We start from the raw sequence: 121896 nt of genomic DNA on the forward strand, positions 1-121896 counted from the left end.
TTCTCTGCATCCTCATGCCTGGAATTTCCAGATGCTCCTACATCAATGCTGCATTTTGCCAGGCCAGATCCTCACTTATACTTAGCATACTATCAGTGACCTGCAAGGGCCAGTGAAGAGGAGCTCCACTGGTGGGAAGGGAAAAATGCCGGAGCAGGATGGTCCTTGAGTCAGAGGCTGTTGGATGGGGCTGAACTCTGATCCAGGATGGGAAAACGGCTTAATTCCCATCAGACTTTGTTGTCTCCTGTTAGGTCCTGCCTGAGTACTCCCTAGAGACCGTGTCCAGACTCTGGGGCCAAGCACAAAACCTCTCTTGGTGGTAAATGGGTCTTCTTTGGAGATAGCTTCACTGGCTTTAGAGAGAGGTAGGTGTTTAACAGGAAACCTTTCATTTCCATTTTGAGTGTAGAGCTGTGTGCCCACAGCTAGTGGTGGAGCTGTGCCCCAGCCCAGAAGGACAGGATAACTTTGTGTTTGTGTGGGTCCAAACTGGGGACATGACTATTTTGTGCAAGGCAAGGTGCAAAGGTCCTTTCTGAGAAGCCTCTGTGAGTTTGACCCTTGTTGTTCCTAGCCAGGTGCCCTTCTCCCCTGGCCGCTCCTGGGCAGGGGTAGACAGGAGGACGCGTGTCCCCAGCGCTGTGGCTGTGGCCTTGGTGCTGAATGAGCTTCCTGCCTGGCCGAGTGCAGCAGGGGCAGACCCCGCGTCGCCAGCACATTGCCCAAGCTGTGAAGTTTCCTCCACTTGCTCCATCAGCCTCCTCACACTTATTGAAAGGAATAATTGGATGGATTGAAGAGCAGAACCGTTTTACTTAACAGATAAGAAATTTCATATCTGTCATGATTACAGGCCACGAGATATGAGCTCTCTCCATAGCCAGCAGCAGAGACAATTTCATTTCACTTCTGCTGATACAGGAAGAAGTTTGAGGGCCCGAACACTGCTCGAGCACTGCATTAACACCCTGCCTGCTGACACAGGCAGAGACCTGCCTCCTCCCCAGGCTGGCCGGTAAGCTCGGCGGAGTTTGCTCACAGGGCTGTCCAGCCCCAAAGAGGGGGTACTGGCCCAGCTGCCATCCAAGGATGGGGCTTGCTGCACGGTGTCACTGCCGCAGCATTGCGCACAGGCACCGGGGCTGGCGGGCGCGGGGCTGTGTAGCCTCCCGCGCCACGTCTTGCAGGGCAGGAGGCTCCTCAGCTTGGCTGCCTGTGCCTGTGGGCACTCCCACACCTCTGCTTCTTCATCTCGAGTGTGCAACACTCGGACTCATCAAGAAAATCAGTGTCAAGCCGAGATTACCATGGTACAGGGGTCTGTTTATCCTGGGAACAGCTTGGCTGTCAACAAAACACCGCCTGTGCAGTGCATAACGCTGCTGGAGATGTCTTTGGTGCTTCATGTCAGCACAGGGGAAGGTCTTCATTACAGGTAGCACCTAAAATCCTTGGGACTGATGTCCCCATTGGTCCCCCTGATCCATGGCCGCCTCTCTGCAGTGGGACCATGCCACATCGGCTGTGTTACAGTGCAGCCCGCTCGCATGGACAGGCAGGACACACAGCCACGCCGCAGCGGGGTCTCATCTGCAGAGCCCTGGTGTCCTCAGCGGCTGCAGGAAATACCAGCGAGGACCATTTACTGACTCAGCGAGACTCATGGCAGGCAGGATGCAAAGAGACCCTCTGGAGAGTGAGGAAGAGGTCCCTGTAGCCCTCGCAGCCACGGCGACAGAGCAGAAAATGGTCAAGTTACTAATTGCTGTGCTCATGATGAACCTCAGCAGGACGGCATGTTGTTCCTGGGTATCTGGCATTTGAGGCAGAGGTGGCAAACTCACAAAGAGATATAAATGATGGAGGGTTTGAAACTGCTCCTTCAACGCAGGCTCGTCAGTATGGTAAAAGACAGGGGGCAGAGGGAGAAGGGACCAAATAGGGCATTAAGGACCAGACCACTCTTTCCCTGACAGCACAAATACTGGCCCATGGACAGTGCTGCCAGCCCTTACAGCTTGATTCCAAAGCACATGACATTTGGTGCCTCTCCTTGGGGCCCGGCATCTGCCGTCATGTTTTCATGAGCTGCAAGTAAAGAGAAGCTTTGGTCAAAAATGACTGTTGGACTGCAGGGGCCTGACTTGGGGCTGTGGGCAGTGGCATTGCTGCATCCTGTGTCTTGGGCACATTTGTGAGCTAAATGGTATTCGTGTGGCTACTCTCGTGAGTCCTTGGGATGGAGGAGCCACTGCACCACAGCCTGTGACAGCTGGAGAAGAAAAGCAGCCTCACGCGTGCTATACAGCAGCTTGGTGAGGTGAAATGCCCAGAAACACCACCAGTGGCCAGATGATCCACAGGCTGAGAGAGACTGAAAATGCTCCACATAGCAGGAAGCTGTGCGGGTTATGTGCCCCCTTGTACAACCCTGCACAACGCCTAGGGCTGAGATGGACTGGAGATGAGAAGTGCAGTGAAGATGTCTTCCTGCTTGTCAGCTGGGACCTGGCACTCGTGTTCACAAGGCAAAGCCGGGGAAATTTCAGCTCTCTTACAAAACTGGTGTTGAGTTTTTAAATCAATAGCTTCACCTTCTAAAACGTTTCAGAAGAGTCTGTAACGATTTTTAATCTATTCTAAATGTCAGAACAAACAGCGTTTTCTCCTGAAAGGCTTTGCAGCAGCAGTGCCGGGAGCCAAGCAGGCAGCGACTGCAGCTGCTCTGCCTCCAGCTTCGCCGTGTTTCGGAGCTGCCATGGCAGCCACGCCGCACCGACACGGTCACTCGGTGCCACAAGGAGCCTTCGCCCAGCCCTGGCCACCTGCTCCTTGGCAGGGGCCACCCTGTGCTCCCAGCAAGCTTCATTTCCTTGGCTATTTTCTATTAGAGCTGGAATGGCTACAGAGGGAAGGCCTGTGCCCAGAGCAAGGCTTTATCGCAGTCTGATTTGTATTGCTTAGTTTGGAGCAGACGCTGCACCTTGGGGCACATCTCAGCCCCTCGCATGTGGAAGGATGTTAACTTTGAAGTCAGAAGCCTTCTGTGCTTTCACTGAAGGAAAAAGACTCTGTCATATGTCAGGTCTGACCCTAAACTCCTCTGAGAAAGAGCTCTGCTCCCATTGCCTTCCCTCAGCCCCTCGTTTCAGAGTGCTGGTGTCAAGCCTGTTGCACCAAGGCAATGCATTCCCAGGAGTAAGGTGCTCCCAAGGCAAAGCTTTCAGCAATCCTGGGTCTCCCTGGGGATTTGCAGGCAGTTGATCTCACCTCCCCTGGCTGCTTTTTTATCTTTTACTAGTGCAGATACATTTTTCTCGCACTTCCTCTGCCAGGCTCCTCCTCCCCTCTTCGACGCTGCAGGGAGCAACAGTGGAGAAGATGGGAAAACGCTGAATTCATGGAAATAGATCAGAGCTGAGAAACCTCTGGCTGGCGAGGATGCGGGGTCTTGGGTCTCTGAGTGTGCTAGAAGAGGCTGTTGAGATGGGCAACTATTAAGCTGTTTAAGCAACACAGTGACACAAAGGCTGCCATCCGGCATGGGGTTTGGTGACCTTAAGGGCATACCTTGTAAGGGTCCCTTTTATCAGGCTTAAAATAACCCCAGACAGACCAGCCCTGACTTGCATGGGCAATTATGGCTAATATAGAGCTGGTGAAATGTGCTCAGACACACACGCTTAACACAAGTGGTTTTATGGCGCTCAGAGACAACGGTTGGGAGTTAGTGACAGCGATGCTGGCGGCCCAGGGCTGTGCCACGGCTGGAGCCTGGAGCGAGCGTGGAGCGCTGCGAAGGGGCTGTCGTACGCTGCAGTTATAAATGGCAATTTCCTCCTGACATCTAATCTCGTTGCTGAACAGCACACACACTTGTCAATAAACTAGACAAGGACAGAGTATTCTGTGTCGGTGCCTGCTCATCTCTCTCCTCTCAGGAAATAATGCCCTCAGTCTCGAGAAGAGGCCCCTTTCAGGAACCTGATTATACCAGAAATCTCTGTTTCTCCTCCATGTGTGCGTTTAAGGACTGCTCCATCCTTATTTATAGTTCCTTTCCCCATCATTACAAGTTGGAAATGATCAGGGCCTCCGTTTTTTCACCTGCAGCATAGCTGCGCCTTGAATGAGAGCAAGGAGCGAGCACGTTGACTCACAGCTATCTGCACCATACTTCAAGGCGCTCTTTGGAGGCTCTGCTCAGCGCCTGCTTGCTGTGGGCGTGCTGACAACGCGGAGGCCAAGGCAGCGCCGCCACGAGCAGCCGCCTCAGCGGGGCCGCGGGGCCATCGCACGTGGCCGCGGCAGCTGCAGGCGGAGGCGGCTGCCACAGACGCCAGGTCTCGCTGAGCTGCACCCCCAGGGGAAAGTTGGGATGGTTTGGGAGTGGGGTTCTGAGACACAGGGTGCCGCCTGGGCCCTCCCCACGGCACCCTCTGAGTTTCTCATGCACCTATTAGGATGGTGATTGCCTCTGCAGCCCCTTGCCCAGGGGAATATCTCTGCCTATGTAGACCCCTGACATGTGCAGCTGTGCTGACTTTGCTGCCACCCTGGGCTAGATGAGGGGATCAGGCTGCCTCTAAAATGCTGTCGTGGGGAGTGTCAGGGGCACAGGCAGTCCCACCGAGCAGAGAGCTGTGGGGTCAAGGAAGACACCGCACGCTAGCTTTGTGCCCTGCCAGCCCCACTGAGACTTACCCTATAATCATTGCCAATCCATCTGCCCAAGGATTTGGTGCATTTTGCTTTCTCCTGCAGTTGTGTTTCATGGAAGCACCCCCAGCAAGGAAAGGCAGAGGGACCCTTCATTGTGCGTCTGGTTATGCTTCAGTGCAGAGCTTGGCATTTACTGAGATTTCCAGCCCCACGTTCAAAGGGGGCTTGTGAGCAGCTCCACTGGGATGGCTGCAGTGCAAACACCCTGCGATTTCTTTTTATGGCTCTGGAGAAGACTTACATGTCTCTTACAGCTTCCCAGGCAGAAGAACAGGGCAGACTCTTTTCCCAGGCAGACTCTTTTCTCCTGTCTCCTGGGCACAGAGGGATGCTGGCAGGAGTCTGGTGGGTGCAAAACACTAACCCAGCCCCACGGATTCTGCCCTTGGGATGGCAGGGCCCTGTCCCGCTCTGTGCTGTGCAGCCCTGGGGAGGGCAGTTACCAGGGCAAGGCGCTGCTCGGCACCTTCGTGCTTCAGACACTTCAGCTGTGACTAGAGGTAGAAGGAATATTTTTGGCACAGAGCAAGTTTGGTCCAAAATGCAGCTTTAAGACCCGAAATTCCTCAATCAGTCCAATTTATTAACAACTTTTCTCAGAAAAAGCAGGGGAGTTCTTCTTCTTTTCCCTCAAAATAATTTTTTTGGACATTTTCTAAATAAATGATCTTGGCTTTGTTTCAAAATGACAATTCTAGTTCAAAGATGACCTATTTTAAAAACTTCTTGAAAATACTAAAAAACACATACACCCAACACCTCACATGTGTGGTTTAGATTGACTTTTTTTTTTCATTTTATGAAAATCCTTTTCCAAATTTTACTTTTAATTCAAATGAGAAAGTCTCCCTCTTCCTCCACCTTGTTGTGAGGCGAGGGAAGGAACAGGCAGCCAAGGACTCCATTTTCCCCATGGCACTGTGGCTACAAGGAACCTCCCTGTCACAGGCTGTGAGACCTCCCCTTCCCTTGATTGCCTGAGCCCTCTCTCCCTCCCTCACTCAGATTTTGCTGCAGTGCCACATTGCTCCATTCCAGGAATAAAAAATGCCGCCTTCAAGGCTGTGTGTTCCTCCCCTGCCCCCACACCATGCTTCCTTCTAAGCCCAAGATTCATTTCTGAATTCATCGATTGCAAACGCAACAAGGAGAGGGAAATGGAGCAGGCTGTGACAGAAAGGGGGTGCACGCTGTGGGAGGAGGGGACAAAAAAAAAACCAAGGGTGGCATCTGCTCCGTCACTTCCACAGGCCCTTCTCCCACCTTGGGCTCTGGGTGTCAATGGAGCTGGCTCTGGGGTGCTCAGTCCTTCAAAAACCTGTTCTTCAGGTGGGAGTAACGCTTATATTTAGCATGGGGTAGGCAGAGAGGGGAGGTGCTAGGTAGCATGAGGCTGCTTTTGCTGGCCCTCGCTGGCCAGTCCTGCGTACGTGACACCAAGCAGAAATGGGGGATTCTGTGGAATCCCATGTGCTGAGGGGCAGTTACTGGCTACACATCATCCCATACCCATCTGCTCTCTCTGACTCAGTTGTGACAAGGACTCCAGGAAGAAAAGCGTCTCCAGCAGCAGGCAGGACTGTTGCTGGATTTTGGCTCTTTCAGCCTTTCTTCACTCAGAAGATTTTTCTTAAGCCCTTAAAAGCCCTTTGCTTCTGCTTTTTTTTTTTTTTTTTTTTTTTTTCGGGGGGAAACATTTCAAAGAACTTCATGATTTCTTTTTCCTAATGTTTAGCGGGTTTTAAGGGGGGTCCCAGCACAGGGGGGAAGCTCTCATCAGGCACCGGCTCTGCCTCCTACTCAGATCAGTGGAAACTGAAAGGCAGCAGAGAGGCAGTCCCTTAATTAGAGAGCTGGTGCTCCCTTCCCTCCTCTTCCTGCCCAGGCCTCAGCGAAAGGCCAGGAGCATCTCTCTGGGGCACTGAAATCATCCTCTGAGGATGGCACATCCCCTGGCTAGGCTTACATATCTCCTGGCAGCTTCATGAAAGTTTGAGGAAAACACATCCAACTTTCTTCTGCAGCGAAACCAATTTGTTTTTATCTACCCTATGTGTGTGCGTAGCCCTCTTTCCTCCTCGTATCTCTGAGCTGTGAACGTGCGCCTCCAGAGGCAGACGCCTGCCGAGGTGGGTGCTCTTATCTCTGCATTCCAGGTCATGAAGCAACATGAGCAAAGTTTGTGAGCAAGCTGGAGATGTTGAGAGCCTGGGTTATCTGTGTAGGCAGCCTCTGGAAACGGGCAGCAGCGCGAAGCACACTGGCATTGTCAGGCATAAACATGCTGGAGAGGAGCACGCATTGAGAGTGTCAAGCCTCTAAGGAGCGTCTGAGTTATGTTTCCTCGCTTTCTCCACTCTCCTTCCTCTGAGGTAAATTCATGAAGAAAAAAAGACTCTCCAGTGCTACCACTTCTCTCCCTGGTGAATGCGCGGGGCTGCTTGTAGCTGAAATATCTGGTTCTAAGGTGACTCTGGGAGTTGAGTGGACTGTTTTCTGGCAAATCTGCCATCCCAAGCTACTGACCCACTGCACAGGCCTGAGTGTGAGGAGGAGAGAGGACCCATGTCACGTGGAAGCTGAACAGCTTCAGGGAGTGCAGAGCTGCCTCGCGGCGCCGCCTCAGGCTGGGAAGAAGCGGGAGCAAGACTGCCTGCACTCCTCACTAGCAGAGGGGCACCGTGTTGTTTAGACCAGCTTAGGAGATGCGGGAGCTGGGAACACTGCTGCTCACTGAAGCCCAGCATCCTATTTTTATTTGGGAGGCGGTGTAAAAACTGGTGAGGCCCATTTTGGCTCTTCTCCAAAACCTGGCTTTGGTGTGTCAGCTTGGTTAGACCTGAGGGAGATCTAGAAAGAGCTTCTTGCCCGAGCAAGGGTTTAGTTAGATTTCTATAATTAACGACTGCAGCTCTTCTAAGAAAGATTCCAGCTGCTTTGCTCTGCAGCCTGCTCCATCAATTTTTCTCATACAACCAGCACACACCAAAACTCATTCCTGTGAGGAATGAGCACGTATAAATCAAACGCATCAGGAAAACACAAGCAGGAGGGGAGGGGGAATGCAGACTCCAAACGAAACGACATGAGTTAGTGTCCCTGGGAGGTAGGAATCAGGTTCCTGTGGTCTGGGAGAAGCTCAGATGGTCCCAGGTAGTGAACCCTTTAGACATGATCAGGAGTTCTGGCAGCACGAGTGAGACCTCTCTGCAGCCCAGAGCTATGCAAGCTGTGCCCTCATCTTGTCTTAATATAAATAACTACCTTGATAAACTCTGTTTCTGCTGAACTACTTTGTGTTTGGAACAGGCCCTGAGAACCTAGAATGCCCCCTTTCCCCATAAATCCACATTCTTTAGGAAACCTTCCCAGCCTGACACTCCTAACAGTCTCATCTGCCTTATAATATTATCACGTCTACAACAGATTACTCCCAGCAGAGGAGACTAACATTGCGTATCCAAACCAAGCATTGTTTTGCTGAGTCCTCATCTTGCCACATGTCTCAGCTCCCCACAGAGCCCAGCAAGACGGCAGCTCTTCTGGAGCTGTGCAGTCACATCACTCCCCCTATGCACAGAGGTTAGTGTCATGTTGGAGCAGTGAAGGCACGTTAATCCTCTACAGACTATCACACAATGCCTAGCATATTGTAGAAGAGAGTATTCTCAAGCAGCAGAAGTATATTCCACAGCTTTTTATACCCTTTACATATTTTGGAAACTACTCCATGCTCCTAAACAGATAATACTAAAACTGCCTCTCAACCCTTGCTTTTCTGATCTACTGCCTTTTCTCCAAGCCAGCAGAGCACAGACCTTGAAGAAGAGGGACTCTTCCCATCCTTTTGGCAGGTCTGTTTTCACCTCTGGACCTTTGGCATAGTCTGTATGCTGAGAGTCCATCCATGCAGGCTGTTGTCTTCTGAAGTTCAGATGTGAATGCTGGCAGCCCTCTCCTTGGTCACTCCCATGGCTGGATCTCATCAGGGTGTTAGCCCAGTGGGCACAGCCATTTGCTTGTAACCTGTTTACCCCCTGTATCCACCTTAGTCTGGCTGCCCAGTCTTTGGTGGCTTGGGGCAAGGAAGGCCAGGCAGAGCGTTATGCTCCTGAGTGCAGCCCTTTAGCTAGTTAGCTGCTACCCTTCACCATCTCCTTTCCCACTTGCCCTTTCTGGACCATGCCAGAGTCCCCATCAGCCTAGAAAGCTGATGGTTTACCACAGCCCTCATCAGATTGTGCTCTCCTGCCCTGTTGCTCACATGGTCTTACCTATCTGACTGGACCTATGTGGTTTCCTTTCAGCCCTGCGCAGTTCTCTGGACTATTCACCCTTCTCCCATACCAAACCTGCTTTAGCTTCTCTCATACAGTATTGGATTGCCGTTTGATTTTCAGACACAGTTTTCTCTTGTGTAATTCGGCTGGGCCCTGCGAATTGGCTTTTTCACTGATACATTTTTGCTTAGCTTGAAGAGGATTAAGTAACTTCTTTTACCATTGCAGTCCTATTTCTGGCCTGTGCCTGTTATCTGGGAAGATAGGGCAGCAGCAGCAGGGGGAAGTGTTTTATTAACAGGCTGAGGGATCTGCCACATGGGCCCATCACTTCCCTGCTCCCCACTAAGCTTCTGCAGGTGCTGGTAGATAGAGTTCTGCTAACAATAGAATCTTCCTGCCTTTGTCACCTAAGACAGCTACTGAATTCTCTCTGCCAAAGGCTATTAGCTGCTTTTCAATGAAAAGATTTTATATTTAACATGAATCTACCAGGTCTGCAGTTCCTGGCAAGCATGCGTGGTACACAAAGAGACCACAGGAAGCCCACAACATCACCTTGTAATGCGCTAAGCAGAGCAGGCCACTCTCGCCCGAACAGAGCATGGGCTGCTGGTAAGAAAAATCAACCCTGCATGCCAAGGAAAGGCTGAATGAGTGAAGACCCTAGAAAGAGTTGTCTCACTCCCTTAATGAGAGCCTGCTCAGCTGCTGAGGGTGGTGGGGATAACTCCAAGGCTATTTTGACTATACAGCTCTGCCTCATGTGCTGTAGGAGCCACAAGACCTGGGTTATGACTGAGCCTGGAGGCAACCTCATTGCGATTCTAGCCCATGGCACAAGCCAGCCTGCCCACAGCAGTTCTCAGCAGGAGGCACAGGAGCTGTCCTTGCTCTAAGGCTGGCATGCAGGAGGAAAACAGTGTCCGTTGCTCCCCTCAGCACCAGAAGGGCAGTCTCTGTGTCACACGTGGAGCGCATGCAGCAAACCTTCCTATGTAACCTCAGCGTCTCATCAAGCTAATTATCCCCGCATGGCACTGGGAGCACATGCTCCAGCCAACTTTTCCTACCACACACCATGAAACATCTTTTTCCCTTTGTGAGTTGCAAAGGCCTCTGAAGTGCAGCAAAGCCATGCTCAGCACCTCAGCCATGCTTCTCCTATGCACTCCAGAAAGGAGATCCTCCACCTCAGAGACTGCTGTCAGTGTTTCCAAGTACTAGTGCATAACACCAACCCCCAGGAGCACGTCCAGGCAGTAATTCTTCCCAGGAGAAATCCTATTAGCTCAGCAGTGTTCTGGAAAATCTGGTCTTTGTTCTCCCCTTGACGAGACACCATGAATTCAGGCTGTGACAGGTCTTTGCCACATGCCATCAGTGCTGTGACAGACTGTAGGAAGGAACAGAGCTGTCTTTAAGTGATATCTGCCTCATCTGGCCCCATGGTAACTCCTGAGCAGATAGAGCTTTATCATCCTGCGTCAGCATCTGTGAAAGACTAGTGGGGTACATGAGGAAGGAGAGCTCTGCCTCCCGCCCATGGATGACTCTATTGGAACAGACTAGAACAGCGCAAGGCATGAGCTTTCCCTGAATAACCAAGATTAGACTGTGAATAAGAGGAATTAGCTAAAGGTCAACCCAACTAGAACAAGAATAATGAACACAGGCTTAAGGAACAGCTGTGTGCAATTGCTCAAAGTACATCAAATCCTGTCTTTTTTTTTTTTTTTCTTTTGACTCTTGGTGGCCATGGGAGGCAGAGATGTTAGCAACAGCCAAGAACTCTTCTGGCCAAGGGGCTGCAAGATCCATCATAAGGCAAACACCTGGTTTCTCTGCCCTACATTCTCTGAATTGCACACAAAACAGATAAGCATTGCCATTGATTCCCCGCTCTCTGATGGGCACAACCTCCTGCAACAGTCCATGCTGCCCCCTTGCAACAAGGTCCCTTGCTCCAGGGGTTAATGTGCTGCACCCTGGCCCTTCTGGTCCTTACAGACAAATGCCTCTCCTGAGAGCCTTAGACCCTATAATTAACCCTTGGCCCTTCAGACCAAATGGAGCTGGAACGTGTTGACCTTTGCAGCCCACTGGAGAGTTCAATTAACTTCAAGAGCTTTTTTTTTCTGGGAGCATTAGTTCAGGAAACAAAGAGCTCTGAGAAGCGTTGGAACATTGTCATCAAATTGTTCTGAGCATCTCTATTTTTAGCAGAAGGGTGAAGGAGAGAAGGGAGCTGAAGACAATGCCTGAGAGCCCCTGAGCGCGGGACAGTGGCAGTAGTAACAGGCCCGTCTCAGCAAACGCCTTTCTTGGTCCCAAGCCTGAAGTAGAAGAGGAAAGGGGCTTTAGGGTGGTGATAGTGGTGCTTTTTTGAAAAATGAAATGAAATTCCATTTTCACCACCCCACCCCCATGGTCAGAAAATGAGACCCACAGATAGAGCTGGAGATAATGGCAGGTTGCCATGGAAATGTGCATTTAGTCTCACTGTTTCCATGGTAACTGAAAGACATACCATTCTGCTCTTCTGAAGGATGCCAAAGGTAAATGAGTACTGATTAAAACAGGGGCACAAACTTGGGCTCTAATCAGCCACAAAGACTAGGGCCATAAACTCTTATTGCTCAAGCAGGAAATATTAAGATCCATACAAGTGATCCGAAGGCGAGAGGCAGAAAGCACCAAAATCGCCCTCCACAAAGTGAGGAAGAGTGGCCTGTCTCACCTTAGCTTCCGCTGCCTTGCCATGGCACATCTGGCCATGGCCGTATGCCAAGGTCACCTCAAGGTCACGATCCACTGTGAGCTGCTTCCCGGGCAGACACCTGCGCAGATGAAAGCCACTTGCTTTGGCTAAACCTGGGAACCACACAGGGCAAACGTTTTCCCCAGAATAGACACATTGGACCCATGGTCCCATACCTACTTCCTGGTGGTGCTTAGGTCAACGATTCTTCCTTAAATTAAAAAAAAAATATATAGGGGAAAAATAAACACGGGTGGAATAGTTTGATCTAATAAAAGTGGATGCAGTTTGCTCTTGCCAGGATCTCTCTCCTTGAATCATGGTTCTCTCTATGCTACCTGACAACCATATCTAACAAAGTATCATGTGTGGTTATCCCTTTCTCTGCTAACCATCTCTCAAGAAGCTATGGCCTTTTCCAGGGGAGATGGTGAACAGTGAGCAGGAGCATCTGCTGGTATGTGTGAAAGAACAAGAGAAGAGAATGGAGCATTAAAATCAAGCATCTCCAAGCACACCTTCCGCTGAGGAACAGGACTGTCGCATTTGCTGGTGGAGGCAACCTAGAGCAGGCAGCTCCATTCTCAAGTGAGTGTTGTAGTAACTCATTCTGTAAATACAGTCTGCTTGGCTCAGCATGTCTGAATTCAATAAATTCCCTTGGCCAGTGCTCGCTAAGGGTGTGAATCATTTAGAAGGTTTTATACCACTCCGTTTTGTACTTCAAGCTGCCAGGGCATGTTCAAAGTGCTCCAAGGTTAAAGACAGTCTTGATGTGAAAACAGTCGCTTTTAGGGTGCAGGACATGGATGAGAGAAATCTTTTATGCACTTCTGCTTTTCTATTATCACTTCTTCCACCATTCAATGACTCATTCCTCCTCCAAGTGCTGAATTCAGGCAACTCCTAGGAAAGCAGGAAATTATACCACTGAACTGGGTAAGGAGAAGCCCATCTGGGTGAGTTCTACTCACCTCCCAGCTGTCTCCTTAACTTAACCAACAGGTCTGTACAGATGTTGAATATCACAAGGACAAAGACTGATCCTAGTTATGGGACTTATCTTGGGGTCAGATCAGTCGCCCCCATAACAGCCTCCTAAGTTCAGCCCTGTCATAAGCTATTTGCAGCAAGAAATGCTACGCACAAGTCCACTGAGGTGAGTCTTTTCATGCACATCCCTAAACTATGAGAAAAGAGACATGACAGCAAAATCAGCCATTTTTCTAACACTGCCTGACTTGAAGGCTAGAAGAGGGAAAGGTTACCCACCCTAGACAGATTAGAGGAGAGAGCAATTTTCAGGAACAGAATCAGTGCCACAGTTTGAGATGTGCCAGCCCTCTGCTAACAAGTCCTTGCAGAGCTCCCACAAGCCCTGACCAGAGTAAGGATTTCTATTCCATCCTCCCCTACATGCCTGCTAGTGACATTCATTATTGTGCCCTTCTCTGCTGAAGTTTTATCCTAACATAGGTTTCCATAAATATCTTTCTTGATCATTCATTCCTTGTCAGGTGGGTGAACTGAGAGAATCCTCCTTCTTCATGTGGGAGCAGAGAAAGATTTTCCACTGCAGTTTCTCAGCTGCAACAAAGCAAAGGCTTTGTATTGCTCTGCACTCCTGCTGTGCTCCCAGCATGAGGGCTCTGGCCTGTCCCCATGCTGTAGGCATCCCACAGATGTGCCTCAGCCGTCCCTCACAGCCCAAACAGACTGAACCCCCAGCATAATCCTCTACACCTTTTTCTTCACACCACCAGCCTTGCTCCACAGCCTGCAAGTTGGTACCATCTTTATCCCCTAAGGCTGGCCAGTGCACAGACCCTGATGTTTTCTCTTCCTTCCGTAACAGTCAGAATTTAGCCTCTTAACTATAAAAAAAATCACTAAGGTACTCTTCACTCCATTCTGCTAAAGCAAACTCCTCTTTCCTGGCTTTCTAGACATGGACTGAAATTTCCAGTGTCTGAGGAACTGCCTTAAAATAAAGGTGCCAGGAGGGTTCTGGAGGCTGGCAGACAGCCCTTGGCATCTGTTCTCTACGGGGAACTGTAAGACTAGTTGCTTTGGCCGGGAGATTCTAACACCTGCTCACAGGCGGCAGGACTGCAAGGCAAAGAACAGCACCTTGTACAGCTGGAGCTTCTCCAGCTCCACGCAGTTTCTCCAATCTAAAGAGAACCACAGTGCAGTGATGCCAGGTGGAGTTGGCTCCTGCCTGCCACCTAAACAGGGGACTTCTGCTCTTGCCTGGATCTCCTAAGGAGCACATCACACCTCACTGCAGACCCAAGTCTAAGCGTCTTCCCGCTCCCCGCACTAGGTACCGAGGAGCAAGGGGTCCACCTAGCGCAGCAGGAGCAGAACTGCCACTGCACACCCGGCAGGCCATACACCCGGGCGAGCCGCGCACCCAGCAGGCCGCACACCTGAGCGGGCCACACAGTCGGCGAACAGCACACCCAGGGAACTGCACACCCAGCAGGCCATACACCCGGGCGAGCTGCACACCCAGCAGGCCGCACAGCCGGCGAGCTGCACACCTGACGGGTCGCACATCCAGGGAGCCGCACACCCGGGCGAGCCGCACTCACAGCCCCGGCCCTGTCGAGGCCATGTGAGGGAGGGACAAGGGAAACTCCCTGAGCGAGGAGGCCCTTCCGCGAGGACAGCATTTGCTTGACGTATTTCACTAACGGAGCATGACTAAAAGTGGGAGCACCCTAATTATCCCCATTTCCAAAGTGGGACAATGCTACATCCCATTCCCCCTGACAGACACGTAACTAGATAAAGCTTGTTGACTGGAGGAACAAATGGAGGGGTTGTGCTCTGCCTTGGTTCCCACCCATATTCCGTGACAGCAGCAGACTACCTATGAGCTCCCACCTATGGGCAAAATTAATGCTGGCAGGCTGTAAGCTCTCTATCAGTAGAAAACATCGGGCAGACCTGTGCTATACATATGCACCGCTGACTAGTTTAGAAGGGCAGCTGATAAGCTGAACAAAACAAACAAACAAGAATATTTAAGGCAACAAGCTCAAAAGCTTGCAGCTTGCCATAAGTTTCCTTGAGACCAAAGTCAGTGTCCTCAGATTCAGATCTTAGAGAATTTGGTTGTGCTCAGATAAAACACAGAGGAGGGAACAAAAATAATTTTCCTATCTCTCCTTTTACCCAAAAGCAGATGAATCACTTTGATTAGAAGACGTCTAGTGGCAGATAAACTACAGAAAATAAGAAATCAAAAGGATATAATTTAGGAAGCCACTAGGCTTTCCACCTATGGGAGGTTCAGAAAGGAAATGAGCTAATTCACTTCATCATAAAACTAGACACAAGGCGGGGCTTTGGGTTGGGGAATAGATCAAACTGAGGCAAAGTTTGAAAGAGATTTTCAGACAACTAAGTCAAAAAGATGGGACTTGAGGACAGTTAAGCAGTATCCCCTACATGCATCACCTGAACTTGCCTTCCTCCTGGCAAGAGAAGACAGCAGACACACTATGAAACCTGAGAGCTTGAATGACTTTTGAAATTCCAAATCAGGCTTAGGAATAGCCTAAAATAGCACTAGGGGAGAAGGTGGAAGGAGGGAGGGTGTGTGTGGGTGTGATGTGCACTTTTTTTTGGTGGGGGGGAGAGGGTTAAAAAAAAAAAGGATATTAAAAAAACCTATTAATCCTGCCTACCTCAAGCTTCTCTTTTTGTTACATAGGCTGCACTTATAACAAATAAAACATTCATCAGAGGGACTGAGAGCACAGCAAAACCACTGCAGATTCCTAAGCCCCAGGCAAACCCGTTGTGTGTTCAGAGATTCAGTGAAAGGGCTGGAAAAGCCCTCAGCGAGTGGGAAAGAGCAAGGCCAGCAACACTGGGAGGTCTAAGGGAGAAAGACTCAGAGTGCCATTTGGGGAAAAAAAAATAAAAAATAAAAACAACCAACCCACCCCATCAAGGGCTAAGTGACAGTATCCCAAAGAAAACAAATTCTAACCCTGTGTAGAAATGCACGAACAATACCAAGCATGTTTGAGGGCTTTCATTTCTCAGTACGAGCTCTCAGTATCACACACACACAGAGCCAGCTCTTGCGCAGGCGGGGGGCTCTGCGCTGAGCACGGGGCAGGGGAGCTCGCACCGCTGGCAGGTGGCTCCCCGGGCACAGCAGCGCATGCTCACAGCCGCTTCACGGTCCTGACGGGGAGGCCAGCAGCTCTCTGGGATAAGAGCAGGGCAGACACACAGCGCTGGAGCCACCTGTGGCAGCCTGCATTACAGGGTGAGGGGGATGAGCGGGAACCACTGTGAAGAGGAGTGGCGAAACCCTTCCAAGGGCTGCAGGCAGGATCCGCAGGCGGCATCCGTTCACAGAGGTCCAGTCAGAATTTGACAGAGAAGGAAGTCCCACAGGAGCAGCCCTTCTCAGCCTGTGGGTTGCTCACCACCTGGAAGGAGCTGCGGATCAGCTCCTGGCTGAAATCCACCATGGAGCCCTTCACAAAGGCCAGGCTGTCCACGTCCACCACCACGCGGGCGCCACCTTGCTCAAACACCCTGCAGAGGAGAGACGGGGCACATGTTAACCGGCAGTGTGGCATACGATAACCAGCACACATTAACCGGCGCATGGTACATGTTAATCGTCACACATTCACCGGCATCGCGGCACACGTTAACTGGCACACATTAACCAACAGCACAGCACACGTTAACCGGCACACATTAACTGGCAGCGTGGCACATGTTAACCGGCAGCATGGGCCCCGCATCGCCTCCATGCTGGCCCATGGGGATGCTGCCCACTCGTGCTCGCCTGTCGTCGGGCTGGATGACCGTGTCCAAGGAGAACTTGTACTGGAAGCCGGAGCAGCCGCCGCCTTCCACCTGCAGCCGCAGGAACTCGTCGCCCTCGGTGATCTCCAGCAGCCTCTGCAGGGCGGCGGGCACGGCGTGACGGCGCGGCCGCGCTGCGCCCCCGCCCCGGCCCGGCCCGGCGCTACCTTCACGCAGCTGGCGCTCAGGTGGACCCGTCCCTCGTCGCCATCGCCCACCGGCTGCAGCGGCTCCGAGGAGGAGGAGGAGGCGGCGGCAGCGCCTCGGCGCGGCGGCGGCCCGGGCCGCAAGGTCCCTCGGCGCGGCGGGGCCGGGCGGCAGCTGCCGAGGAGAGAAGGGAAGGATGAGTCTTGGCGCCGCCACCCCCCTGCCCTGCCCGGCCCGGCCCGGCCCGGCGCCGCTACCTCGCCCGGCCACACAGCGCCAGCCGCCCCAAGCGCCACAGCGGCCCCGCCGCCGCCATCGCGTCCCCGCGCCCGCCCCCGCGCGGCCATTGGCGCCCGCCGCGCCGCCCCTTCCGGGCAGCGGCGCCATGGGCAGCCCGGGCGGGAGCGCGGCCGGTGACCGCCCGGCGCGGCTCGACTCGGCGCGGCTCGGCTCGCTCCGGCGCGCGGCGAGGCCAGGTGGCCGCGTCAGGCACCCCCTCGCCTGGCTGCGCCGCACGCTGCCAGGCTGCCCGGGGCAGTGCCCTGCGCGCCCGGCCGGCACCTGCCCCGAGCTGGGAGCTTTGGGGGTTCCCCTGGTTTGTCCGGGTGCTGTGCGCAAGTGCCATGGCAGCTGTGAAAATGCAGTGAGAGTCACAGAATGGCCGAGGTTGGAAGGGACCTCTAGAGATCATCTAGTGCAACGCCCTTGCTCTAGAGCACCAGGCACAGCATCTCATCTCATCTTCTTTTGAAGATCTCCAGAGAGAAGGAGATTCCACAAGCTCCCTGGGCACACTGCAAAGCAGCCCGCAGCAGTTGCTGCCCTCCCTAGAATCACACAATGCAGGCCCTTCCTGGTCTTGGCTGCCTCCTCCGGCACCTGTGCTGTGCTTTAAAGTGCTCCTGCTCTCACCTTTTGCCTGCTGCTGCACCGGGGGGCTCCAGCACATCGTGACTGCAGCACCGTTGTGCCAGCGCAGCTGGGACACCTTGGTCAGGGAGCAGCACAAGCCGCAGAACTTGCGTTTGTCCTTGAAAGCATTTGCTTTCAAACCAGCAAAGTGCGTGAAAGGAAAATAGCTTAGTAAATAACACCAAGGCTTTCAACAGAGCTTGTTTGCATTGGAATTAGCTGTTAGGATTATTTATACTGAGTAGTACCCAGCGACCCTGATAAGGATCAAGAGCCTCTTCTAGGGGGAATTACACAAACAGAAGAATAAACAGCATGCCTGTTCTGAAGGATTTTTTAGGATTTTTCCTGATGCTGACCTTCTGTTTTGTTTTCTTTTATCAGGCAGAGCATAAGCCTAGAAATCCCCACAGAGGTCAGTTTTCCTTTGGATGAGTATTTATGACTCTGATAGCGCAAACAACGATACGGACGCCTTGCTTTGCGCATACCTCTGCAATCCTGCCTTGAGCATCGCTTCTCCTCTGTGAGCACAGTGTGCACCGGGGCTGGGTGGATCTGGAGTCTTCCTCTCAGCGACACTTCTCAGACACCATCCACGTTGCTTCACCTCTTTTCCTTGGAGTAGAGACTCTTCTCTAGCATCACTGCCTCAAATCTCTCAAGCCACCAGCCACCCATATCCACTCCTTCACGTTCTAAATTCTGTAGGTGTTTAAGAGCTTTTCATTAAGTTTTCAGGGTCAAAATGGACAGCAGACAAGGAACTTGAGCTTAATAAAAGGTTGTGTGTTTTGTTAGAAATATTTTTCCTCTTGAAAAACTTAAAACTAGAGATTTACAGCAGATATATTTTCTCTTACCTGGCTGAGTCCTGAACTTGGCTGTCAGCCCTAAGCTGAGCAGCTCTGCTCAGTTTCTCTCTCTCATGCCTGATTTGGCATGTGACAGTGGTCTGACCTGTTGCTCAAAGAAGTGCTCACATTTAAAAGAGTCTTTATCTCCTTCTTCCTCATGTGCTTCTGTTGGAGGAACTCCAGGCTGCAATCCTGTCCCCTCACCTTGTGTTCAGGTTCGTGGAGGGTCACACAGGAGCATGACGGAGGAGAACCAGTCATCCCAGTGTGAGGGAGTCATCTAAAGTCAGCAGACCTGGGGAATCTCTGACTCTTAGCCTTCCCACACATGTCAGTCTAAGCAAAACCATATCTAGAAGCATCTGACCTCCCACAGCCCCGCGAAGGCAAAGTAGGTGCTTAAACCAAGATGAGAGCTACTTCACAAAATTGCTGCCATTAAACACACAGTGGCACTTTGATGCAGAGACCTCTAGTCTCCTGTAAGCAGAAGTATTTTGGCACACACATAGATATTAAGCACACGGTTAAGTGACTGCAGTAGTAAACACATAGTTTCATCTCATGTATATAAATCCTAAAAGGTTCATTCCCACCATTCAGCGGTGAATGTGGCTGCCAGGCTGAGAAAGAGCCAGTAAAAGAAATACAGCCACATGCGTTTGCTTTATTTATGCCGCCCTGAAGAGGTAAGTATAGACTGGCCTTGGCAGTTAACTTCCTCTTGTCTGTGGGCTCACTCCAACGGTGCTATAAAAAAACTGCCAAGTGTCAAAGGCAGACACAATCTCCTCCCAGAGCAGCTGCCGTTAATCCAGTTATCTGCAACACTCAACGATGCCTCAAACCAGCATATTAGAACACTTAATACTTTAAAAGTATGACCAGCATATTAGAACACTTAATGCTTTAAAAGTATGTCTAAGGGGTTCTCAAATGATTATCTAAGTGGTGTCCCCAAAGCAATACCTTTGGAGGAGTGAATCGAGCGCTCTTGGGAGAAGTGGGGGGAAGAATCATGCCCACTTTCCAAGTCACACAGACTTTCTTTGCTCTCCTACAGAGTGTACTAGACTCATCACCAGTGCTGCAGTTACCTGCATTGCAACTGCGTTTACTGGAAACAAGTTTGGGCAGCTTGATATAGCCCCCAAAATAACAACACAGTTACTGCCTGATTGCTTTTGGTTTTAGTCAGGTTGGGCAGCAAAAACGTGACAAAATACCTTTGAGGCCTTCTTGGGTGTCGCTGAGTGGCTGCCGCAGAGTGAGAGAATGAGAAACAAGACAGCTGCCCTCGGTCATAACTAATTTACTGTAATTAGTAATCCAGCCCTCTGGTGAATCACTCAGGTGCTGCAGGAAATTTTTCTTGGTGGCTAGTAGAGATGGGTAGAATTAAGAAAAAAGCTATTTCTTTGCTCCTCTTGGTTATTAATGACTATTTTTCCTTCTGGTTAAGTAGCATGGTGCTATTTTTCCTCTCACTGACATTATGGTCTGAGTTTCTTTTGTCATCCCCTAGACTTCGTTGGTCTAGCGGTACCTGCTAGTTTGATATAATCTGCTTTGGGGTTTGGGCTGTGCTTTGCTTTCCTCTTCTTAATATGCTCTGTGGACTCTGCACTTGCAGAGTTTTTCTAGCTCAGTTTCAGCTCACTCTCTTGAAGAGATCTGCCCGAGCTGAACTCTGTAGATATTTGCTCTCTTCTTGCTCTGTATGCATTTAAAGCATCTTGTACCTGTTGCAGTGAAAAAAATGAATTTATTTCACTGACTTAGAAACTGGTGCTAATCTGTGGTGATGGTGTGGTGGTGAATACAAAGGGTGACTTGTGATCTGTTTGATGTGAATTCTGATGCTCTGCAGCAAAAGAAGTGTTGTTCTGGCTGAAATAGCAGTAGAAATTGATTAGTCCCTCGATAGGGATTTTGGTAAGAACAAGACTTCTGTATTCACTGTTGCTAGAGAACTTGCAGATTTATCTGTTTACTGAGCTGCAAACACAAGGCTGTCAGAGGAATTTAGATTCACTGGATGTAACTAGCTCATAAAGTGGAACCTTAGACTTTTACCTCATATAATAGACTTGATTGGATTACAAAAATGAAGAGCTCCAGCATTAGTCTTCTTGCTGCAATGAATTTATGTGGTAGCTTTCCAAGATATTTCTTCTGGCATTCCTGCACTTATCTTAAGCTCTCCATGATGTTGGTAGTCTCAGAGAAGTTCTGCCTGACTAGACAGATGCCAGCCAAATGATGCCAGCCTAGGGATGAATTGGGTCTTTTTGAAGTACTCCAGTGAGGTGATGGGATTTGAGGTAACCCAGGAGCCCATGTGTCATATCAGATGTTCAAAGGGCCACACTCATGAAAGCGGGTCTGTTGGATATATGATGCTGTGCTGCCCTGGGGAATTTAAACTTCGGTGCTGCACTGCAAAAGTGGGATGGCATTAACATGTGATACAGGCTAAAAACCTTGGGCAGAGGCTGCTTCTTTCTTGGATAAAAGTCCTGCTTGTATTTGTATTAATTTGTGCTTAGTGGGCTTTTTATTATCCAGTTCTGGGGGGGGGGGGACAAATGTGAGTAAATACTGATTTGATATTCAATGTCTGTTAGCTCAAAGCTTTTGAAATACAGAGAGATTTGAAGAGAAGAAGAAGTAGTTTCTTATGCGTCTGGGCCGTGAAGCAAAGGTATCTGGTGAGCAGTTTCACAGAGAGGAATTCTGATTGATTTTCCACAGCGCTTCCCCCAAGCTTGACACTGCTTATTCTGTGAAAGTGCCAGCAGAGGCTGATACAGCGCTGGCCTCATACGCGATTTGCTTAATGCTTGTAAGGACTGAGGGAATGCCTTTCAAGGGACATCAGGTCCGCTGCATGAAGAAAAGGTTTATACTGGTCAGTATGAAGTGTACTAGGTGGGTTTAAATATGTAGCTTAGTCCCAGCTAAATATATATATATATATATATATATATATTTAAGCCTCGCTGTACTTTGTGAAGGAAGGGCTGCCCTTTTTCTGAAGAGCTAACTGCTCCATGGAGATATTTACTAGAATGAGTCTTTCCATTTTACTAACGCTTTGGGCATTTCTAATCCGATACATTTTATGGGAAGTCTATGCAGAGCCTGGGCACTCTACTTGAGTCACTTGGCTGTGCAGCTGAAGCTGAGGAGGCAGGGACCTTAGTGGGACAGAAGTCTGAAGAGGGGAAGGCTGCGTCAGCGCTGACTCATGTTGCATTCCTACCAAATCAGCGCTCACGTGCCTTTATCTCCACGATGTTCCTGACATGACCCTGTTAAGCTAATGCTTGCTAGTACATGCAGTCGGAGAAGTTTAAACTTCAGCTTGGATCCGGAGTGCTGTGGCTGTTCTCTGGTTTGTTCCAGCACCGCTAGCACAAAGCTGTGAGATTCCCTCATTTCATGAATTTGAGGAACAGGACCAACTCGGGTGCACTCTGAAATGCAACCACCACAAGAGTTGTTCAGCAGAGGTAATTATTGGCATTCAAGTTAGAGACAGCTTTCAAATTGCAGCTTATCACGTGCAGAATAACTAATATATGAGTTATGAGCTCACAAAGCTGTATTCCCCTTGGTGTCCCCCTTGCTGGAGGCGCTTCAGGAGCTCTTCCCGCCCCATGGCATTTACTGCATGCGAACATGTGCTCTATCTGCAGCTGCCACTTCCCTCCCTTCTCAAACTGAAGTCCTCAGGATAACCCAGGAGCAGAGGTTTTCAGTAGCAACTTGCTCAAGGAGTCCTGGTGCAAGCTGCGGTTCCAGCACAGCTCATCTCCTCTGCATGCTGGGCTGGGGCAGGTCTGCCGCTCTGCCTTCTCCTTTCCTTGCTCTACCTCCCCTGCCCCATCCCAGGTGCTCCTGCAGGCTCCTCCTGATCCCATGCTGCACATCCCCAACTTGTTCTGCTGGCTAGGCCTTCCTTGTGGGCTTGTGAAGTTTTATGGGACCGAGAAAGGGCTGTTCCCATGTCCTGCCTCATGGCCTAGTCCTCCCACCCTGTGCAACAGTAGGAGCATGTGACTTATTCAGCTCCAGTCAACTGTGGTACTGGATCCGCCAAATCCAGTCTTCCAAGTCCTTAGAAGGACTTGAAATGAATCTCGTGACCTCTGACATGGCATCAGGAGTTGTTCTCCTCACCCATACGAGTGCTCCCAGTTTTTATTTTTGTATTCCAGCCTTTCTACTGCCAGGAGCACTTGCCTGACGTGCGTTACCTCATGCTGAATTGCTACTTGCAACCTAAATGCCTGTAATACCCAATAACCCACGGTTACGTAACCTTTCCGGGGTACCAGCGCAGCACACGCCAGCAGCGCAGAGGCTCTGCTCGAGCCTCTGGTTTAACTAAAACCGCCGGGGTGGGACGTGGCCGTGCGATGGGGGTGTTGAGGCAGGGCAGCAGTGCGAGACTGGAGGGAGGAATCCCTGCGTGGGGAGTGCGCTGCCGTGGCGGGGAGGGTCTCACGCGGCTGTGGCGCCACGAGACTGCGGGGACAGGCGAACGCAAAGGGACGCGGGCCGGGGGCGGCCGCTGCTCGGCTGACCGCGGGGCCGGGCCGCGGCGGAGCGGAGCGGGCTGGGCCGGGGCGGAGCGGAGCGGGCCGGGCCGGGGCGGATCGGGGCGGGCCAGCCCGGGCGGGCGGGCCGAGCGCCGCGCTCATGTGACGCCGCGAGCAGCCCGCGCCAGCGCCCGCCGCCATCGCCGCCATGGGCACGGTGCCGCCCGCGCTCGCGCTGCTCCTGGCGCTCAGCGCCGCCGCGCTCGCCGAGCCCCTCCGCTTCCTCGACTGTGGTGAGCGGGGCGGCATGAGCTGAGGCCCCGGCGGCGGCCCCGGGGCGAAGCGCTGCCCGCGGCCGCGGGCTGGGCTGGGGCTGCAGCGTCCTTCGCGCGCGGTGCGGGGCTCGGCCGGCCCCGGGGGTCCAGCGCGCCTGGTGCTTTGGCCTGCCCGACCGGGGCCGGAGCCGAGCGATGCCCCGACTGTCGCACCAAGGACCTTGGGGTGCCTGTCTGAGGGCCCGGGTAGCCTGTTAGGACCCGATGTTGCTGCCTGGAGAAGGCCTTAACACAAGAAGTCTTTGCTCGTTCTTGCAGGTTCCAAAGATGGAAGCATCCAAGAAGTGAACGTGAGCCCCTGTCCCACACAGCCGTGCCAGCTCCACAAGGGGACATCCTACAGCATCAATGTTACCTTCTCCAGCAGTAAGAATTAGTTCCTCTAGGCTTCAGGTGTTGGGGGGTAGAAGTTTTTGTGCTGTCCTGTGCAGAGGGATGGGACAGCCGGAGGGGAGGGGATGCCCTTTGTACCTAAGTGTTTGGGGAGGATTGGGGAAGGATGGTTGGATGGGGGCTCTGGAAGGGAAGAAGTAGCAGCGAAGTAGTTGAAGAAGGAGGAAGAGCACTGCCTGTTTGTGTTCCCTGCCATCTCCAGGCAAGCTGGGGGGAATGGCTGAGGACATGAGAATGTGGAAATGCTTTCTCTGCCCTGGTGTCACTCCTGGTTCTCCATGTTCTGCAGAAATCGAGAGCCAGGGCAGCCAAGCAAAGGTGTATGGGGAGATGCTGCATGTGGATATACCCTTTCCCATTCCTGAGCCTGATGGATGCAAGTCTGGGATCCAGTGCCCCATTCAGAAGGGCCATTCCTACAGCTACCTGAATAAACTCCCTGTGAAGAGCGAGTACCCTAGTGTAAGTAAGGCAGAGGCCGGTCAGCTCCTCTGAGCTATCGTCCTTCCCCAGACAGTCCTGCAGCCTGCCTTTAAGGAAGGAGACCTTGTCTTGTGGCAGTGAGGAAAAGGCTAGAAAAACTTGCTGGTGTCACTTCTGATGCGAACGTAGCTTCATCTCTAATTCCTGCTTTGGGACAGAGCCGGCAGAAGCAGCCTGGGTCCAGCTGCAGGGAAGCTGTTTCAGCTGCCCAAGCATTCTGTACTTTCGTACTCTGCTTGGTTGTTGCCTCTGCAGAACCTGCTACGTCCAGCTTAAACGCTCAAGTTTGGGCGTGTTCAGCTTCCGGACACAGCTCAGCTGGGAAAGTTGCTTCCCTCTCCACTTAACTCGTAGAGTGGGGGCATCAGTGCACACTGTGCAAGTATCTTGTGTTGCGCTGCAGATCTCTCCGTGCATGCAGGATACTCCAGAATTGCTGCACGAGTGTGACCTCCCTACTGCAGCTGAGGCAGCTGTCTGCCCAGAGCTCCTAAGGCCTCTTCCTTGTTCCACAAACCAAGCAAAGCTACCCTGTGTCCTTCCCTTTCCAAACATACTCACTTCTCTGTTCTCTTTTCTCTCTCTTCCAGATTAAGCTGATTGTGAAGTGGGTACTAGTAGACGATCAAGACCAGATGCTGTTCTGTTGGAAGATACCGGTGCAGATCACCAGCTGAGGAGCCCTAGTTAGCAGGGCTTGGGGAGGGGACAAACAGAGAGAAGATTACACAGACCAAATTCTTCTATGTAATAAGCATTTCTTACTGCTTCCTTGAGAGCTTTACAGCCTCTGAGCAGCCACTACTGTGTTCCTGCAAGGTCAGCAGTGGGTAGGGGGCTCTTATCCCAGCTGAGAGTCCCCTGGAGTATTCTGACAACAACTTTGGGGAGCAGAGTCTGCTACTGTAGCAGGTGTGACTGAATATTAGGCGTTGTTCTCCATGTGCTCTGTGGAAAGTGCTTTAGTTTCTTGAAACAGAGCTCTCTCCCCCTCACAAAAGAAATTTCTCTCTGCAATGAAACTGGCTAGTATCTAAGCTGCTACCTGGTAACCCTTCAGTGCCTCTTGTAGAATGCTGTCTGTATCCATCCTCCATTTCTCCTGCTGTGGTGACCAGAGTGCTCCTGGGACATGTGCCTACCATCCACACAGCTGAAGGAGAGGAGGCTTTTCCCTGAGCTGGCAACCTCGTCTGTTCTGGCCACTGGCAGATCTGCGGCTGGGAAAACTTTCTTTTGGTGGATGCAAAGCCAATGGCGTTTGGTGTCTCTGCAGGGATGATTCTTTCTCTAACCAATGGTTTGCACTACCTACTAACTTGGGGCTGCTGGGGGCTCCACAATCTATTTTTATAGCTTTCCTTTTAATAAAGGCTAAACAAAACTTGCCTAAGTTGTTTTCTGTGAGTGGAGGGAAGGAGGAGAAATGGAGACCATGGAGCTCTTATTTCTCAGTTCAAGACATGGATGATGGCCATGCTTTCCCTGCAGCATCCTAGCATTGGTGAGGGTGCCCTGTGGGCAGCTCATACCTCTGTTCTGCTGCTGACTGCTGGGACAATGTCTGTCTCTGCTCCTGCCCTGCTCGTCCTGCACTAACCTGAAGCAGTGCAGAAGCTCTCCAAAGACATGATTATTTTTGACATGGCCCTGCTTCCTGCTGCATGGATAAGGGCCAGTCTTCCAGCAAGAGCTCTTGAGACCTGTAAAGCCACTCCCAAACCTCAAGGCCTCTTGCCAACTGGGGGAATATGGAGACCAATGCTTAAAGTGCACCAGCCTTTTAAGTGCATGAGGCAGGCTGTGAAGAGGCCATATGTGCTATAAGTCTGCATGGGCTGGAGTTGGCTCCTGCAGCTGGGAGGGGCCTAGGTGAGATAAGCAAGTATTTGGCCTGGCAAGGCACTCTTATCCATAAGTAAGAGGAGACGAGTTGTCAGCATGAGAGGGGCAGGAATCAGTCTGCAATGATGAATGGGCCTTGCCAGACTTGGCCCTCCTGAGAGGACATGGCTCTTGTACCACGAGGCATTTCCCCTTGGCAGACAGAAGGCAGACACAGTTCTGACCAGCCCCAGTGTCTTGAGCCATAGGGCCCAAAATAAATGTTTTATTTAACAACATGACAGAAGTTCCCAGCAGATTCGCTTAAAAAAAAAAGTCACCAACAACTTTACAGAAACTAAACTGGAACTGCCCTTCCTCCCACCCACTCAGACAGCACAAGGCATGAAGGCAAAGTGCAGGGGTACGGATGTGTCCAGGACGGCTGCAGGGAGAGGTGCTGTGGGGACCCAGCAGGCTCCAGACCGTGTCTCAAGGTTAGGCAGCAACTTCAGAAAGCTGGGGTTGACCCCCGCCTTGCTCTGGCCTGGGGCAGGGTCTTCGTAGTGAGCGAGGGGGTGAGCACTCGTGGGGGGACAAGGCTTGTTCCTAGGTCAGTGCAGCAGTGGTGCTCACTTGGTGGGGGAATGAACCAGATTTTTGTGCAGTGAGGGCAGGAGACAAGGACTATGTGACAGGAGAAGGTGCCCTGCAGGCCTCTGCGAGGGGAGGCGGTGCAAGCTAGGGAGGCTCTGCTGTGGCAGAAGCAGGAGCTGGCAGTGAGGCCAGGAAGGATGGGGGCTGCAGAGGCTCGGCGCTCAGCCCTGGCCAGTACACATGCAGACACTGCTGGGAGGGACGTGGCAGGGAAGCTCTGTGCTTTGGAGGGGAAAGAGTGAAGGGCCTTGAAATAACTGGAGCCCCAGGGGCCCTTCTCTGTGCTGCCAGGTCCCAGGTCCACGAGCAGAGTGCCAAAGGGAGCACCCTCACCTGCAGCTCTCCAAGAGCTACGCTGCCGCTGGCCTCTGGGCGGTCTGGGGCACACAGTGGTGGGGCTGGGCCAGGGCCACGTAGCCCGGAAAGCAGCGGCAGCGGTAGGAGCCCTCCGTGTTCTCGCATGTGCCACCATGGCACAGAGGCTCCGGGTTGCTGACCTCCTCGCACTCATTAACGTCTGTAAGGAGAAGGGCTGTGAGCTGGTTGCGTGAGGATGCCCCGCTCCCCACACAGCAAGCAGCCAGCATCTGCCTGCGCTGCTGCCAATTCCATAGTTTCCCCCAGCCTCTCCAAGCCTCTATGTTCTTCCAGCACCCCCAGGCTGCCACCATGACCCCCCCAGCCTCCTGCACCCATCACACCAGACTGCACTCCTCTCCCCACTCCTGCCTCATTACCCTGTTTAGCACTGCTCCAGAGCAGCCCCCTTCCCCACCAAGTGTGATGTCCCCAGCATCTGGCATCCCCAGCGTTAAGACAGAGCCTCCCCTCCATCCCCCTCAGCAAGCCACACCAGATAAGGTGCCCGCCAGCACGATATGGAGCTGGGGACCACCCAAAGGAACACAAGAGCTCCCTCTGCTCTGTTAACAAGCTGTCCTACAGCGTAAGATCTGGGAGAAAGGCCAACTCCAGCCTTGGAAAATGCCCTTTCCTGATCTTAAAGGCTGGGGGAGGCACATGACAGTGACCCTGAGAGGCTGATTATCACCTCCAGGACCAGAACACAAAGGAACCTTGCGCTGTGCAAACAAGGGGTTGTTTTACTAACCTGTAAACTGGGCCAAAGTGCTCATCCAGCCGCTCTGCCGCTAGGCCAGCTGTTCACAGCAGGGAGCCCCACATGCAGCTGCACCAGCTGCAGATTAGCTCTGCTGAAGGCAGCTTTCAGGACAGTCTCTAAACTACTTTGACGTGTGGAGAGGCCACCAGCTGGGAAAATGGTTCCGGTCTGTCTCAGAGCCCTTGTTTGCAACTATAGGACCTTGAAATGCCTGCCCAAACCCCAAATTCCCATCTGACCACAAACTTCAGCCTCACCCTGAGCAGACTGGCAGTGACTCCAAACCCCAGGGAAGAAGAGTGAAGGGAGGAGGCACAACTGATTCATCAGTCCACCCAAGTGAGAGCAAAAGACTGAGCAGAGACAGACATCAGGAGGCCTGAGCAGTTCTGCACACCCACGAGCCCTTAGGTCACCTTAGCATGACTGGGGCTCTGCACAGATGGGCCACCTGTCAAAAAGAGGGAAGTAGAGCTCTAGGGATTAAGGTTTGAAGCAAAGCCTGCAGGTGCAGTATGGGGAATTACAGCAGGTGCAGGAGGGACAAGAAATAGAAAGGGGAAATGTGAGATGTCAAGACTCTCACATGTCAAGTGGAGTAAGGCAGCCTTAGCATGAAACCGAAGCAATGGTTGAACTGGCAGTCTCGGAATAAGCACAGGACTGGAACATCAGCACAGATGCGACAGGTTTGCTTAGAAGTCCAAGGAGGAAAGGATGTTAGGGAGCAAACTGAAGAGCAGGCCCCAATATAGCAAGGTTGTCTATGAAGTGCTGCCCAAGGAGACTCTGCAGGCTGCGAAGGGGTGGAAGACGGCCTTGTTGGTGTCTCCAGGGAAATATAAAAGGGGAAAGAGCAGGCAGGATGTTGCCGCAGGGTTGGCCATGGACCGCAAAATCAGGGGGAGGACTAGAACAAGCAAAAGCATCTTTAGAGCTTTTCAGAGCAAAAGCATCGGAAAGTCAGAAGCACTAGAGCTGTTGGTAGTGTGTGGCTCCAAGAGTGAGCCTCATCGCTTGAAGAGGGCAGTGGCTTTCAGTGTCCCAGGAGACACTGTCCCCAGTATACAGGGATAGCCGTATTGCCTCAAAGGACAGAGGAATTGGGGGGATCCAGCCCACACTTAGAGACAAGGGCAATACAGAAGAGAGAGACAACAGCACCAGAAATGCTTTAAAGTCCTGAATGCAGCAAGGTGTGTGAGTAAGCATCATTGTAGAGGAACTGAAGGGAAAAAATGAGAATCATTCCAGTATAAAATGGCTGCAAGTTAAGAGAAGACACAAAGGGCAAAAGGAAAGGCTCTATAAATACATTAGCAGGAAACAATGGAAAAATGTAGGTCTGCTCCTTATCAGAGGAAGAAAGAAAAGCCAGACAATGCTGAGCCAGATAGCACAGCTAACACAGGCTTTGTTCCAGCCAAAATGTTGTTCCAGCCATAAAATGTTCATTGGGATCAGACATAGTGTGGACCACGTTTAAAGTGTTTAAATGAAGGCACAAGAGCACAGGCAACGTTGTGAGAGGTAGGCTCAGGAACCAGTTACATAAAATAGTTGCATTTCATATCGTTAAAGACCTACTGAAAATCATCTTCAAATACTTAATGCTCCAAAAGTTCCTGAAAAGTTAGTGGTTTTCTCTGAGATGGAGGATAAAGGAGATCCCAGAGACATGAGGAAAGGTAACAGGATAGTTCTCTTCAAAGACGAGGAAGAATGCAAATTACAGACCACTCACCCTTACTCACTATAGCACCTAATCACTGAGTGATTAGGTCAAAACTCTCTTCCCTCCAAAGGATATTGAGGTCATTAAGCTGCCAGTGAAGATCTGTTAAGGTCTGATTATGTTAAACCAAGCTGCTTCAATTCACTGACCTGATAACTAGCCTCGCAGAGAACAAGTGGGTGTGATATGTCTTGGCCATGGTAAGGATTTCAACACACTCTCACATGACACTCTAAAGCAGAGTAAGAAAACATGGTCTCGATAGAACTACAGCAATTGCACAAAGAGTTGCAAAGCTGCAAATTAGGAAGAGCTGGCTGCTCAGATAAAGGTCCTTTAAAGTAGAGTCTGCAGGGGTCTGTCCAGATCCCTAGTCCATTCAATACTGTCATTAGCATGGACAAGGAAATGCCTATGAAATGTGTGGTTATCTCAAATTGTAAATATTCTGGAGAGGAGGCCCAAAGTTCAGACTTACTCTGATAAAGCACAGAAACAGTCCAAAAAAATCAACCAGATAAAATTCGCTGAAGACAACTATGAAGCACTGTGGAAAAAGAAACATAGTGCACAAATGCAGAATGGGGAATAAAGGGTTAGGAAGCTGTTATGCCCAGCAGCATCTGGGGAAGTAGAGGCCACAGGCTTTGTAAGAATTACTTGCATGATTGCGTCACACAACAAAGGGATGCTGGGAGCTGCAGGGAGTGCCGTGGCTAAGGAAAGAGGGAAAGAGAGTTTGTCCACCCCGCCGAGTGCCCGGGGCCCAGCTGCATTGTGCGAGGGCTGGAGACAGGATGCACGGATGCAGAGGAGATGAATAAGGAAGCTTTAGGGGCCATGGCTCACAGGGCAGAGTGCAAAGTAGTGGTGAATTCAGAGAGGACTTAGCAGGGATATAGCAACAGTGGCCGGTCATTACTAATTACGAAAATTATATGAAGCAAACTATATGAAGCAGGGTGTGATCAGCTGCTCCCCATGTTCACTATTGCACTAAGATGCACTGATTTAGCTGTCAGCAAGAAAGATCTAGGATGAATACTAGGAAGTTCTTCCCAGCTCTAAGGGAATGAAGCACCAGGAAAGCGGGGAATACTTTTTCTGGATCCTCCGACAACTGTCCCAGCTAACACCAGTAGAGAGCGGCAGCAGCTAAGAGATGCCAAGGCCATGTTGCCTTCCACAGAAGGGAGTCGGGAAGGCCCTGTACCCCTTCTGGGGCCGACCCCCTTCTGGGGCCGACAGGCTCTGCAGCAACTCACCCACGCAGGCCATGCGGGTCATGTCCAGGTGGAAGCCATCAAAGCAGTCACAGGTGTAGCCCTCCCTGACGCGCACACAACGTCCGTTCTCACAGCCATTGAGAATCCCACACTCTTCAGCCTGCAGCCCCTCGAAGCCCTCATAGCGGCCTGTGGGATGTCAAGGTGGTGTAAGAGCAGGGCGACCTTCCTTCAGCCCACAGAGGGGATGCCAGGCAGGTGGTGGGATGGCGCTGGTGAGGCTAAAACAAACTCAGAGCGTCTGAAAGCGCAGCAGGCAGAGAGAGGTCACTCCAAAGCTGGAGCGCCTTGTTGGGGTGGCACCTGCCAGGCAGTTCCACAGATACATGCTGGGTTGGAAGGCACCTCTCTGTGTCTCCCAGTACTCACCGGTTTGGCTGGGCAGGTAGCGTGGCAGGGGCTGAACTGGGCCATGGTGAAAAGGGCTGCCACGAAATTCACTGTTGGGTTCTCTCCGAGGGAAACTGGCATCAGGGTTTGCATACTCAGACTCCAGGTAGTTGTAATAGGGTCCCATATCTGGACTGGTAAGGCCATAGTGTGAATCCTCCAAACTCGGTCCATACTCATACCTAGGCCTTTCTCGGAGATCAGCCTCTCTCTCACTGTCTTCACTGGCCCCGTTGCACAGGAAAGAAAAATCAGCTACAAACAGTGAGAAAAAAGGGTTAGCATAGCCTGGCTCAATAGAGATAGGTCTCCTACAGCTGGCAACAGCATGTCCACATGAAGCCAGCAAAGGCAGGCCTGCATTCAGTAGGAGAGGGCTCCAACTCTTCATCTCTGTAACCTGCTGGTGGCGACCGTGTCTCTGAGGAGACCGGCTACTGTCTGGGGCCAGGGAGCCGTTGAACAGTGAACCCAAACTCCCAGTGTGTTCATGTCCCCTCCAGGCACTGCTGCACTTCTAAACTGAGCAGGACTGGACTTTGTGCAGCTTGAAGAGGAGCTATATGGAGCACAGAGGCACTCCCCTCTCAAACACCTTGGACTCAGTTTTCACCTGTATCCTACTCCACTATTGTATCTCAGCCCTTGGGACAACTTTGGCAATGAGGAAAATGAGAGGAGCCACAGTTGCAGTCGTACATGGCCAACCATAGCTGGCACAACCTGTCCCCCACCTCTGCCACAGGACTGACTGCCCATGCCCATGCATGCTCACCAGATGACCTGTGTGGGCAGAGCGCGCAGTTCTGACCCCAGGCTTCACCAAGCCGGCAGCAGCATTCGGTGTACGTGGTCTGCTCCCCATGCAGCAGGTCTTGGCAGATGTAGTCAGAGACTGTCTGCCAGCACACATCCAAGTGGATTTCGTACTCGTCCAGGCCATCTGAGAGTGACACAAGCCAAAGATGCTGGAAGGTGCAAGGAAGGCGCAATCCACATGTCTAGAGAGAGACAATCACGTAACCCGTATCCTGGCCTTCAGACTGGGCCTGGTGCTCAAATCCTTCAGCCTGACACTGAACCCCAACTCCCTGTTTCCTTGTCAGCAGCCTCTGGGGTTGGTGACGTCTCTGCAGGCACTCAGCTGCAGGGCAAGATGTTAGGGGTAAAGGCAGGTTGATAGCAGGGCACAGTCTTACCTGCCTGGCTAGAGAGGTTCACGCAGCGATTGCCAGTTGCATCCAGCACAAGGGGGAGGCTGCAGAAGCAGTGGTAGGAGCCAACTGTGTTCAGACACTCTCCATTGATGCAGTACACTTCATTCTGACACTCATCCTGATCTGTCAATGCACAAGGAGAGAGCAATTTTTCAGGCTGGCAAGCATGGGCAACAGGAGCTAACCTCTGCCCTGGGGGTCTCTGCCACTTCTTCCCCCATTCCCCTAGGAAGGTCTCAGGAAGCTGTTAGCCAGACCTGACCCTACAACACAGACGGCAGGGACAACAACGAATGTAGTAGCACTGCTGACCCTTCTCACACAGCATGGACCCCTTTTGCTCTTCAGGACCATCTTACCAACACACTCAAGCCTGCTAGAGTCATAGAAGTAGCCTGTTCGGCAAAAGCACTTGTAGCCTGGCACCGTGTTCAAACACTGTCCGTTGCGGCAGAATTCAGAGCCGAATATTTCACATTCATCCATATCTGAGAGAGAGATGGAGGGAGAGAGAGTGTTTCAGGTACCAGAGCCATGGTAGCAAGCCGTGCTGGACTCTATGCCTGAAGAAGCTTGCACAGCATCTCAGCCTGGACCACCAGCAGGCCCCCAAAGCGAGCTCTCCTCTTCCACCTGCCTTACGCCTGCAAGCAAATAAGGAAGCACTCACAAGCAGAGCATGAGAACAGATGACAGAGGATCTCTTTGGGCATTCCACAAACAGGAATTTCAAACATATTTCCAAAAGGTCAAGAAAAAAATCCCTGGAAGTAAAGTGTCTTGAAGCCACCCATTGAGGGATTTGGCTCAGCAACTGGAAGGGCTTTATGTCTTACTGGATCCCAGCCCTCATTTGAAACATATATGGGAGATTTCTACCAAGAAAGAATCTCTGCCAGCGGTGAGACAAGACTGGCAGAAGAGGCACTAATGGCTCAGTGATATTAAGAATCTTATTTCTCTGGATGGAGGGAGGCAGCCATTTCTTTGAGCAGGACATCAGCATTCCCTACCACCACCCTGGGGAGATAGTTCTTTGCCTCAATCTCCTTGCAGCCTTTCCACTTCCATCACTCTCTTCCCTGAAAGAAAGAAAATAGTGCTAGTACCTGTGAAAGAGACTTCTCCAGAAAGCAAGTCTTTCTGGGGAACATAACCCTTCCCAAGAGGGCAGATCTCTTCATACTCCACTGTCCAGGAGGCAGATGCCAAGGGGACATGGGAAAAAAAAAAAAAAACAGAGAAGATCATTAGTGTAACCAGACCAGGAGCAGATGGGCAGAGAACTGGCCCTACCTGGGCTTGGAAAGGGGGTGGTGAGGCCGCAGTCCTACCTGTGCCCAAGACAGGGCAGGGGTAAGTCTCACAGTTGTCACCCCAGGCCGCCCCCACAGTACAGCAGCACTCTTCTTTGGTGACGTTCTTGGCCAGGACACTATCACACAGGCTAACATCACTGATGTGGTAGTAACACTGCTTGCGCTCCATGCTGCCAGGGACATGCTCTGTCCGTCTCTCGGGGCCCTCTGGAACACAGCAAATTAGGGGTGGGACGAGGTTTTCAGGATCCCACTGCAACAGCCTATACCCAAGAGGTTCCAGAGCAGAATCATCACCAGCAATGTGGCCTTCCCCGATCCCCATCTCCTTGGCTCCCCAGCTCTTCCCAGAGAAAAGCCCACCCATACCCGAGTGACCTTTTATAAGCCTGGCAGCTCCTGGTGACCTCCCCAGCTGCACCTCACTCCAGCTAGGGCTGCCCTGCTCCTGCCATAGCTGTATCTCACCCATGGCTGCTCGTGGCTGGCACTCTCCGGCCTCTGTGTTGTACTCTTCATGGTCACTGGGGCACAGGCACAGGAATGATCCCTCCACGTTCTCGCAGAGTGCAGTCCCGCACACAGCGACCATCAGCTCACACTCATTCACATCTGCAAAGCAAGAGGCATCAATGGGTGTTCGTGGAACAAGAGTGCCACAGCACGGCTGCTCTGCACGCTGGGGAACGCTGTCTCAGTGGGGACAGTCTCTGTATGGTCTGCAGCAGCAGGTCACCTATCAACAAGGAGATGGACCCCATTTGGGGAAGAGCTGGCAGCTCTGTTAACACTGTGTCTAGACACAAGACTGGCAAGTGCATCTTGCTCTGCTCCCAGGGGATGCAGGGAGCTTGAGCTCCAGCTGCTCTGTGCCATAGGATCATAGGATGATTCAGGTTGGAAGGGACACCTGTAAGCCTCTAGTCCAATCTCCTGCTCAAAGCAGGGTCAGCTATGAGGCCAAACAAGGTTACTCAGGGCTTTACCCAGGCAGGTCTTGAAAATCTCCAGCGATGGAGACTGCACGACAGACAGAGATGACTCTCTGGACATCATTTCTGCTGCTTGACTGTCTTCATGGTGAAAAAGGTTTTCATTATATTCAGTCCTGCCCATTCTCCCTAGGGATCTGTTGAAAGACCTAACACCTTTGGAGTCTCCAGGCCCAAGAAGACTCCTTTCTCCTGCACAGAAAAGCGCTCAGTATCAACAAGACCACCACTGGCTCTTTCACAGAGCCCCACTCCTTCGCAGCCCAAATGGTATGGTGTGTTATGGGAAAACAAAGGGACAAAGACTGACTTGTTTGTGTCTAGGATTCTCCATGCCTGGACACAGTCCCTGCCTGCGTCTTGGGAAGAGTTACACACTGGAGGCACTGCTCTATGAGGGCTGTGGAGCTGATCCACACTGGCCAAGCATTTGCCAATGGATTGTCCTCACTGATCCATAGAGGAATCACAGGGGACAGGACCTCGAGCAAGTGTCTCTCACCAATGCAGTAGTGCCCGGAGGGTGAGCTCTCGTAGCCACGATCACAGAGGCAGCGGAAGGAGCCATCTGAGTTCTCACAGAAGCCGTGGCTCCCACAGAGAGTCTCATTGGCACACTCATCTATGTCTGCAGAAGAAGAGAGATCAGGAATCATCCTAGAAACCACCTCTTACAAGGGACTCCTCCAGCCCATCCACTTCTGCTCTGATCCCAAGCCACAGGGAATAGGGCAGGCATTACGTTGGTGTGAGGGGTTGGGTCTGGCTGCCCTGCTCACTCCCTTACTATGTGTGTGTCAGAGCAGCTTCCCGCAACACCCAGAGCTGTAGACAGGCCAGATGGGTAGTGGGACAAAGCAAGGTGGGAACAGGAGATGGAAGGGAAGTGGAGGAGGTGAGTGGCAGTGGTACCTGAGGCTTACATCAGCAAGAGATACAAGGATACACTGAGTGTGCAGGGCAATTGCAGAGGGGTGGGAATGAGCAGACAAATCTAGGATGTTTCCATCCTGTCTCTGACCATGCTGACTTTGGTCATTCTTCATGTGCCACAAAGCCAGGGAGGGATCTCTGCCTTGCTCCAGCCCAGAAGACTGGATGGTTGTGACCGAGTCCTCTGGCTGCACCTCACTCCCTTCCTGCCACTGTATCAGGGAGGAGTCCCTGGAGCAGCCAGGACAGCCGCCTGCCCACAGTCCATTGCTCCCAAAGCCAGGAGCAGCTCCATGTGCTCCAAGTGCTGACACAGCCTTGAGGCCGGTGTTTGGCAGCTACACCTCCTAATCACAGCCTTTCCTGAGAAACAGGAGCCTTAAAACTGCACCCCCTTTTCCTCTTCTCCCTCTGCTTGGGCCTGGAGCCTGAATTCCCAAATCAGACTCCCAAACCTAACACACTGTGGTACCAGCAGTGTTTCCTCTCACCCACCCCAGCCAAGTGACTGGCACAGGCAGTAGATCCAGCAAGCACAGCTTACTCGGGGGGCTAGAGTCCAGCCCTAGCCCTGGAAAGGCTGTAACCTGCCCAGGACTCTCCCCGAGAGGGAAAGCAACACAATGCTGTGTCTGTTCCAGATGCCAGGAAGAGAAAAGTCTAGACATAAGCAGGCAGCTCAGCCAGGAAAACAAGCTCTCAGCATTATCTGCTTCTCCACTGGCCACGCGCTTCCTCATCTGTCTTCTACCCCCACACCCCTGGCAGAGATGTCCCGCAGCCACCTTGCCCTTGACAGAGGGAGGGAGAGGGACACCCAGAGCTGTACTCACCAATGCAGTCACCCAGAGGGGTCCAGTGGAAACCAGGCTGGCAGCCCATGATACAACGGTAGGAGCCCAGGCTGTTCTGGCACCTCCATGCACCACAGATGGCATCCCCATATTCTTCACACTCATCCACGTCTGCAGGCCAGTGCCAAGAGGTTCCAAAAGAGTGCAAAGGGACAAGGGCAGTCAAATAAGGACCCTGCTCGCCCACTGCAGAGCCTCAACCAAATTGAGTTTGCTGGAAACCCTGAGCTACTGAGAAGTCATCAACAACTTTGGACATGGGAACCAGGATGCTCCATCCCTGCACCAGACAGAGGTTACATCCTTCCCTCTGTGTCTCAGGGGTGTGATCTCCCCCAGGATGAACTCTCACCTATGCAGTCATCAGTCTCCTGGGAGTGCTTGAAACCATTCTCACACAGACACCTGTAGGAGCCTTCTGTGTTCAGGCACTGGCCTTGCAAGCACCGGGACTTGTCTGCGCATTCATCCACATCTGCAAGAACAGGAAAAAAAAAAAGTCATTTGGGCTCTTACAACAGGGGCCGAGGAGAAAGGCAGGACCTGAGGTATGCTCCTGCCACTTGCCAGCTCACCTTGGCAGCTGACTCCACCAGCCGCACTTGAGAAGCCAGAAGCACAAATGCAGAAGTAGGATCCATGGCTGTTGAGACACTCACCATTGGGGCTGCAGATCTCACTGTTCAGGCACTCATTCACATCTGCAGAGGGAGAAGAATCAAAGCCATGCACTCAGATCTGGGAAACATCCCTTACCCAAGGCATGTGGATAGTCCCCCACAGTCCCTTAGAGGCAGCTCTCCAGGGCTCCTGAACCCCCTGGCTTTCTTGCCATTGAGAAAAGGGAGGCTCTTCCCCATCCATGGTGCCCTTGTGTTTGGCCACCCTATGGGTGTGCCCAGCATGGAGGCATCACCAGATTTGGTACTGGAATATTCCCTGGTGAGAGAAAAGCAAGATCCATGAGGATGCTAAATGTTGGGTACTCAGAGGGTTGCAGGGATGTCACTTGTACCTTCACACATGGTGCTGTTGATGAGCTCAAAGCCAGTCTGGCAGTGGCACTCATAGGAGCCTGGAGTATTCCTGCACTCTCCCCCACACACCGAACAGCAGGATCTTCACACTCGTCCACATCTGTTCAAACAGAAAATCACAGTAGAGAGTGAGGCCCCAGCTGCAGCCACTGCTGGCAAAGATCCCCACCACACCCGGCATTCACAGACAAACTTCGACGATACTAGCTCCAGCATCCACCTCCACTGGAGCTCTGCTCTGGCTACCATGACCACCAGGAGCCCGGTGCAGAGCCACGGCTGCTTACAAACCTTCTGTTTAGTCAACTGCGCAAGAGCAGACATCAACCCAGCACCAGCTACACCTTCCCTGGCTCTGCTTTCCTACCAGCCACATTTGCCTATGATGCCTCTCTGTACAAAGGCAGGGATCTATATCAGCTCTTATCCAGCTGTAGAGCTGCCAGCAAATCTTCTCACCTCTGCTTCCCCAGGCCTTAGTCAGAGCTCAGACTCTGAAGGTTTTGCTCACAGGAGAAGACAGAGTTGATGCCTTCCCTCTAATGGAGAGCTGTGCAGTCCATGGGGAATGTGGCTGCGAGGCAAGGACAGAAGACAAGTCTCGATGCTCAGCTTCAAAGCAGCAATGTTCCTTGCTTCGCCTTCTGCAGGACAGATACCTAAAAGGGCTTTGCTCTCCTTTTCAGAAACCATGAGCAAGGCAGAATGAAGGAGAGCTGGAGTTTAGGAAGCAGAGGACATGCTGGCGGAGAAGGTCCCATTCTACCATTCTCTCCTGCCAGAAGCTAAAGCACTGAGACTGGCACTCAATGCAGGGACCTTCTCTTCCTTTCTGTAGAGCACTGAGCGTGCTAAAAGCGTAAGTGATCACTGCTCCCTATCACCCCAGGGCAAGATAGTACCAAACTGCTCATTTTTGAAGGTTTGCAAGCAACAGGGATGCTCTTGCATCCCTTTGAAATGAACCATGACCTAGTTTATCACAAAACTATCACAAAACCCTTATCATTCTTCAAATACAAAACCCAGATCCAGAGACAAGGCCACCAGCTGAGGAAGGGAAGAACATGCCATCCTGCCATTGGGTCAGCGTGACCCGAACAGCACCAAACCCTGATAATGAGCCCTTGTGACAAAGCCAGGGCAAGGTGGCTGGGAAATGGATCATATGGAGTCTTGGAAAAGGGGGAGGGTATACAGAAGGGACCAAATCCAAGCACAAACTGAAACACAGTGAAATCCACTTGAACACAAGAAAATGCTTCTTCACTGTGGGAACAGCTGAACACTGGAATAGGTTATCCAAAGAGGTTGTGGGATTTCCATCCTCAGGGATTTTCAAAACCCAGCTGGATAAGGTCCTGGACAACCTGCTCTAGTTGACCCTGCTAGAACAGGGGGCATGGACCAGATGATCTCTAGAGGTCCCTGGAACTCCCACTGTTCTGGGACTCTGTGAAAGCATGTTCTTTCCATCTCACCTAAAAATCAGATGGAAAGTGACACCATTTCACAGTATATTTCTCAGCTACCAATACAGAGGAAAAGAGAGGGGGGAAGGCACCATTTTTTATCTTACTGGAAGTCTCCATACAGAAGAAAACTTCAGAGATTCACATCAAAGGCAAACTCCTCCAGGACAGTGTCTGCCACCTATGCGGAGGCTGCAGAGTCCCGTGGCTCTCTAGAGAGACATTCTCCATCCATTAGACTATCTTTAACCAAACAGCTTTGCCAGCTCTGTCCTCTTCCTTCCCTTGCCCAAAATATGGAACCTGCTTTGAGCTAACTCTAATGATATCCCAGGACATTCCCTGGGAGTCAGCAGTCAGGGAGAGGAGAGTTTTTCCTGTCTGTGCTGGGGCAGTCAAGCTGTAGGGCTGAAACTGTAGTGGGCCCTCTCACGCGGGTCCCTTTCATGTAGTATTAACTTTCTACTGCACATACCTGGCACACCAGAGCCCTTGAACAGTAAAGATCTAGAGAAGGATTGTGAAACTATATAAATCTTCAGGCCCCACCAGTAACTCAGCTATGGCTGTGTCCCTCCCTTTCCTGGGAATTCACTGTCCCAGCACCCATTCTTCTGTGCCTAGGAGATACCTTTACAGGTGCTGCCATCGCTGGAGACGACATAGCCAGAATCACAAGTCACGCAGGAGTAGGAGCCCTCGGTGTTGAGGCACAGTCCAGAGGGACAGGTAGCCACTGCTGTACACTCGTTGATGTCTGCATAAATCCACACGCGGGATAAGTGGGAAGGATGGAGGGAAAACATGAATGGGGGGACCAGGAACAGGGGAGCCAGGAGCAGCTGTGCTGAGGGAACAGGCTAACACTGGGGCCAGAGGCTTAGTGCCCATTATTGGCACTTGCAGAGACAAGCATTCAGGAAGAGCCCAAGAAAAGTTCTGGATTGGGGGCATGACACTTCTGAGGGAGATGATAGGTCTAAACTAAGAGCTCCCCAGTACCTTGGCAACTCTTCTCATCAGGTACCACCTCGTAGCCCTGGTAGCAGGAACAACGGAAGGAGCCGTCCAGGTTGACACAGTGTCCATGAGCACAGGTCCCCTCCACAAGGCACTCATCCACATCTACATGACATAGCAAAGGTTGCTCAGAGCACGGCAAGGGTGATCAGAGATCTCCTGGGCCATCTCAACTGCCCAAACCAAAATGGTGCTGTGCTCTGGCCATAAACACTGTCCATCACTTCGGAAAACATGTGGCACTTGCCTCCCTCCCTGTTTGTGCTTGTCACAGCACAGTCATGAGGGTAGAGGATGCCTTGCTGAGAGTATTCAAGTTCCTCACCAGTGCATCTCCCGTTCCTGGCCCGATAACCATCTGGACAGCTGACACACTTGTAGGATCCTAGGGTATTGATACACTTCCCATTGGGGCAAGGGCTGGGATCCACACACTCATTGATATCTGCCAAAAAAACACACTCCTTTCAGGATCCAAAAAACATACAGGTGTCTCCAGAACATCCCCTGTGGCTGGAACCTCAGAGTTCCCCTTCAAGACAGTGATTCCCAAGGACAGGAGTGCTGAGTTTGTCAGGGATTTGGCAATATTTGTTAAGAGCCTCACTTACTATTTGGGAACCTGCACCTAACCCTGAAGACTGAAATAATCCAGCAGTGCAACTCACTGCCACAGGACATCGTCAAGATAAATGCTTACATATACAGAGAGGGGTTGGATCTATGCTGGGTTGTTTCACCAGGGACTTTCATAACTAGATTAGGATGCAGTCTCCTGATCATGAAATCCTTAAAGCCTGGCTGTGTGGGGGACGGCAGCATTCTGTGCACACCCTAATTTCTATATTGTACCCTTAAATATTTTCCCACACTCTGTTGGAAAAAAAAGTTACTAAAGAAGAGGGAGTTTTGATTGGGCAGCTCATATGTTCACAAGATCAAATGCTCTGAAAGGCCCAGGACATTTCAAGTGAATGGGATGCTGTGGAGACAGATGGCATCAGTCTCTGCACCTTGCTCTCCCTTCAATACATTGGGCAGCACAGGGCTATGGTGAAAGAGTCAACCTGACACTAAAATGCACAGCCATCTCTTCCCAAATTGGAAAGCCAGCACAGGCTGCAGAATTCTCTGTGGGAAAATAGGAGAAGATCTAAAGATAGCTCTCCTCTCCCAGCCCAGAAAAGCCTGTTGCTCCTGCAGGGCAAGGCAGGGACAGGTGGCAATCACAGGAACCACAAGGCAGGCAAGAATGGGTGGATTCATCCTCTTTTCCATGAGGAGTAACTAAGCAGTGACACGAGGTATTCAGCTCTGCACAGAACTGGTTTGTAGAGACAGGAGGAGAGGGAGCAAGCAGCTTCACCTTCGCACTGTCCTCTGGGGTTCATGACAAAGCCCTCCTTGCACTCGCATCGGTATGAGCCAGGAGTGTTGATGCATTTCTGCCCGGGGCATGCAGAGGGCTGGTCACATTCATCCTGATCTGGTAACACAGTGGGAAATAGTGCTGAAGTCATCCCCTTCCGGAGTGGGGAAGGCTGGGTACAAGAGAAGAGCTGCTCCACTTGCAGCAGGCTCTGCCCGGGGAAGCACCATATCAGGACTCTCCTCCACCCCCATCAAAGGTTACTCCTCTTCCTGGTGGTCGCAGCCCTGGGCTAGATGGCAAATCACTTACCCTGACAGGTCTGCTTGTTCTCTGAGACGATCAAGGTGTACCCAGAGTAGCAGAGGCACACATAGGAACCCACATTATTGATACAGTGGCCTTTTCCAGCACAAGGATCCTTCAGGCATTCATCTTCATCTGGGCTCAGGCAAGAAAGGCAGTCACCATTAGCAGCTCCCTGCTGACCCTCCCTCCAGCCTGAACTCCATGGGCTTCCCCAAATGGGAAGTCTACACAAGAGATTTAAGGTCAGTGCTGCACAGAACTGTTAGTGCCTCACATGCCAGCCTGCCTGCTGCACTCTGTGGGGCTCCAATGCCCCACATCTCCTGGCTCACCTCTCAAAACAAAAAAGATGTCAACGTACCAACGCAGGTGAGGCGGTGAGGGTGCAAGTGAAAGCCCGGGTGGCACAAGCATCTGTATCCATCCAGGGTGAGCACACAAGCACCTGCTCCACAGGAGAGAGGTGAAGAGGCACAGCCACTGGTCCCTGGATGGAGAAAGCATGAGGTTGGGGGCAGCACTGCAAGGGAGCAAGAAGTCCAAGGTCTGTGTCTTGGGTCCCCACTAACAATTTCCTGGGAGACTGCTGTCTCCGTGGTCCCTTTTGGATAGCAATGGAGCTGGCTCAGCTTGCCCCTCTTATCTTCACATAACCTGTGTCAATGGGGCTGTAGGGAGGACATGTCATTCTCAAGTGCACACCCTGCCACCTCCTCTGGCCCTGAGTTGAGCTGGGATGCCCCAGCCGCCAGCATCACTGAGCTCCAACCTCACAAGGTGCCGTATGACACCAGCCAGCCCCATAGAGGCAAGAGACCTCAGAGGAGAGCTGGTAGCAAAGCACAGCACCCAGAGGCTCCTTGGACAACAACAGGCTGGGACACTCACCTGCCTTCCCACCATGCCACCGAAGAGCGGACAGACAGTGGCGGGGAAGCAAAGGGGTGCAGGAGAAGGCCAGCAGTGACACTGCACAGCCCTCAGTGCTCAGTGAGGCCCAAGGCCAGACCAACCTCAAACAAAAGGCTATTGATGGAGGCACATTCCATAGCAAGGTGCCTCCGCCAGGCCTTCTCCCAGAGGTGCTCCAGCCCCACGCAGAGGAGCACAGACTACGCTCCCAGACACTTAGGCAACCCTGTAACAACAGAATTCTTGTTATCCACGCAGTAAACAACCCACCCCCGGGAGCCACATGCTTCCCCTTCCACTCTGACTTCCCAGTGACTCAACAATCCACTACAGAGGGAATGGTGCCAAAGCCACTAGAGTAAGCGCGTGATTCCCCCTACTCTGGGAGTCACTGCCATGCTGTGTCAGACAAACAAACTGCAGGCAAGGAAGGGCACAGGATCTTCCTAGGCTGGGAGCAGTCAGAGTCAGGCTGTGGGGCAGTGACAACACTCCAGGGTGTTATGCTATGGACTTTTGTACAGGAAGTCAAGTAGGGCAGGTGGGAAGACAAGAGAAAAAGGAGAAAGCACCAGCACAGAGCTGCGGACACAATTTCCTTGTAGTTTCAGACACATAGAGGAGGGAAATCCCCCAAAGCTGTGGACACCCACCTGGGCCTTGTGCTGACGTCTGTGTTGGAGATGCATCAATGTCAGGGGTAGCAATGCCCACCGTGGGGAGGACATGTGGGGGCTCTTCCTTCTCTGCTGAGGTGATTGAGGAATAGTAAGAAAGACATGATCTCCAGCCTGGGACCCCAGGCACAAGACCTTCCCATTCTGGTATCCCAGCACCCACAGTTCTGAGACAGCTTATAGGAAAATGCAGGGGCGGTGTCAGACTCTGGTGCAGAAACTTTACCATCTTGTTATTAAAAATAAAAGAACAAACAAAATCTTATTTATGTCACTCCCTACAGAGCTAGCATGGCTTGCAGCAGAGGCACCATGTCCCCACACCCCTACAATCACACATCATCCGCTCCAGAGCCCCAGATGATCTCTGATCATCTGCCCACTGCGTAACGTTGGCTCCCTCTGCCTGACCCTCAGGCAGATCAGCCAAGAGCCCATCCTGCCCAGTACTGCCTGGTGTTATGCAGAGAAGGAGCTCAAAGCTCTTCTCTACTACCATCTTGACCGCATGCCAGCTGGGCACTTACCAGTGTGTGTGGCAGGCTCTGGGGTGGCCTCAGCAGGGCCCTGAGGGACAGAAACATTAGACATCTCTTTTCACATGAACGTAGCTGAGGGGCAATTTCCCCAGGACACTTTCCCACTCCCTTCCCCAGCTCCTCTTGCTCTCTGAGACACTGCCATGGGAAGAGCTGGTCCCATGACTGGGTGCACATGGCAGGACTACATTATTCTGAGAACCCCATCCTGAACAAAGCAGAGTTCCTCTGAACTTGACATTCTGATTTCTCAAGTTAGCCACTGTGTTAGGTAGGGTAACTGGTGGGGCAATGACTTCAGCTACAGCAGCTCAGGTGGGTCTGTAGTTCACACTGCCAGCAGCTATTTGCTCTCCTTAGTCCTATCTCAGATGACATTTCACACCTCCCCACCACCTATCTGTATGATCCACGTGGCTCTTCCTGCCTACCATGGCACCACAGATATACACAGACTTACTCACCTGCCCAGTAGGAGAAACTTCACCTGGAAAGTGAAAGAGTGCATGGTGAGTAGAGACAAGGTAGTTTGCCATCCTTTCTGAGACCTGGCTGCTCTAACATCACCTAACTCCCAGACACTGCCACTGAGCCCCTCATTCTCCTCAATAAGAGCTTGTTCCCAAAGCCAACACATCAGGACTCCTCTCCCACACAGACCCCAGGACCTTCCACTCCAGTAGATGCTGGCACAAGTCACCAGTCACACTTTCCTCTGGCTGTACTGGACAAATGACTAAGGACTGCAGCGCCAAAGCTCCTACATAGACCTGAGGTCCAAGCAGAGGTAGTATGGCCACGCAGAACCATCTGCAAAGATATAATCACAGGAGCCAGGAACACTCAATCTCATCTCCAAAGGCTTGATGAGGCTTTGTCTAGGGTCCTGGGGATACTGCTTGGACTGAAAGACACCTTGCATAGCCACATACATACAGAGAGCTCTTATCAGCTAGAAATTCTGCCACGGGGACAAGATAGGCATTGGGAATTTGCCCTTCCTTGCTATAGGCCCTGATGGATCAGCTTTGAGCATTAAATCCCACACTACCTTCTCCTGCTGAGGTGTCAGGATGGAGGAATGTCTCCATGACGCTCCCATGCAAGCTGTCCTGCAGTTGCTGTCTTCTTCCTGCCCAATCTAATGTCCAGTTGTGGCTTTGCCTTTGCTCTTCCAAACTGAGAGGTAGCTCTTCTGCCTCTGCCTTTCTCATGGACAGGCGGATATCAGAGCTAGAGTAGGTGTAGCCATGTCCTGCTGGGCAAATCTCCTTGAAGCCTTCTGTGAGGGAAAATCGAGCCAAGTCTTTAGAGGGCAGGGGGTGAAAAGAAGGGCTCATCCAGAGATTACAAATTTAAAGCCTGGCTTATAGCACTCAGACTTGAAGGTGAGACACTGAAGAAAGGAATGAAAATAGATAGGCCTACAGTGTCCATATGTTAACACAGGTGACAGCTTCTCCCATCCTTTCATCTTCTGGAGATTCCTATGAGTTATATCATGGTAAAAACTCAACCAGGCTGCAGTGAGTGGATGCTTCAAGTAGAAGGAATTGGCCCACAGTGCAGGTTGGTTTTCTAACAAACAGGTTCTGGACGGCATTCCTGGACACCAAAAACTACATCTACCCATCTATCCCCTAGAACACTCCTGCTGGGAAGGGATCGTGCCACATGAAGGTTGAAGCTGAGCAAGGGAGCAGATAAAAGCCTCTGGTACCTTGGCACTGAGGACTTTGCCCATCACTCAAGATACTCTACACAAACTACCTGCAGATCTTTCCCATCCACAAGGAATTCTGCAGTATTGTCTCTTTTCCACTACACGCTGAGAGATGCTGAACTCTTCCTCCTTACCTGGCTGTCACTCCAGCAGGAGATGAAACATTCATTTTAAAGGAGGCAGTGAGATGGAAAGAGCTGCCAAGCACAGCTAGGCACAGACATGGCTGTGTTCTCCCTTTGGTGCACTCTGTTTTCCTATCAAGAACTTCTTTATCTGCCTGATTACCCAGGTCTGCTCCCTGGCCTGTTATACCTGTATCACACGTCTGCTTCTGCATCATTCTGCTCCAGGTCTTGCAGCCAGATACATGGTCTAGTGCTGTGTCTCACAGACCTCTGAGCTCAAGCCCCGGTCTGTGCACTGTTCCTTGGACTGTATAACCCCTGTCTCATTGTGGGCTGGCTGCAAGCAAGAAGCTAGAAGAGAATATAAGTTCGAACAAGTCAAAGCCCAAATCTAATCACAGCAGACAAAGCCCAAGTGGGAACATCTCACCTGAACCAGGCATGGGGCACTTGTCACAGTTCTTCCCCCAGCCCTTGCCAACACGGCTGCAGCAGCAGATCTGCTGGGTGATTCGATGGGAGAGGGGGAAGGAGCACACACCTCCGGCCACTGAGCGGTAACACAGTCCCTGCTCCATGGACACTGCCTTGTCCGCTGAAACACAATGGTAGGGTCAGCCTGGCATCCAGCTCTACACTGACCCAGGAGAGAAAGGATGTTCAGCCTCTCCACCTCAGTCCTCTCTTTGTGCTCTCCAACCTAAGAATTGCCCCATCCTCATCCCAGAAAACACTCCAGGCCAGCACTCAACAGGCCATTATCCCCGCCTGTGTCAGTTCTAAGTAAATTCATCTCCTATGGGAGCTCTGTCAAACAGGGAGGCTGCTCTCCTCTGCTACTGCACTGGGTTCTGCAGTGAACAGGAACAGAAGACCATGAGAGGCTTATGGATAACAGCCCTGGCTGAAAAGGGCCCTAGGTATCCATGCATAAAAGCACAAGACATCTACAGGCATGCAGTGTCTCCCCCTGCACCCAGACCCCCTTGCAAGAGGCATGAGGTAAACTGCAGCCCGCTTAACTCTTGGTCTGTGAGGTCCTCCTCACAGACACATTCTGTGACACCTGGAGGGCCTTGGGCAACTGCCCCTTCCCAGCCTGTGGGGAGTTGTCTGGAGCACTTACAGATACAGTGGCTGCGGGATGGGTCCAGCATGGTGCCAGGTTTGCAGGTGCAGCGGAAGCTACCACGGGTGTTCACACACTCAGCATCCTTGCACAACCCCTGTATCAGGCATTCATTGATATCTGTGTGGAAGAGAAAGACTGACTTAGCCAAGAGACCTTGACCTTGGTGCCTAGTTAGGGCCTAGGAGCCCTTGCTGGGTGTGAGAAGGGCTGTGAGATAGACAAGAGCCTTATTTTCTCCCCTGCTGCTCACCAGCCTCCAAAGCCTGGATGTTGCCTGCAGGTTGGTCACACTGAATCAGTTCACTGTTCTCTCGATGCCTCCTACCCTCCTACAGGCTAAGAGTGAATCCAAGCAGCAGAAGGTTGATGCTATCCCTCACCTCCCAGATGAGCTGGTCTTAGTGCAATCAGAAAACAGTGGTGTAGAAGGCAGCAGTCGCTCGCCTTGTGTGCCAAGGTGCTCCTACAGAGAGGTTAGGAATCTTCTTTGTCATGGCATTAGGGACAGCTAAGCCAGAGCTCCTCAAGAGCTTCCAGGAAGGGTTAAGTGAGATGAGTGTCCCGAGCAAGCACTGGCAGAGGCTCTGGCTTAGTCACAGCTCTTGGAAGATGGATGAGGTAGGGAATCTGGGAACTGGCATGATGCTCTCATCAGCCGGGACATTTCAGCCTTATATCCACACCACTTGGCTGCCTCATGCCACAAAGTCTTGTTTCCCAGGTCCCTTGGATAAGCTCTCTATAGTCTGTCTGGCTGTAGGCATACGGTCCTCTCTGTCACTGCCTGAAGTTCCACTTGCTCTTTAGTCTCTGGGGCTTGCTGTGATACAATTGCCTTTCTCAAATGGGAAGGAATTATCATTCTTACTGTTTACCCTTAGCTCTGTGCTGTCAGATCAGGTGATGTTGATGCTACTCTGTCATTGCCCCTGACTTCAGGTCCCCCTAGCCCAGAGCCTCCCATCAGATACCCAGGCTCAGAACCAGGTCTCAGACACGCAGGTGTCCTAGGCAGCCTCTGAACTGAGCACTGAACTGGTGGGAACCTCTGTGGTGACAGCAGTCCCACATCTGCTGCACAGCTTGCTGCAGCTGCAGAGATGGATATCAAATGAGCACTCTGCTCAGAATCCTCATGGAAAACAGATGTGGTGCCTCTAATGAGCCACCCTGCTAAGATTGCTTTTACAGCCCTCAATTTTGTGTTTGTGAGCCTTGATTGGCAGGGAAGTCTTCTCCTCTAACTCAGCCCTTGGTCCTGCTAGTCTGAAGCCAGGTGTCACAGAGGATCTTTGCTGAGAAATATGGTGACATTCCACAGAGAGTGACTGATTCTCACACAGTGACCAAGTGCCAAGCCAAATTACAGGGAGCCAATCTCCAGCTTGTCACTGTAGTGAACAGGTTGCCTAAGCAAAAAAGTCACCTAAGTTCAAGCACTGTCTCTGTCACTGACTTAGCATGCAACATAAGACAAAGTCCTTGGGAAGGGAGCCTTTTGGAGCTGGAGCATCACTGCTTGCTGAAAGTGGGGCTATCACACAGCCGGCCACAACAGCCAGAGTTTTGACTTAATGATCTGAGAGGTCCCCTCCGGTCCTGTGCTCTCGAAGTCCTTCTTTCATCCCACCAGCAGCTCCATATATGGTCTGTAAGGATCAGGCCATGATTGATCAATTGAAAGTACTGATGCTACAGGGGTGCACAGCAGTCTACAGGGTAACAGGATTTGCTGTGCTGACCTAGTGATGGCCCTTCTCTAGTTTCTGCTGCAAATGTTTCAGCACATGATGGAGACCAATTTAATCCCAAGCTCCTCCTATCAGGGTGGCAGAGTCAGTCCCTTGCATGCCTGACCATCCTAGAGCCAAGAAAGGACAGCTCCCAAGCTCTCTCTAGACAGGCAGGTGTCAGTGAGTCCCAAACAGAAACCTCCTCCTCCACAGAACAGAATTAGTGGCCTCAGAGCTGATAGATAGCAAAGTTCAATGCAAAGAGGAGCAATCAACAAAAATTTTCTGTGCTGGATGATACAAAAATCCTGTGCATAGCTGTGCCATTTGCCTATCCCTCTCTTCATGCTCTGGGAAGACAGGGTGGCTGTTAACAGCACTGTGACAAGCACTAGTCTCCTGCCTTGTGCCAAGTATAGGACTGAGTTCATGAGAAGCAGCATCAGCAACCAAATGTGCTAGGAACCTCACTCAGAGAGAGTTTGAGATCTCCAGAATAGCCTCGAGGGGCATCCGTGTCACTCTCTGGCACTACTTGAATGTCTTGTCATTCTGACACACCAAATGGATGAGGTGTTTGGTCTATGTATAAGCAAAGGGATTGAAGGGATTAGAGTAATGAGAGTGCAAGACAAACAAGCACCAAGGGCTCGGCTTTGTGCATTTAATTTAAAACAGGGCCACATCCTGGCCCTACTCCAAGCCCCTCTTTTCCACTGGCAGTCAAAGACTTACCCACAGTGGAAACCGAGGGGAACAGAAGCAGGCAGGCAAGCTCCGCACCACGCGCTCCTAATCCCTGCGGCATGCCAGACACCCGCAGGAAGAAGCAAAGGGGCCTGTAAATCGCTAACATAACCAAAAGGTGTCTCATCTGCTTCTTCCTGCATCGACCCATTGCATCAACCCACTTCCTGCATCAACCCACTGGTGCTCCACAGAAACATCCATGCTGGAACAGGCAGCCTGCAGCATAAAGGTGCAGGTTGGTTTATGCTGGTCTGTGATGAGCAAACAGGACCTTAGTTAGCAACAGACACAATAATATATGGACATCAAGTGAATGTCCAGTGCAGTGACCACAGGATATTCTAGACCTCCCTAACATAATCTCCAGCTCACCCAGCCAGCAGTCCCCAAAACAACTTCTGTCTTATGCATTGCAAGCTCATTATTCCTTCCAGTAGCATCCTCCTTGCTGGTCTAGGCAGCACCGAGAGACTCCTTGGCTAGTGAGAGGACACCCTGTGCTATTCACTTTAGCAGCCATAGTTCTGAATCCTCCAAGCTGTTGTTAATCAGAGACAATCAGCAGTCACTGAACATGCTGCGGCTCTCAGGCCTCTGCTGCTGGTGTAGGAGGATCTGTGTTGTGTGGCTGAGCTCCCTTTTAGGAAATGAGTCTGGAGAATGTCTCCCGGAATCTGTATGGATTGTGGAAACTGAAACCCACCCTGTACTGGATATTCCTGACACTCTCAACTCAGATTCACTACAGCTTGTTCCTGCTTGATGGGATGCAGTAAGCTAAGGAAAGGAGTTCCTATAGAAGGAGTATTTGTTCCTCTGCGGAAAGGCACCAGAGACAACCCTTCCTGTCCAGGAACAATGTGAGATGGGTTTTTGCCTGGGTCTTCCTCTAGTCACTCGTCAATGCTCTAATGAGAGCCTGAAAAACCAGAGATCAGTAAAATGGTCATTCAGCTCCTTCTCAGCTCAGCATTTCTCCTACGGCCAATGGTCTCAGGAACCATCGAGTCTCATCAGCTTCTGCTCTCCTCCTAGCTGGGCAGGGAAGAGGGACATTTGCAGCCTCTTTCTCCGTCTCATCAGCCAAATTGCTCACTCTAAACCTTGAGGTTCTGGGCTTCCTTACATGCATCCCACAGCCACAGCAAAGATCAGGAATGTACCTAGAGGCTGCAGATACTATCTCCCGAAAAGTATCTCTCTACCCTGGCTTACAAAGGAACCTGCGGAAGTGCATAACTCTGCTTCATGATTTTCCCTGTGCAAAAATATCTTTCTAGACAACTCCATATCGCCATGTCCCTCTGTTTCTCAGCCTCACCCTGCTCCAGAGAGAATGCCAACCCTGAGCAGGCACCATATGTCTCTGCTCACTGACACCAGTCACTCATGCTGCTCTGCTCCTCTGGCTCCAGTTTAGCATCTTCAAGTAGCTCCTCCAATCCACAGCAGCCAATGGCTGCAGAAGGATTGAGATCTAAGCACCACAGGGAATAGAAGCCATTATGTTATTGAAAATTCTCCCCCAGGAAAATGGGGATAGACTGAATCAGTAATTCAGCAAGCATGGTGGAAAGTCCCAGCTAAAAATGAGTCATTCGATTGCCAGCCCTGGGTTTGCATGGCGAGGGCCCAAGCTCCCTGCTGCAACATCTACATGACACCTCTTAGCTTATCGTGAATCACAAAAATGGAACCATAAAATTCCATTTCAGTCAGAACACAGAAAACACAAAGACTGTGGGCCAAAGACACCAAATAATTATGAACAGGGGAAAAGTACAGGATGATGCCTTCCTCATATGGAGCTGAGGGACTGTGGGGGTGAGAATGTATAGACCCCAGCAGTGTGCAGCAGGCAAGCAGAGCCTGGCAGCATATTCAAGTTATGAACTCAGAACAGAAGGATTCACTTTTATGGCACTCTCCCATTTAGAAAAAAGAGATACATGAACCAGCAGAAAATCTTCTGAAACTTTTCAGGCGACAAATCTTCTGTTACTTCAGACTACAGGAGAAGTGCTTTTACACATACACTTAACACAGCAGCAATGTATATCCTTACCGTGTATGTACAGCAGGCAACTGAAGTCAAAATTAAGAATGTCAGTAGTATTTATCAGGTAAGATTCCTTGTGTTGGCCTAGTTGTGAGCTGACTATGTTTATGAGCTGAGTCATGCAGCCCAGTGTTACTTGGTTTTTTTCACGCTTGATGGAAGCACAGGGATTTTTATCTTTGTAGATCTGTATCAGGGAAGTTAGATAACTGTTTTACTTGTGTGGATAATTATTACTCTTTCTAAGGATGTGGGAAGGCGACAAAGGAAAAAAGATCAGCATCCTTACCTTGACAGTGGCTCCTATTCAGCCTCTTATATCCCTGGGGACACTCCACATGTCCATTCTCTATCACAGGGTGTGCTGGGAAGAAAGCAAACAGTATGGGAAAGAGCAGAGACAACCACTAGGGCTTTATTTTCTTTTCCTCCTTCCTTGCTTCATGCCTACCTTACCAGCTACTGAACATGCGCTCAGTGTTCTGTCCCACTTTTCCCTCTCTTGCCCTATCTTGTCTGCCCATACAAGCCCCCTCCCCGTGCTATGGCTTGTGTGCCTCTTCATTACAGACAGTAGAAAACCCTCGTCATGATCATGCCCTCCATTTTTGTGTTCAACCTCTCTACTACAGGCATTAGAGTGATCACCTCCAAAAAATGCCCTTCGCAGGGGGCCTACAAGCTCTTTCTCCTCTGTAACAGGACACATTGCTTCCACCTTTGCTCAGCCTCAGCACAAGATCAGCAGCTGGAGTAGCCACACAGGACAAACAAGGCACAGTTCCTACCCACACTAAGAGCACTTGGGCAGGGAGGTAGGCCAGGATGAAGGCCAGGTTGGCCTTCAACAAGTCTGTGGAGATCTCAGGACAGACAGAAAGGCAGGAGAAGTTATGGAGGAAAGGCCTGGATGACAGACACAACCATGAAGACACACTGACACATTTCTCAAGTGTCTTCTGCTACTTTGCAGAGGCCAGATTTGCAATCCAGAAGTGCTGCCTGTGTTTTAATTATCTGTCACTCTAACACCTCAGCTTCCCCCAAGCCAGCCTGTATGGCCAGGTTGCACACAAAAAGGGGAACCAGAGTGGAAGAAATGACAGAGGTCCTTCACAAGATGCTGAAGTAAGGACCACTTACTACCTTTTCCCTTATTTTACGAGGATCTCTTGGCTCCACATGATTTCCTGCCCCAGTCATTCTCACTAAAGACAATTTCAAATTGTTGCTTTAAATAGTTTTGTGGGTTTCAAAATGACCTGTAACCTGCATAACTAAATTTCTCCAGAATTTTTATAAGCAAGTAAAATGTGTCCAACAAATCGCAGGAATGTCAAATTTAGGCACCATATATTGCAGCAACAGAAAGGGAATTTGGGAGGTTATGGACTGGGAGTGAGTAAGCGTGGGGTGGAGCAGACAGAATGGAAGCCTAAAGATGGGATTTTCCCAGGGTGGGACTTCTTTTTAATGTTCTGGACCATATGTTTGGAAACAAGATGTGAGCGTAACAGCTAAGCAACTGTTCAGCTATATTCCCACCAGTCAAATTCCTCCTGCCTGTCATCAGTAGCTCACACTCTAAGGTCATTAAATGGAAAGCCTTTCATGGCATAAAGTATATCTGCCTCTAGGATCTGGAAGACTCTTAACATATTGCAGCTTTTAAGATCCAGGGGTAACATCCTTGAGACAGGAGTTGGCCAAAAAGAGCCTACAAAGCAAAACAGCACTGGCAGCAGAAATCAGAGCAGTCCATTACACTGAGCCCACTCGCACAGTTCAAAGCCATTCTAGGACACTTCTTGGATGCCAAAAGCTAGGAACCAGCCTCCTAAGACAAGGTCCCTGGGAAGTAACAGAAATGAGGACTCAGGAAATGAGCTCTTCACCATCCTGTGCCAAGATGGAAGAGAGAAAGCCTAGTTTCCTCAGGCATATTAACTTATGCTACAAGATTCCTTAAGTATAGAGATACTCATCTGCTGGAAGAAAGGCTAAGAAGAAAAATCTACTTACTCCCTCACCAGTTCAGTCATGAAGCAGGGTTTGTTTAAAAATATCTGGAAGTTGAGGGAAAAGGGGTACAGCTGGTGATATGATACAGAGAATCACTTACCAGAAACCCAGAGGTCAAGAGCCAGGGCATGGGGTAAATTTCCAACATTCTGGGAAGAGAAAAAACAACCTCTAGCTCATGAGCTCCAGGTCTGGGGCCCCAGTTCCTGGACTCCAAACACCGCAGTCTGTGGGCTAAGGGCTGCCGACAGGCATTAACTGTGCTTGGAAGCATCTGTCAGCCTCAGCACAATGTGATAACAGATGCTCAAATGAAGCAGCATTGTTATATGTGAGTGCTCCGACAGAGAGCCAAGCATGCTGGAGATCAAACAGTGATGACATGTGTCAGAGCCCCGCTCCATCTCCAAACAGTCAGAGAAACAGATCCTGTGCAGCATCCCTTTGCCAGATGCTGCTGGGAAGAGGGCAAGGCAGAGGGTGGAAAATGCTGGGGAGGGGTAAGCGTGCAGGTCTTGTGCCACCTCACCACCCATATGACTCAAGCCTGCAGAAACCTGCAGCTCATTAATGCAGCAAGTTAATCATGAGGCTGGGATGAATGGCATAATTTTGTAAAGAAACTCACATTCCCTGGAAAGAATAACTGTAATGTAATGTGAGCAGATCTTTCTGTACCAAGGAGAACCAACACAGTTTCTGAAGTACTGGATGGAGGCTGTTCTCTTACTGCCAGGATATAGCCACAAGGGAAGACAGCATGTGCTGTAGGAGGATGTAAACTATTACTCCCAGCTTTGTACTTGGTTACTCAAGCAGAGGACTGTTTCCTTCCGTAAATTCTGATACTACCAAATCACAGCAGAATTTATCCTCTGAAAAAAAAAAGTCTAGGAACACCTGAGTCTCCAGCAAAGGGGATAAATATCCCTCCCACTCCACTGCACTAGCAGGAATGAGAGACAGAATTTAGGAGCTACTCCTCAGGAATTTAACACAGGGAACGAAAAGGAAAAACAGATCTGATGATCAAAGAGAGCATGAAACCTGCCAGTATCCACAGCCAGAATCCAACCAGTACATCCTGGGCTCCCATGTCTGCCTGCCTACACTCTTTCAAGGAAGGGGGAATGACGCTTTGGCTGGGAACAGGGCAGCTGAGCTCCATCTGTCAGGTAGAGGGATTTCAGACTTGTCTGAGGGCAAGGAGCTCTGCCTCCTGATTCAGGCGTGTGATATCAAAGCCTCGTACCCTGAGCACTTCCATTCAGCAGCCTCTGGGCTACAGGGAAGAACTTTCCAGGTAGTTGCACACCAGGACTCCAGGCTCTCTGCAACAGCCCCTCTCCCATCTGGTCCAGCTTTGCTTCATGTCACCACCAGTGCTGCCTTCTGTGAGCTCAGCAAGACCAGGTGAGCCCCAGGTGAGGCTGGGATCGCAAAGGGGACTGTGTGTGTCCCAAGGAATTTCGGTGGGAGGTAAAGTAAAATTAGCTCATATCCCCAGAAAAAAAAAATTAAAAAAAGGTAGGCACAAGCCTGCACTCACACTACTGCCTTTCTCCTCATCTAGCAGAATATTCAAGTACATCAAAATGAGAAGGAAAGCAGATGCATGGAAAGCAAGCAAAGGGCTCTCTTTTTTTCAGTCTAGCAGGATGATTCTTAAGCAGCTAGGCACATTTCAGAAGTTTTCTGTCACTTCCCACTACAGTCCTGACATTCCAAGAAAGAAGACTTTACTCCAGGGCCCTGGCTTCCCAGTCACTACAAGCCCAAGTTCCTGTCCAGAGACATGGTCTGTCTCTTATGGCGGACAGAAGAGGCACAGAAACAGCCCAGATAAAATGAAGGACAAGGAAATGCTCCTTGAAGACAGGATGAAGCTCAGATTAATGGTGAATTGTAAGTAAACTCTTCCTAGCAGTTTAGCCACAAGATTCTGAGTGAGGCAAAGTTCTTAGAGAGATTATAATATACTGTATTAGGCAGCCAATATCACTCGGTTAAAAGGAGTAAAGACAAGCCTGTGGTTAGATCAGAAGAGAAGTGAGGAAATGCTTGGATGCTAAGGGCTTGCCAGTTTCTTTCAACTCTTTCCATTCATCAAACTAAAGACATTATCTGAGAAACCTTGCATTGCTGAATTCCTTTGCCACTTTTAGGACACGCAGTCATTTCTGAGGTGCTGGACTGGCTATGCAGAAGAACCCCTATCCAGACTAGAGAAGGCTCTGTGCAAGCACTGGGCACAGCCCATGCCATCAGGAGCGTGCTGTGGTACTTCTAATTGCCCTATCCCTCCCAGCATGAAAGGAAACAAAAAAAGAGGAAAAAAGCCAGCATGCACAGGCTCATGACATCCAGCATAGCTGGGACTGTGTGGTCCAGCTGCTGCCTGGGGCTCAGGTCAGTGTCCTGCCTCTCAAACAAGCTCAAGAGAGTCCCTGTAGCCTTCACTCCATGCTTCCCTTTTTCCCCTCCATATCTTCCCTGATCTGATCACAACAAGGGCAGACCAGGGGGTTGATCTGAAGTGGACTCCAGTTACTGCTTCAGTGCCTCCAGGCATAGCACGGAGGAGCGCGCTGCCTGCAGAGCCGCGCGGTGTTTCTGATGACGGCAGCTCCATGGGTGAGCTGCCACCCCTCTCACAGTGGGAGGTCTGTTTGGGGAGCGCTGCAGACGCCAAGCCAGACATTGCAAGATCCAATTTTCCAGTGAAATTCAGACTTTTCTCTAGGACAAAAAACTTGAAAAAACATGGGGAGTGGGAATAAAAACAAAACAATGGTCTTCAAAGACTTGACTCTTAAGAAAGCAAAAACTCATCGTCAGGAGGAGAAAAAGTAGCACACGAAGATCTGTAATGTGCATGAACAGCCAGGGGGTTACCAAGCCCATGGTTAGGCTAACTGTCTAGCTACACTGCGGCATAAAGTAAGGGATGGTGGGCAATGAAAATCAGAACCTGAAATAGGCTGGTTTACTGCTCCAGCCAGAAACTCCCCCAAACCCATAGAGGAAGGTTAGCTTTGTATCTCCTGCACAATACAGGCAAGGGTAGACATGGTCAGTCATGTAGCAGCATGGCTGTCTTCTCTTGGAGCTCGCCCTGTTGCAGAATTGCGTGGACCCTGGAGACAGGAAGGATGTGGAAGACGCGGGCCGTGACTCTTTCTGGCCGAGTGCCTTGCTCTCTGCGCCTCTGAGTGAGGGCCCTGGGCAGGCTCTGCAAGGGTACATCTCACCACGCTCAGAACAGGGCAGTATCTCATAATGAAGAAACTCTGGGACATTTCAGAACCCCTCTGGCCACATGCCTCAAATATCAGCTTCTCTGAAAAAAATCTTAGAGATAAAAAATGAAAAAGAACAATTCTGAAATGGGAAAAACTTGATGTCTTACACCATAGTGAACACCTTGCCTTCCAAGAAAATCTTTTCATTTCTAAGCTCTGTTCCCACATGCCTAAAGAGGGTCAAGACATCCTAATGTTTCAGGGAAAAACATGTCCAAATGTACACCTTGCCAGGGTTTGGTGTCTACCTATCCCCAAATGGTCTCTGGGCTATGCTGGTTTTAGTTTGCACAGATCATCTCTCATCCTGGTTTCAGCATGCTATTCTTCACATATCACTATGTACCTGCAAATAGAGGAGTGACTCTACACAGTCATGTGCCTGGTACTAGCCTTGACATCCCAAAGTTTCCACAGCACAGTAGCTTACAGAGCACAGTTGCTTTAGTACAACTTCCTTACCAGCACAGCTCAAATATCCTGCCTGTGCTTGGGCTTCCCTGACAGCCACATCCAAGTACTTCTGCTTTAACAACTCCCTCAGTCTCTAATTCCCTTTCACCACTATGGATCTTCTTTGAGTTTTATCTTTGCAGTCTTCTATAGTCCTCCTCCTGACTCTCATCTAGCCTTTTAGTGACTGCCCCAGGACCCCTGCTGAGCAAGACCTGGAGGATTCATAGACATTTTCCTCTGATTTATTTTGTATTACAGTTTATACAGAACTGCATATATTTCATCCATCAACCTTCATTCTGAGTCCAAGCACTATAGTTGCACTACAGCATGTAGATGCCCTGTCTTACCCTAAGCCCCCTCTCTAACTCATCTTCCTCTCACTTTCTCAGTGACCACCTTCACCAAGTCTGTCACTCCCCCAGTCTGTCTCTGATCTTCCACATCGGAGACATCCCATCTTTAGCACCTATTTACATAAGCAAAAGAAAATCTCCAGTGCTCTCTGCTATGGCTTGCCCAAAGTCTCTTCTCTGTGTGTACTTCCCTGAAGAAACCTAACAACATGCACCCTTCCAGGAGTAAACCAGACGGCTGAAAGCCCAAACCAAGCCAACAACCTCTGAGGCTGATGTAACGCTTGTTACAGAATGTCCTGGTCTGGTCACACCCCATCTCTACTTCATTCTGAACTCATCTTCTAGATATATTCTCTTTAGGATTCAAGCGTCTTATTTTTTTCTGATGTTAGGTAAAATATGAAAAATAGCAAGAATTGGTCATGGCAGGTTTGCTCAGACAGATGCCTGCCTTTGTTTCTTCCTCTTCTCTGATGTCTTTCCGCACACAAACACGTACCAAACATGAAAGCTGCACTCGACAGAGACATCCGGACATATTCAGACTCTACTAACAATCAGTGTCCCGGGCAGACAGTCAATCCAAACAAGTTCTCCATTTGTCTAGCTCTTGCCTGGCTGCACTTCTGTACATTTGTAAGTGTTTACACTGAACTAGCTTCTGCCATTTCTGTCTCTGGTTGCTGGAATGCTTGAAATTCCCAGAGCTGTCAAGTCTGGTTCTGTAGTACACCTCCCCAGGACATATCAGTGCAGAAAAGAGTTTTCTCTGAAGACCACAGTGCCAAGAAGAAAGTTGAAAACATCAATCAGACATGTTACCTCTGCACATATGATACTAGGTCTCTGAACTACAGTTCAGTGACTTAGGATCAGCAAAATGCAAGCCAGCAGAACCAGGAGATAGAAAGGATATGACTGTGAGACATGGTTTATAAGTAGGAATGGTGCAGAGTGATGGCTTCATGCTGGAAAGATAGATCTGAGAGTCCTGGCAGAGGAGGCATGGGGCTGTAAGAAGTTGTATAGTAGTCAGTGGCTCCATTAGAGCAATAAGGTCATGGAGAAAGGGCTGTTTCTTTGGCTTCGTTCTGGGGTGAGATCGCTCACATGCTAATACTCCAGAGAAGAGCATGCCAGCAGTTTGGGTCACAACAGCATGACTCTCTTAAGCTAGCTTCACCAAATGTCTGCTTTCTGGCTCCCTTCATTTGTATCATGTGGTCCTCTGCATGTGGGGCTAGTTACACAGCAGTGAATCAGAGGTAGGCAAAAGCAGAAAAAACTTGCACACAGTTAAAGAGGGTGAAAATGGCCCCTTCAACTAATTTCTTAATTTCTGACAAAATCAACAAGCGCCATCTCTTCTCCAAAGGGAAACTCTATAGCCAAAAACCATGGGGGCTAAGGATAGGATTTACTTGTGGCACAGGAAGGTGGAAGACCCAGAGGGATCCATTTTTCACATCCCCATGGAATTAATCTGGAAAAAAGTCATAAAATCATCTGTCCGCTCAACAAAGACCAGCAGTGACACCCTCAGCTGCTGGGACACAGTGCAGATGTTGATCTGCAGACATGGCACCTGCTGGCAGCAGGCATTTCTCAGATACATTTACTTTATTGTGTACTTCAAGAAACACATGCCGGTATTTTATGCCTGTGTTTATGTCTTGGAAGTCTCTGGTTACAGAAGCATTTTAAAGACTAAAGATCTAAGTCTAGTGAAGCTGCTGCTCTGGCCATGAGTGCTGAGTGATACCTAGCATCCTGGCTCAGAGAGGAAGATGACGCAGGAATTTTACAGCCACCTGCAGCCTAACAGGCATATTATACTGGCCCTGTGCTTCCTGATGGGAAGGGATCACAGAGAAAAAGGGCAGGTGGGAGACTGCTGTGAGATGGGTAGGAGAAAACAGTGATCAAGGACATGATCACTAGCATTTCCTTAGGAATGAAATGCTAGAATGTTATGAGAAGATTAGGAGGATGCTGAGGCCTGTGTGGGGCATTTCCTTGTTTGTGCTGAACTGAGCAACCATTTGGTCACCCGCATACTGCGTATGCTTAAGTCTCCTTCAGTGCTGGCACATGAATGAGCACAGACAAGCAACAACATGGCTCAAGGCCACAGCACAGCCTTCAGAGCAGAAAAATCCCAGTAATCAGAGCCCCTCATATTTGCACTGGGTTCCAGGATGCTGACAATCTAGTCTGTGATTGCAAGGAATTTGGCTCCAGTCAGCTCTACCCCTGACTGCAGAGAAACTGTATTAAGGCAGCACAAAGGAGACAGAAATACAAACAGCTCTTGAAAGTGTACATGTAATAAAGAAGGACAACCTCTGGGGCACAGCTGAAAGGCACCAACATCACACTTCCTCAAAACCTACTGCCTTGAATGTCTCTGGTATCCTCCTAGGTCAAAAAGTCCTGGGTCACAGGTTCTGTTTATTTTAGTGTTTCTGTATAGGGAAGGTAAGAGATTGAGCAAATAGACACTGATGAAGTGAAATGGCTAGATAGGAAACAGGTTAGAAGATCCCTGTCTGTCTATGCTAAGCTGAAGCCTCTCTGAAACATCCAGGACTGCACCCGGCATAAAACAGCACCTCGCCCCACACCGGACCAACACGGCAATACCTCTGACTGCAGGGGCCTCGTGCCTGTGCAGTCGCTCTGAGACAGGGCTCACCACCTCCCGCCCTCCACGGCTTTGTCTCTGAGCCAGTCGTGCCTCTGAGGCTGGAGCAGTGTCCTGGCAGGGCTCCAGGGTACAAAGATAGAAAGTAAGTCCTGCTGAGGGAAGATGCGCATACAGGAGGAACTGGAGGTCTCACGGGGGTTTAAAGAGGGCCTTCTTCCCAGCAAAGAATCCTCCCTGCTGTTCCTCTGGAATATATGGGAGAAGCTGAAGTTTGATGGGCACTGTCCATCATTGGGCCACCAGTCTGAGCACAGCGCTCCCAGCCCATGTTGCCTGCCTGCTGGCTAATCCAGAGCTACCAGTTCCACATTGTTGTTGGAGAAGACTAAAAGAGGGACGAGCTAGACCATGACTTTCAGGGTGCCATGGTCTAGCTTGTCCCTCCTTCAGTCTTTTGGCATCTCACCACTTTCTCCGGATCTGGAACACATCCTGCCACAATGGCCTTTCTGGGACCTCCACCTCCCAACCATTCACTCCAGGATTTGAACCTGGAAACTACTGCGTGGCTGTGCCTGCCCAGGAAAAGGGCTGTGCCCGAGACAGCACTGGAATCACCAAGTTGCTCTCTCCTCTCAAGGCAAGGTCTTGATCTCGGAGCATCCCAAGGCATGCACACCATGGTGACGGCCTAATGCCCCAGCGAAGCTGCTGAGGAATCCCCTGTCTCTGGGCAGCATCACTCTGTCCAGCTCCTGAGAGCAGAAGAAATAGAGCTGGATTCCTGTGCCCCTGGAATGGACTCTGGGTGCACTCCTGCCAATTGTTTGATGTAGTGTTATTTCCAAAGCCCCTGCCAAGCCCGTGTTGGGCCTAGAACAGGCCCGTAATTCTATAGGGCCGAGTCTGCAGCCTCCTCAACTAATCTAGGACTGCACCTCCTAAAACCACGGCCGTTGTTTTCCTGTTTCTCCTTCCTAATGGATCTGGCATGGATCAAACCACTGGCTGCACTGGGCTTTTACAGAGGCGGTTTGTGGAGAAAGTGCTGAGCTTGAAGCCAGCACCCAAACCAGACCATTCCTCCCTCATGCATGGGCTGAGTCCAGACCAGAGCAGACATCACCCTGCATACCACATTAGACATATTTTTCTCCTCTGAGGACCTCTGGAAAAGGACATCTGCATTCCAGGGCACCTGGGATGTGCAGCCCTGCTTTATGCTTCTTCAGCTGTTTGAAGCAGCCTGTTGGCCCTGGCTGAATCTCTTTTGCTTGCAGAGGTTGCAGGCAGTTCCTTGGCACCTTCTACAGAGGCAGCCTTTCCCTGCAGGAGCACTTACCTGGTCGAGGTGGGCAGGCTAGGCACCTGTCCACACCCCAGAAGAGCCCCACACTGCCACAACAATCCTCCAGCTTGGTCAGCCCTGGTAGAGGGTTAGCGCACTGCAGAGAGAGGACCAGAGGGTTCAGGCTTCTCTGTGACAAGCAGAGGACCGTGCACCTGCCCTTTGCAGGTACTGCGAGAGGAGGAAGGCAGCTGTGGTTTGCTTATAAGGCGAGGGCACAGTCAGTATGGGGACTATGGCATAGGGTTAGAAGCTAACGCAATTCTCACAGCACCACTCCCAACAGGGACACAGCAGGATCAGGGATACAGTTTAAGACAGTAAACAATTTTACAGACAGAGAAGCATGAAACCCCTTTGACTGCATCCCTTTGGAGGAGAAGAGGAGGACATCAAACAGTGCAAAACAAGGATCAGAGATGATATCACCCAGCAAAGCCCCAGGATCAGTGCAGTGCCTGCTCTTAGCCACACACTGATTAGCCAAAATACGGGTGCACCATTCCAGCCCTGTGGGGAACTTGTGGTCAGGCACTTTCACTTGCTGAATATGTCTCTCTTCCCCCCGGCAAGGCCCTCTGGATTACAGGCTTCCCCATTAGAGCTGAGCTGTCGCAGTCCGCAGGCCAAATCTGGCCCTCATCCATATGAGAAATGGCCGTGCGCCCAGTGCTCACATTCCAATCAGCTTGGCTTCAGGCTGAGAGGGAAGAGACAAACACTTTCTGCCTGGGCTCCTTGCTGTCACCCAGTCTCCTCAGCCATAGACCCAGCAATAGATTAAAAAAAAAGGTGTGAGCACAGTAACGGCATCCTTTCCTCTCCCTTTGCCCCTTCCAAGAGCTTCACTCACAGCCCTCTGGAAATGCTGGAGAAAATTAAATGCCTCTAAGTGCCTCTTTAAGCTGGCTACTTGGAAGGCAAACCTGCTCCAAGGGTCAGGGAGCTGTTGTCTCCTCATAGAGGGATAGGGCTTTTCCAGTCTCTTTGTGAGATGTTTAGGGCTTGATCTCATTTATTTTTGTACTAGGGAAGTGCTGAGAATTTATCCAGCTAAAAATGCCCTGGATGGGAAAGGAACCAGGAGCAGTCCTTAAAAAGGGCTGAGTTCTCCGAGCAATGAAAAGGAGGCAGAGTCTCAGCCTGCCCAACTGTGGTCTCACAGAGAGCAAGCTGCTCTGGGGGAATTCACAGGTGTTCTTGTGGGTGCCAAAAACCTCCGATACTTTTCCAGTGACGCAACAGAAACATATGGGGAAAGACAAAATAAGAAACTATGATGATTGTGAGACGGGGGTGAGAAAGCCCCTCACGTGCATTTGCTTCCCAAATACTGACCAAGCTGCCCAGGAAGGCAATGTTCCATGGAAATCAGATTTTCATTTATTGTGTGAGAGGGAAAGGAATTTTCCTATATTTTATACGTTTCCTACAATAATCACAGATTGTGGCTGTAAATGTTTCTATAAATAGGGTATCCTTTTCAAATGAGACTGTGTGTGAAAGCTATCGAGTCTGGGCTATTCTGCCCCAGGGCACAGCCTTCTCAGGGCAAGACAGTGTGGTTTTCCTTCCAAAACCCACATGCCCACAACACTAGGTGCTGCCCACACATCATTCAGATATTCTGAACAGTTTCACGCAATGAAAGGCCACACTCACTTCCTCACGTGCAAATGAACCCCTGCCCAAAATAACAAATTTATCTGCATGTAGACCTCACTTTACAGGTAACCCCTTACCTGTCCATGAAGAGCCTCCCGAAAGCACCTCCCCATCACATCTGGAGGTCTCTGCTGCTGTTTGCTTTCTGTGTCGATGTTGTTGCCGTTCCCATTGGTGTAGGTGTACCACGGCACTGCAGCCAGTGGAGGTACCACCACTGCCTCCACACTGTTCTCCTCTGACAGCTCTGAGTCGCCCCGCACCCTGGCCACCTGATGAATCTGCACAGTAGCTTCTGGAGGGTGGTTGATGTGGACGTTCACCAAGGAAGGGTTTAAGGAAGCTGGAAAATGCGTTTATACCAATATTTTCACACTCTAGCTACAATTTGGCATCTGAAGAACATCCTATCAAAAGTCATGCAGGGAGAGAAGTAGACTGATACCACCAAGAAATCTAGAGGAAGACTATGTCTAAGACAAAATACTTACCTGGCCTACTAACAGGACAAACCTACCAAAAGCTTTCTCCAACAACCTGAGCCCTTCCGAAACTAAGGCAGCTGCTTTTCTAATAACCTAGCCTGATAAGGCAAATGTAGGGAGCTACTGACCAAATTGGGCCTATTAGTGCTCCCCTGAAATTCTGAGGAGTAGCCAGAGTAGGCAGATTCAGAAGAATAAGGGAAGCCTTGGCTTCTAGCAGAGGAAACTAGCATCAACAGGGAGCCATTGTCACAGGAAACAGTGGTTGGGATATATATTTTGGGTAGATACATTAATCTAAAAGAATTTAGGAATTCAAAAGGATTTTCTGACTCAACATCGCCTTGCCTCACCTGTGCCAGGACTAGCCCTAGCCTTTGCTCATCTTACAGCCCCATAGCATTCCTCCTAAATTCCCTGATTCCCTTACTCGCTGCCTCAATAACCTTCCAGTTCCCAGGGCATGAGGCCTGGGCCTTGGCTTTGCAAGCACAAGGTAACAGTTGCAGGAGTCTTCTCTATGACAGGCACCTCTACGTGCTGAGAACCCAGAGTTTGGAGGCCCAACCACACTCACCCAGCTGGTTGGACAGGGGCAGTGTGTATGTGGAGTGCTTCATGGAGCTGCTGGCCATGGTGTTTGGCACTCTTCCTGCTTGCTTCTTTTCCAGAGTGGAAGCTGGCAGGTGACAAAACTTCCCCGTGGAATTAGAGGGGCACCAGCATTCATCCCGGCCTACACAACGTCCTCCATTCAAGCAGGGAATCTGGCAGAAATCTGCAAGGCAAAAAGAGGCCCACATAGCAAAGAATCTGAGCTACTACCACTAACTAATGAATGGCTGTGGGAGGCTGGACAGCTGGAACTGGTCTGGCACTAACCCTGTCGGACCTGACAAGTAGACCTCGGACTAAGCCAGGCTCTGCATTTGCAGTAAGCTGCCTGGAGGCAAGCCTGGCAGCTCTGCTGGGTATCACTAACCAGCAGGGAGCAAGCGGAGAAGCCAGGGCTCTCCCTGAGCTGTAGCATGGCCTGGAGTCATGAGCTGAAGATGATTAGCTCTCGCTTGGTCTCTGGGACCACGGCCAGCATGAGGCACCCATGCCCCGCAGGGCAACCCCAAAGAGCCAAGGTCATAATGCACGCACCAGCAGGATCCCTTGGAGCGGAGCAGGAGCTACGGCAGCAACACAGGGCTGACTCAGCAGAACACCTTTTCTTAGCATGAAGAGATTTTATGCCACTTCCTCACTTGGCAGGAAGCCTTTTTTACTCCCAGCCCAGAAGGGAGCCCAGTGGGGCAGGATAGGCAGAACGAGCACAGGCAGAGCACTATATACTCAGAGCCTCTCCCAGCTGCTCTCTTCAGCAGCTGAAGTGGGTGAAGCATAGAGTGGGACAAAAAACCTGGGAGCACAGAATCAGAAAAAGCATCCACGAATGAAGCTGAAGTCTTCTATGGTCTCATGAGATGTTTGGAGTAACCCAGCATCTCTCTCAATGTGAACAACACTCAGACAAGGTACAAGGGTTTCCTGACAGGTCATCTTGAGATGACCTGTCCATGACCATCTTCTCATTTCAGCCTGAGATGAAACATTGCTGCTGCACACACGAGAATGGCTTTTGAGGTTCAGCCCAGGGTATGAATGCCCTGCTTAGAGCTCCTTTGCTCAAACTCAGCAATCAGGCTGGGGGGATGAGCAGACACATCATTGGACTGAGATCTGGACACAAATTCCTAGAACCTCTTATCACTCAGTCTGCATCACATCCAGACTTTTCTTTGTACTCTCTCAGTGTTAGAGAGTTACGGGAGCTTTCAGAGAATGAGTCCTACCTTGGTCCTGTGGGCTGCTCCCACCGACTAGCTCCAAAAGGATGTGCCCAACTGAGTGGGTATCACAGTGACCTAGAAGGCAATCCCAGCAGTTCTACAAGGTGAGGAGAGGTTTCAGCAGGCTGTTTGTAGAAACAGCTTGCTGCAGCCAACTCTCCTGGCTGCCACGTGAATGAAAAGAGAGAACAGGAGGAAATTAGGTGATGAAAGTCAGCCCCAAGACTGGATGCCAATGAAAGCAGTGAGCTGGCTCTGAGGAGGAGGGGGAGGCGAGGCCTGGCTGCAGGCCTGAGTGAAACACACATGTTCCCCCTACCTAGGGTGGGATGGAAACTGAAACTGCCTGCCCAGGAAAGAGGGTAATGAGGCAAGGTCTGTCTTTCTCCCTCCGAGACAGAGATGGAGTAAGCTCTAAAGGCTCCAGGAGATATCTTTCTTCTATTTATCTCCTCCCATCCTTCTACCACCTCTAGCTCTCAGTCTGTAAAGACACAAAAGGATTAAGGAGAACAGTGGGAGACCAGGCAATGAAATAGGCTGGGGACTCACAGATGCGGAAGCCAGACTTGGGATCATGGTTGTGCCCCCCTTGGCTGTAAAGAGTGGTGGTGTCTCCCTTCTCGCAGCTGTTGTAGCAGCGCCCACTCCGGCAAGTCTGCTTGCAGATGGTGGGTGTGAAGACAATCTTTATTTTCCTAATCTTCTCTGTCAGGTTGGCTCCTGTGAAGGAAAAGGATAGTGCTGAGTAGAAGCAGCTTCTTCAGGACAGGGGGTGGGTTATCTGCATCTCTCTCTCCAAAGCATTCCCAGAGCAGGGAGGGATCTGTGACCACAGCTCTGGGCAATGTCTCTGCTTGCCCCTTGCCCACACCTGCCTTGTCCTCTGCTCCAGCATCATTAATGGCTTGTTAACATGTGGGAAACCAGCAGCAACAAGCACTGCATTCTCAGTTAGACTGGCAACTCCTTATGAAGAGAGATGCACACTAATTCCAGTATAAAAGGGTGTTTTGCTGATTTAGGCAATATTCCTTTTCAATCCACTTACATAGCCTGGAGCCTGAATGTCTTTACACCACTGAAGGACTTCCTACAAAGACAGCCAAGCTGGTATCCACTAAAGAGAGCATCTGGCCTCTCTATTTCTCTCAGAGAGAAATAAATATCTCTCGGCAAACATCCCCTGACACCTTCAGTCACCTCCCCTTCATTTCCTCACCATCCTCATATTAGATAAAAGAGAAATCACACTCAGAGAATTTGGAGGCTTGAAGAAAATGGGCAAGTATTCATGTTGCATAAACATGAAATAGCTTGCTCAACACTAGAGCCCTCTATCCCTGTGCTGCAAGACAGCAGTATCTGTGAATGCCCCCCTTGCTATGCTCACATCCCTACCACACACACGTGCTTCCCATTTCATCCCCTACTTCCAGTTTACAACTTAAATCGGGCTTACAGCTCTACTCATAAGGGCTGAGATGCCACATGAGGCCGTTCCTCTCCTTCAGGAACCATGCAGAAGACAGTTTTCATCTGTTCTAGCCGGGGAGCTTCTGAGACTCTGTCTCAGAAACTACATGTTCCTGCCGCCTGGCTTAACCCCTGCTCATGTCAGAAGGCACAAACAGGGCAGCCAAAGGGAAAAACTAGATGTCTGTTACACAATCTGACCAAAGGGGAGTTTGAAACAGAGCGAGATGCTGGGAGATGCCATTTCTACAGAATGAGGAAATTCCCAGCCAGAGTAATGTGCTGAGGTGACACTCTACTGCTCTGGGAGGCTCCTGTCACATACCCATGCCTTCTCTTCCCACCATCAGTATTTTGCTCTCCTGATGCGTCCTCCTTCCATGGCATCTTTTTCTTCCTCAGGCTCAGCAATGTGTACACTGACCTTCCCTTTCCTCCCTGCCCAGCTTCACTCTCTGGAAGTCCAGATGCCCTTTCTTGCCCTGACTCTGCAGTTCACAACAGGCTGCAGGAAGCTATCTCAGCAATATCATGGTTACTATTCTTTCCTCACTCCTTTATTCTTCTCCATGGTGCTGCCTTCTCCCCTTGGGAGGGGACAGCTGGGCTGTCTTCTTTTCTCTCCACCTCCAAGGTGCTACAGAAGCAACCAGAGCCTTTTAGGAGTTTGCTTGCCACCGCTTAACTGTGACATCCTCGCTCACATCACTGCCCTTCCCCAGGAGAACCCAACAGGAAGCCCCCTAAAAGACTGCCAGCCCTGGAGGCCTTACCCCTTGCAGACAATGTGTGCTCTGGGGAAACTGCCTGTGGTCCAGAGCTGCTCTGTTCATAGCCATTCCCACCGGGAAGTGTATTAGACACAAGGTGACCATTGCTGTCTGGGTAGCGCCGGACAGTCCGTGAAGGACCTGTGTGCTGTGGGGAGACAGGAGAGCCAATTCTGCTCTGAGACCTGTGGAAGAGAAAAAAAAAATGAATCAGTATTTCTCACAAGTAACTGTACTGACTACAATGCCTGTCTAACAGGAGGCACTGTGGCAACCTTCACTGCCAGGCTGTCTGGGCCACCGTCTTGATACGAAGCTCTGTCTACATGCCCATTCTCAGGCATCACAAGGACAGCACCTTACTGCAGGGACTGTGACCCTCTCCCTCTTCTCCCATTAGTCTCCTCAGAAGGCCTGCCTTGCCTCACTCTCTGCCTTCTTCAAGATAGCATCAGTTCATCAGCTTCCCAAGACAGTGCAAAGCTGACAGACTTATCACCAAAAGCACTTCTCCATAATAATGCACTGGCCAAACTTTTCTCCCCTTGGCAAAACCCCAGCGAAAGCATCAGCCCAGCCTGAGCAGCAGAGATGACACCAACTTCCCTCTCCCCCTGCACAGCCTTTGACATGCCAGCTCTCTGGGGAGAGCACAGTCCCATGTGATGAGCTGACTGCAGCAGCACAGCTGAGGCTGTTATCTACTCTGGCACACAACTGAAACTGTGGCGTGCTGCAGCGTGGCAAGATACAGTGCTCACCAAAAAACCCTCTTTATGGTCCCATCAGGCTGCCACAACACAGGGACACCCTGCCTGCCATGCAGAACCTCTGCCAATCATGCCATCATGCTCAAGATCTGCTCACTTTCCTACCTAACAGATTCATACAAAAGCCCTAAACGGCTGCATTAATGATGGTGCTCATCTAGTCCCTTTACTTTGAAGCCAGGCAGTCTGGGAACACTCAAAGGAGATGGTGATTCCTAGTCTCTGTCCTACTCCTAGTCTCTCTCCCACATGTCCTGTGCATACGCATGTGCCTGTTTTATGGAGGTAGGTGGAAAAGGAAAGCACACTGACCAGCATCCTCTGTAACATGAATGTAATCCTCTCATTAAGCTAATGGCCTGATAGTTGCCTCAACTCCACTTTGTGCATCAGGAAATGCAATGCAACACTCTTCTGCTTTCTACCAAAAGTGCATCAGGTGTCTTCTTGCCTCAAAAGCATCTTCAGGCATCATCAGGACAGTTAGCTCTGCATGATAGTTGAATGGAGCAGTCCAGGGTTATTACTCTGGGGTCCATTTATCACTTTTAAACAACCAAGTTTGAGGTTTCGAAAACAGGCAGTTCGAGCACACGGTTACAACTCAGTAACCTGCAGTTCGAGTTGGCTGTAAACCAAATGTCCCAGTGACAGGCATTAGAAAAGCTGATCAACAACGATGTCAAGGTCAGAGATGCCTCTGAGCTAGTCGGAAAACCATGAAGTTGCATGATTTGTTTGTCTTGTAAGATGGGCAGCATTGATGAGTGTGGCAGCTGGCTGAAGTACAGGCTGGTCCTGGGAGCAGACAGGACTAGTGTCCTCAGCCCTGTGGTATGCACTTTGAAAAGAATTATGATAGTAAAGTCATTCTCCCCTATCACTAAGAAAGCTCTGTGCCTCCAGGAATGACCACTGTGACTCCAGGACTAGGAAAGATTGTGCCTGTGTCAGGAAGGATTGTGATGAAGAAAGTCTGATGGATTGTCTTATCACATCCCTCTGCCAGCAGACATAAGCAGTATCAAATCTAGTTGTTCTCATGTTGGGAGCTTTCTCTGGGTCTGTATGCCCAGAAAAGAGGCAGCACTGAAAAAAAAAGAGGCAGCCAGAAGAGAAGCCAGGCCACGCAAATAAACAAAACATGGCCCAGAAGAGTCCCAAGAAGAGAAAATGACTAAGAACTCCCTCCTGTAAGTGCAGTTACAACTTTCTGCAGAAATTACATTCATGGCTTGGGGTGTTTTCCAGGGACTAAACATGCAGAAGCCATCCAGCTCACAAGATCACACTTCTTACAGTCTGTGCTAAAGGTATGTAGATCCCTACACAGAGGCCTTTGCATTAAACCAACACAACAGCACATTTTGCTCTTTTGTACCCATGCCCTTTTGCGGGCTGGCAGCATTCAATCTCTCAAGACGTTCAGTCCTTATCAGGAAATGCCTCCCTCTTTCTCACCTGTACCACCTGCAAGGAGAAAAGCTTTACTGCACAAAGGTCCAAAGCAGGTTAGCTGCTCATAGAATCATAGAATGCTTAAGGTTGGAAGGGACCTCTAGAGGTCATCTAGTCCAACCTCCCTGCACACGCAGGGTCACCTAGACGACATGACACAGGACTGCGTCCAAGCGAGTTTTGAAGATCTCCAGAGAAGGAGACTCCACAACCTCTCTGGGCAGCCTGTTCCAGCACTCTGTCACCCCCACTGTTAAAAAATTTTTCTTTAAGTTCATGTGGAACTTTTGGTGCTTCAGTTTGTGGCCATTACCTCTAGTTCTGTCGGTGGCCACCACTGAAAAGAGACCAGCACCATCCTCCTCACTCCCTCCCTTGAGGTACTTATAGACACTGGTCAGGTCCCCTCTCACCTCTCTTCTCCAGGCTGAACAGGCCCAGCTCCCTCAGCCTCTCCTCATAGGGCAGATGTTTCAGGCCCCTGATCATCCTTGTGGCCCTGTGCTGGACTCTCTCCAGCAGCTCCACGTCCCTCTTGTACTGTGGAGCCCAGAACTGGACACAATACTCCAGATGTGGCCTCACCAGGGCTGAGTAGAGGGGCAGGATCACCTCCCTCGACCTGCTGGAGACGCTCTTCTTAACACACCCCAGGATCCCACTGGCCTTCTTGGCCACGAGAGCACACTGCTGCCTCGTGGTCAACTTGTCGTCCACCATGATGCCCAGGTCTTTCTCTGCAGAGCTGCTCTCCAGAAGGTTGGTCCCCAGCCTGTCCTGGTGTCTGGGGTTATTGCTCCCCAGGTGCAGAACCTTGCACTACACCTCTTGAGTTTCTTCGAAAGTCCCAACCTAGTATTTTATTGCAATAGAACTTAAATACCAACTGGTCCTCTGCTTAACCTGTCCATGTCAACACTTCTACCTCTGACCCAATGTCAGGGGCCACTGAAGTGTCCAGAGAGATCCATCCCATTTTATGTCTTTTACCATTTTCCTATCAGTCAGCACAAAAGAGGTGTTACAGTGTCTACTGAGAACACAGATTTCTAAAATCAGTCAGACTGGATGGTCCAACAAGAACTGGCTGACGGCAGCTCTGGCTCACTGCCATTCCTGGCTCGGATATCTTAGAATAATGGTAATATATGGAATGGTAAGTGGAGATGGAAAGGGAGCTAATTCAGTGGTGGTATTCAAACAGGTCAAGCTTGATATACAAAGTAACTGTCTGCCAATGATCCAGAAATCAGCCCTGGACAACATAACAGAACAGTTGATGCATGGGCCAATTAATTGGGACCTAAAAGAAAGGCATATATAAATGAGGTAAAGTCAACAGGGTCTGTAGAGAACTGTTGTCAAATGAACCCATTTGCATCATTTGATAGAATTACAAACACACACATGACAGGCTTGGAGCCCATAATAATCTGATAAAAAATAAACATGGCAGTACAATGTCAATCAGGCACATGTGAAATGAATAACAAACTGGCTATGTGACAGAACACAAGCATCGGTTGTCCCTGAGGAGTGCATTATATGGGTTCCAGAGCGATCAGTATAAGGCCTGGCACGATTCAGCAATTTCATCTCGAAAAATATTTTTGTTTTGAAATAAACATATGATCGACATTGATAACGTGTGCTGCTGACACAAAAATTTGCAATGTGGTGTACTGTGATGAGAACAAGCAACCGTACACAGAACAGTTTGGATCACTTTGTAGGGCAAATCCATCCAAGCAATTTGCGATTTTAATACAGCCAAATGCAAAATTACACTTCTAGGAAGAAAGAATGCATGCAGCAGCTGCAGATTGAGGCAGAGTATCCTGGAAACCAGCAATTCTGAAAAGATTTCAGAGCTAATGACAAGCAATTAAATATGAACTGTCAATGCAATAACCCCACATCAGGATACTGAAACACTTTCCAGGAAAAGGAAGGTATTTTTACCTCTCTACAGCACAGTAGAGAGCGTATAAACAAAAGTAGCACATCTAATGTATAGTGTGTCTCATTTTCTAAGGGATGTTGAAAAACTGGAAAGAATACAGAAAAGAAATGACAAAAATAATTTGAGGGCAGGTTGAAAATGCCTTTCTGTGAGAGACTTAAATATTCAATTGCTTCAATTTAGTAAAAAGAAGATGAAGAGGTGATCTGATTACAGGGCAGATATCTTCACAGGAACAAAATACCAGGTGGAAAGAGCTTTGTAATCTAGAAAAGGCAAAACATAAGATGACATCTGCTAACTGAAGCCAAATGATTCCCCACTAGAAATCACTGGAAATCACATACACACTTATCAGTATAGCTCTTTTCCTACTGGAAAAAGAAAATATCAGATGTGGTGGATTCCCCAACTTCTGAGGATGTCAGTTCAGGAAAAGAAAGTGTCCATCTGAGAGATGAGATACCATCAGTGCAGTACAAACATAACTAAGTGAAGATTAATAATCTGTACTATCCCAGAGATCATTTTAGATTATTTATTGTTCTGTTGAACATTTCTGACCTTGTGCTGTAGGAATCTCTAGGATCAAACACGTTTATTCGACAGACAGAAGTCCCTGGTCCAGATACTCAAATCCAGTCAGTTCTGCTACAACAAAAGCTTGTAGCTGAGCTGCTGGGAGTAAACATGAGCAGCCATCCTCAGAAGAGCAGCTCGCATAACTCACACTGCTGGGCAGACACTCAGCTTTGCAGTTTGAAGGTTTATACCCTGTTCAGAGTGGAACACTGCTAAAGGTCATTCAAGGAGAGCAAATAGGACTGGTTAAAAGAGCACAAGATTCATTAGGAATACTTCCTTCTGATAATAGTATTCATTGTCTTGTTAAAAACAAGGTCTGAGATGAAGACAGCAAACTGCTGTCTTCGGTAGGAATATTGTTATTCTGATACAACTGGAAAAACAGCAGTGAACTTTATTTCAATGTTATGTGAGTCCCTAGCAGCATCAGTCCCTCTTTCAGAAGCTCTCCTGAGATTTTGTAGAGTATCACCTATGCTGACTTCCACGACCTGCCCCTAAATCTCTAAGCAGTTAATGCAACCATGCTGCCACCAAGAAAACTTCTGTGCTACCTGCTCTCCTAGCTATGGTTTTGTTAGTGACAAAGTAAAAGTCACCTGGAGCTCTAGGAAGGCTAGATGAAGCTACCAAACCCTAGAAGCTCAAGCACTTTGATTATCCAGTTTTCCAGAATCTTTGATTGTATCGATGGAAGGCTCCAAAGGTCAGAGTTTCCCAGCCCAGAAACACTCACTGTCTTCGATATTTTGGCATTGATCAATGCAGAGCAACTTCAACACTGGGTTTTGAAGGGTGACTAGACAAGGCAGACCAATGGTATAGGACAGGGAAATATCAGCAAATATCAGCAGCTCTTGCGCTTCAAAATACTCACACCAGCTCTATCCTCAAGGAAGAGAAGATACTACACTCAGTCCGGTGAGTTTGGCTAGGCTCTATCCATTGCTTGCATAAAGTAATTTCACCTCCTTGGCTTTATGGACAGCTCCTGTGATTCCCGGGATCATTAGATTTTGTTTAGAAAACAATAAACATGAATGGGTTTAAAAAAATCATTAGCACAGTCAAATCATTAAGAAGAAAAGTGGATTGTGTGTACTCACTACAGCGGGGGCAGTGCCAACCTCACAAAGGGAAAATGGAGGAGGAACATTGCTCTGTGCCTGGCAATAGTTGAGGAAAAACCATCCTACTGGGATCTTGTTGGCAAAGCATTTCAATATGTGGAGAAGAGGCAGATTTGCTTTGAATTAATTTGTTTATTTGGTCCTATTCTAGGAAGATGAGCTCTGGGATTTGTACACTGAGTTGAGCAACATCCTCCCACTCCAGGCCACAGAAATCAAAGGCAAGGGATGTCCTTCCATCTCAGCCTGTCAGTTCCAACCCATTCCAAAGTCACACCAAGCAGCTTTGCCAAAGATCCAGGAATATAAAATGGAGCTTTTCACCTACGAAAGATCCAGACACAGTGGGCACTGGACAAATAGGAACTAGCTTACTCACAGGGTCCTGGGGAAAGGGCCTGAGCTCACCATGTCAGTGTGGTCCTGGCCAGGAGGCATGAGCATACTCTAACCTTTTGGTATCTCTTAATACATGCCTAGCATTTGCAGTCTTGCTCTAGTTCCCAGTGATCCACACTGCTGCAAGTTTTCTCCTTCGTGTGGCTGTCCTAGGAGCAAGAGTGAAGACGGAAAACAGAAGGGGCAGCTCCAGATCATGGTAGGGGCTCCCAGCCAAATACGGGAGTTTGTGCTACTGCTCTCCATGCCTGCACCTGCTCAGAGAAGAGGCATTCAGGCTCAAGAGATAGAGACCTCAGCCCATATGTTCTGGGATAGTTAAAGCCCCAGGGCTTCACATTCATTCAATCTTAGAGCCTCTTAGTATGGAGTTACTCACTTACACACTTCCAGCCAGGCACATGGCCAGCACAGATCTTTGCAGCATGAAACCTCTGCAGAGAGGCAGTGGTCTCTTCCTTTATAGGCGACCGCCCACAGAGCAGTTGGTTTCCCTGTTCTTCATCTGTCAGAACTGCTGACAGCTTTCTTCATGTCAGGCACAGCTTGTGGGACAGAAACAGCATGCAGACTGCTAGGACACCTCTTGTCCTGTGGTGATCTGGGGCACCCATTTCTGTGGTGTCCAGCTAACATCAACACGGCTCCTGAGAGAAACATGGGTAATGGAGGGATGGGAGAGGCAGCAGTGTTCTTGTTCAAAGAGAATGAATGTCTTTATTCCTGCTACTATCTCTCAGGATGAAGGCTGAAATGTGACTGACTGAGCAATGTCAGTCAACTGGCACACAGATTATTAACTGCTAATCAAAAATAAAAGAGAGGCAAGGCAGCAGGCAGCTATGCTGACTGGCTAATCCGTATCTGCAGCCATCCAAAACTAATCAACATGCAGCTTTAACTGCCGGTTTCTAAGGTGTGGGTCAGAGACAGGAGCCCTCTTAAATCCCCTAGGATTCATACCAGAAGCAAGGGATACATTCTCATGCTATACTCATCCCTGCAAGATCCATATAACACCTGTATGACATTCAGAAAGGGAACTGCACACATAGCAGATGCATCTTTTGTCTTTTTTTTTCCCGGGAAGAAAATAACATCTACACAAAAGTTTTTGTTGGATAGATTTTCTTACTAGCTACACTATGCAAACAGCTAGAGAAGAGGCAGAAAGGTTTTATTCCCTGGATATAGTGGCTCTCCTGACCAATCCCAGATAAACCTGCAAGATGGCTGTTCCCTGCCCTGAGGAAGAAAGTGGCATCAGTCACCTCACCGAAGACAGAAGGCTGAGCCAGCAGCCTTCTGGTAAGTACACTTACAAACTGGAAGACTGCTGTTCTCTGAATCAACTGCAGCTTTCTAAAAAGACGGTAATTTCAAGGCGCGGTACAATGAAATACAATAACCAAGTTTAAATTACCAAGGATCCAGGAAACAATACTGTCTTTCTAATTCGCTGAAGATAGAAAACATTTCTCAAAACTCAGACTACTTTTCCTGTGCAAGGGGAATCTAGGTGGATATACAGCTGTGGCTTCTCATAACGACCTAAGGGCAGCTATCCGCTTTGGAGTTTGAGGCAAAGGTGGCAAACTCTTCAAAGCACTTCCCTCTCCCTACCAGCAACACCTCAGTATTTCCTAGATTTAGCTTCTATTAGCTGCTCTTCATCCAATTGTTGATTTTGGCCAGATTATCAGCAAGCTGGGAAACGGTGTTTTTTGCATCTTGTATAAAAGACACACAGAGCCAAGTGCCACAGGAGTATTCTGTTTCTTTTTATCCAGGCTGCCTCACCCTCTCCAGCAGCTAACCAGAGTGTAACCAACCACAGGAGGGTGGGTTGTCTGAGGAACTGCAAAGAAAGTAAATCCTAGACAGCCTGGTCAGCAGCAAGGAGGTGCTAATGCCAGACAGTACAAGTGCTGGCCAGATAAGGATTGAAGAGTCACTCTTTCAGCTGGAGACAGATCTGTACCCTAGTGAGCATCAGTGAGCTCACTGAGACCCCAGATTGCGGAGAAGTCAGCAGACATTTCCCAAGAGGGCAATAACAGAGAGTTGGATGGGATTGTCTGAAACCAATTTGAAAATTTAAGAGGCCCTCAGAGAAGGAACCATCACCCAAGAGCACAGAAACCCTCATTTCAGGACCCCACTACAACAAGCTCCATCTGACCAACTACAATCAGCCTGCTATCTCATCCTCTAGGAAATAACCATTGCCTATAGCTGCCTGGTTTCTACTGGCCAACTCTTCCCTGGGTGGCTGCTGCTTCTTTTTTGGGAAACCATGACATGCAGCAGGGAAGGGCAGGCTGCTTTCTTGGCCTGGCCAATGCAACAGGGACCACTAGCTTCAGGGCTCCCCCAGAGAGGCAACGTATTCCCCCAAACAGCTGCAAAGCAAGGATCCCCACAGGCAGGAACCACTGCAGTACTGGTAATTCCACCCCAGCTTCTTAGCCCATAGTCTGGGCAGGCTGCTCCAAGACAAGTCCTCTCAGCCAGGACAGGGGCTGAGTCATGCTCAGCTTCTGATAACCTGCCAGAACAACAGGCGGGTTCTCCCCTGTTTTTCAAGCACCGAACAATATCCTCGGTATCTGTCTTGTCCGTCTGCCTGTCCCTTTGGCTAGATGCCCTCCCCGTTTGGGGCCACAGGGACCAAAATCAGTGATTCACTTCCCCCGTTGTAATGCTCTGCAGTTGCCGATTTTCCACTAAAACATCACAGAAGAATGGTCAGCCTCAACACCAGTGTCTGTGTCTACAGGGAGAGAGAAGCAGCCAGGCTTGGAGAGCAGTAAATTGACCACAGACCAGAAACTTCCCCTTTCTTGGACTCTAAACAGGTTCTTAAGCAGGCAGACAGGATTCATGGCTCAGTGTCTGAGCCCTGGAGCACAGAGGCATTGCTTCAAGAGCACTGAAGTTTATTATCAATTAGCTCACAAACATGTTGACAAGAAAGACAGCTCTGTTAAGACTCGGGGGGGGGGGGGAACACACCATATAAGGCACCTGACTTCAAGCCCACCCACATTATGCCCATAAATCTTGGCTCAGTTTATTATCCCTCTGAGCAGCAAGAAAACTCTAAAATCTCCCCACTTCAAGTTCAAACTCTTCCTCCTGCAGCTACCTTCAGGTCTGGTATCCTTTGTGCAAGTGAGAGAGACACCAAAGTGCAAAGACCTCTGCTCTCCTGGGAGGATGGAAGGAGGGAAAGCAAAGTAAAATCCTCTGGCCCAGAAAGTCACTGCCACTGCCACCAGCCTCAACCAGGCAGGAGAGCCTCCTGGGAAATGGTATGCCAGATGGAGGCACCTAGATTGTCACAGCCGTATCCAGGCAAGTGACAAGCCTACTGCTTACCTCAGTGGATCTTGCACACACCAACAGCTGTCTAGATGTTCCCAGTATCTCATTGTCAAAGCTCATATGCTCATGGTCACACAGTCACCTCACAGTCACTACTCATGGACAGTCAGCTCATCAACAAGCAGGAGGGAAGGCATCTAAATCCTCTCCCCACTTGAAGCCCCTGCCAGTCTTTCAGGACTCCTGCAGGCAGAGATGTCACTGAAAACACCCATTAGCTTAGACACAAAAAGCACACCCAAAACAGGGTTACCCGAGGCAGAAGTGGGTGTCAGATTTCCTACCTCGCACTCACACCTACTGCTGCCGGTATCTGCCAAAAAACACAGCAGTGCCAGCATCCTGACTCCACTGCCAACAGTCACCATAGCAATCAGCTGACCATCACAGAGCCCACACTGCTCCAGCTCAAGGGTCTTGCCTGTGTCACCTTGCAGCAGTTAAGTCCAGCTTCATGCTCCACCTGGCATCTGCCTGCGGCTGGCCTGGATTTCTCTAATGGATATCAGCTGTTCATGGATCTCTCACTAGAAACCACAGCAGCAAACATGCAAGTCCATGGGACAATAAAGGCACCATACATCTGCGTTACACCACCAAGTTCATTCCCTTCTCCACTAACATGGCTTCTTCTTTCCTTCGGTTCTCCAAAGTAGTGCAGATGCTTAGAGCCACCTGAGTACGCTCTCAACCTGTCATGTAGGGCAGCAGCTTCTTTTCCTGGGCTACTGTACTCTTTTTCTTCTTCCAATCATTCCTCTCTCTTCATTACTAAGTCTACACATAGAAAACCAGTGCCAAACTTTGAATCATGTCTCTGTTGTGCTTCCCCATGCTGATCCCTCTATTTGTCTAGCCTGCAAAGCCACAGCCGATGCCCCTTTTGTACATCTGCCCCTTTACTGCTGAGCTCTGTCCACACCTGCCCAAAATCAGCACCTCCTTCGAAATAACAAGGAGGGAAAAAAGCACCTTAAAGAGATAACAGGTGCAGAAGACAGAGTCCTCTCTGAAGCAAAACCTATTCTGTGGAATTTGTCATTACATGAGACAAGATGGAGCATGGACCTCACAGCACCAACAGTGAAATGCATTTGAAGGGCAGGCTGGCATCTGCCCTTCTTCCTCACTGAGTTCTGCAAGAGAAGTTTCTTTGCAAGCAATACACATGCTTGCACATGACTGCAGAAAGCAATTAAATAAAAATGCTAGAAACTAATCCAATTGCTTCTGCACACTCAGAAAAATAGAGGAAGAAGGTGACAGACTGTGAGTTTTGTTTTTAACTGCTCAGGAGCTGCCAGACACCACATAAATGAATTTCTATAAGCACACAGACAGTCAGCTAACAGGTTCATTCTAAGCAGTCTCTCAGTTTGCTCCTTAGCCAAAGTGTCACACTTCTCTGCACACCTCTCTGATGACATCAAATGTCCTTCTTTTGCCACATGTTCTACCTGACGCTCTGTTGGTGCTCTTCTTTGCTCTCATTTTGTGTGTTAGGCAGTGAGCCACCGATGCCCTGGAAGACATACAACTCTCCAAGCAGAACACCACTTGCCTGGCCCAAAGGTAGTGCAGAAACACACTCAGCACAAGGGCATGGCTGTCACAACAGAAGATCGACGCATGCTCCTGCTTGGATCCATTAGTTGTCCAAAACCGTGATTTCAAAATACCAAGAATGATGGAGGGCTGTTTGAAATCTGCCCCTCTCTCAACCTGAAGTGCAGGCCAGTGAATCCCAGAAAAACCAAAACACAGCCTGCAATTGCTCTCAGCTTCAAGTGGAGCCAGCAGAGAAACCAGGCCAGGCTGCTGAATTACGTATGCCACATATGGGCCAAAAGTTGCATGCTCCACAGACTAAAACAGGGATCTAGTGGGAAAGGGAAGCAAACTGAACTATGACTTCTCTGGAAACACAGTCCACTATGGCCTGAACTCTGTTGTGTGGCTGGTGAGATGTGCACAGTCCTCCTCTTCCCAAGTGCTGCCACCCACTCGCATGGGCTGAAAAAGTATGAAAGCTACTCCAGTTGGTTCTCCTTCTACTCTCCAAAGTTGTACAGCAGCATAATAAATTGATATGGCACCACTGCCTGACAGAGTCATACTGCCTCTTTTAAGAACTGATGAAAAGAGATCCATCCAGAAATGTCCTAGCAGCTGCCACCATGCTAAGGACTCCACTAGAGGGTTATTCCCTCCCTCCACTAGTGGGTTATTCCACTAGAATAACCTTGCTAGTACAAACATCATTCCATGGCCACAGGTTTTGCAGCATTACAAAACTGGGTACAGACTAGACCAAAACCTGGTCTTAAAGTTGATGAGAACATGCTGAAGCAGCGGGAGAGCTATGTTGCTCCATGTAGTCTACCAGCTCACTACGCCTGAGCTGAACATCCCACAGAAAGTTCAGCCATCACTGCTGGCTATGGCTCTGCCTCCATTCCCCTTCTCCTTCCCCCGTAACACACCCTCCAGTGCAGTGAACAGCAAGGTCCCTGCATGGCAGAGAAAGGAACTGCTGTTAGGGCAGAGATGCCCAGGACACACAGACAATATAGCTAGCTGCCCACACAAGCTATATTCTGTAAGCACGTGTCCTGTCCCAGAGGCCACTCTGTCTACACAAGACACAACAACTGTGAGCCAAAGAGCTGGTCCCAGTCCAGTGAAACCTCCTGCAGAGGCGTTAGACAGAAGGTAGGCTCCCATTGGGTTCTGGGGAGGGCTCACTTATTTCCCCTGTATTGCAGAGACAAAACAAGCACTGTGAGTCTCATTTTTCATCTTGTTGACTAGCAGCAGTCACCCGCTCCACCAGACTTCCAACATCAAAGCCCTGAAAAAAAACAGATTAGCCTATTCATCCTTACACCCACACACCCTTGGGAGTGAGAGAAGTCAGCAACAACCTCCCCTCAATTTACACACAACACAGAGAGGATAGGCAAAACCTCTCTAGCCACAAGTATAAAGCAGAATGAAGAACTTGCCTCTACTCACACACACAGAGGGCACAGGAGCAATGGGGTGGAGGGGAACTATATATATTCCTCTCACCTCTCACTTCTCAAGAGCGGGAGCTCTTATGGCACTTACGGCAGGACATGCTGGGAAGTTACCTACCCATCTTAGGAAAACTGTGCACCTAGTTTATACTTTAACTTAAAATGATGGTTTGTGTACAGCATCCTCCCTGACCTTTGATCTGTTAGTTTGATTTAATCAGGTTGCCTCACATCTCTCCATCAGCTGCCACACACAGGATAATCTCATCTACAGCAGTCAAGCCATGAGAACTGTGCTGGGGAATTACACTTTGCTGTCCACTCTCTGAGTCTCAGAACTGTCAGTAATCAGACAGCAGGCATCCAATGGTTTTACTGTTATCAGTATCGGGTCCATGTTTCCAGCTGCCCAGAAGACAAAAGATTAGAACCCAGATGGGGGCCAAGAATATATCTGGACATACATGCATGTTACCTGATACCTGATGGCAGCATAAATGTTTCTAGGGGAAACTAGAAAAATTCCTCCATCAATCTCTTTTACTCCTCTGCTATGTGGCCTTCAGCATCCCAACTGATGATCATCCGTAATAGGTTTTGTGTCACCAGCATGAAGGGATCAGGAGTAGAAAGTCTGTGTCTGCATGGCAAAGCCTGGGCTCCAATTCCTCAGCTGTGCAGGCCCAGCAGCGACAGAGAAGGCAGAGGTCCGGTGTTGCTATCACCTTGTCATTACATCCATGGAAAAGTTTGGCAATTTGCTGTTGTAGAAAGCCTTGTAGCTGAAAAATTAACATGGCCATACTGCCAAGGCTACAAGCAATCTAATACATACTGTCTGCTCCCTCACGATATCTTCAGGCTCCGAGTATGCTCCCCATACTCCAAAGCCAGCGTTCGGCTCAGCCTTGCAGATGTGGGTCTGTTAACCATTCCCTTCAGCTCCCTGCCTCCCTGCCCAGTGTTTTGGAGTTCTCAGAATTCCTTCCAATTTGTCAAGATCTCTTCTGGCAAAAAAAGATACTTTGACTCAGTGCAAGACCCCAGGGCACACAGGGAAAGGAAAACTTGCAACTCAAGTCTTTTGTCTCCAAAGCCCTACGCAACACTGGCCTTTCATATACAGCAACACCGCGTTACTCTCCTCTGTCCTATTTGCTGTTCGTTCCTGCTCTGCAAAACCTCTGCCTCTCCTTTTTCCCAGACTTCTGCCTCCCATGAAGGCTTTTCTTCCTTCAGCTCTAACAGATGATACTTTTCCAGCTTGAATATCTTATTTTCTGCCCGTGTTTTTAGTCTCTGTGTGACCCTGAAAAGACTCTGCCCACAAGCCTGCACTTGGAGACAAAAGTGGGCTGATGCACAGAGCTCAGTGCCAGCCCTTCACAGTACCAGACCCTTACGGGAGTGCTTGCCAAAACACTTCTGGCAAAAGGCATGTTTCATAAAGAGACTTCTCCATCTCTGTTTCAACCACACCTTGCACCAAATCAAATGCACTTCACACCTTGTGTCCTGCCAATGCTTGGCAATAAGTGGAAACTCTCAAAACCAACAAGAGCCACTTTGATTTTGATTAAGTAGCAACCTAATCCAAAAAAGACAGCACACAGTCAGGTATGAGAAACCACAGCATTAATCTATATGCGCAAGGGAGCTGAAAACAAGCTGGAGGGCAATTGTAATTCAGGCGTCAGGGCAAAACTCACCAGTGTTTGATCACGTGGCCATACAGCTCTTTTAACATCTTTCTTTATAAAACTGCTATATAAATTATATTGTCATAAATGTCCCAAATGATTTATGTATACTACATAAAATAGACTCATACTGGGCATAGCAGCAGGATAGTGGAGAAGGCTGGGAGTTGCCCTGGGCTGGTCACAGCCGGTTCCAACCAGCTTCTAACCGACATGCAGCCCCCAGCCAGTTCCAACCGGCTCCTAACTGACGGGCAGCACCCAACCAGTTCCAACCAGCTCCTAACTGATGCACAGTCCCCAACCAGCTCCAACCGGCTCCCTAGCGCAGCCCCCAGCCGGTTCCAACCGGCTCCCTAGCAGAGCCCCCGAACTGCTTCCAACCGCTCCAAGCAGAGACTAGGAAGGGGAGAGGAAAGGCATTCCCCTAAAGACATGCTTCTTTATGTCTTCTTTAGCTTTAATTTCTGAATCAATTATTAAAAGTTTATTAATAGGCAATGAATCTAAGTAACCGAAATTCCTCAAGTCAAGACAGTCAAGACTGGATTTCCTGTACTACTTGGCCTCCAACATTTACCCTACACCCTGCTCTCAAGCTTCCAGTCTCAGACTAATTTGACAGTAGCATCATTTTTATTTTAGTTAAAAGGAAGAGTGCATTTGAACATTTTCGCCCAAAGTTTGGAGGCTGAATTAAGCTATAAGAATGACTCTCAAGGAGCTGCAGAAAAAAACAGGCCCAGAAAAAAAGGCCCAGTATGAGGACCATATTTGGAGTTCAAAAGGAGCCTGAAAAGCCAGCTATCCTCTTGCTGCTCTGAAGTGTGTGCAATGCAACCCCCTAGAAAGTAAATACATAAAACACATAAAAGAGAATGGTGCTGACAGCTTTAAAACAGCAGAAAGTAGAGCAACTGTATTTTCTGCCAGGCTAGGGAAGGTATATCATGTAATTTAAAAATAGAAGTATTTTTATGGAAGAAAAAGGACATTTACTCTCCTCTTGGGTAGCTCAAGTTTTTCCTTTAGATTTCCCAGCCAGCTAGTCAGGGGCTTTCAACTATGTCAAAACAGGAGAGGGACTGAGAGCTGGAACTTATGGAGACCTCATTGCCATGAGTCAAATTGCTTTTTCACATAATCCCATGTGGACTGGCACTGGGTTTTTTTGTTTCATTTTTTTAACAAGATCTCAGGTATCTGCTCAAATCTGGGTCTGGATTAAGGAATATAAATGCTTGGCCACCTTATGAAAACTATATTGCCAAAGAGAAGTATCCAGGAAAGCTACATCTTTAGGGCTTATCCGCATTAGGACAATATGCCATTCAAGCAATGAGCATAAACACACTGAAGTGGCAAGTGGCAGAAGTCAAGGCTGGCACCAGTGTTTACCACAAGAATTCAAAATCATGTGCTCTGGACCTCCTGATCTGGTTCCATCCTATGCAAAGTAGGAAACCATTCACGGCACGTGCAATGGGAATGCACTTATGCAGAAACACTTCTCAACCAAAGTCAGTTTTTATTTTTAGTAGCTATTTGGGTATTAATAAATCATAATCCTCTTTAATGGAAAGTCAATTACAGTCACAAGGGAGCAGAAGAGCAGAAGGGATATTCAGTAGGTGCATATAGTACTACAAAACTTTTTGTAATGTATGCACTGTTGAGATAGACAAGTAGTCCTGGACACTCGTCTGAAACCCAAATAAAGTTGTAAGAAAGCTCTCGTTTTCCTCATAAGCATCTATGGTTCAAATCTGGCAAGACAGGAGACTTCAGGCACTGCTTTGAAAATTAAGACAACCCTACTTCAATTCAGAGCAGCATCTTCCAAACACAGGTGATCTCACAGTGAATTGTCAATGTCATGCTGTTTTTTTTGCTGTTGTTGTTGTTTGTTTGTTTTGAAAACAGAGCTCTCACTTTCACATTCTGAATAGCTCTACATTCATCCTTGACAACTACAGTGGATGCCATGGGCTCCATTCTCCTCTACAAATGAACATGCTAGACATTTGCCACCCGAATGCCAGCTGATTTCTAGTAATGGTGTTAGAATCATTATAGCCAATTTTCAAAAGAAGAAAATATATTTTCTCCATTCACCTACCCAAGATCCTGCCTTCTCTTTGCTCCCTGCTGCTCTCATCATTGGCTTCCAGGAGAGAGAACAGAGATTTTGGCAAAACCTCCATGCTGGCATAAGATTTCTAGTGTCTCCAGGCCAGGCGTACTTGCCACAACTCCTCAGCACTTGCTAAGGAATATATCCCTTCCTATGGTCCGGAAGGGAGGTGTCTCCTCCTGGGTGCTGGAGAGGAGGCTACAGAAGTCAACAGGTCGGGCATGTTGCTACTCAGTCTTCTTCCTTTTCCATTCTGAAAATACCAAGCACCTCCTAGCAACTGCCTTCTCTAAACAGAGCCCTCACAAAGGAAGCTCCCTTCTCTCCAGAGCTAGGTTACTTAAGCTGTCTGTGCAGTGTCTCAGCACCTTAAACCACAGCTATTTCCTTTTCCCATGCCCAGACTGCTGGGAAAATGATTTGCTGGTTCTGGTCATCTTTTCTTCTTTCCTGTGGAGAAGAAAAGTGTCTTGTATTCTGGGCTAGGGCTCTCTGGGATACACCTCCCATCTGGGCAGCACGAGTCTCCTGGGTTAAGTACTGGTTGCAGACTTATGCCCTGTTCCTGCGCATCCATGACTTTCTCAGTGGCAGCAGCAGAGCCCTCCTCGCATACTACCATGGAGTCCGAGGCAGGTTGCTGCAGAGCAGCAAGTCATCCTTCCTGCCAACAAAGAGCGGGGGCACAACCCCTTTCCACTCCCTGCAAAATAAACTGGGATTCTTTTGATACGCCAGCCTTAGGAAAACAAAGCTGTTTCCACTTAGCTTGGCTTCTGGGCTGAGGTGCAGCTCCACCCGCACAGTGATCCATCAGGGCTTTGCTTCTCTGGGCGGAGATTCAGGCTGAGATCAAGAAGAGGGAGGATTTGCAGCTAGTCCATGCTAGAAGGGCCTCTAACACCCCTAGGATTTGGGTCTCCAGAGCACTCCCTGTTCCAAACAGCACAGCACCAGAGCCTCCCAGCTTCTGCGGCAGCTCACATGCCCCCGCAGACTCCTTCAAATTGCCAGCTCTAAATCTCCACTGAGCTATGACGGGCTAAAAGTCCTTGGGAAATGGTTCTTATTTCTCAGGCTGTTTTTCAGGAATGAAAGCTTGAGCATCACCAGCTTCAGAATTAGCAAAGTAATTCCAGAGCTACCCTTCTTCTATCCATGTCTCTTCCTATGCAAGTGCTGAGGCTGGAAAAGGCCGGACATGAGTTCTTTAGTCCCAGGAAGAAGAGAATAGACACAGGATGGGGAAACCAAGGAAACAGTGATTCTTTGCTGGTACCTATCCAGCTACAGATACCGTTGTTTATGTGTAACCCTAAATCACCAACACCCATGCACAGGAAAATGGTCAGGCTGATATTGAAGTCCCCATTTCACAGGACTGCTAGTGTGCTTAGAGATGGATATATGACTGTTACATTGAGAAGACCAACAGGTCCATTTGCTAACCCTCACATCTGCCAGTTGCAAATATGAACCCACTCTGTGGCACATCAGTCCAAATCTAGTGGTCAAGGAGCTCCTATTTCTCACTGAGATAGGGCATAAGGCAGAGATAAGGGCATAAAACAGCAACTTTTTGCTGTTACTTTCATGCCTCCTAGGCTGAGATACAGTGCAGGGACAGAGTTGGGCGCTCCCAGCTAAGGTGTCCAATACGTAAATGAAGGCTCCAGCCCCACCTCTTAGGGAAATGGGCAATATTTTATCCATTCAGTTTCTGTATAACCCAGGAGGCTGCTCTCCTACCTCTGTGTGAACACTTTCTTCAAAACATGCTGAAACCAAAATCAGCCTCCTCCCTTAGAGAGCAGGTCTCTTGGGAGGATACATGTTTCTGTTGTATGTTTGTACAGCATCAAATACAACACTGTTCTAGTCCATGACTTCAGAACTTCTAATTGCTACCTTAGTACAAATAAACACAAATAAAGCCAATATATACACAAATAAAAAGAGAATGCAAATCTTACTTGTGTAAGGATTCGTTTCCTTTCTTGGCACAGCAAGATATGGCTCAGAAGTCTATAAGCTCTCACTTTTGTGCAATTCCTCCTTGTTACCAATGAAAATGTACAGGAAGCTGAAGACTGATCATGTGTTTTGGATCACAAAGTCATCTCATAGCAGGCCTGACCTGGAAACACCATTGGCGTCGCTCTCGTGACCCATCCAAGACCTTTTTCTACCATTTCCTTCTCAACAAATCAGACAAGCAAGCCAGCTGCAGCAGGTTCAGGGCCGCTATGAACCTGCAGTTGGAAACTGGAAGAGTTTATTGGAAAGAGGCAATGTCTCAAAAGCACAACTCATTCAGGAGGAGACCAAGGACTGGAAAATCCATTTAAGGTGTTCCCCTCAGACCTTAGAGTGATCAGAAAGCCAGCGAAGTTGAGTGCAGGCATGCACTCCCTGACAATTGATCCTTGTACCTGCAATTCTGTGTAAGATCTGCTGGCTTCTGAGATGGCCAACATGCCTGTTGCTTAGTGCCTGCGTGGAGAAAGTCTGATGCAGAAGTGCATCAAGCACCTTAGTGACCACACAGAGTGCTTGTGATGTTTGACTGTAGGAACCAGGCTTCACATTCAGATGAGCTGGAGAGCAAGGTTTTATGAGAGGAATGACCAGTCTAATAATTGGCTGCTCCCAAAAGCAGAGTCCACCACTTTTCTTCTTCCCCACTCCTAGCGTTGCAGTTCTGCCCAGTCCCTCATGTGACCCCACTAAGTGACAGAAAATTACTTTTTTTTTTTTTTTTTTTTTTACTATTTTAACTTTTTGCTGCTTTATTGAATTAACTCACCCAGGGGTCAGGTGAACAACAGAGCCAAAGCCAGTGCAAGGGAAGCAGGCGGATGACACAGCCAGGGACAATGGCAATAGAAGTGCCTGTTCAGCTGTGGCACTTGAGCTTGCTTTGGGGACTTTGGGGACTGTCACCCTCTTACTTTGTTCCACAGGTAGGGGAGAAGTTGGCTAGTCAAGGAGATTCAAAAATATTCAGGAAACAACACAACTAAAAGTTGAAAAAACTTCTAAGTCATGCCAACCTGTGCCATGGGGTACGGCTTGCAGATAAAATCCTGGTAGCAGAATTGTGCAGGGAAGTCTGTACTGACTGAAGTCAGACCTTCTAAAAATGCAGACAAGTGCCTGGAGAGAGGCAGCTCCCTCCTGCAGAACCCCACTATGCAGATCATTTCATATCACTTGAGAAGGAAACATAGCCTGTCCCTGTGGCACAACCTACTATGGAAGCAGGAGGGGAATCAGTATTGGCTGTGGCCTGGGATCCTACCTGCAGTGACTGCAAGAAAGAAATGGCAAATGCGGTCATTGAATGTGGGATAAGGCAATTCCCATGGCTTCCACGGGGTAGGAACAAGGAAAGGCATGATGTGGTCCTCAGTGGAGTCCTATTTCCTTGGGACAGGGCCAAAGGATCTAAGGTATAAAAGGCAGCTGGGCATTTACCAATCTAAGCTCAGCAGCCACTAGACACTGTGTCTGACTGTCTGCACAGTAATACTCTGCCAATGCCTGCACAGTCCTGTGCCCTCTGTGCAGATCCTGAGGTCATGTTCCTTACTAGGAAAGCCTTGAACAGGTGGCATATCTCCAAGGGCATTGCTCTCTCTGCCCTCCACTTTTTGCACACAGAGTACTGGTTTGGAGGGCCAGGGGGAGGTATTTGCTGTGGAGAATGTTGTGAGTAATGAGCAGGATCGTAGGCGTGTGCTAAGGCTGTGTGCTACTTGTGAGCTAAGCCTCTCTCAGGGCGGCACTGATGTAGGCTTGGCAATGATGTTTGTTTTGCCTGAATTTGGTTCCCACCAGATAGCCTTTCATTTGGGCACCGAGATACACTGGCTTCAGTGAACCAATTCACCTCAATTTCTTTTCAGTCACCCAAGCTCCTCCAAAACTGTCAATGTCTGAGAGTAACTGTCTAGAGATGTCTCCGGCCCATGCATTGCCTCTGCCTCAGGAGAGACGGAAAGGCAACAGACACTTTAAAAGTAAACCTTCGAAAAACAGAAAAACAAGAGCCAAACTGCCCATTCTCCAGGCACCTCTGATAGCATCTGCTTCCACAGGAGACCGCATGTAATTTCTCTGCTGTGGTGCCAACCAACAATATGATGCCTTTTGTAGTAGCAGCAAGAAATACACAGGCATTTACAGGTGGTGTGGAGTCTAACATTTTCTCCCATGTTCATGGCCTCTTAAAGAAAAGCAGAGGTGTTTAAAAAAAAAAGAAAAAGTGGGCATTGTTCTGTTCCAGGAGGCACCACCATTCCCAACCTCTCCAACCCTGTCAAGCTGCCAGAATAACAGAGGTGCTGGTCAGGGAGCACACTCTTCACAGTTACTGCCTCCATAAACAGACAAACCACACTGCCAGCAAGGCTTCACAAAACGCAAAATGTGGCTGAGCTCAGCTAACACCTCATAGCTGACTGAGGTAGCTAGGCTGAAACCAATAAGCATTTTTGACACACAAGAAACAACGCAATGTCACAGTTGTCACCCTAAGCCTAATATGTTCTCTAGAAGAGTCTTTCCTTTATAGACCACTCTGAACTCCAACAGTTGCATCTTTGCTTCAGCACCAAATATGCAGGCACTTAACCAGGTACAAAAATGACCCACAAAACAGTAGGGTGAAAAAAGGCTACAAAACAACTAGCCCAATGATTGCTAGAGTTTCTCAGGATACTCACCTCAGATATGCTATGTGTATCATCACTTTCACTCTTATTGGCACATCTCAGACCTATGTTCCTTCCCATGGGTATGATTTGGGCATACTTTATTAAATACAACTGCTTCTGAAAGAAACTAAAACCGCACTCCTCAGTGCGCACTGCTACTGTCTCAAAGACAGACTAGGGCAGTGGTGAGACTAAGGGTATGGAAGCTTGGGCCTGAACTGGTGTGACAAAGCACATCATTCTGTTTGTACAAGCGTCCTTTTGGGAACTGGGGTTGACTTACTCAGACGGTGAGTGCCGTGGGACGAGTGCCTGAGCCACTCTCAGGGAAGCTTCTCTCTCTGCAGTGCTGGTCCTCCTCCGGAAAGAACTTGCAGGGGGCTGGAAAGCGGCAGCAGCACCAGGGGGATAATATTCTTGCTCAGGAACAATTTCTTCACACCTGGATCCCTGGAAGCCGGAACGACAGATACAGACTTGGGGCCGACTGCAGGAGCCCTTGTTCTGACATGGAGGGTCGCAGACAGCTGAGGAGACACAGAAAGGCAGTTAACGGGATGCACGGCTCTCCAGGCAGCGTGCTCAGTGCTGATCCAGGCACCTTCTCTTAATGCCATGGCGGTGCACATGGTGGGCAGCACAGCCAGGGAGATCCCATCTCCTGGCTGCTTTCTGCTCCTGCAGGTAGATCCTCATGAGGAGGATTAGGCCAAACATTTCACACACACTCATTCCTACTCTGGCCTGGCACTAGGAGCAAAAGGCTCTGTATTATTACTGCCATGAATCCCTAACACAGGGCCACTGCCACCAAAGGGGGAGGCCTTGTTTCTGTTCCCACAAAAAATGGGCACCAGGGTTTGCCCAGGAAAGCTCTTCATCTCCGCTATGCCATGTAGAGCTGCAGGCAGAAACAGGGACTCACACCGCACAAGGAAAAGAAAAAAGACATGGATGAGGCAGACAGCAATGCCCTATTGCAGCCTCTTGGGAGCAGTTCACATGTTATGGTACTGTTTTATTATGATTCAGTATTTGATTTGCACAGTCCCCCTATCCTCTCCCCTCGGGAACATTCCAGCTCTCTCTGCACCAGCTAATTTTGGAGTGACCATGCTGAAATTCCTCCGCAGCTACAAGGACTTACAGTTCATTAATTTCATGCCCAAATCACTCTCCAAGCCTGTGTGTGTTCCTAATTACAGCACATCAGCTTCAGTTTGCACCCCAGGAGGAAAGTGCTGTTAATTATACACTGTACCCTAACACTTCCCAAGTTAACAGATGCCAAATTTGGTTTATAATCCAGTGAGCAAAAGCCAGAAAATCACAGCTTGCCCAGGTAGTACCAGGCTAGTTGTTCTCAGCAAGCATAATTAAAAGGGCACTGAAAGACTCCCTTCAAAGAAGCAAAGGGCCAGGTAGCTGAAGAGCAGTAAAACCCCACTGGCCAGTGTAAGACAAACATTATTCTTCACCTGAGGCACAGCCACTTGGAAACACTGTGGAAGGCTCGAGTGTGCAGTGGCCACTTCTACTCAGGGCTTATTAACCAGAACTCCCCCACAGAGGTAGCAGGAGCAGTGTGACATCCCTGCCACCTTCACACACAGCTACTTTGTTTTCATGAGCCCATCATTCCCTCTCTGACTATGCTCTCAACACAACATCCATCACTGTGTGATGCAAACACTTCAGCAAAATAGGCTACTTCAGGACAACAAACTTATTTAGAGCTCCAACCCCATGTGCCATTCACATGCCAGCCCCCCTGCATCACCGTGGCAAGGGAAGTCTTGCACTGCCTCTGAGCCCCTCTCACAGCAGAGTAGGAAGAAGCTTTCCAAAACCCTTCCTCTCATCCCAAAACTGGTCTGTGATCAACTTCTCCAAACTATATCAGCGATATGTTGGCTGGAACATTTCCTTTGAGCTTTATTACTATGTTGCTGCTCAGGAAGGAGGTAGATGTCAGGCAAAGGGAGAACCCAGATCACAGGGCTGTATAGGTTAAAACCAGAGCTTTGGATGAAAGGCCTCCTTAAAATAAATCAAACACCACTGTCAACCCTGGAACAGAGACAGGGCCCTGGTCAGGCAGGAATAGACCATCTCTGGGAAGTCCGGCACTCCAAAATTTGATGTCATTTACAATAATTCAACTGTGATTTAAACAGGCTCCCAGTCCATACCATTATCTCTCACTAAGTGCCTGATTTAGTAAATGCCATCATACCAGGAAGCCTGCCATTCCAAACAACCACTTCATGTGCTGAAATATTGCAGAGCAGGGAATTGCAGTGAGAGAGACTCCAGGACCTGAAATCATAACATTTCTCACAATGTCTCCCACAAACAGTGTTAATATTCAAGATAGATTTAGACTATGCCCTTCAGCAAGAAAACAGTGATAAGCAATCAGGCACTCTAAAAGTCCCTAAGGCAGCTGATATAAAGAAGAGGAAGAAGGGAATGGGATTAATCTTCTTGTTCCTTCATGCAGGATGGGTGGGGAGCTGCCCTAGCTGAAATATTCCAGCTCTAGGATTAATCCATTTCCCTGTTTCCTTTGCAGACTCAGAAAGAACTTGAAAGTGCTTCTAAAAGCCTCGGGTTTTGACTGTGTCTAGATACGCAATGAAGGAAGAACAGACCATTCAAATACTGCCAGTTCTGTTGGTATGAAAATCATCTGTCAGGACTCCAAAAGTGTAAAATTGTCAGATAAAACAGGAAGGTTAAAAATGTATATTTAGAATCTTTCTCTGCTTTTCAGTTTCTGAGCCCATGAGTTTGTCTGGTCTTCAGTGCATGGAATACATTCTCACTGCGGAGTAACATGGCAGGGATGGCTGTCAGTAACTCCAACCGCCCAGGCAGGGAAGGCAGCTCTATAAGAGGGGAAAGCTGCTAAATCCAGTTCTGTCATTTTGCAGACACAATGCTGTAGAACTCCTTATGTTAGCCTGGTCCAGGTGACAAACAAAAGGAGAGAGCATGTGAATATCATCTCCACTTTACAGATGTGGAAAAGGCCAAGAGCTATTCTGACTAAAGACACTTCAAGACTGCTGCAGAGCCAATGACAGACCTTGAGATCCTTGCATCTTCATCAAATAAGTCCATCCATAGGAGACTGGAAAGTGCATGAATTTACTGTATTCTTCCCAGCATGGTAATTAAAAGTGTTTCTTTTAATTGGAAAATATCCTTATCATAATATATATGTATATATAAATCCTGTATTACCAGGCCAGACAAGACTGGAACTTTGTGAAGCAGTAGAGAACTATGGTAAATCATGTTGATGAAAATGGAGGTAGTTAAAAAATAATGTAGGGTGTATGATTGAGGGGAAACTGAGCAAGAGGATTTCCCCCCTGTTCTGATGGTTAAACAGAGAGGACAGAGTCAGTCTGAGTGGGAGGTAGATAGCCGGGTACGAAGAAATACTGGTAGCAACTAAATTATCAACAAGTGCATACTGTAACTTCCTCTAAAATCTGGGCAGTAAAGGGAGGCTTATGGCCAGCCTGTGTATACAAGTTTCTTCTTCACCAACACAAGGACATAAAGGGAGAGAGGGAAGAGCTGGTATGTACATGAGTCTCTTCCCAGGATGAAGAAGAACAGGGCAGGAGCTTGGATACACTTCTAGGTATCAATACCAGATGTAGCTTCTTTCCTTTAATTACCTGAGGAAAGATCTTTGAGGTCCCATAGGATGCCTTGTCTGTAGTTCACTATGTAGATCTGATGTTCGGGTAGAAACCAAGCCTGTTCCAAATAGGTTGGAACTTCTTCCTTACCTGCCTTCTTAACTCACTTCCACTTTAGCAGAAAATTTCTGGAAGACAGTATTTCCCTTTTACATCTTCTCATTGATGTAGGAAACTCCCCATGTGCACTTTAGTCCTAGAAGCTGCAACATACTGAAAGGCTAGAGAAGTCTTCCTAGAGCTTGAGTTCAGTCATGAAAAGGTATCGCAAGAGGAAAAACTCCAGAAAAGTGCTGATGGAGAAGGAAGAAAGCAATAGGCTTGCTAGGTGATAGGGATTGGATTATGGCAACAGCTAGGCCTGTCCTCTGTCCTGTGTCCAGACTCAGAGCCATCAAAACCAAGGGTCTGCCTGAGGCCAGATGCCGACTTCTTCGCTGCTTCATCACTCTAAGACATTCCTTCTGGTTGCATTTCTATCCTGCTATCTTTCATAGAATCATAGAATCATAGAATCATAGAATCATAGAATGCTTAGGGTTGGAAGGGACCTCTAGAGATCATCTAGTCCAACCCCCCTGCATACGCAGGGACACCTAGAGCACGTGGCACAGGACTGCATCCAAGCGGGTTTTGAAGATCTCCAGAGAAGGAGACTCCACAACCTCTCTGGGCAGCCTGTTCCAGTGCTCTGTCACCCTCACTGTTAAGAAATTTTTCCTTAAGTTCCTATGGAATTTTTGATGTTTCAGTTTCCGGCCATTTCCTCTAGTCCTATCAGTGGCCACCACTGAAAAGAGACCATCCCCGTCCTCTGCACTCCCTCCCTTGAGGTATTTATATACACTGATTAGATCCCCTCTCAGCCTTCTCTTCTCCAGGCTGAACAGGCCCAGCTCCCTCAGCCTCTCCTCATAGGGCAGATGTTCCAGGCCCCTGATCATCCTTGTAGCCCTGCGCTGGACTCTCTCCAGCAGCTCCACATCCCTCTTGTACTGTGGAGCCCAGAACTGGACACAGTACTCCAGATGCGGCCTCACCAGGGCTGAGTAGAGGGGCAGGATCACCTCCCTCGACCTGCTAGAGATGCTCTTCTTAATGCAGCCCAGGATCCCATTGGCCTTCTTGGCCACGAGGGCACACTGCTGCCTCATGGTCAACTTATCATCCACCAGGACACCCAGGTCTTTCTCCGCAGAGCTGCTCTCCAGAAGGTCGGTTCCCAGCCTGTACTGGTGTCTGGGGTTATTCCTCCCCAGGTGCAGGACCTTGCACTTGGCCTTGTTGAATTGCATGAGGTTTTTCACGGCCCAGTTGTCCAGTCTGTCCAGGTCCCTCTGGATGGCAGCGCAGCCCTCTGGGGTATCGGCTACTCCTCCCAGTTTGGTATCATCAGCAAACTTGCTGAGGGAGCACTCTGTGCCTTCATCCAGGTCATTGATGAATAAATTGAACAGGACTGGACCAAGGACTGACCCCTGGGGGACCCCACTAGCCACAGGCCTCCAACTAGACTCTGCACCGCTGATCACCACTCTCTGGGCCCTGCCATCCAGCCAGTTCCTAATCCATCTCACTGTCCACTGTCCACTGTATCTTTCCTGATCCTGAATCCATCTCACAGTTCCTAATCCATCTCACTGTCCACTGTCCACTGTATCTTTCCTGATGCCCCCCACAGCAAAGACCACAGGATCCAAAACTAAACATTACAGTGCAGAAATTAAGTAGGACAGGATGTCCAGCTTGCCTTGGCAGCTTTAAGAGCAGCCAAATATCCGCAGCACACTGAACTCCAGCAGAAAAGCCCTTTGACAAAGTAGCTGGGAACTAAGCAGTGTTTACACCAATGGTCTCAATTTAAGGACTGCCTGAGGTTTACCGTCCCCTGTTGGGGGGACACTGTCAGGCCTGATCATTTTGACAGTGTCCTTTTAATTAATCCTTGGGAACAATGGCCCAGCACCTGAGCAGTCACTCGGCAGCCTTCATGGCTCTGAGCCCAGAGCTGTGCAGCACTTACAAAAGTCCCTAATGAGAGAAAGATGCTGCCATTGCTGGCCTCGGCTCTGTTTATAGACACTGTCTGGCAGCACAGCGCGCTCTCTACCGTTTGGCTTCTGTTTACAGGGGGAGGGAGACGCAGAAAGGAGGTGAGTCAGCCCTTGGCCCCCTGCTCCTGAGCAGCGATTGTTAATGTAATTATTCCAGAGCAGCCGAAGTGTTGTGAGATCCTGCAGCAAACAAAGTGGAGCCTCATTCCCACTAAACATGCGGGCAGCCCCTGACACTTGAGCGAAGTCAGATGCTCTCCGATATTCTGGGCAGAGCTGTCACGTTCAGAAAGGCAGCTGAGAGCCAGTGCTCGCGCTCCCCTCCCACCCGGGCTGCCTCGGCGCTGCAGAGGGGCCCTTGCCTCCTTAAGGGAGGATGAAAACACCAAGGCAGGTGGGTCCATAGGACCCTAGGACACCTTCCTAGGGTGATCCCCTAGGAAGGCACAACACTGACAGGCCTGTGGTGAGGCCTGTGAAAGGCAGAGTGTTGAAATGCTGTCATTTAGAGACAGGAATCATTGGGCTGTGATTAGAGAGAGCCAGTGTGGACAGAGACAACAATACCGCTGCCTCTACTTTTCATCTCACTAGTGCATTCACAAACTCCTTCCCTTCAACTGCTGTGTCTGGGACCTTGACATGACCTCCATCAAGCAACCAGCTATGCTGTAGGCCCAAACAGCTACACAAACCGGAGTACCTCAGGACTCCCTGGTCTCCCAGGGTAGCCTGATTCCCCACAGCAGGGCAGGGCAGCTCAGCCCAGGCGGCCGTGTGAGCTCCCAGGCTGCGGCTCTGACGCCTGTGTCATGCAAATGGCTTTCGCAGAGCAAAGGCAGCCCGGGCCTCCATCACGAGCCCTGGAGCATTTGGAGTAACAGCAGGAGCGCTTGGTGAGCGGAAGGTTTTAATCAGCCAGCACTACGAGAACTCGGGGCTGGGAAGTGACAGCCTATCATGAACGCTATAAAAGACGAGCAGAGGAAAAATGTCATTTGGCCACAAGAGGAAGAATAAATTTCAGAGACTGGGGGTGTTGCTGGCCCACAGAAACTCAACTCCAAACAGGAAAAGAATTGAGAGTCCTGCATTTTTTATGCAGAAGAGAGAAATTTACACATGTTTATGCTGGATAGAGAACACCACTGGGCTGGAGGCAGCTTTGGAGCCTCCAGTAGGCTGGTGCCAGTTCAGCAAGAAGCATTGGTGGGACCAATGGCAAGAAATGCCCTGGCTCCATGTGCTACAGCCCCTTCAGCAGGGTTGCAGATGGCCCCTCCACCTCTGGCCACCCCGTGCCCTGGGACATGCCCTGCCGACCAGCCCAAGGGCACTACCAGAGACCCAGCCACTCGTGCCACAGGGAGCTGCGGATGGAGGGGCCCGGTGGGGACCTGGAAGGCCGCCCACCCAGGCTTTCCCTGTGCCCAGGCTCATACTAGTTCAGCTTCTAACAGATGCACTAGGGAGGAGTACGCAGCTGGGAGGAAGAGTACTGGGAGGAAGAGGGCCCTACTATGGTCCTGGGACCCTGCACAGGTTCCCAGACTTGCCATAGTCATTGCCACAGAAACAGCAGGGCCCGGCCTGTGCTGTCAGGGGCCCTACTCTCCCCATCCCTTCTGACCTGGGCAGCTGTGGAGGGCCAGGGCCCTCTCCCCTCCTTGCTGAGACCTGGCCCTCACCTCCTTTTTGCAGGAGGAGTATCCCTCGCTGGCAATGCTCAGCCCAAGGGCATGCTGCTCCCTTCCAGTGCTTCCAGTGATATTTCTGTATGTAATACACTTAATTATTTCCTCATAAGGCTGCTAATGGCTTTCCTATATAATACATTTAATTTAATTCTCCCCTCCTCCTCGTCCTACCAGCTACCCCTTAACTGTCACCTCAGGGAGCTGCACTCTGCAAGTAGATGACAGCTCCCTGGGCATTACCAGGAGGAGCCGAGCAGTCTCCTGGCACAGATTCTGCTCACTGATCAGGTTCCCGTTGCCTCCAGATGATCTTCCTCACTCTGCGTATTTGCCAGCAAAGGTGACTGGAGATGTCAGGCTAACGGAGAGGACAAATGCTATCTACCAGTGATGTAAAACTCCAGCACAGCCCCTCACTCACTCCATGGCATCATGACTGTGTCTTACCCATGGCGCAGGCTTCCCCCAGCAACTGTTTCCAGAACTTGGACCCACTGAAGACAGGCACCTGAAGTAGGAGACAGCCCTGCTGCTTGTGTCTGAGGCTCTCCCTGCCCAGGAGCTGAGGGGCTCACTCTGGCTGCCCATGCCATGGGCACAGGGATGTCTTCCCAGCAGACTGAGCAGCACAGCGGCAAATACTGGAGGGGAGGCATCTGTGAGACAAATTCCTCCCTTGTTCAGCAGTTTTGGAGGACTGATGAATTTGGAAACTCACAAACAGCATGGGATTCACAGGTTATGAAAACTAACCAGCAACCAGCCCTGATTTACAACCTGATTCATTGCATCTCTGTGTTCTAGCTTGTGTGGTTAATAATGTCACCAGAACCCCTTGCACGGGATTATTTCCTTGTAAATCACTCTCTGCTGCTCTCATCCCATGAACACATTGGAGCCAAACTGCCCCCTAGGAGGCCCCAGACCAGAGGGCCCAGCATTTTCAGGAACTGGAGTTCTTCACATAGAGGACACCATGGGGCCACACACATGGATGCCAAGGAGAAGGACACAACTCTGTGCTATCCCAGTCCCAGTAACTGCCCATTTTGAGAAGGCAAGAAGGGACTTGGCCTTGGGGATGCAGCTGTCCCATGCTGGGCAGTTTCAATGCTGCAGGAATCCCCTTCTGCCTCCCGCTGTTGCAAAGCCATCCCACATGTTGCCTCATGCTCCAGCTCCACCCATCCAAGCCATTTTGCCAATTTTATTAATTGCTTTTTTAAATAACATTCAGATCTTTTGAAGCCCTGATTTCCCCCTCAGCATAAGTAATGTTTGCATGTGTAAGCAGAACCCTACTCTGCCAATTCCCATCTGCTGTGTTGTTCACAGACGAGCCATACTCCAAACAGGACAGTAAGATTGTAAGGCTAGAAACTAGTCTTTAAATATGCCATTGCAATACCCTGTCCCAACAGGATTCTGCTCGTGACAGAAAGTAATAAACAGAAAGAAAATAAAATAAAGACGTAATTACTCAGTGTGAGCAGGATTTGCCAGCAGGTGCGGGAAGCAGACCACAGTTTAACACACACATGGCAGGGCTGCAGCGCGGCAGCACATTGCCATGGGGGCTGCTCTCTGGGCAAGGCACATCCAGCTGCCCTACTCAGGCCAAAGGAGGGCAGATGTACAGGGTCATTGCAGTATTCGACTGCTTTCCAGGGCTGCATTTTGAGACCTGTGCTCGTTGAGGCCTTCATACTCACGTTTGATGCACCGGTTTGTGCCTGGAGCTGTTGTCCATCCTGAGCAACACTGTCTCCCACAGACATTTGGTCTAAGCAAAAAGACAAAACAGCATGATTAGGAAAAGGAAAGCTGAGGTCTCTGTGCAGCTAGTACGTCTGAGTCACCCATAAAATTATTTCCTGCACTATCTGATATTTCCTTCCAGATGGACCAGCAGCTGAGATCAAAACCAACTGGACAAGGGCTGAGTTGTTTAAATGCGTGGAAAAGGAACCCCCAAGGAATATGTGAATGCCATAGTGTGAGCGATTCCATAGGGAGTGTCTCCCTTTTGAGCTGTTGTACTCTGTTCCTGGCACAGTGCTGAGAGCAACCATTTTCCTCATGAGGGCAATTGGAGACTAATGACTTGCGATCATTAAAGACCTCACAGCATAGACCTCTATAATTTGTTCCGAGTGCCGGGGTATGAATTGGGCCCAATTCCAACGTTGGTCATTGCATTTCGTCTCTATGAAGACCCCAGGCTGTTCAGCTGAGGACAACGTTTTGCTCCGTCCCTCGCTCCAAGCTGCTGCTCCTGCTGCAGTTCAGGGCTCCAGGCCCGCGACCGCTCCCGCCGCTCTCTCTTTGCAGGAACCCCTGTTCTGCATTCCAGCTCCCTGCCTTGGGCACAACGAGCCCACCAAACGTGCCTACTTGGTGTGCACGGTGTTATGTAATTTCAGGATGCTTAAAACTTTTCTGTGGTTGTTAAGTGTGGCACTTTGCTGCAAGGAGTTTACAGCTATCTTTTCATAACAACATCATTCCCACCTATCCTTCATTATGCGTTTTAGATTATTTTCTTTAGTGATCACTGGCACCAGAAAGCTGTGCATCCAACAGAGGCTCTGCAAAGCTTAAACAGGCAGCTAATCCTGCTTCCTCTGGTGACCCCTCACATTTAACTGGCTGTCACAAGAAGGAATAGGAAGTGACTGGTTGTTTTATGAGACTATTTATCTTTGTATGTCTTGGTAGGTGGGAGAATACAGTCATCAGAAGATGTAAAGTTAGAAGTAGTCAGCCTGAAAGCTCTGGAAAAGCTCTGAAAATGAAGTTGGGAGTATGGTTTATTTCTAACATCAGACAGGGCAGTTAGAGCAGCTGACAGAATTTACAAGAATCCCAGAAACATATACATTTATTTTCCGGAACAACTTTCACAGGAACACAGCAGGGTCAGAGGATACTTGAGCTCAGCACTGGCATCCTAGCGATTCCTGCATGCATGCAGCATGCAGTGAAGACTCCAGAAGTGCTGGAGCTCAAACTGGGACTCACATTTTAAGATGCCAAAGACAGTGGGTAACAGGCATGCTAAGGGATGTTATGAAGTTCAGGAATTAGGCTGCCTGTATAGATGCAATTGCCGGGCATGGGAAGAGGAAATGATCTGAGAGGCCCCATAATTTGCAAAGCCCTATCTAACCCTTTGAGATCAACCCTTATTAACCTACGCAGACTTTACGGGGAGAAAGCACATAAAGTCTTTTGGTGTGGCTTCCTGCAACAACACAAACTGAAGAAATAATTACTGGATAAACTTACTTCTGTTCTGAATTGGCTAGAGCACTGGTTTTCACTTTGTTGTCTGTGTATACCTAGGCTATCTATGGGGCTCTTCTTTAAGGCAACAGTAGAAAGTATCCAAGAAAAGTAAATCTCATGTCAGCAAACTTCCATTTAATTACTTCGTAAGAGCCCACAAGAGGCCTTGAATATTTTAAAGATCAAATCAGTAGAAGTTGAAAATGACTTAGGTGGAGCATGTCTTTAGATAATGAAGGGCTGCTGAAGAACTGCACTCCAAGCATCAGTAAGGGCCACTTTGCTTAGGGTGTCACAGCTCCCATTCTTTCAGCTCTGCTGATGGAACACACTTTGCAAGTCTTATTTAGCAGATCTGGCAAAGAGAAAAGCCCTTTCCCATTCTCACTTTAACTTACTGACATAATCAGAAGTTGCTTCTTGTAGGCAAAGCAAGTATCTTCTTCAGAGAAGCTGTTTTGGCCTTGAATCACACTATCAGTTCTTCATTAAATTAAAATTCAAAGTCTATCTACATCTTCTACATCTCTCTCTCACATGCTCGGGAGGGAGCATACTGATAACTGCTCTCAATGCCAACAGCAAATAGGAGTTTATAGGGGAAAATGTGAGACTAGACAGAGGCCTGAAACCTAGCAGACATGATCATTCTTTGAAGATTTTAAATCCCTGTAGGGTTAGACACAAGTGAATCACTGGCAGAGTTAAATCACATCCCAGTAAACAGAATGGGATTGGAGTAGTCTGAAAGAACAGACCCAGGCAGAGCACTGTACCTGTCAGGGGTGCTGAAGACAGCACCACAGGCTCCTTTTCCCAGGATTCTTTATAAGAGAAACAAACCTGAGACATCCTTGCCTTGGTGGACCCCAGGGTTATGCCCCTACCTTAATTGAAAAAAGATATTCTGAGCTCTCACATGTTTCATTTTTCTGACAACAGAGAGCTCTGGGACCCACTTTGGGCTTTGCAGGAGATGCTGCCAGATTTTGCAAACTGTGGAAAGGCCTGAGCAGGCCTCCTATGCCACAGATGTGCCCCCTTACGCCACAGCAAAGCACTTTCTCTAGCAGCCTGCCCGGAGGCTTCCTCTGAGCTCTTTTGCTCGCTAGGCAGGCCCCCTCTCCATGCCATTCCTGGTCCCTTACTATTGCTACCATGCATGCTAGCTCACATCACTGCTGCTAGCAGGCTGCACCCACCCTGTGTGACTTGTGGCTGCTCTGCTGTGGCCTTTGAAGGCAAGGGCCAGCAAGCCCAAAGGAGCAGTTGCAGCCTGTGTGGGCAAAGCTGAAACCCAAAGAACAAGCACAGGCAGAGCAAAGAGCAGGGCTGAGTCACCATGTGTGGTGAGTTTGACAACAGAACATCTTCCAGAGTGACGTGCTAGCCAGTTCAAGAGGACAGGCACATTCATCAGGTGCTTTCTGGCAATTCTCACCCCTAGCAAGGTGAGTTATGCCAGGCTCCTGCCAGCAGCATCCTCAGTGCCTGTACTCATGGGTGTGATGCCCTTGCCCCAAGGAGGCCTGTGATCCTCCTACAAGCACCTTTCCATTGCTGGAGGCTGTTGCAGAGGCACTGGCACTACTATGGTGAATGCTCCAGGCCTCTGCTTGCACCCACACACACCCTCAGGGCCACCAAGTCTCATCACCTACCACAACACACAGACACCAAACTAAACCCTGGCCTACAGTAGGGAGGGGAGAGGGAGCAGAAGGGGACATACCCTTGGATCATCTCTTGACCATTGAACCCTCCTTTTCAGGGCACAGCAGATGGGGAGCTCATCCTCCCACAAGGAACCAACATCAGCCGCCAATATCCCAGCAACTCCCTTGGATCTTCCTACCCAGACACACAGCACTGAATCTGGAGAGGTGTAGGAAGGAGAGCCCTCCTGCAGTCTCAGTGGACTGTGGAGAACCCCTAGAGAAATAGAAGAAATTAACACCCAAGAGACAGATGAATGGAGAGAGGGTGCCCAGAGGAGTGAGGGGACTCATTTTCAGAGAGGGCTGACTGCTAAGCAGGAACCAGAAGAATAGAGGATGAAAGCTGCAGTGGGGAGAACCAAAATCATATATGTGTCTATTAACTGAGGAAGGCAAACACCACAAGAGACGACAAAGCCCTGCCAGGCTGAGTGCTCCATACATGAAATCAGCAACAGATACAAAAATACTGAAGAGGAAACAATTTAGTAACCTTGGGAATCTCCTCATGATTCCCGTGGCACAGATGGGATTTAATCATTCATCTTCCAAATCCCAGGGACACAAGTCAGTGTCATAATCTCCAAGTTATGGATGGAAAGAGGCTGAGTTATGTCCACTCAGTATGTTACCAGCAGACCCACATTTGTTGTGCCTGTGTTTTAAGCCAGAAGGACACAGTACCGCTTCCTGTCTGAAAGCCACAAACCTGTTAGCCCAGTGCCAAGCTAATACATACTGCCTTTTAGCTGAGCTCCCACCCACTCACCATGTGTGGAGTAGACTTAGCGTGAGACAGACAGAGATACTTTGCCAAGGATTACACTGCAAGTCCGTGACACAGGTCGCAGCTCGCAAGTGTCACAACTCATTGGCGCACTGTTGTGTGTGATGAAGCTCAAAGCTAATGCCAGTGTGAAGAGTCCTTCAGACTCCAGTCAGATTGCAAAGCAGAGTTTGTTCTCAAGCTGAGCCTTCCCTGTCTTGGTCATTCTGGGGTTATGTTCTCCAAAGGACATCCCAGCGTGTGCGGATGGGAGCAACTTAGCAGGGCTGCCCTCAAGAGATAAGGACAGAAATAACACTGGGGAGATGTTCCTTCCATAACTTCCCTGATGAGAGCATTTAGGTGAAGAGCGAGACAAGGGAGAACTCCCAGAACTGCAGATGAGTGCTTGGGAAGAGTGACGTGTGGAGAGCACAGACAGGGCAGAGAAAGAATGCAAATATTTCACAATAAGGAATCCCAGAGAGACAATACCAGTTGGCAGCCAGATGGGCAGGAGCTCGCAGAGCACAGGAGATCAAATAGGAATTGGCATCAACAGTGGGACAGATAGTTTTGGGGGGTTTGCAGGAAGAGACCAAGTCCTGGAAGCATAGAGTTCCAGTTAAAGCATTTACTTGAAATTTGCATGGCTTAAATATTATGCAGTTTTCACTGTCTTACGAAGAATTCAAAATGGATCATTAGACACTTAAGGAGCACAGCATGTTTGTAGCACGGAGGAACATTGCCCAAGAGAGAGCTGGAAACCCCGTGTCCCCAGCTGTGTTCAGCTTGTTGTGCACGTCCTGTCACCAACACTTCCAGCAAGCCCACGGCTCAGACGTGAGCCACCTCTGCTGGCTCTGTCAGCCCTGGGTGGCTCCAGCACTGCTCTGACGCACAGGACAGCGTCTGGCTCCCTTCAGGCCTGGCGACACTGGCGCTGGGGGGAATTGGAGGCGGGCCTGTAAATGTTGAGCTGCCCCTAATCACCCATCATTGTACAAGGGATGGGGCCACCCCAGATGGGGACCTGCTAGGCTCTGTGCTGCGCTAGGCCCTGGTGTACCTAAGGATAGCATAAACCAGGACCAAACCCATAACCTCTAAAGGGGTGCCCTAATCCCCGCTATGCCACTGATGCCAAAATGAGCCTTGGACAAACCATCTCTTATCTAATGAAATACGTTAATCAGCACCTATGTATTTACGCTCTGAAGGGACACCTCTGCTAGGATATACCTTTACTAGATAATAAAATGTCATTGGGGACATTCTAGGTGCTAGGATTGGATTGTCTGTAGCACTGTCCATTTTGCTCCTTCCAAGTAGTTCCCAGCACAACTCAAAATAGAGCAGAGGACAGACTGCTCAAAGTAGCCTATTTTCTTTTTTTTTTTTTTTGGGTGGGGGGGAGGCAGAGGGAAGGGGAAAAGGGGAGATAGAGAATTGGTAACTCAGACTACTGAATAGCCAAAGTACCAGAAAATACTGTAGTGCATGTTTTACTATTGGAGATACGGGGTTTGCATTTCCAACAAAATGCAGCGTGAGGGATTAGACCGCATATCAGCTCCTGCCTGAAGTCTGAGGTACTCCCTACTCTAAACACTGCAAAACGCAGTAAGAAAATGCAAATCAGCTTGTCCCTGGTTCAACAAATAACGTGGACGTAGAGCAGGTAGCTTGGAGCACAGGAGGTGTGAAGTATTTTTCAGTGACCTGTTTTTTTTCTGTAACAGATATTTCTCGGAAAGCCCTTTACATAGCATGAAGCCTCCTCTTACACCAGAAAATACCATTCATGACCCTGAGTGAAGGCACAAACATAACCTGCCACCTGGGCAAAGGAACTGCAGCAGGGCAATCCTTTGTGATCTGTATTGCTGCAGCAACCAGCGGCCACCGTCAGCTTCAGGTCCCCACCGTGCAAGATAGTGGACAAACATCCAGCATGATAGAAGGCTGCAAGATTTTGAAGTGTTATCTGAGACGAGAGGCAAGCAACTATAACAAACACTAGGGGGAAAGAAAACAACAAAATAGCAGTAAGAGCATAAATTCACATAGTTTAAGCATATGCGCAGCCTCAGTGGTGATCACTTACTGAAACATTCAGTAGAACCATTCTTTCACTATTTATTTAACAGCAATCTATGCATCATCTTTCAACTTTATGCAGCACGTTTTGCTGCCAGATATACTGACTCCATTCAGGTCATTTACAGTATCCTACACTGAAAGCCAGGGGACCATTAGATCATCAGGTCTGCCTCTATATTGCAGGACAGTGAACTTCATCCAACTGCATATGAAACTTTTGCAGTCAGACTCAAGGAAGAACATTAGCAAAAGCTGCTGGCATCGACAAGGCACTGAAAATACTCTGCCAAGATCACATCAGCATTAACTGCCTCAGCTCCCGAGCAGTCCTGCAAACACACTACAGAGAGAGCATATAACCCACGGAGCCTAACTAAAGTGGAACTGTGTATAACCACAGACAGTATCTACAGCAGGGATTAAACAAGAATTGGGGAGTAAAATGCACAAAAAGAAAGTGAGAGGGAGAACATAGGAGAGAATTCAGGGTTCCCAGCTAAATTCTCAGAGATTGCTGAAATCTGAGTAGCTCTGAGTAGCTTCCAACTGTCACCATGCCACCAAATTGACCATGCAAGTAACAGAAGCAGGGACTTACACAGGTGATTTCTCCCCAGTTACCCACCTTTCTCTAAAATGGATCATATAAGATAACGTGTATGTCATCGGAGGATTTATTTTCACAGAACAATTCTTTTAAATGGGGAGGTGGGTTGTCTAAGATATAGATTATGCAGGTGAAAATATAGTAGTTATCTGGCAAAGGAGTGTATAGAAAGACTGCAGGGACAGTAGTCTCACAGCTTGAAGTGCTCCAGGTTACCTAGGCTAATAATTTGGGAGTCTCCCAAGCTCCCAGGGCTTCAGCACACAAATCATCCTGCCCCAAGGGATCTGAAACCAGGACAGGAGGCAGAAGCAGGAGCTGTGCGGTGCAAGAGAGGGTATGCACAGTCTGGCTGGTGCAGCGAGGCTGGATGAGGAGGTGACAGCACACAAGGAGGCAGAGGGAGATGCTTATGGCATCACAGCGGGCTTCCCAGCAAAACTAGCCAGCCCAAATTAGGGGCACACCAGTCACAGAAGTACAGTCATCCCCAGTGTGGTCAGGGCCTTTTCACAGGTTCAGGAGCTTGCAATCCATGACTTAGAAGGAAATTTTTTCCATCAAGCAGGAGCTGCATCAGTGAGCCTACATAAAATTGAAACGTGAGACTGCACACACTGGGCTGGAAAGTCATCTGCTACCAGGCAGCGGGTAGAAATGGCTTATCTGCAAAAGTCAGGGAATGGATGTGCCTAGAAATCAGTTACGGGGAAACAGAGCAAACAGAGCACAGAAAAGCAGGAAGAGATGCTTTAGAATGTATTGTTTTCCTTGCTCAGGAAAACACTGTATGTTAGAATACAGTAATTCTCTACAATTCTTGCTGTGCTGTCAAAAATTGCTTTACAGTGGACCAATGGGAGAAAATACTAAAATCCATCTCTTCCAAGACTTTCAGTTGGATACGCTCATGGAAGGGTGTGAGGAGGTCCCACCTGCGACAAAGTCAGATATGAGCAAAGTGGGAGACACATTGGAACAGCCCCCAAGCAAGAAATTCAATCCTGAGTATGCCCTTGTAAAATGAAGTGGGAAGGTAATGATCCAGAAAGGATATTGTACTAACAAATGCTTTTTTTACCCACAGAATACAGTCTCACGATAAGTGAGGCTTTTAGAGGTACAAGCAGGGAACTGTGACTTGGGAATCGGGAAAGATCAGCCTGTCTGTTGACTTTAATCAAAATAACTAAATAGCACTGGGACTTATTAAATCTGCAAAGCTATCTGAATGAAGGAAAAATAAGGTTATCATCCTAGAAAGTAGCAGGAGTGCAGTGTAAACAGCAGACCAGAAAATATCCTACCTGGCAAAAAAAGGAAACATCATGAAATGAAGATTTCTGGAGGCCCTGAGTTTCCTGGATGGAAACATGTCCAATGCAGCAAGGGATATAAGAAGATGGATGAGGTGGAATCACGGGAGTTTTACAGAATGACTTGGAGAACAGCAGCACTAGGTTTCCATGAGGAGTAACACCATGTGGTTACTCACTGACTATTATTTTAGCTACACTTTCTCATAAACTCCAAAGACAGTCATTCACAGGGAAGTTAAAAAAGTGGTGATTTGGACTCCAGAAGAAATGGAAAGCTATCGATGACAAGTCATTATATGCACGTTCCAGAGTTCAAGTTCTTGAGGACCGCAGTAAGCACATTATTCCCAGCCCTCACCTTCCAGAGCAAACAGGAGAAAGGGAGAACAGTGCAGATTGCTAGGGAAATACAGCAGGAGGACTCAGTATTTTCATTTCTCTAAGCTGGGCAGCAGTGGCAGAGTCTCACATACCCCTGGAAGCCAAATTTAGCTAATAACTGGTCACCAGAGCAGAAATGCAGGACCCACCATCCTCACTTGTGCCCTGATTAAAGGATGAGGGTTCCTTTCAAAGAGGTTCAAAATTCTTCTAGACGCAGCCTGTGCCTCGGAGCCGCCCACCCGCTCCCGGTAACAGCGGGGCCAGCTGTTGTCACTGGAGACAGCTGCAGCCTGCAAACATGCTGGAGACTGTTTGGGGTGGTCATTACAAAAGAAGGAGGCCACATCACAGGTGACTCACCTCCAGTTAACCACCACGTGATCCTGGAGCAACGCTGACCACACTCTGGAAATGAGGGAAGCCTTCTGAGCCTGCTTTTGAGTGCCCAAACCTGACTGAGTAGTATTGCAGCTTCCCAGGGAATTATTCCAACACTCTCCCTCCAGGTAATGGACGAAACAAGGCTGATGGAAGAGGAACGCCAGGAACGGGTCAGGACTACCTTCCATTGCCTATCCATTAATGATAAATGGTATATCAAACATAATAGGAAGAAGAGTCAGGTGGTGTTTACTGCTTCTATATGGTTTTTGTAGAAAATGACATGGAATGGAGCAAGGAAAATTCCTGTCATATATTTTGTAGGGAGGCAAAGACGGGACAGAGAAGTTGTAGGGATTAAACCACCTTTCATATCCTAGTGAAGTTCCCTGTCCCTCATCAGCAGAAAACCTGCCTTTGGGTCTCTCCCGTGGCTCTGCGAGATGGCAATGAGCCCACAGCCTGACCCCTGCACCCCACAGCAGGGCTCACGTGGAGGCTCAACACATGCTCCCCCACACACGGGTCTTCCAGACGGTCTGCGCAGGAGCTTCAGCAGCTCTTCCCAGCTAGCAGAGCAGCTCCTTGCGGGCGGCATCGCCCACGAGGAGCTCACAGGAGGGCGCCTGGGGCTGGAGGGCGGTCAGCAGCCGGCCCGTCCACAGGCTCCGCACTGAAGCGGAGCAGCTGGCCTTGCCATCCGATCCCCACTCCACCTCCACAGGGCTGGAGCCAGGGACTGGAGCTGGAAGCAGCTCTGCCAGGCAAGTCGTAGGAAGCCTCCCCTGTCTGAGCCAGCTGAAGCCATGGGAAGCTGCTGTGCTCCGTGCTTACAAGGGGCCCGTTATGGGAGGAAAGAGCCAAGAGACCAGCTACCTGCAGCAAAAGCCCGGGCAGCCAGGCTCTGTCCTGCAGAGCCAAGCAAAGCCCTCTGGCCTGTCCTGCCACCCCCATGCGGAGCGCAGCACCGCGGACATGCAGCCTCTCCGCCGGCAGCCCCCATTCCGCACGCGTTCCAGGACGGCCGTACGCAGAGAGCAGCGCAGGAACAGCCACCGCCTGCAGCGCGGCGCAGATGTCTGACCCGCCGGAGCCCTGAAGTGTCAGCAGAAGGGCATCAAACCCAGCACGCTCGTAAACCACGCACCCCAGTGAAAGGCTGCAGACAAGCAAAGTGTCTCCCCCGCTCTGAGGCTCTCGCACGCACGTGTTCACACAAACACACACGCTCTGTGCGCAACAGAGCGCTGCAAACGCCTCCCGCAGATGTGGGACAGACACACAGCACAAGAGCGAGTAACTGAGCTGCCTCCTGATGTGCTCTGGAGCCTCGGCTCTGTGCCAGCGCCAGCCAAGAGTCAGCACAGCCCAAGCCCAAGCCCCACATGGATCTGTCCTGGTAACTGCCCCCCACATTCAGAGATGGGCATCCCAGGGATACATGGACTCTGAGTGCTACCTCCTCTCAAGCACCGATGGAGATGGGAGCTGATGGCTCCGTCATCAGTGAAAAAGGGAGATGTGCCAGGAGCTAGCACAGGTACCAGGGCGGGATCTGGCATCTCCGCTGTGGAGCTCCCTGAGGGCAGGGCCACCAGGAATCACATTAAATATCCAGTCCTAAAGAAAGTCCCCCTAGCCACAAAACTTACCCTATCATTCTCCCTCTGCCATTCGGCTCCTTTGCCCGGGGCACGATGCGAGCTTTGAGCCCATTTCTGGACCGCTGGCGGGATGGGTCCCCTCTCTGCCTCTGGCCCGAACTGGGGCTGAGGCCCCGGCTGGGGGAGCCTGCAGCCCCCGTGACGTCGCCGGCTTGGCCCCGAGCACCCTGCGGCGCAGACGGTCCGTGATCAGGACGCTGCCTCCAGCTGTCCCCTGCGCTCAGGCTGCCCATGCCGGCTGCGGAGTCGTGGTCCAGGTGACGGGACCCTGACTCCGCAGGGAGGCTCTGCCCCTGGAACAAGTTGTACACGGTGCCCGCAGGTCGCACGGGAGCACCCTGACTCCGGAGCCTTGGACGTGGTGCCTCCCTGCTCCCGGATTCAGCTCGGTGAGAGGTGCTCGGTTCAAATCGCACAGCAAAGTCTCGCTGCGAATCACCAAGTCCCAAAAAAATGACAAACGTGAGAGGGAGGACGCTCCCCCCGGCGCACCGCATGGTGTCAGCCCGTGGGCAAAGGCAAGACCCGGGAGGTGCGGTGAGCGCTCAGCGTGGGGCTGGCATCCTCCTGCAGCCCGGTGTCCAACGGCAGCTCGGAGGGAGAGGGAACCAGCCAATTTTCTCAGATGAATCTGCTGGAGCAGAAAGTCACTTCCCCATATCACTGTGGCTTGACCGGTACCTGTTGCCTACAGGGTCCAGGGGTGAAGACAACGCAGCTACCTCAACCGCGTGGGCTGCAGCTGCAGCTGTCCCTCCTGCCCTGCAGAAGGAGAATTGCCAGTCCCTCCTCTCCGTCCCCTCTCGCCAAGCTGTCAGGGAGCTCGTGTGCTCTGCAGACAGCTCCAAGCACCTTCTCGCCTGCCTCTGGCAATGGCAGAGTCTGGAGGGGATGGAGGGTTTTATTTTTGGAAACCTCCCCCTTTTGTGTCTTTTTGATGCTGACATCCCCCCTCTCCAGAGGACACGGCTCAGCCCCCCTCCTTCAGAGAGGAGACATTCCAGCAACACCCACTTTGGCAAAGGGAAACAAACTACAGCAGAGAGGCGTTAACCCGTGCGTGGCCGGGAGGCCGCTCCAGCGCCTGCTGGGGCACGCAGCCTCCCGAGCGCTCCCCGCCGCGGGGCGCGCCGTGGGGCACGCTGCAGAGCAAGCTGCGCGGTTCAGCACAGCTGCAAGCGCTCAGGAAGGTGGGTCAGGCAGGGGTGTGGGGCACACGCACCGGGGCATGCCAGGGAAACACGCCACCAGCACTCCAGGATCCCCAGGAGCTGCATCGGCACCGCCAGCACCCTTGCTGCTTTTGGTCCCATTTTCCAGGAGGATGCAGGAGCAAAGCAAAGGGGAGCCTTATTTGCTATCTCACCCTGGCTTTGGACCTCTCCAATCCCCCCAAACCCAGCTCAGCTCTTTACACACTTACATATATGGGGTACAAGCCAAAAAGGGGACCATCCAAAACTTTCGGTCCTCCAGCTTTAGTGATGCCTTCCAAGATACACGTCCCAACAGCTTAAAGAAGAGTATATAGCCCTTCGTTCTCTCATCTGCTTCTGCATGGGCAGCTGGAGATGGATGTATGACTTGAAATGACTAAATGCCCTGAGAAAGATTGAGGGAAGAGTGGGAGGAGGGAGCAGGGGGTCAGGAGTCCCCTTTCAGCTACACACATGGTCTTGGCCTGGAGGAATGCAGTCTGAGCCCAGTCTGACAACAACGTGCTGTGCTAGCAGCGGGCTGGCTCTGCACATAGTCCTGACCATGAGCCTGACCATGAGGACTCTCATCACATCTCTGGGTGCAAGGAAGGCAGAGGAGGGCTCAGCAGATGCTCAGGGAGAGAAGGCACCCGCCAGTGCATGTTCCTGTCGCAGGTGCTACAAAATGCATCAGTCAATAACACCAACCCAGTCTCATTGTGCCAGGCTCATTTTGCCACCAGTCAGACAAAAAGTGCATCTGTCTCACTGTTCTGTCTGCGAGCAACTGGTGGATGTTTATAAAAAATATGAGAAACAGAGTATCTGCAAAGCAAACTGTCTGGTGCACCTTTATGTCTTCCAGCAACCTGTGCTGCAGGGGCTTCCTGATACAATAGCTAGACAATTGGGTTTAAGAGGCAAATTGTCATATCCACCCATTAATTTACCTAATCCCTTTTCAAATTCATTGATACGTGTGTGCTCGGCAACATCGTCAGTAACTTCCAGTGTTGGAATATGCACTGTGTACTTTACTTATTCTATTCTTGGACCTGATGATTTCAGTGGTGTTTTGTTGTTTTAAGGAATAGGAAGGGACTGTCTCCTAGTCTGCTGCATACCAGCATTCTAGCTTCCCCATCCCCTCACTCACCACTTTTGTGTTAGGGAGCCTTGCTCTCCTTAGTCTCCTGGTGCCTTTGGAGTGCCCAGTCTGAATGAGTGCCCACACCTCGCCTCCCCATCAGCAAGAGATCTCCCCTCCCATACCACACACTGAGGCAAAGCTGCCTTGGCAGCCCCAAGACTGGCTCGTGACAGGATCTGCAAACACACAGATCCAAAGGAAACTGGCTGCAGCTTCTCCTGCTCTCCCACCAGTGCCAGCCCCGCCAATGCTGCCCAGGTACAGCCCTTGCTCTGCAGCTGCCACCTCCCAGCACCTTCCAGGATCCCTTCCCCCTGGTGCAGCCTCCTCCCCCTCTCCTGTCATGCAGGCCTCCAGAGGTCTTCACAGACCATCTGCTCCAAAAGATTTGAGGTGGATGGTCCTGCCTCCTCTCCAGCCTCCATCACGTGCATTCTTAAAGTCACTCCTGTTTGAAACCAGAGGCTCCAGCTCCCTTTTTCCACTACCTATTTTCTTGGCAGGTGTTTTACCCACTGCAACACATCACAGATTGATTTGATCCATCTCCGAATGATCCTTTTTCTTCCCACACCAATGAAATCTACCGCTCTGGAGGGTCCCTGTCTGGTGTCTGAGAGACCCTCTTTCCTGGTTGACATAAGTCGTCAGGCCTGTCACCAAAGTTTCCAGGCTGGACACAGACTGTCCACCCTTCCAGCAAACACTCAGTGTCCTGAGAGTCACCCGCAGCCAGACGGCTCTCTCTGGCTGGGAAGTGAGGACCCTCCTGAGGCTGCATCACCTGTCCAGTTCCCAGCCGCTGCTAAAACCCTGCTCCTGGTCTTCCAAGCCACTGTCCAAACAAGCCAGCCCACCTGTTCCTCTGCCCATGCCCGCAGCTCTGGGCTCAGCCCCCCTCACCCCTTCCCTTCAGTTCAGCACTAGGAAACAGGGGAAGTAAAATCCTTTGCTTGCCTGTGCTGCCATCCTGAGCAGGTACTCACATTCCTACCCCTTGCCAGGCCATAGAATCACAGCTACTCTCCAAATCCCAGCTCAAAACTAGGGAGTCTGCAATGGTCCCAGCAGGGTTAAGGAGGTGGTAGTATAGACATCAGGGTCAGATGGCATCGCCAAGAGCTGCTTGCAAGACTCTGCTATGGCCTCTGGCTTTTTAGGCCCCCTCGGAGCACAGCTGTACCCTCCCTGGGCTGGGAATATTGCCATCTGCACACTAGGATGTGGAGAGGCCAGGGAAGGAGAAGCAGAAATGCAGAGGATAAATCCCATGGGAACAGCTGATTCTGAAGCAGAGCAGGGACCATGACCCACAGCACTGGTGTCCCTGCAAGCACATGCACCGACAACACAGCATCGCACGCAAAAACCCACGCAGCAGCATTCTCTTCCTGGCAGATGTGAAAAGCAATGGAAGGGGGAGGTAATTTGGCAGCTCCCACTTGGATGCAAGCAAGTGTGATGGGAGCAACAGGGCTGCATGGTTTTGACCCTGGTGATGGCGACTGGCTTCCCAGCGTGGTAATTTCTGAGGAAACACCAGGGGTTGCTTTGGCATTTTCTGGGGCAGGATCAGCTCTCCCATTTGCACCACTGAAGCAGAGCCACCACTTGGGCACAAGCTGCAGGGGTGAGTCTGCAGATGTTGAATCCAGCGAGCAGCCACCCGATAAAAGACATGGCTCATTTCTTTGTTCTGAGGAAAAAGAATGTCCTTTCCGTTCTCACCTAATTACTTTCTTATGCAGCAGTGGAAAGAATGCTTGGTGCCTAAACCTGACACAAGAAAATTATCAACACCATAAACAAAGCCATAAACAAAGGAGCCAAAAGCCCAGGCACTGATGAAAACTGTTGCAGGCGATCCTGATTCAGGCTTGCTTGGGTTGTAAGCAAATTCCTCTTTCCGGGAGGCACTGTGTCACCCCTTGGAACAAACAGCCTTACAGCTTCCCAAGGGAGTGTGCCCATGCCTCCCTGCCGGAGCCAAGGAATGAGCAGTGTAAACCAAATGAAGCCGCTGATAGTCCTGCAGTATCTTACACAGGTCACAGCCACTGCTGCCTCCAGCTTTTGTGGAGCCAGGCCCAGGAAGCTGGCATCCCTTTTCAAATCATTTTCCCTCCATGTTTACAATAGCCCCCCAGGAGCTGGACACTGAACTCTTTCCAGCCTCACACACACAAACACTCACTCGCTTTCTCAGGGACGTGTCGGAGCCGTTTGATCCAACAGTGTCGCTGTAGAGAAGCTGGGGCCTGCGGAGGGCACGGAGCTGTGCCCCGGCCTCGCTGCGCCAGGGCTGCGAGCACGCGCAGGCCATGAGGTACCAGCTAGGGCTTCCTCCCTGAGATTGCCAGCCTGAACACTGCCCCAGCAGCCTGGCTAGAGGGAAGGTGGCCCTGGAAAGGCCCCATGTGCTCTGGAGGGGAACAATTTCCCCCCTTGGTGCAGGTCAGCAGCGAGAGCGATGAGGGGGGTATGCTGGCACCAGCTTCTTCCCTCCAAGCACAGTGACTCATTTCATACTCAGCCTTCCCTGAAAACGACTGTCGGAAATTGGGAAGCACGTGGTGCATGGGGAATTGTAACGCAAGTTGGGCTCCAGCGTGCCGCTCAGCAGGGGCTCAGAAGACAAGCGTGAAATACCTCATTTCTCAGGAACTCACACAGAGAGCAGCACGCGGCAATCGGGCTCTTCAGCTAAGAGGTCAAACCCTTGCCCAAGAGGCGAGATGAGCCACACAGCAACAGCAAGCGGCGAGCCCGTAACTGCGACTTGACAGCCTGTTGCTGCTGGCTGGGCAGCCTGGCCTGCAGCAACAGGGAACACAGGGCTTGCACCAACAGCAGGGGGGAGTTCAAAGCCTCTGAGGCAAAGCAGAGCAGCCCCACACCTGCTTCACGTAGTTCACTGCTGCAGAGAGTGCACCAAGGAAAGGGCAACTCCAAGGTGCAAGGTCTGCGCCTCTCAAAGCCCTCACCTTCCAGAGCTAGGGCCATATACTGAAGTGAATGAAACGCATCTTGGAGCCAACACAGGGAGGAATGAACTTGCTGGAGCCCTCCAAAGAGCAGAAGCCAGGGCTGATCATATTTGTGCTCAGGACTATGCTGGACGGGGTCCTGCTGAGTCTGGACCCCTTGCACAGCCAGTTCCCTACTCTTTCTTTCAGCACCGCATCTGCAATACCCACTCGCAGCAGTAGCACCTGAGAACCATGTTTCCATGGCCAGTTGGCCCCCAGATGTGGCTCCTGGCACTGTATCCCTTAGATTAATTAGCCCCTTTTTTTGCTCTTCAGAAGGGTTCATAAGCCACATGTGCTTCCTTCTCCACTGTGAGCACATCCCTAACACACTGCAGATGGGACACATTCCAGGGATTCAGGAGCTGCTCCCAGAGGGAAGAAGGAAAACTTCCCTCTGCTTGCAGTTGAAGGGTAGGCAAAGGCTGGCCAGCCCCGCTGGCTTGAAAATCAGGGTGCAGAGCCAGTCTTTTTGAAGCACAGGGCCAGGACAAAACCTTCCAGGGAAGGCTCCCCTCCTTGCAGGAAGAGAGAGGCATCCCGCATACGGAGGGAGGACACTGCAACCCTGGGGAGCTGGATAAGAAACACCTTCCAGACAGCAGTACAAGCGACCTCTGGACAAGACCTCAGTAATGAAGGTCATCAGACAGGCTGGAAAATCTGCTTCTGCATTTGAGAATGCAACCAGCTAAGTCTCTACACATACCACTCCATCTCCTTGGCCTTGCCTGAGACACACGTGGCTCAGCACACTCTCGCTTAGTGGACACAGTAGATATTCCCACTGAACAGACAAGGAAACAGCTCCAGGCAGACTCAGGCTGGCCCTCCAGCCACTGTCAGCCTATCAGTGCCTTGGGGTACGTCCCAGCCGCCCCAAGAGGGGCAAGCCAGCAGACAGCCGAGAAGTTTGACAACAACAGTTCGGTGTCATAAGACAGACCAAGAGAAACTGTCCAGCAAACCCCTGTTGCAAGCAAGGTTTACTGGTTTTACTGTTTCTTCTGCTTTAACCAGGATCATCTCTGAGATGGAGCAGGGAGGCACACACCAGCCAAGTGGGTGTCCCTGAACTGGACTCCTTGGTTCTGCTGTTGCCTAAACATAAGCACACACGCTACCAATAGCTGAGACCACACGCTGGAAGAGAAGTTACAAACATGAGACAAAATCTCCCGCTGCAAAGCAAAAGAAATCTGGGGAGCAGGAACAGATGGCAGAACCCAGGGGACAGGAGTGAAGAGTGAGGCAGAGAGGAGTTTGCTGTGGGCTAGTTCTGCCGAAAGGCTCTGGTGGGGCTGACTATACAGCACAGCTGGTTCCTTATTTAACCATCACATTATTTCAAGCCCCTTCTGCAACTCTAGAAGGTGGGGGGGAGGGGGCGGGAAGAGAAAGGGAAAGGGAAAGAGAAAGAGAGAGGGGGAAAGAGAAAGAGGGAAGGGAGGAAGGAAGGGAGGAAGGAAGGACAACCTATAATGTGACTCATGCAGAGCTACAGAGGGAGTTGTCCATTTACAGTTAATGAAGTCCTGTTTGCAATAGTCCAACTGTGATCTCCACTCTTCCCAGGAGGCTAGTCCATCTCCTCTGCTTCTTCAATACCTGCAGATGGACTGGCATGTGGTAGGGAAATGAGGAAACACTGACAATCTACTAGGAGCTTGGCAACCCCACTGAGCAAGGAGGCTGCCCCAACCAGGAACCATCACGCTTTTCCTGCCTGAACAAGCCTGCCCAGGACACCAGTGTGACAAAAGCATTTCAAGCAGAGGGTTTATTAACTATTTTCAATAATGAAAGAAAGAAAAGTAGAAAACAAGGCTGTGCAGGAGAAGGAAGCAGAACATCCTGGCATCTTTAAGGGCTCTGACCCACAGTCAGGATGCTGTGGAGAGGAGTGTGGAAAGCACTCTGGCGCTAGAAATTCCTGTAACCCTCTTTTTCCCTTCTCTCCAGGGTTTTAACTGTAAGAGGCTAACTCTAAGAGGCTGAATCCTTAGGCAGTTCTTGAATATCAACTTCTGTTATAGACGTTAGGGGAACCAAGAATCAAGAAAAGCTTCAGGAAATGCAGAGACCTGGGGGTGCTCTCCTCTGTGGAAGTTCAACCTTCCTTATCTCTATATCACACCATAGGCAGTACTGCCCAAGACGTCCAGAACCTAGAGAAGTGATAGAGATCCAAGGAAGATGTCCCAGCAGAGACAGTAAAAAAAAAGGTAATGCCAAGACTGTGATGAGAGATCTCTTCCTGAGAAATTCCTACCATAATGAACTTTTGAAAGTTCACTGAATTTCCTTAGCATTCCTTTAAACAACAAAAATGTCAAGGAAAAAAAAATTAATCAAGCTTTGAATTCTACAATGTGTATGATCTTGAAGTTGTTTCATTCTTACTCCTGATTCCAAAGCCATTTTCCTGGAAGTCAATTACTTTTTTTTTCTTTTTCCTTTCGAGCTCTTTTTTCCTTCACATTTTTGTTCCTTCCTTGAGATCCTCATCTTTACAGGTCACTGGGAACTCATACTGGAAGTTCTTCAGTTTTATACTTCCAAGAAAAACTGATGAGGGCCATGTAAAGGAACTGACCGTGGGGCTGACACGATACCTGTCGTTCAGCTTGGGTACGCTGCCATCCCCAAAATTGCTGAGCCACTTCCCACTGTGGGATTCTAGGTGGTCTCCTACCAATTTGGGAGCTAGAATGTCTATCTGAGAAATGATCTCAAGTGATTACAATGCAGCAATTTCAAGTGAATATTAAATGGCTTATTAATAAATGAAACTTAGGGAACTGCAAAAAGTGGCAATTATTAGGTGGTGTGTTAGAGCTCAAGCAGTCAGTCAGCGGGCAGTAGACTAGTTCATTTACACGTTACAGTCCCACTGGGTAATTACTGAGATTTAGGCTGAGTACCGGACCTCCCAACTATGACCGCATAGGCTGGGAATCCAGCTCTACAGCGACATCATGGCTCTAGAAGTCTCCCTCACCAGCTGCCATGCAGATTCTGCTGCCACCCGCTCCACTCACAGGTGTGGCACACACATGCAGAGCCTGAAGAAAGGGCCCAGACTCCTAGAGGAAATAAAAATATCCAGGAATGAGAGCTTAACAAGGAAATGCCGGGCAAATGCAGAGAAGAAGAACAAAGTTGCTTTCCGTGCCTCATCACATCATATCATCACCTGAGAAGAGTGAGGAGCCACAGATGGGGAAGCATCCATTTTTCAAAGAGACAGGAGTGACTCTGTGCTCAAAAGAACAGACAATGCTGTTAGCAGGATTATGCGGATGACAGTCATGGCTTTCCTGTCTCTCCTCAGAGCTGGGGTTCTGCTCAGGGCAGAAGCACAGATAATAAGAAAATGCCCTCCCTTCCCGTTACTACCTCTGCTTCCATGCTGAGCTCTATCACCAGCTTTCAGCCCACCCCTCTGCTTTCTCTCTGCTTTCCCCCTTCCCCTCTGAACCCCCCTGAGCAGGCAGCCTGGCACAGCACAGCATGCCAACACAGTGCCAATAGCCCAGTGGCCACCTGCATTCCCCCGAGGATGGCAAGCCCTGACAGCAGGGTAGCATTTAGGAGGGCAGCTTGCACCAAGGCAGTGGGACAGATACTCTCCCCAGCTGTGTATGTCCCAAGCATCCAAGAGCCGACGGGGGGTGTGTTTTCCCTCCAGCTCCAGGGATCAGGGAGAGCCCATGGGCAGCAGGGCTGAGGGAGGAGGGGAGGTTCCCAGGGCCCCTGGGAACATCCCTGCAGGAGCACACAGCCAGAACTGTGTGCCTCAAAGCTGCCCAAGCCAGGCTGCTCCCAGGCTGCTGCCACATTTGATGAGCGTGAGGAAAGCAGGCAGGCAGAGCTGGAGAGCAGTGGAGGTTCTTGCACCAGCCACCAGTGCAATCCAGGAACAGGTGAAAATGAAGCTATGGCACCAGCTTTGACGTATGCTAATCAAAAGGGCCAGGGGGATGTCAGACTTGTGGCTGTGCACATCGCACAGCCAGTGCTATCCTAGATGCAGGAGGGCCAGTTCTCTGCACAGCCCAGTTCAGTGTCACTTTGGTCCCTCCACCTGCAAGGGAATGGGATTGACACAGGTCTTGGTTCTCCTCAGTGTTCCCCATGGCTTGAGTCACCACAGCCTGCTCCAGACTTTCACCAAAACCAGCTGCCCCCTGTGGCACATCTCCACCTACCTTGTTGCTCTCAGTCAGGCTCTGCTTCCCCGTGAGTGTGGCCATCTCTGTAAGGGCTCCAGAGGGAGGGTATGAAGAGCACTGGCTGCCTTTTGCTGCACAAGCCACTGAGCAGTGCCACGGAAGCTAAAATCCCACATGAAAACAGGGTTGAAGGGTGGAGATAGACCTGGAGACTAGCTCTCAGCCCAGTCCTGCTGTTACCACTCGTAGCCCTGGCTCTGTGACTTCAGCGTGATGTGTCCTACCTCACCCCTACTCTCCCCATGACTGCACACCAGCCTGTACTCAAGGCCCTGTCCCTCTGTACACCAGAGGCCTGCTCCTCCTGTATGCCAACACACACCCTGCAGCCACCCTCCCACTAGGACCCACTTCTCCCCAGCAAGGCAGAGCCCTTTCTCAGGCACTTACTTAGGCCTTTCTCCTCTTTCTGGTTCCTCCTGCAAAGGCAGCAGGGAATAGCTGTGCCCTGCAGCGCCTCTCAGACCACACAGCCTCTCCAGAGGTCGAGGCAAACCACAGAAAATACCACAGAGGCTAACAGCCATCTCTAGCCTTGTGCTTCTTCCCCAGGAGAAATCCAACACCAAAGGCCTGTGCACCCCAGAGATGTATCCAGGTTGTCCAATGCAACCAGGGCAGCCATCTCCTGACACCGCTCTAGTCCAGTGGAGCAGAGGCTGAGGCTGCAGGATATTCTGGCATACACCATTTCTTCCCTCACAATCTGACCCTCAGTTGCTGTGAACTACTGCTGACCTACAGCTCTCTGCCTCACCTGTCCCTGCCCCGGTATCCATATCCTTTATGGCACTAGCCCCTTGGCCCCAGCTCAGCTCAAGCCTCCAGCTGGCTTTGGGGCCACTGTTAGAAACATTATAGCACACCTGTTCTTCACATGAGGGTTTACAGCCAAAGCTAGCACATCTGGATTGTAAAATAGACATTTGGAACTTTATCAACGTGTTTCCAAACAGTCTGAGTATGGCAGAGACTCTGTCTCGGTGCTTTAGTGGAGGAAGCAGCTGGGCTGGGAGGATGGTTCAGTGCCCTTCTCACGGCCCTTGCAGGCCTGGCTGAGCCATGCACGCACATGCTCCCCAGAAACCAGACTGTCTTTTCCTGACACTACTGGTCCAGGAAGTCATGTTAGCAAGACTCCAAGAACGACATGGGGAAACGAAATCCAGTGCCCTTCCCACCCCAGAACCAGTTGACTCAGCTGTGCTGATCTTAGACCGTAGCCAAACGACTCCCAGAAAAATCGGTTGTGAATCTGTATCACATGCACTGTGGAAGAAGCCCATCAGGTACTGCTGTCTCCATCAGCCTCCTGAGCTTTTGCCCTTAGGGAAGTCCTAATCAGCACCAACATCAAGCGGCCCCTGTGGATTTGTCAGCGTCCAAGGAGATCCAAGGGAGGAGCAAGGCCTTTGGGCTTTGACTGACACATATGCAAGAGGTACAGAAAATCTGTAATCTGGCAGAGCAGGAGGCAGCTCTGCTCTCAGCACGCAGAAGAGCTCTGGTAACATGGTAGTTGTCACTTTCTACAATGTCTTCCAACACACAAGGTTTGAGTCCACAGTGGCTGGGGACTATTTCCTTCTTCTGATAGTAAAGCAAAGTGACACCAGATAAAGATGTGGCCTTCCAAACTGCTCCTCCCTTCATCTCAGCCTGCAATCACCTGGCTGGCTTCTACCAGAGTCTCTTCTCATCTCCCTCCATTTTGCTGGTCCACCTGCAGGTAAAGGTAATGCTCCTGTTCTCCAATACTGAATGCTGTGCTACACTTCTCTCATCCTCAAGGAGAGCACTGCAATTGTCTAGTGTCTGAGCAATGCATGAATAACTACAATAACTATCCAAGATTGCTCAAAAGGAGGCACATCTTTCAAGCTGGAAATGCCACTTCACTTTTTCTGAAGTTCAGGTGGCTATAAATATATTTATGACTCCACTCTTAACAGTTCTTCAGAGGACTCGGCAGACCCAGCTCCTTTCATTGGCTTCATCTGACTATGTGTCTTGCCCTCTCCCACATTCAAGCTGGTTCTAAACTAAAATCTCTTTAACAGAGGAAGCCATGGAGGGATGAGATTGTGAGGGTCAGTGGTAGCACCAAACATTTAGACGCGCTACCTGCAGTGATGGAGGTGCAAATGCATTTCTATAATGCCTTGCACTCATCCCAGATTATCCACCTCAGTGTATCTGCTTTAAGAGCCTGGTGTGGGGCTCTCAGCATGTGCGGATCGAAGCAATGAACAATCCCAGGAATTAGCACTGAGTGACTCTGCAGCAGTGCTGACCAGCTGAGTTGTCTTCAGGGCCCTGTGCAAGAGCCTCTTCCTGGTGCAGGCTCTTCCTTTCCACAAACTAGGAAAAACTCAGGTTGCCAGTTTTTCCTTCATGGAAACCTGCTGTGGAAACTCAGTGTCTCCATCCTAGCTGACAGAAAGGCAGTGATGGAGCTGGTCATGAAAACAACCATGAGCGTCTTCTCAGTCACCATCTCCTCAGAGCCTACTGTCGATATAACATCTCTTACCAGATTTCACAGCTCCAGAGCAAGGCAGAGCTTCTGCCCCATGTTTGTGGCACAGGACAGAGCACTGTCAGCACACAACAAGTGCACAGAAAACAGTCCGCACAGAATTCCTGAAGAAGCTGAGAACTGAGAGCAGCCTGATGTAGGAGAACATGTGAAAGTCTATCAGCATGGAGAGGCCTGACAAATTCCAAACAGTCCATGACAACGGGGCTGGGGGCACTGTCCCACGGTGCAGATACTGGAGGCCTGTGTTCAGTCCCAGTTCTGAAACAGGCTTCTTCTGTGAGCTCAGATAAATCACCTAGCTTCAGCCTTCAGGCGCCAAGTGAGAAAAAGACCATCCCACACACCCACTCCATGTTTGCCCATATCCTCGCTTGGCCCTCTCGCACTGGAGTGAGCCAAGTTATGTTGAACAAAGGGCATATCGCAGGAAAAAAGGGCTGAATTCATATAAGCACAGTATGCATACCATTGCTTAAGGAAAACTAGTATATTTAGCTGCACCTACCCTGGAGCACATGTAAAGTTGTCTTAAGTTTATGGTACTGCCAAGTTTGCAATAGGCATTTTTTCCATGAGAACCGGAAAACTCATAAAGATGCTAACAGGGATTCAGAACAAGATGAACTGTAAGAAACAATAAAGAAGAGTTTAGAAGATAAGGAGAAAAAGAGCATTCAAAACGCCATTTCAAGCTCTCCAAACAAATTCACCTCTCATATCTGAGCATGTCAGTGAGCCTATCAGCCCAAACTGCCCCAGGCAGTGTATTTTTTACCACCAGAGGAGGTAATGTAGCTTTGCCTCTCTCACTAAATTGAGCTGATCAGATCTAAGCTTCCAGGTCACTGGGCCTTCTGTCTCTTCCTCCTCGCTGGAGCACAAACCTGACCTCCCACCTGAGTCCATCGCTCCCCAAGGCAGCCAGGTCTGG

The 121896-nt window shown here is 49.9% G+C and overlaps 3 protein-coding genes across 3 annotated transcripts; 1 reads left to right on the forward strand and 2 right to left on the reverse strand.

Annotated features, from left to right (window-relative positions):
* Positions 1–16116: 16116 nt before the first annotated feature.
* ISCA2 (iron-sulfur cluster assembly 2) lies at positions 16117–17087 on the reverse strand. The gene is made up of 4 exons (XM_088529361.1): positions 17016–17087; positions 16779–16932; positions 16592–16707; positions 16117–16332 (listed from the first exon to the last, which is right to left on the reverse strand). The coding sequence occupies exons 1-4, from the start codon at positions 17072–17074 to the stop codon at positions 16158–16160; spliced, it is 504 nt and encodes a 167-aa protein (XP_088385487.1). The 5' UTR covers positions 17075–17087; the 3' UTR covers positions 16117–16157.
* Positions 17088–23238: 6151 nt separating this feature from the next.
* Positions 23239–25411, forward strand: NPC2 (NPC intracellular cholesterol transporter 2). Its single transcript, XM_088529217.1, has 4 exons — positions 23239–23367; positions 23668–23775; positions 24092–24264; positions 24876–25411. Exons 1-4 carry the CDS (start codon positions 23283–23285, stop codon positions 24960–24962), a joined length of 453 nt encoding a protein of 150 aa, XP_088385343.1. The 5' UTR covers positions 23239–23282; the 3' UTR covers positions 24963–25411.
* A 1429-nt stretch (positions 25412–26840) lies between these two features.
* Positions 26841–109482, reverse strand: LTBP2 (latent transforming growth factor beta binding protein 2). The gene is given in 36 exon segments (XM_088529216.1): positions 26841–27283; positions 30890–31039; positions 31280–31555; positions 32076–32243; positions 32500–32640; positions 32877–33005; positions 33627–33707; positions 33852–34043; positions 34305–34448; positions 35331–35456; positions 36595–36726; positions 36968–37090; positions 37191–37316; positions 37631–37717; positions 37720–37752; positions 39756–39881; positions 40127–40249; positions 40470–40589; positions 41511–41630; positions 41826–41954; positions 42184–42309; positions 43388–43483; positions 43939–43978; positions 44415–44437; positions 45002–45232; positions 46232–46396; positions 46928–47050; positions 51765–51839; positions 61604–61706; positions 63352–63617; positions 64337–64537; positions 66150–66320; positions 67847–68028; positions 89391–89634; positions 98290–98360; positions 108799–109482. Coding segments are annotated over 36 exon segments (5319 nt in total). The 5' UTR covers positions 109308–109482; the 3' UTR covers positions 26841–27116.
* Between the last annotated feature and the right edge of the window lie 12414 nt (positions 109483–121896).

The sequence above is a fragment of the Tinamus guttatus genome, unplaced genomic scaffold (genome assembly GCF_059628265.1).
Source record: "Tinamus guttatus ecotype Peru unplaced genomic scaffold, ASM5962826v1 Tinamus_guttatus_pri_ptg000327l, whole genome shotgun sequence".
NCBI lineage: Eukaryota > Metazoa > Chordata > Aves > Tinamiformes > Tinamidae > Tinamus > Tinamus guttatus.

Coding starts and splice junctions, on each gene's coding strand:
- ISCA2 (XM_088529361.1), bottom strand. CDS start 17,074: ATGGCGGCGGCGGGGCCGCTGTGGCGCTTGGGGCGGCTGGCGCTGTGT. Junction 16,708..16,778: donor TGAGCGCCAGCTGCGTGAAG/GTAGCGCCGGGC, acceptor GCCGCCCTGCAG/AGGCTGCTGGAGATCACCGA. Junction 16,333..16,591: donor GTCATCCAGCCCGACGACAG/GCGAGCACGAGT, acceptor TCTCCTCTGCAG/GGTGTTTGAGCAAGGTGGCG.
- NPC2 (XM_088529217.1), top strand. CDS start 23,283: ATGGGCACGGTGCCGCCCGCGCTCGCGCTGCTCCTGGCGCTCAGCGCC. Junction 23,776..24,091: donor CAATGTTACCTTCTCCAGCA/GTAAGAATTAGT, acceptor CATGTTCTGCAG/AAATCGAGAGCCAGGGCAGC. Junction 24,265..24,875: donor TGAAGAGCGAGTACCCTAGT/GTAAGTAAGGCA, acceptor TCTCTCTTCCAG/ATTAAGCTGATTGTGAAGTG.